General features: G+C 31.0%; 11 protein-coding genes and 1 pseudogene across 15 annotated transcripts; 5 read left to right on the top strand and 7 right to left on the bottom strand.

Annotated features, from left to right (window-relative positions):
* The first annotated feature begins 3,402 nt into the window (after window positions 1-3,402).
* On the top strand, window positions 3,403-8,180 carry LOC127241753 (kinase-interacting family protein-like). Its single transcript, XM_051260951.1, has 3 exons — window positions 3,403-3,492; window positions 4,771-4,900; window positions 7,050-8,180. The coding sequence occupies exons 2-3, from the start codon at window positions 4,777-4,779 to the stop codon at window positions 7,976-7,978; spliced, it is 1,053 nt and encodes a 350-aa protein (XP_051116908.1). The 5' UTR covers window positions 3,403-3,492; window positions 4,771-4,776; the 3' UTR covers window positions 7,979-8,180.
* LOC127241754 (uncharacterized) lies at window positions 8,177-12,172 on the bottom strand. Of its 2 annotated transcripts, XM_051260953.1 has the most exons (6): window positions 11,613-12,172; window positions 10,063-10,112; window positions 9,011-9,098; window positions 8,569-8,685; window positions 8,342-8,422; window positions 8,177-8,222 (listed from the first exon to the last, which is right to left on the bottom strand). In XM_051260953.1, the coding sequence occupies exons 1-5, from the start codon at window positions 12,087-12,089 to the stop codon at window positions 8,372-8,374; spliced, it is 783 nt and encodes a 260-aa protein (XP_051116910.1). In that variant the 5' UTR covers window positions 12,090-12,172; the 3' UTR covers window positions 8,177-8,222; window positions 8,342-8,371. The 2 variants fall into 2 exon arrangements, with proteins under 2 accessions (XP_051116910.1, XP_051116909.1); XM_051260952.1 differs by having other exon boundaries at window positions 8,177-8,422; window positions 11,613-12,171.
* Window positions 12,173-33,107: 20,935 nt separating this feature from the next.
* On the top strand, window positions 33,108-37,567 carry LOC127241846 (homeobox-leucine zipper protein HDG11). Of its 2 annotated transcripts, XM_051261070.1 has the most exons (11): window positions 33,108-33,877; window positions 34,070-34,187; window positions 34,378-34,566; window positions 34,688-35,173; window positions 35,265-35,366; window positions 35,445-35,660; window positions 35,847-36,027; window positions 36,116-36,384; window positions 36,462-36,551; window positions 36,656-37,101; window positions 37,164-37,567. In XM_051261070.1, the coding sequence occupies exons 1-10, from the start codon at window positions 33,741-33,743 to the stop codon at window positions 37,052-37,054; spliced, it is 2,187 nt and encodes a 728-aa protein (XP_051117027.1). In that variant the 5' UTR covers window positions 33,108-33,740; the 3' UTR covers window positions 37,055-37,101; window positions 37,164-37,567. The 2 variants fall into 2 exon arrangements, with proteins under 2 accessions (XP_051117027.1, XP_051117026.1); XM_051261069.1 differs by having other exon boundaries at window positions 36,656-37,567.
* A 9,538-nt stretch (window positions 37,568-47,105) lies between these two features.
* LOC127241849 (protein TIFY 6B-like) lies at window positions 47,106-51,980 on the top strand. 2 transcript variants are annotated; one of them, XM_051261072.1, is made up of 6 exons: window positions 47,106-47,305; window positions 49,265-49,631; window positions 50,418-50,550; window positions 51,109-51,415; window positions 51,519-51,579; window positions 51,661-51,980. In XM_051261072.1, the coding sequence occupies exons 1-6, from the start codon at window positions 47,254-47,256 to the stop codon at window positions 51,794-51,796; spliced, it is 1,056 nt and encodes a 351-aa protein (XP_051117029.1). In that variant the 5' UTR covers window positions 47,106-47,253; the 3' UTR covers window positions 51,797-51,980. The 2 variants fall into 2 exon arrangements, with proteins under 2 accessions (XP_051117029.1, XP_051117030.1); XM_051261073.1 differs by lacking the exon at window positions 49,265-49,631 and having other exon boundaries at window positions 50,477-50,550.
* An 11-nt stretch (window positions 51,981-51,991) lies between these two features.
* Window positions 51,992-56,927, bottom strand: LOC127241848 (protein STICHEL-like 2). The gene is made up of 8 exons (XM_051261071.1): window positions 56,560-56,927; window positions 54,557-56,333; window positions 54,234-54,453; window positions 53,330-53,512; window positions 53,039-53,254; window positions 52,407-52,923; window positions 52,257-52,320; window positions 51,992-52,169 (listed from the first exon to the last, which is right to left on the bottom strand). Exons 2-8 carry the CDS (start codon window positions 55,892-55,894, stop codon window positions 52,137-52,139), a joined length of 2,571 nt encoding a protein of 856 aa, XP_051117028.1. The 5' UTR covers window positions 55,895-56,333; window positions 56,560-56,927; the 3' UTR covers window positions 51,992-52,136.
* Window positions 56,928-63,889: 6,962 nt separating this feature from the next.
* Window positions 63,890-65,850, top strand: LOC127241808 (leucine-rich repeat receptor-like serine/threonine/tyrosine-protein kinase SOBIR1). The gene has a single exon (XM_051261030.1). The coding sequence runs from the start codon at window positions 63,907-63,909 to the stop codon at window positions 65,752-65,754; it is 1,848 nt and encodes a 615-aa protein (XP_051116987.1). The 5' UTR covers window positions 63,890-63,906; the 3' UTR covers window positions 65,755-65,850.
* Window positions 65,851-67,292: 1,442 nt separating this feature from the next.
* LOC127241812 (protein MHF2 homolog) lies at window positions 67,293-69,082 on the bottom strand. 2 transcript variants are annotated; one of them, XM_051261035.1, is made up of 6 exons: window positions 68,860-69,075; window positions 68,712-68,760; window positions 68,585-68,622; window positions 68,268-68,313; window positions 67,602-67,655; window positions 67,293-67,473 (listed from the first exon to the last, which is right to left on the bottom strand). In XM_051261035.1, the coding sequence occupies exons 1-6, from the start codon at window positions 68,881-68,883 to the stop codon at window positions 67,370-67,372; spliced, it is 315 nt and encodes a 104-aa protein (XP_051116992.1). In that variant the 5' UTR covers window positions 68,884-69,075; the 3' UTR covers window positions 67,293-67,369. The 2 variants fall into 2 exon arrangements, with proteins under 2 accessions (XP_051116992.1, XP_051116991.1); XM_051261034.1 differs by having other exon boundaries at window positions 68,712-69,082.
* Window positions 69,083-70,396: 1,314 nt separating this feature from the next.
* Window positions 70,397-74,331, bottom strand: LOC127241810 (indole-3-glycerol phosphate synthase, chloroplastic-like). The gene is made up of 10 exons (XM_051261032.1): window positions 74,052-74,331; window positions 73,106-73,366; window positions 72,855-73,031; window positions 72,418-72,492; window positions 72,282-72,326; window positions 72,030-72,194; window positions 71,796-71,874; window positions 71,114-71,196; window positions 70,959-71,027; window positions 70,397-70,779 (listed from the first exon to the last, which is right to left on the bottom strand). The coding sequence occupies exons 1-10, from the start codon at window positions 74,196-74,198 to the stop codon at window positions 70,696-70,698; spliced, it is 1,185 nt and encodes a 394-aa protein (XP_051116989.1). The 5' UTR covers window positions 74,199-74,331; the 3' UTR covers window positions 70,397-70,695.
* Window positions 74,332-76,241: 1,910 nt separating this feature from the next.
* On the bottom strand, window positions 76,242-83,882 carry LOC127241811 (uncharacterized). The gene is made up of 9 exons (XM_051261033.1): window positions 83,347-83,882; window positions 83,200-83,259; window positions 82,800-82,967; window positions 82,184-82,250; window positions 78,236-78,459; window positions 78,070-78,103; window positions 77,618-77,742; window positions 77,320-77,478; window positions 76,242-76,679 (listed from the first exon to the last, which is right to left on the bottom strand). The coding sequence occupies exons 1-8, from the start codon at window positions 83,542-83,544 to the stop codon at window positions 77,326-77,328; spliced, it is 1,029 nt and encodes a 342-aa protein (XP_051116990.1). The 5' UTR covers window positions 83,545-83,882; the 3' UTR covers window positions 76,242-76,679; window positions 77,320-77,325.
* Window positions 83,883-86,789: 2,907 nt separating this feature from the next.
* LOC127241698 (aldehyde oxidase GLOX-like) lies at window positions 86,790-88,568 on the bottom strand. The gene is made up of 2 exons (XM_051260873.1): window positions 88,488-88,568; window positions 86,790-88,421 (listed from the first exon to the last, which is right to left on the bottom strand). The coding sequence occupies exons 1-2, from the start codon at window positions 88,566-88,568 to the stop codon at window positions 86,790-86,792; spliced, it is 1,713 nt and encodes a 570-aa protein (XP_051116830.1).
* An 8,544-nt stretch (window positions 88,569-97,112) lies between these two features.
* On the top strand, window positions 97,113-101,903 carry LOC127241809 (cytochrome P450 71AP13-like). The gene is made up of 3 exons (XM_051261031.1): window positions 97,113-97,641; window positions 98,565-99,048; window positions 101,138-101,903. Exons 1-3 carry the CDS (start codon window positions 97,205-97,207, stop codon window positions 101,756-101,758), a joined length of 1,542 nt encoding a protein of 513 aa, XP_051116988.1. The 5' UTR covers window positions 97,113-97,204; the 3' UTR covers window positions 101,759-101,903.
* A 4,891-nt stretch (window positions 101,904-106,794) lies between these two features.
* On the bottom strand, window positions 106,795-122,279 carry LOC127241697 (uncharacterized; annotated as a pseudogene).
* Window positions 122,280-144,179: the final 21,900 nt, after the last annotated feature.

Genomic DNA, 144,179 nt, shown 5'->3' with positions numbered 1-144,179 from the left:
TAGGGAAGGACACCCGAATGCGAGTAGTTTGAGTAGTTTGAGAATTATCAAAAGTTTGTGAGAGAAGGTGGCTCTCAGGTAGAGCTGTTAACGAACCGAGCCGTTTGTGAACTCGGTTCGATTCGGCTCAGTCAAAGCTCGTTCGCGAACGGTAACGAGCCGAGCAGAACAATTCGTTTAAATAATATATTTATTATAAATATTATATATACATATAAAATTATAATTTATAAATAAATAAAATATTAATTTAAAATATATAAATAAAATAATTTTAAATTTTCTTTATGATTTATATAAATTTTAAAAAATAAGACAAACGAGCTCGAACGAACTCGAACGAGCTTAATCGAGCCTAAACGAACCGAACATGAACGCAAGTTCAAATTATAAAAATTTTTAACGAGCCGAGCTCGAACACTACGAATGAGCTCGAAAGTTTAACGAACGAACAGAGCCTTGTTCGCGAATGTTAACAAACACTTAAAATTTGGCTCAACTCGTTAACAGCTCTATTCTCAAGCCTCTTTATGCGAGCTCTCGGTGATATGTGACTCTTTTTTCCGAAAAATTAACGACAATTGATTGAACAAAAAGCACAAGGTGATGAATTGTATTGGATTAACATTGAATTTAGAAACAACTTAACATTTTATTTTTCTTAACCTTTAATCCAATTTCATTCCCATTGATCTCACCATCCAGTGTAATCCGCCCAAAGATTTTTTTTTGCACTCGAACTCCACTAATAGAAAAATTAATAATTCAATGCTAAATATTTTTATTCATTCCAATTCAAAATATTATTTTTATTATATTTGTCCGTCAGACTTTAAAATATTTCTTTTTAATTTTAGAAAAAATAATTATACATTAATGCCAAAATACTCTTAACTTTTACTTCAATTACAAGCATGTTATTACACATTCAATTACTTTATAAACCCTCTAAAACTCTTAGACACTTTTATTAACTAATAAAATATTATTATTTTTTAATATACTATTACACACTTTTATCATTGACTTTTATTTAAATTACAAATATACTATTACACATTCAATTACTTTATGTAGTGAAAGGACAAAAATGTCAGAATCTCTTACAACTTCTACTAACTAATAAAATATTATTATTTTTAAATTTACTATGGGTGTGTTTGTTTGGAGGTTTGGATTTTGAGATGGGATTTGAATAGTAAAATTTTGAATTTGAATAGTTGTACGATGTGATATAAATAGGTGTTGATGTGATGTTTTGAATGTAAAATTGATTTTTAGTATAATATAAAAAATGAAAAATAGGTGTTTGATTTGATGTTTTTGGAGGGAAAAAATTGGATAAATAGTAAGATTTTGCACAAATCTTACAAACGAACACACCCTATAAAAACACTCCAAAAGATCGATTTGATTTGAAACTGAGGGAGTATTAGTTTTAATTTATCAGTACATTTTTTTCATCCTTAATACTCCTATAAAATAAAAACACCTCAAATTAATAGATAAACAAACACACCTATGATAAAAATAAGATAGTTCCGCAAGGAATGATTTAGTGGCGTGGAGATAGACTCATGATTGTGATGTTATAAGTTTAAATTGTTCGGGATTTTATTGGGTTATCAACAAAAATGGCCGAATATAACTCTGTATCGTGATGAGCTTATTTTCCAAATACGATATTTTGACCCAATCGACGGGTTGGTCCCATTTGCAGAAAATATTGAATGATATAATTAAAAACAAGAAAAACACATTCAGTGTTTTATCCTGCAAGAAATTATAGTCTTCATACTCATTTTATTCCCTAAGTTCACATTGTCTCGATATTTTCTACCATAATTCGAGATTAAACTTTGTATTATCCCAATACGAATTTTATGTAACCCTTGGTAGGAATTGAGTCAAAATATCGTATTCGAAAAGTAAGCTCATCACGAATTTTGTGTAACTCTTGGGGATGGACTCATGACTGTAATGTTATGGGTTCAAATCCCGACGCTTTCTGGTCTTGTCTGTCACACATAGTTCGCCTAGCGTGACTTGTCTTGTCGAACTTGATTTGCCGGCTATTAGATTCGGCCAAAGGTTTACGTAAAGCGCACCTTCATATAGGTGCGGCAGATTTCCATATTATAAAATAAGATAGAATTATTATTATTATTTGTTTATTATTATTTTTTTATAGAAACAAACCACCCCACCCCGCCCGAACTTGGGTCTAAAATGTTGTTTTTCCGGATGTGTCTGTTGAACAAATTCTTTAGCTATTATTCATTAAATTTTTTTTTTTGAAAAATATTAAATCAAATATATATTTTTTATTTTTTATATTATTATATTAAAATTAATTATAAATTTAAAACATCAAATTAATATTTATTTATATTATATTATACAATTATTTCAATTCAAAATTTTTACATTCAAATTCTTATCTTCAAATCCAAACCTACAGACAACCCCGCACTCGTGTTATCAACCCATGGGCAGCTGGCTGTTCACTTTCAGTTTGTCATAAACCCATGCATCATCATTCATACTATAAATTTACAAATAAATACTTGTCGAATTTAATTTACAGATTATTGAATTGGACTGTGGATTTATACATTATAAAAGTATATATGTATATATATAAAGAATACTTTTCAAATTTAGTCTCATCTTTTTTTATAAATTTCTCTTGACCGGGGGAGTATATAAATAACCCTCTATTATGTATTTCTATATATTCTCTAATATATATATAGGGCCGGCCTGGCCTGGGCGAGAGGGGTGTCCGCCTATCATCCAATCTAAATAGAGGTTCATTATATATTTATGTTACATATAAAATATTTATATATATATTATTTTATTTTAATATACTAATAGAGAAATATAGTTTAATGGTTACTTGTTACATGTCCTACTTATAAAATTTTAGGTTCAAATCTATGTATTCTCAAATAGTCAAAATTTATATTTTTGCATAAAAATACTAAAAAAAAATGTTATTTTATTATTGGTAAAAAAATATTATACTCCTTCCATCCCATTGGAATGGTGCATTTGGTTGTAGATTTTTTAATATTAATATTATATTAGATTGTAGTAAAAAGGACAAAAATATCTCTATTAGTACAGTGTAATATATAAAAGTAATGGCATTTATGTAATATAATGTAAATTAAAATGGTATTTATTATATTATGGATGTAATAGAATTACTAAATTAGAAAATAGTAACTTTGTTTTGAAACAGACGAAAATAGAAAATGATAATCTTTCAATAGGACGAAGGAAGTATATATATATATATTTAAGGGCCTTTAACTTTTATTTTGCCCGGACCTTCGAAAGTCAGGACCGGCTCTCTATATATATATTATACACTGCTCAACACCAGCTAGCACCACCTCTATCTCTCTCTCTCTGTTTCTCTCTCTGGTTTCTGAGTGTTCGTTCTTTCTCCTCTTTGTCTCATCAGTTCAAGAACGAAGGAAGGTATTTTCTTCATACCGTCTCTCTCTCTCTCTCTCTATATATATAAGATATATATATATGTATATGTATGTATATATACATCCATTTAATTTTACCACAGTAGATTCAGATTGACTATTATTAGGATCCATTGGTTTTTAATTTTAAGTGTTTCTTTCTTCATTTCCAATACTTTCAGGTAGTGTTTGTTTGGGGATTTTTTCTCAAATATACTGTTTATTTCATTATTTTTTTTTCAAAAATATCAAATTAAATATTTATTTTTTATTTTTTATATTATACTAAAAATTAATTTTAGGTTCAAAATATCACATCAGACAGTTATTTATATCACATCATCCAACTATTCAAATTCAAAATTTTTATTATTCAAATTCCAACCCGCGAACAAACACACCACTGTTTTCTTTCCTTTCAAAAACTCTCTCTAGCTTAAGAAATAAGAACACACACACCCATCTCCTCTAAGGGTGCATTTGGTCTGAGGGTTTGAATTTTGATTTGGATAAAAAAAAATAAAAATTGAATTTAGATAATTATTTGCCCTTATATTAACAGGAATTTATGTAATATTTTAAATATAAAATTATTTTTTATTTAATATAAAAAATAAAATACAAATATATTTGATACGATATTTAAAAAAAAAAAAAAGTTTGTAAACAGGAAAATATAATTAATTTTAGCAGTGGCGTGCCTGCCTGAATTATTGATTATTTGAATTAAATTTAAATCCATTATTGTATCTATTAATATCTAATGATATAAATAGTGTTATTGTTTATTAATTGCCTTGCCTTTGAATTATTATTATTATTATTATTATTATAAAAAGAGATATATTTATACGACAGATAGCTGTTGTTTGGTGTGTTTGGTCATCATACCATTTATGGCATTGACATACACACTCTCTCTCATAATAATAATAATAATAATAATAATTCTTTAAACCTCTGCAACACATGGTTCGCCTAATGTAACTTGTCCGTTGGATTTAGTTTGCAGGGTATTAGGTTCGACTGAAGATTTACCCAATGCATAATTTCAGCTAGTGAATGAGGGGTTCTCATGTCATATAAATAAATAATAAAAAATGAATAATAATAATAATAATAATAATAATAATAATTATTGCATGAATTTGGATCATCATTGAATAAAGATGATTTAATTAATTATTGTTATTATTATTGTCAGCAAATTAATGATATATATATATATATATGCATGCAAATCAAATGGGCATGAATGAAATGCTTAATTATTTGTTTGTAGGTCCGAATGGTGGCTGAGATAACTGGCGGCGGCGGAGAGTATTCCGCCGCCGTGGCGGTGGCTGTGGCGTCAATTGGTCGGCGGAGAATGGGGTTGGACAAACCTTCGTGGCTGCTCTGCACCATTGCTGGTAAACAAACAACCATTAAATTTATTTTATATATATATATATATTATTTCTTCTTGAATTTAAATAGAAAGAAAGTGACCATTGGTTTGAATTCACGCAATCAGACACAGATATATATACTCCCTCCGTCTCATAATTAGATATTCATTTGTTTTTTGCAAATAATTTTAAAAATATTAGTATTATATTATGATAAAATAGGAATAAAATATAAACGACTAAAATAACCTTATTAGTAGTATGTGTGATACAAAAGTAATAGCATTTGTGTAATATATTGTAAGTTGTAAGGGTATTTGTAATATTAGATAGATAGTACAGTTACTAAAACAAAGAAATTGATACTTTTGTTATGGGATATACTAAAATAAAAAAAAAATGAATATTTTGTTACGGAGGGAGTATATCTTTTGACATTTAACTTGAAATTTTCAAATATACATCGGATAAAACAAGTGTGTATCTGAGAATTTTTAGATTTTTAAAAAGTTTAAATTAAAAATAGAATTCTAAATATAATACTCTATACGTCTCATAATTAGGTATCCGTTTGTTTTTTGTACGTTGTTTTAGTAATATTAATATTATATTTGAATGTAGTAGGAATAAAATAAAAATACTAAAATAACTTTATTAGAATGCTGTGATATAAAGATACTTGTATTTGTGTAATATATTGTAAGTTGTAAGGATATTTGTAATGTTAGGTAGATAGTACAATTACTAAAAAAAAATGAATATTTTATTATGAGACGAACTAAAATGAAAAAATAAATATTTTATTATGGGACGGATGAAGTATTGAATTTTTTTAAAAACATAAATATTAAATAGTACAAAAAATATTTAGAAAGTTGGGGTAAATTTGAAAACACAAATTTCGAAGAACATTCATGGCATATGTGGGGTGGACTATTGTTTTTTAATCCCAATAACATAGATATTTCACGAGAATTAAAAAATAATAATATTACAATGATAGTAAGTGTAAAAATATTTTTAAAAAACAAAAATGTCCATATTTTCTATAATTATTGTGAAAAAAGTACGAATAATTTTATAAAAATGTGAAAAAAATTTCACCAAAAATAAAAATAAAACTATATTTTTGAAATAAACGAAAGTAGCAAAATGAAACTATTGTTTTAAAACCAAAAGAGTATTTTGTAATTTAAAAATAAATAATTACTTAATATAAATATTTAATGCAAAAAGACGAGTATTAAAATTTTAAAATTTGAAATATATATAATGAATACACCTGATGTGGGCCTTTTTTAAAAATGAAAAATTTAGAAGAATTTTAAGAATAATAAAGTATTTTTAAAATAAACTGATTTATAAAATAGTTCTTAAAAGAAATAAAAAAATAATATAAAATTGAATCAATACTTCCATATTATTTTTGAACATACTCCTTCTGCCATGATTTGCTTGTTAGATTCACAATTAAGAAAACTTTTAACTATATTATTGCCTTTATTTTTTTATTATAAAATTTATAAATTATAAAAATGGTAAAAATAGAAAAGACAGTACAATAAAGAAAAAAAAAATTACTTACAAATTCAATACGAAGAAAAACAATTACCAAATAAGTAGAATCCTTAATAATGGTAAATAATATATATTTACTTACAATTTTTACTATTCTATTTTAATAAAAAATAATTAAGTTATTATTATTATTATTATTATTATTTTATCTCATTATTTTTATTGTCAACTCTTTAATTAATTAATTTATATAATATTTCTTTCTTTTTTTTTAACCTACTTTATTTTACATTAAAAAGGTAGAAATTAGCTGCATATACGATCAAGTCGGCATTATCAATATATTTATACATATTTCATAGTCATATTAAAATATTATTATAATTATTATTTTTTTTTTTTTGAAGGTTTTATGTCAAAATTAATTCGAATTTATTTCCCCATCGTTTAAATTTTAAAAAGACACTGACATCTTGCCTTGCTAAAGAGGGAATTAGATTTATTGCCGAATACATTTATTTAAAACCCAAAACTTCTAACTTCCAATACAAATTAAAATCTCAATACATAACGGTAACTTTCGATCGTTACTAACCAAAAAACAAAAATTGGACAAAATTTGTGTGTTTAATCCTATTTGAAAATCCAGCAGATATGGACGAGAAGATGAAGATTCTGACAACGAAATTACCCGAAGAAAACCCGTCAGACGACGGCTCCGCGGCGCGGGCGAATTCCTACAACGGCGAGCGCCTGCAGCTGCCGGCATTGCTCCGCGAGCTGTACAACGAGTACCTCTCCCTGGCCGATCGATACTGCCATGTCCTCGCGAAGAATACCTCATCGCCGGCGATGTACGCGAACTCCGAAGAAGAATCGGGCGAGGGAGACCCAGGAGAAGTCGTAGATTTCGATTCAGAGAGTTCCGCGTCCTTCCACGATTCGACTCTGTCGAATGTCGAAGCTAAAGAGATGGACGCCGATACGGTGGTTGCAGCATTGGTCATGAAGACGGTTGAGTACGACATCGCGACGAGAGAGCTTGCCGCGGCGGAGAAGAGGCGGGCCGAGTCGTCGCGGAAGGTGGAGCTGCAGAGGAATTTGGTCGACGTGCTGGAGTCGGAGAGGTTGATACTTCTGAACGACAATGCGACTTTGGAGTATCGAGTTTCGGCAATGGTGGAGGAGAACAAATGTCTCGCTTCGGAGTCGTTGTTCTTGAAGAGGAAGGCTGTGGAGCTGGCGAGATGCGCGCTGAAGTCGAACGAGGATCACCGCGCGCTGACTCGGAAAATCGAGGACCTGGAGGGGGAGATACACAGGCTGGAGAAACAGAATCGGGAGTATTTCGAGCAGATTATGAACCACAGCGAGAGAAATATGAGCTTTAAGGGACGAGAAGGCGCAAACCTGGACGTACTCGGCACGGCTGGTCTGAGTAAATGCTTTAGCTTCGATATGAAAAGAGATGACGATCGTCGCGACGTAGATGCAAGAATCGATCGTGGAAGGGTTTCGAACCTGTGGGGCAGCGTCAAGAAGTTGAATCTGTTCGATCGCGGGGGCTCTGCAAGAAGGTAAAAACACAAAATACGAGCCCGAGCAATATGAAGCTGGAAAAATAGCATAGCAATCGATGATACGGATATAGATATATGTAAAATTACCAAACTTTTGCTCGATACGGGGCTCTGTTAGCATATTGCACCATAGTCGATGTGATTCAGGGACTCGAAACGTTTTTACAGCAATGCATCAAGATATATTGCTAAACAATGCTGTATGAATACGGTATAACTAAAATCGCCAAGCTTTAATTTACATACTGCAATCGAGTTTAATTCACATGTAACGCCTTGTATTACAAAGATATTTGGCGCCAACGACAGCGAAAGCGTAAATAAAACAAAGTAAAAAAATAGAACCTGAAGTTCGATATTATACCTCAAGAAAGTAACTTTAAAAAAGAACATTTCAACCCGAGTTTGTCAAAGCCAGTTTCTCATGAAGCTTCGTGATTCTAGCCTGGAAAGATTCGAAATTCATAAGCACATCAAAACGATTGTTTTTAAAATTCCGTATTAATGCTACTTCAATAGAAATTCCGTATTAACGTTACTGAAAACAACCTGATTAACAAGAATGCAGATGCAAATGCAAATGATAGATACCTTGAATGATTTGGAACGACGGATCAAAGGGTCCAAATTTAAAGCGAACGAATAAGATTTCTCAGCAGTGTCAAATTGATGCAAATCCATTAAAGCATCGCCTTCACAAATATAAGCCTATACAAATGAAGTTAAGGAATAAATTGAGTAAAAGAGGGCTTTCAAATAAATCGAAAGATAATACCAACACTGAAACATACGTACGACCTTGCATAGAAAGAGCAAGAATGACTAGATAACTATATATATTATGGGAAGATCTAACACAGCTCACGTATAAATGAAGTTGACAAATATAAGAAAAATAAATGTCCTCGCCTGCTAGTCGTTCTCAAAAGTGAAAGTTATCGTATCAAATTTGCACATTTTTAATTCTTCAAAAGGATGCAATGACTACAAATGCAAGAAATTCAGTAGAACGAAATTATTAACATTTACTTGCCTCGGGGTAGTGAGGGGCAAGAGACGAAGCTTCTTTAGCATCCTCAAGTGCTCCATTTGCATCTCCCATTGCCAATCTTGCTGAAGACCTGATGGAAATATAATGTTATCTGACATTCAAGGTGCATCAAATACATACATACACTACCGGCAAAATCTGATACAAAATAGCAGACATGGTTATGGCAGCACCTACCCCGCCCTTACCGGTAAAATCTGATGGGCACCAAAAAGACTTGAATTTTAAGAAAAAACAAACACTAGAATCATATAATTTTAATTATTATTTTATGATATTAACTAGAAAATATATTCACATAAGGTTACTTTCAAAACGTTCGGGTTTTGTTTGGTTGTGTTTTCCTTTCTCCTGTTTTACTATTTATCTACAATAATTTAATTTTCCCCCCAAAATATCACATCTTACATCTATTTTATATTTAATATATTTTAGAAAAAAATAAATTATTCAAACATCGCACAAAGACATATTTATATCACATTAAACATTTATTATAATTCAAAATTTTCCTATGTCAAACACACCAAAACACAACCAATCTTATGTTACCTTGTCTAAACTTGTTAAGCATTCAATTGTCCCAAGCCGGCATCGAAAAGATACTCCCTCTGTCCCAGAACAATAGGGACATTTGGGATGGACACGGGAATTAAAGAATAATAGTATTATATATTATATTGACAGTTGGTGTAAAAGTGTTTTTAAAAGACAAAAATACTCTTACTTTATATAATTATTGGGAAAATGTAGGGATAGTTTTGTAAAATGGTGGGAGCTAGTTACCAAGAACGGAAATGAAACTATTGCTTTAGGACGGACGAAAATAGCAAAATGGGACTATTGTTTTGAGACGAAGGGAGTATTATATTTGAGAATTTATTCATTTACCAAGTATCATAGTATCAATTTAAGGAGGTTGTATACTGTGTATTATTAGTTTCCAAATTTCTCTTAGTATTATGGATATTCTAACGATTAAACAATAGAACAAAATTCATTTAGGAAGTGAGCTAGGTTAAAGTAATACAAACCTGTCCTTATACATTATATGCACACCGCCGAACGGTTTGAGATCAATAGCCTGCAAGCACAGCATGTATATAATTATTGAGCTTCTGCTTGTACAATGGTCCGCTCTATGGCACACAGCATACTCTACATAGTGCGTGTTTGTTTGGGGGATTGGATTTTAAATACACTATTCATCCCATTTTTTACCCCAAAAACATCAAATCAAACATCTATTTTTCATTTTTTTATATTATACTAAAAAACAATTTTACATTCAAAACATCACATCAGCCCCTATTTATATCACATCATACAACTATTCAAATTCAAAATTTTTACTATTCAAATCCCAATTCAAAATCCAAACCCCCAAGCAAACACAGAAATAATAGGAAAAAATTTGTACCTATAATGAAAGCAGATAAGTCGAAACAAATTTCTACTCTTGTTTTTAACTGCTTACAATAAATAAAATACAAAAAGTGTGTTCAACTCTACGTAAAGAAGAGAGGGCAAAAGGCAGAGAAGGAAACATAGAAGGATGACTTTGTTCATTTTAGTGTACAAGGTAGAAGGTAGAATGAATAGTGTGAAATCAAGGTTGAAAACTTTCAATGGTTCTGGCTTAATCTATACAAAATCTAAATAATGGTTTTGCATCTAAATTTAATTTCTTATTCTGATTTGAAGTACTAGAATCAAAATGCAGAGTTCTTGCAAACAGTTTCCCTATTGCGGTAAATTTGGATTTGGTTTTGCACAGTTTATTCCCGAAATCATCGAATCAAACAAATATCTAAAAATAAAAATAAATAAATCATTGTTTGCAATCACATATGTCAAATCCTATTTCAATTAGAAATTTTACTATCCACAAACCTTAACCCTAAGATACACTTAAAGTAACTATTGAAATTTTTGCTTTGGGATAATTTAAGAAATAAAATTCTGAATAAATATTTGATCATTTCTCAAAACCTGGTGAGCAAAAAATGGATGAGTTGAATGGTAAAATAAAATTATCTTTATCACATTATTTAATGATGTGCCAAACCAAAGCCGCTGGCTTTTTGATAAGGACTATGGGCTCGCATGCCAGATAAAGAATTCGGAAGAAATCTCTATTCGTATTGAATGATTAAACTTTGCTATATTCATGACTTCATAATTTATGTTGCTATTTTGATTAAGAATGTCCTTAAGCAGAATCTTCATTATGAATGTTATCATACTTACGATTGCTTTTCTAAATTATTGTTGATTACTTATTCACAAGATTTCACTTTCTCAAATCATAATTACAAAAGCTTCCCTAAGCTAACCCCTATAGAGTTCTTCTCCTCCCAAAAACCAAAGTTTTATCTTCTCTCAATTCTTTTATATCGACGATCTCATGATGTTTGCTACAAGAAAAACACTTTATTTATCCATATTTTCTATCTGTAACACACTAAAGAGCCTGGAAATTAACCACCTATAAATCTCCATCTTTCCACCAGAGAGCACAAGTAAAAGCAACAGCTACAATCATTCAATACTAAGGCACAAGAAAAGCTTTCTAATTGTATACCTGAGACAGCAAATTGATGGCCTGAGCAAAGTCACCCCGGCAAGTATCTTCTTCAGCCCTCTTCCTCAAAGCTAATGCCTCCAAACAGTTGTTCACCGCGTCTCTGTCATCGGCAACGCTGCCGCCGCAGACGAACGACATCGTATCGGCAGCCTTGGTCGGCGTCCCGCAATGGCCGACAACAATACCCTCCGGAAAAATTACCACATTGGGACCCGACCCGCACCTCCCGAGGCACCCGCAGGACTTCACAGTGACGAAAGGAGGAGCGATTCCGGAGAACACTTGAAACGCGTCCAGTGAACCTTGCTTTCTGCACGTCCTGTTTGTGCACACTCTTATCTCGATTTTTTCCTTCATCTCTGAATTCAGGGATAACGGTGCTTTTCGTGCTGTAGCCCTGCCGTGTTTGCTCCTCCCGCCATGGCTTGAAAGGAGGAGAAATTGAATGCAGTGAGCGTTCCGAGTGGCCTCCATTTTCCTGTGGACAAAGCGGTTGGCCGGAGTGCATGTAGTACGTTGCGGCAAATTCAAGCTTCAAGGAGTTGTACGTTGATTTTCGCGTGTTTAAATTAGGGCTTGATTTGGGTATAATCCATCCACACGTACTACGACGTCGTATCAAAGAACTTCAGAGTAAGATAGCAGACTCAAGCTGTTGTTGTGTGTGATTTTTCATCATTATTATTATTTTACACGAGTTGTGTGATTTATTTATTTATTTATCTTTTTTTATGACGTGGAAATCCGCAGCAGCTATCCGAAAGCGCGCACTGAGTAAACCTTCAGCCGAATCTAATACCCTCTAAACCAAATCCCATAGGCGAAGGTTTGAACCATAACCTTACGGTCACGCGTTCAACCTCATTGATTGTGTGGTGAGTAGTTTTAAAGAAAACAAAAAGTAAAGAAGATTGTAATTTGTTGCTCAACTCGGATGTAAATATACTACATATTCGGGAGATACTAATCCAAATAAAATTCGCTAATAAGACAATCTTATCTAACAATCGCTTACTTGAGATTAACAAACATCATGTAAAAATGAACATGAATTTCGGAATGATGAAATGTTATGCTCTTTCCATCCCTACTCAATTTATATATTTTTACTATTTTCGTTTGGCTCACTTAAAAATATATATTTTTTACTATAACAAAAATAATTCATATATAAATACTCAAACACTCATATTTTTATAAATGCATTTATTTTCTTTTACTTGCAATGACAAAAATACTATTCCCTCCGTCCATTAATATTAGTTCATTTGGGCCCGGAGGAAATTAAGAAAATGAATATTTTATTGAAAAAATTATTAGTAGTTGTTGTAAATTAATGTTGAACGAAGGGTAATAATTAAATGTTGATTTGTCGATTTTACCAAAATTAGTAATGAGATAAGATTAAAAAGAAAGTTCAGAATAAATTTAGCTGACAGAGGGAGTCAAATTATTTTATAATATATTTTTACTAACAAATAAAATATTATTATTTTTTAATTTATTAGAAAAGAAAAATCAAATTGTATTATAAGTCGGGATGAATTATTTCTAAAAAGATCAAATTTCTCCAAATTCTTCAAATAATTCAATCAAGAATCGATTCCTTCGGAATTCTTCAAAGAAACAAAATCAAAAATTAAGTATTTCTTCAAAGTCTCTAAAGAAGTCATCAAATTCGAATTTGAAAGACAAGTCGATTCGAAATGAAAATTAAATAACTCGTTTAGATAATATGATCCACTTTAATTTAATCTAAATTGTATGTAAATCGTAAAAAAATTATATTTATGACATTAACATATTTCTTTTTTCTACACATACAATTTTTTGAAAAAAAAAATAAAATTCATATTAAATAATTATTTCACAAAGAAATGCACAAGTGAACTTTGAATCAATTAGAGGAGAAGCCCATGCATAAATTTATAGACCAACGGCCCAAATTTTATAGTGTATATTTTTTTTAAAAAAAAAACAAAAAATAAAAAATAAATAAAAAAAAAATTCTCATTATTAAAAATAAATAAATAGAATTATAGTACTAGCTAGGATTTAAAAATAAAATAAAAATAAAAATAAAAATTATAGTGGACATATTAAATTTTGTCTTATTTGAGGTTTGCAGGCGAGAATTATAATTAAATGTCTTTAATTTCATTTACAAAATAATCTCCATTAATAACCCAATTATTTATTCATGTGGCTAGTTTTAACAAATATGCATTCCGTAGCAATTAACACTTGCAAGCATGTAATATTAATATGTATATATAATATTAATTAATTAATTGATTTAATTATTTATTTATTTATTTATTTATGTTAGTGTGTGTATAAATTCTCAAACTTTATTACATTATAATGCATTATTATTAATTTGTCTCCTAAAATAAAATAAATTCACACACATACGGTCAATTGTATTATTGAAATTTGACTTAATTACTCTCCCAACCGCATGTACGTAGGTTAATTTAATTTTTTATTTTTTTTTAATTTTTAATATCAAATTAAGCTAGCTATGATAAAAATAATTAAATTGCTAGTGTTCCTAGGGACAACTGGAGAGTTGTATCCAATATATATGTACAATGCATTAAATCTTCTGACTTTAAAAATTAAAAAAAAATAATAATAATAGTCCCTCCGTCTCCGTCCCATAATTATGTATCAATTTATTTTTTTGCATGAAATTTTAAAAATATTAGTATTATATTTTGATGTAATATGAATAAAGTATAAATGACTAAAATAACTTTATTAGTATAGTGTGATATAAAGGTAATGACATTTCTACAAGTAAATTTGAAGGATACCTGTAATGTTAGATAGATAGTACCATTACTAAAAAAAAAAAAAAAAATGGATACTTTATTATGGGACGGACCAAAATGAAAAAATAGATAGATTGTTAAGGGACGGAGGGAGTATTATATCCGTCCAGCTAGAAAGTATACATATTTTTATTTTGGGACGATCAATTACAAAGTAACAATTTCATTAAATACCATTTTCTTTTGTTTAACAAATACCCTTATTTTACATCACATAATTACTTTTATTTTTAAAAAATTAAGGGCAAAAATATCGTTACACTACTTTTAACTATTCAGCACAAAGGGAATAATAAAAACAAAAATAAGGTGTGTTTGTTTGGGAGATTGGATTAGATTTTCACTATTCATCTCTTTTTTTTTCCCCAAAAACATCAAATCAAACACCTATTTTTTATTTTTTATATTATACTAAAAATCAATTTTACATTCAAAATATCACATCAACACCTATTTATATCACATCATACAACTATTCAAATTCAAACTTTTTACCATTCAAATCCCAACTCAAAATCCAAGCCCCCAAACAAACACACCCTCACTATATAAATTTATCATTATATTTAACAGAATCTCTATTTTTTTTTTTAAGTATAAATATAGAAAGTCTGTGTATTGTTTTAATTATCTATATAATGATGAATTTGTTTATTAGTTAAAATAATGTATATATAATCTCTAATCTGTGCATAAAATAATAATTCATTATATATATATATATATTTAGGGTGTGTTTGTTTAGGAGATTGGATTTTATTTCTATTATTCATCCCATTTTTTCTCCCCAAAAATATCAAATCAAACACCTATTTTTTATTTTTTATATTATACTAAAAATCAATTTTACATTTAAAACATCACATCTAACACCTATTTATATCACTTCATACAACTATTCAAATTCAAAATTTTTTACTATTTAAATCCCAAGTTAAAATCCAAACCCCAAAACAAACACAAAAGCTAATGGAAAAAGGATATATTTGTCCTTTTGCTGTATTATTTATTTATTTATTTTTTTATTTTTTCTAATAAATTTAATATTCTTTTAGAAATATGGCAGAGAAAAGGACAGCGTGGAGAAGAGAATTTCCACACAACATTTGACAAATTTTTTCATTTGTAATTTAATATTCGTTTGTATTTAGTTTAATTTAAATAGATTTTTATTTGATATTTTATGAAACAAAATAAATATTTTTTAAAAAAATTATGAGAGAAATAATAATGTTTATGAAACATACAATTAAATAATAATAGGGGTTTGTTCTTTTGTTTTTTTGGATTAAAATCAATATTCTTTTTACTTTGTATAATTTTTAATAAAATATCAAATTAAAATAATATTTAAACAAAATTTCAAATGTTTAATAAAATATCACATTAAAATAATATTTAACAAAATTTCAAATTAATTTCAAACCACAATAAAAAATAAAAAAAAAAAAAAAACGTTCATCAAATTGATAGTTTAAAAAACAAACCAACACCCCTAGGATTGTTATAAATTGTTTATTTGTTTATATATAATTTATTAGATATATCTTTATTTAAAAAATATAATCTATTTTTTATTACACTACTGTTTTTACAATGGAAATATTTAAGATTATTTAATACATTTGGGTTAAATAATTTTTAATAATTGCATCTAATTTTTTTTGTTTAAAATACTCTCTCCCTCCCACTGAAAGGTTGTCATTTTTCATTTTCGTCTGTCCCAAAATAAGGTTATCATTTCTTAATTTAGTAATTGTAGTACCTACCTAACATAATAAATACCATTCCAACTTATACTATATTACATAAATTTTATTACTTTTATATTAAACAATACTAATATGGGCATTTTCGTATTTTTTACTACAATTCATTATAATACTAATATTTAAAAATATACGTACAAAAAGTAAACGGCAACATTGCACCGGAACAGAGGAGGGAGTATAATATTAAATACTTATTAGTATTACAATTTTATTTCAATTCAAATACTTCATCCGTCTTATAACAAAGTATCCATTTTTCCATTTTAGTTCGTCTCGTAACAAAGTATCTATTTTCTTTTTTTAGTAATTGTACTATCTACCTAACATTACAAATAACCTTACAACTTACAATATATTACACAAATGTCATTACCTTTGTATCACACGTACTAATAAGGTTATTTTAATCATTTCTACTTTATTCCTACTATATCCTAATAAAATACTAATATTTTTAAAACTACATAAAAAAGCAAATGAATACTTAGGTATAGAACGGAGATAGTATTCCATATTATTAAAAACATACCAAAAGATCAAACTTTTATGAAGTAGAGAATGAAATTAGACTCAAATTTGTTGACCAAGTTTTTGTTATCAACAACTTATTCTTGAAAATGTCAATAAAGTCTATGGCCATGGAATTCTTCTATTTTCTTTCAATAAATATAGTGTTATATATAAATATTTCACCAACTATTTTTATTTAAAAAAAATATATAATATAATATACAAACTCGAGCATTTAGTTTGATTTCACAACATAATATGCATCCTCTAAAATTTCTTTAAATGTATTCAATTTAATTTTTATGATGAAATAATTTAGATCGAGTATTCGATAAATATATAGTTGACATTGTATTTAATGGTTTGTTTGCTACTTTATATATGAAAAAATTAATTTTATTTATTTATTTATTTTTGTTTTATTATATATCAATAATACTAAAAATTTCAATGTAAAATATATATTTTATCCACTATAAAAAATCAATAATTTAATACAGAATGCTATTTTTATAAACTAATTTTTCTATTAAAACTGTATAGAAAAATAAGCTTTATATCATTCATTTGTAATGAATGTGTAAATTTTTTTATCAAAATAATTGAATTTCAATTTATTTTTTTTAATGGAAAAAAACAAATTATATCTGAAGATACTCGAGAAAACTCTAAATTTTAGTTGATTTTTAAGAACATTCAACTCTATATATTTAATGTGTTTTACTAAGATACTAGTGTATTGACCCCTGCATTGCACGGCTTACACAATATATTGTAATAATATTAGATAAATAATTTATTATATTGTCAAATATCTGGCAGGGAGATAAAAATATTCTTCGGACCAATCAACAATTGATATAAAATTTATTATGTGACGATTTTTTGGTCGTGCCCATGAAGGTGGAGCTGGTACTGTAAATATAAAAGTACGATCCGTAAAAATATCAATAAACTCAAATTATGATAATGTTCATTTAGTTGCATTATTATAGAAAATAATTAAGGAAATATAATAATTTATTTTTAAGATAGGTATTGATGTATTAAATTATATTCTAAAATTATGAAAACTTTTATTACCATTAATTATAATTTTATTATGTAATACTAGATAGATTATAGATATTCAAATTTAAATTTGATTATATATATATATATATATATTAGCTTAAATTAAATATAGTTTGTTTATATTATGTTTTGATTATATCAATTAGATTAGATTGTTTTAATTTGAGTTTGTCGTGTTTGTACCACGCTTATTTATGGGTTTGTATTTCATATTTAATACTTCATCCGTACATAAACTAATGTCTCATTTTTTTATTTGGAACGTCCAATAATTATTTTTCTTTTTTCTTTTTTTTTTTTTAAATACGAATTTTATTTTTTTACTATTTCTTTATTTATTACTTTTAATCTGTCTTATCATAAATGATAAATTTGTCAATTCATACAAAAAAAAATAATTATCTAAAAAATCGTCCAAATATATTTTAGGACAATAGAAAATGGTCGGAGAGAGTAATACATAATTTTGAAAAAAAAATTTGCAAAATATAATATAATATCAGAGTTACGTTTGTTTTTGCATCGACAACACCTCTATTCCACGGTATTCTGTTTGTATTAATTTTGGCTTCGGTTAGAATTCTATTTGCGTTTGACTTGGGTTTTAGCCAGAGTCCTAAAATAACAAATAATTATCATAGGAAAGTCAAAAACTTTATTGATTAAAAAAATTAAAATATATTTTTAAAAAAAAAATAAAATATGAGATGTAGGATATATTAAAACGACAAAATAGACAAAAAAAAAAAAAAAAAAAAAAGAGAGAGATAAAGTAAGCAAGTTGAATTATATATATTTTTAGTGGATAAAATATAGATATATAATATTTTTTATAAATATAAGTATATATTATATTTTTTATAATATTAATATATTATATCTAATTGTTGAGTGACACACATCATTTTCTATTATTTTTTATCATAAAATACATAAAATGCAATTTTATTTACTTTGATTCATTTTTATTTTTTTTCAGTTCACTTTTACTATTTTTATAAAAATATAATGATTGATCTCCTGAATCATCCAATGTACTCCCTTCCTTCCATAATAAAGTATTCATTTTTCAATTTTAGTCATCCCATAACAAAGTATCCATTTCATTTTTTAGTAACTGTACTATCTACTAACATTACAAATACCCTTACAATTTACAATATATTACACAAATATCATTACCTTTATATTACACAAATAAGATTATTTTAGTCATTTCTACTTTATTCCTACTATATCCTAATATAATACTAATATTTATAAAACTACGTGCAACAAGCAAATAGATATTTAGTTTTGGAACGGAGGGAGTCTTTGTTTTGTTTATAATTTTAGATATCTTTTTTGTTTTCTTTGAGAAATTGTAAAAGTCGCATATAGAGTGATACTTGTGGGTTTTTGTTGAATTTTATTGTTATATATTGTATATTATGTAATACTATTATATATATATATTCTCAATCATTTAAATTTTTTCTTATTTTTTCATTTAAATTTATTATCATTTTATTTTTTAAGTATAAAATACTATATTTTTTACGTTTTCTTTATACTAAAAAATGTTTCTATTTTTATCCGTTTTTATTAAAACTATGTCCAGTCAAATGAGCACACGTATTTGGATAATGAAGATAGTATTTATTATTGTTAGTGTAATATTCAATGTAGTGCTTACAATACATAATAATATATACAAACAACATATAAGATGTAAATTAACAATATAATACCCCTTAGGTCCAAGAACTATAGTCTAGGTTGGGTTTGACACGATATTTAAGGAATATTAATATTATATTGGTAATGGGTAAAAAGTACAAGTAAAAGACTTTTTTGCCCTTGTGAATGTATTAGTGTAAAAAGTAGTGGCAATTGTGTAATAATAATGAAAAAATAAATGTAGTTTTAGAGTGATATGGTTATTTATGAAAATAAGACTATTGTTTTAGAACGGATGAAGTACATGAGTTGATACAATATAAATATAATATATAAATTGACAGTATATGATAACAGTCTTAACAAAACACACATATAAATTAGTACATATAAGATATATTAATAATATATACAATACGTTGTCTGATATATTTTTATATATTGTTTAGTGTATTTTCATGTACTAAATGACTTCATTAACATAGTAGTACTAATTATTCTTGTTCAAAACGCTTAACATTCATTTTTTAGTAATATTTTTCCAAGGAATTATGTATGAATAAATACGAAAGATCAAAATATTCGAAATTCGAAAATTAGATTTAAATTAAATTGAAGTTTAAAATTTAGTTCAATTTTTTTCAGATTTTTGGATTGAATATTTGATAATTTGAATTTTTTGATCGGTTTGGATCAATATATTAAAAATTCGAATTAATCCGAAATCCAATTATAATATTTTTGTATATTTTATTAGTATATATCGTTAATATTTTATTAAAAATATTGTATTTTGATAAAAATAAAAACTCAAAACTATTTATCACATTTTAGTATATTTAGGGTGTGTTTGTTTGGAGATTTGGATTTTGAGTTATAATTTGAATAATAAAAATTTGAATTGGAATAAGTAGTATTATGTGATATAAATAAGTACGTATGTAATATTTTGAATATAAAATTAATTTTTAGTATAATATAATAAATAAAAAATAAATTTTTAATTTGATATTTTTGGAGAAAATTTTTGTATGAATAGTGCAAATTCATCCAAATCCTTCAAACAAACTCACCTTTAATTTTTATACATTATATATTTAATATTATAAAATAATTATAAAAATATAAAATAAAATTAAAAATTAAAATAATAATAATAATAATAATAATTTAGAATTTCGAATTATTTTAAAATTTTCAATTTGATTCAAAATTTTTACCATTCAAATTTTAAACTCAAAATACAAATTCTCAAACAAACATACATTTAACTTTGTTTAATTTTTTTTAAAATTTTAATTTAAATAGTATCTAAAAAAAATATATCAATTACATCTACAGCTGACATTGGTCGATTTGTGTTGGGTTCGCGCCGGGTTGAATACATTAAACGAGTTAAATCATTCAATCCTAATCTAGCCAGTTTATTATCGTATCGGGTTCGTGTTGACCTATTTATTATCGTGTCAGATTCGTATTAACCCGTATATATAATCGGGTCGGAATTATTTGTCCAAATCTAATTATTTCTTGTTAGGTTGTGGTATTATGTTAGTTTTTTTCATTCTAGTATTATGTGAATAGTAAATTATATTGAATTGTTTAAAATTGAATTTAGTTTAAATTAATATCGAGGCTGATTACCATTTGGAATTATTTTATATATATAATACACATATTAATTAATATTAATATATTGTAATCGGGTTGTCGTGTCAAATTCGAGTTGAAGGTCTCAACCCTAACCCGATCTGTTTATTATCGTGTAAGATTTATGTCAACTCATACACATAATCGGATTGAAATTCTTGATCCAAACTCAATTATTTTGTGTTAAATTATCGTGTCGTGTCAGTTTTTGCCAACTCTAAATTTACATCCGGCAACTATTTAATTTTAAAATTAAAATACAAATTTAAGTGTGTTCTTTTATCACACAATCTCCAACTCAATACTCCATTTTGTAGCAACTATGGTAAAAATACAGTTAATTTACAATTATTTTACTTCAACTATAAATTTTAGTTTTCATTATATAAAATATCTTCCTTATTTACAATTATTTTACTTCAATTATAAATTTCAGTTTTCACTATATAAAATATATTCATTATGTATGTTTCTTCTATAAGTACATATATTTTTTAAAATATAAAATTATATTTTATTTTTTAAAAAAAAAAAAAAATTACACAATATACTTAAAAAAATAACAAAGTATACAAAAATTATACTCAAAAAATGAAGTAAAGCTGTACATGGCTGCAAATATGTCCCAATGTTACAGCCAAACAAAGAGTTTGTTCTTTAACAATTTCAAGTTCAATTAAACACTATTAGTCTAACATATTTTTTGATAAAAAGTATTACCCCCTCCGTCCCATTGAAAGGTTGTCATTTTCTATTTTCGTCCGTCCTAAAATAAGGTTACCATTTTATAATTTAGTAATTGTACCACCTACTTAACATAATAAATACCCTTCCAATTTACATAATATTACATAAATGTCATTACTTTTATATTACACAATACTAATAGGGGTATTTTTATCTTTTTCACTACAACACATTATAATACTAATATTCAAAATTACACAATATTAAATAAATGTCAATACTTTTATATTACACAATACTAATAAGGGTATTTTCGTCTTTTTCACTATAACTCATTATAATACTAATATTAAAAAATTTACGTGCAAAAAGTAAACGACAATCTTGCACCGAGACGGAGAGAAAGTATTATTTTTTCTTAGCAGAATATCACTTTAAAAAAAAAAAAAAAAAAAATCTCAAATCAATAACTAATTTCAAAACACAACCAAACTAACAAAAGTAAGAAAAAAAAAACTCCTTATTTCATTAAAGGTGTGTTTGTTTTGTGTTTTGATTTGAATGAATTTTTTTTTTATATTACTAATAGAGAATTATGTATGTAAAATAAAAATAGTAAGAGTGTAATATACTCTTTTCATCTCATAATTATGTATCAATTTGTTTTTTGCATGGAGTTTTAGAAGTATAAGTATTATATTTGGATATAATAGAAATAAAGTAGAAATGACTAAAATGACCTTATTAGTATTGTGTGATATAAATGTAATAGTATTTGTGTAATATATTGAAAGTTGTAAGGGTATTTGTAATATTAGGTAGATAGTACATTTATTAAAAAAAGAAATGAATATTTTATTACGAGACTGACCAAAATAGAAAAATAAATACTTTGTTACGGGACGAAGGGAGTATTAATTTTTTTAAAAAAAAATTGTAAAAAAAAAAAAATCACGAAAAAACAAACATTTAAAAGAATATGATTTAATTAAGTCGATTAACAAATTAAATCACCTTAATCGCAGTACATAAATTAAACCATTGTAGTGTATAAATTGTAAAAATTAACAATCAATGCAATTTGTTGACTCATTTGAATGGCTGATAAATTCAAAATTACCTAAAAGTTTGGGTTGTTAACTTGTACCTTGGAAATAATATTTTTGAGTTATTTGGAGAATGGTAAAATTTAATTACTCCCACCGTCACATTGTAAGGGTGATATTTATTTTTTGCACGTAAATTTTTGAATATTAGTATTATATTTGATTGTAGTAAAAAAGACAAAAATATCCTTATTAGTATAGTGTAATATAAAAATAATGACATTTGTGTAATATATTGTAAGTTGAAAGGGTATTTATTATGTTAGTTAGGTAGTACAATTACTAAATTGGGAAATGATAACCTTGTTTTGGAACGGACGAAAATAAAAAATGGCAACCTTTCGATTGGACAGAGGGAGTATTTTTTTTTACAAAAATCTTGTTAAGGGTGTGTTTGTTTGGGGGTTTGGATTTTGGATTGGGATTTGAATAGTAAAAATTTTGAATTTGAATAGTTGTATGATGTGATATAAATAGAGTTTGATGTGATGTTTTGAATGTAAAATTGATTTTTAGTATAATATAAAAAATGAAAAATAGGTGTTTGATTTGATGTTTTTGGGGGGAAAAAATTGGATGAATAGTGGATATAAATATTATAAAAAAATCAATATATAGATATTAGCACAATATATATTCCATTTACACATATAAGTAAAAAATTCAATACAAATTATTATTATTTTTTTATATTACCGATATAATTTTTATATTTATAAAAATTACATTCATTAAAAACACAATGTGAACTTTTTTCATAGAACATTAAGCAATTATTCAAATCAAAACTAAAATAAATAAATACATAATATTTTAAATATAAAGTAAATATTTATATGATATTTTAAATAAAAAAAAATGAATTGAATTTAAAAAGATTAATTGAATTATAAAAAAAAAATTATGGGGGGTTTTGGGTTTTTATTTGAAAAAAAAATGTATTGTTCAATTTGCGTAATTTCTACTTGATTTGTTATTGTGTCCAATTTTTTTATTTTGGTTTGTTCCATTTATTCTGTTATTTATTTTTTTTTGAAAATAACTATATACTTTAATTTCATTTCAAATTAGTCTAATTTATATATATTTTTTATTTTAATTAGACCAATTAATTATTTTAATTTTAATTTAAAATATTTTTTTATTATAAAATAACTATTTTCATTAATACATTATTAATTATTTACTAACTATACCCCTCTTAAATTTTCGTGTCAACAGTAAACTAAACAAATCAAACTCCATTAAATTAAAAATATTAATAAATACTTTTTTCGCTCGAATTCGTATAAAATTGTTTATCCATAAGTTTAACTGATAAAAAAAAAAGTGAAATAATTATTCGGATAGATGAAAAATTTTATTTATATCATATCAAATATTTATTTTAATTTAAAATTTAATTACTTTTAATCCAAAATCAATGGATGTTTGTTTGGAAATTTTAGTTTTGAATTTTCATTTTGAATAATTTTTGGTCTGGTATAAATAAATATGGATATAACATTTTAAATATAAAATTATTTTTAGCATAATTAAAAATTTATACTTCTTCCATCATGCAATTTTAGCCTCATTTTTTTATATATATTTTTACTAAAAATAATACTAAATTTTCGGAACGAAGAGAATATGACTATTTCACTTGATATTTTAAAAAATAAAAAATTAATACTTTCTCTATCCTAATTTAAGTATTTTTCTTTATCATTTTTATCCGTCTCATGTAAAAGTATTTATTATATTTTTTTTAGTAAAATTAATTATACACTAATGTAGAAATACTTTTACATTTTATTTAAATTAGAAATATATCATTAAATATAAAATTATTTCATACATCAATTCAAAGTATAAAAATATCAAAATCTCTTACAGATATTATTATTTTTTAATATATTACAAAATCTAAAGAACAGAGAAAGTAAAAAATCTCCAAATCCTCCAAATAAACACAACCTAACTCCTAAACTAAATATTACTTATGTCTGGCTCTAAGGTCTTATTTACTTTTAGTGTATTGATCTTTAAATATTATTTATTATATCAAAACATATTAAAATTAAGAAAAAATTGCAAAAATACTTTCGTTAGTATCTTATAATACTTATAGAATAACATTTGTACAAAAATTTATATAAATATAAAGATATTCTTAATATTAAGTAGAACAACGCAAAAGTAAATGTGACTGCTAGAGACAGACCGAAGAAGCATATACTTTTTTTAAAAAAAAAAAAAAAAAACTTAACATAATTTAAGGAATGAAGCGGGAAAAGCATTTGTATTTTGTGTATTTTAGGTGAATTTGAATTTGAGCATCTATTTATTGCAGACAACCACACAAAGTGAGTCAGTTACGAAATTCACCATAACAACGGCATACATAAATAATAACACCAACAACAATAATAATAATAATAATAATAACATAAATAAATAAATAAAAAATAATAAATCAATACAGCTAGGATTTGCGAAGCAGTAGTTGGAAGAGAAATTAGTGTGCCAGCAGCAGTAACTCTCTGTATGCGTAGCGTATGTACTGGCTCGCTCTATATATATATATATATTCTTTTTTGTTTTTCTTTTTTGAAGTTTTATTTATTTTATTTTAAATATTTTCTTCGTTTCTTAACAATTTATTCATTTTTTTTTATTTTGATCGGTCTTATAATAGAGTATTTATTTCATTTTTTTAGTAATTGTACTATCTACCTAACTTTACAAATACCCTTTCATTTACACAATATTTCACAAATGTCACTATATTTATATCATACAATACTAATAGGGTTAATTTAGTCTTTTTACATTTATTTCTACTATATCCCAATATAATACTAATATTTCTAAAACTCTATGCAAAAAGCAAATTGATATATAAATATGAGACGAATAAAGTATTGGAATATAAATTTTTTGAGCTACAAAGTTTTAATTTATTTTTTAAATAATAAAAAATTAAATATCTTATACTCCATTCATTTCTTCTTTATCAATCGTTTGTTTTTTGTACGAAATTTTAGAAATATTAATATTATATTGAGATGTGATATAAATAAAGTAGAAAAGATTAAAATAACTTTATTAATATTGTATAATATAAAAATAATGACATTTTTATAATTTTTTGTAAATTGTAAGAGTATTTTTAAGGTTAGCAGAGAATACAGTTACTGTGAAAAAAAGAAATGAATATTTTGTTATAATACGAACCAAGAAAAATAAATAGATTGTCTAAGGACGAAGATAGTATGATATTTTTGAAAAAAAATTACTGATGAAAGCTCGTTTTATGTAATAATTTGTAAAAGAAAAGGCAAAGGTTGTTAATTGAGATATAAATATCAATAGTACACGATACACAGACAAATAATGTATGATATAAACATACATAATATAAATTTTATGTTAATATAATACAAATGCAACACATAACACAATATAAAGACATAAAATAGACTACATGAAGATAAAAACACATTCAGGTTATGTCTTCTGTGCATTTTTAACAGATTTTTACTATTCACGTTCTTTGTTCCCTAAAATAATATCACGTCAAACAATTATTTTTTTTTATATATACAAAATATCACATCAAACTCTATTTATATTACATCAAACAATATTAAAATTCAAATTTTTTATTATTAAAAAATTCAAACCCAAAAACTAAAATCTACATACAAACACACCCTAATATGCTAACACACACACATATCTATATATATATATATATTTAGAAGGTCCTCGGTCGGTTGGTCTGGTCGGTTGGTCCCTGGTCGGATGATCAGGTCGGTTGTTTAGCGGTCGGATAGGCAGGTTGGAAGGTCCTCGGTCAGTTGGTCTGGTCGGTTGATCCTCGGTCGGATGGTTAGCGGTCGGACAGACAGGTCTGATGGTTAGCGGTCGGACAGATAGGTCTGATGGTCAGCAGGTCGGACAAACAGGTCTGATGGTCTGCGGTCGGATAAAGTAGGTCGGCTGGTCTGCGGTCGGATAGACAAGTCAGTTGGTCCGCAGGTAGATAGACAGGTCGGTTGGTGGGTGCGGTCAAGGAGTCTTTTGGTCTAGCGATTGGTCTCTGGATTGGTCGGTTGGGCTATTTGAGTTTTGAAACTGGTGGGGCGTTTGACGAGGCGGTTGATGTAACCGACCAGACGACGCTTCAAAACGTTTTGTCTTGGGCGGTTGACGGCGGTTGCGGGCGACGGTTCCAAAACGTTTTTTCAAGCCAGTACAAAGGTAGAGTAATGGCTAAATTATCATTTTCGATATGAGAGGCATGATAGACTTTTCAAGTGGCAGATCCGTACAATATCGTGTTAATATGATATAATATATATGTGTGTGTTAATTTTATACGCACTTCCTTCGTACAAAAAAAATATGTATAAGATTGATGGGCGGAATGAGTAATATAATTAACAACATATGATATAATCTCAAGCACTATATTATACAGGATATACATCCTATGATATAGAAACAAATAATAGATGAATTAAATAATGCTTAATAGAACAAATACAACATATGCTATAGTATTAATTTTAGCCAAAAGTAAATTAATACTACTTCATTAGTCTCAATTCAACGTATCTTTTTATTTATTTGTAGTAAATTAATAAAGAATAATATTTATTGGTTAGTGTAAGCGTGTAAATAATTTTGATATTTTTGTCCTATAAATAAATAAATATTTTTATAAAAGTTAGAAATATTTTGATATTTAGATATGATTGCTTTTACTATAATGGAAAATAGATAATTCTGTACCTGCCACACATGGTTCGTCTAGTGTGACCGGCATGTCGGACCTAGTTTGCAGGGTATTAGGTTCGACCGGGAGTTTACCTAGTGTGCACTTTCGAGTAGCGGCTGCGGGTTCCCACGTTATAAAAAGAAAAATAAAATAATTTTGAATGGAAAAAACGAAAACGATAAAAATAATACATTAAATTAAGACGTAACAAATTAAAATATTTATAATATGTTTTTATTTAATACATAATGTGTTAAATAAAGATATGTGCTACCTCACTGTTTATATATATATATTGATTGAAAAGTTAGTATAATGTTGATTTGTTCGCTCAACATCGTAATCATTTCAAAAAAGAAAAAAAATTTGATATCATATTTTTTTTAAAAAAAAAAAAATTTATAAATCATGACTTTGAAGTCATAAGTTAAGGGGGTGTATTCAATTGGGATTTTGTTATTTAAAAATGCGGAACGGATCTAAACTTTTATTAAGAAAATCGAACAAAACTTTAACTCGTTTTGGCTAGGCTCAGCCCCTAACCACTCGAAACACAAAATATACACATACACACTCGAATCGCGACTAACACAAGCACACCGGCCACAACACCACGACACACAACCACAAAACCCCCACAGAAAAGTAAAAGGCATACAGGAAACAGAAACCACAAGCCTACAGTTGAACGAGCCCCTTTCGGCTACGAACAACACAAACAGGGGGAAACAAGTGCCAAAGGAACTCCACAGAACAGGAGGAAAGGCACTGCACAAAAAAACCGCCGTGAACCGCCGTCGGACAGGAGAGTGAGAGAAAGGTCGAGAGAGAGAGGCTAGAGAGGGTGAGCGTTGTAGAGAGAGAGTGAGTAAGGTATCCAATAACGGCGCCTCTCTCACCCCAGGTATATATATACAGGTAAGATCGGATGGACGGACATGATCAAAGCCCTAGATCGGACGGCCAGGGGCGTGGCTTAAAAAAGACGCGGATCCTAGTCGGGTCGGATCAGGACGTGGGTCAAGGTCGGGAGGTATAAGGTCGGACAGTGGGTATGTATTCGGACGGTCCAAGCCGGGACGAAGTCGGGCGGTCGGTGAAGTCGGACGGGTCGGTGAGTCGGGACGTATTCGGTGGCTTAACGGGCCTACTGAAAGAGTTTGGGCCTGTGTGGACATGGGCCAGGCCCAAATGTGCTCGGGCTGCGAAACGAGTGTGTATTGTGTATCATAATTGGGGTGGACCATAAGGACAAAGATCCAACAGATTTTAATGGATTTTTTTGGATTTTAAAAGTCTATGAATTTATGTGGATTTAGAAAATCCACAGAGTCTACGTTGAGTTTAATGGATTTTAGTAATTGATTTAGATGGATTTCTACGGATTTGATTGAATTCTTTACGAATTTATATGGATTTTGTAGGATTGTAAAATAATTTGTTTGTGAATATATATTAATTATATAAATTATATCAAACAACAAATTTTATAAATATAATAAATAATTATTAATAAGATAATATTGAATATTAATAAATAATATAAGTATTAATAAATAATATATATATATTTACTTTTTATATAAAAAGATTATATTAAAATAAATAAATAAATAATTTAAGATTTTTTAAAAAAATATTAAAATAAATAAATAAATATAAATTATCGGTTCAACAAAAAATATATATTTAAATATCTATTTTACTGTTAACGTAATGATAATACAGTGTATTAGATAATTGAAAAGAAAAGACGACAGTAATACATTATTGTGATAATAATATTTTTTAAAATTATACTCCCTCTGTCCCAATACAATAGTCTTGTTTACCATTTTTGTTCGTTTTAAAACAATAGTCTCATTTTCATAAATAACCATATCACTATAAAACTACTCTTACTTTTTCATTGTTATTACACAATTTTCATTACTTTTTACACTAATACATTTACAAGGGCAAAAAAGTCTTTTACTCATATTTTTTTTATCCACTACCAATCCCGTGGCAAATACATTCAGACTATAGTTTTGGGAAGGAGTGAGTATTTATAATATAAAAATATATATATTTTTTAAAAAATCATAATAATTTGCTAATATATTTTAGTTTTAAATTATTATTTTTATTAAAAATTATAATAATAGTGATAAATATTATTGTTGATGTAATTTTTCAACAAAAATAAAGTAGAATTCAAAGATATAGAAAATATCCTTAAACTTGATTAATTAGTGGCTGAGATTAGGAATCTCTAAACACTGTATGGTACAGAAAATAAACTGGAAAATAAAAGACTGAAATTTAAAGTGGTGATCCCCAAATCTGATTTTGCTTTGTTGTAGTTGATTGAAGATGCCTTGCCAAATGATGATCCAAATCCTTAAATATTCTTTGAAGAAAACGTTCAGAACCGTCGTCTGGTCAGTTACCATAACCGTTGTTAACCGCCCCAAAAGTTCTCTTCTATTGACACGTGTGTCAACCGTTCTACTACGTCCGACCTTCAAAAAACCGTTCGCCAGTTGCAACTTCCTCTAACCGCCCCAGAACTGCTCTCTCACCCGACCTGCACATGCTACTTCACTTGGTCCGAACTTCGTATCACGTCCTGACCTCAATGCCCGACCTGCTTCTTCGCCCGACATCATTTGGGCCGACCTCCGCATCAGCCGCCCTCCGTCTTTGACCGACTTTAATTGGTCCGACCATGGACCAACCAAATGTGGTCCCGACCACGGACCAACCGACCGGCTCTATTTGCCTTATCTCTGTAGAAGGACAGACTGTCCTCTGGACAGACTTCCGCATCTGTCCGTACCTCTTCCTTGCCCGACCTTTCTCTTGACAAACCTTCGCGTCTGCCCGACTTCGTTTTTCACCCGATCTACGGTTTACCCGACTTGGGTACACCTTTTTTCAGACTCCGCCCGACCTTTCTTCCTTCCCGATCCTTGCATCTGTCCGATTGCACCCTACTTCTGGGTCATTTAACTTATATCCAGACCCGTCCAGAATCCCACTGCCATTATTTATTATTATTATTTTTTGTGCTTAACAATTATCATATTATTGATCACATATACAACAACAACAACAACAACAACAACAACAATAATAATAATAATAATAATAATAATAATTTTAAGAATTCATCAAAATCTGTAATGGCAAAGAGAGATTCTTTCTTTACAAAATTTTCACAAAAATCCATTAAAATTCATATACTTTGAAAGTCTATGGATGATTGAATATCTCAAAATTTTAAAAAACTTTTAAAAGTCTATATTGAATACGTTATGATTTTAAAAGACTTTAAAAGTTTGGATTGAATACATCTAGATTTCAAAGGACTTTTAAAAATCTTGATTGAATACACCAAAATTTTGAAAGTTCAATAAAATCTTACAAAATCTATATTGAATACACCCTCTAAATTGCCACACTTTTAGATTTTGTTTGTTATATATAATTTATTTAATGTGATTTGTCTTACTGATTTATAATTGCCAAGCTATTGAATTCAGTGGTAAATTTATTCAAAATGCACTCGAAGAATAATACTTCTTCCGTCCCACTTAATTTGTCTATTATTTTTATTTTTGTCAATTTCACATAATTTGTTATTTTCTTTTTGAAAATACAATTATACACTTTAATAATATTTTTAAATTCATAGTTTATAAGTTTTTTTTTTATTTTAATTAAACTGTTTAGTCATTTAATTTTAATTTAGTATTATTTTTATTAAATCATAATTATTTTCATAATATACTTCTTAATTACTTACTAATTACACAATACATAAAAACTCCATACCTAAATTAAAGATGACAAATTAAAGGGGAGAAAAGAGTAATAAAAAATAAGTGTATGTAAAGAAACATTTCTTATGTGTACGGGTAGGTTATAATGTATTGAAACATAGGATGTGTTTATTTTAATTTAAATTTGATATTAAATAATATAATATGAGATATTTTATAAGAAAAAAAATTATAAAAATGTTTGAAAAACAATTTCTTGGAAAATTTTTAACTTTTTGAATCGTTTTTAACTGTTTATTAGTAAAAAAAATTAATTTAAGTGTTTAATATATTAGCTTATTGACTCTAAAAAGCAAAATTTTAAAATATTGTATGTTCCGGGGTTTTAGAATAATTGTTTCACTTTAATTTCTCATATTTCTTATCTAATTTTAAAAATATCGTTCCCTTTACACATTAATATATTTTTCATGTAGTATTGATTAATTATGTTAGTATACATTTTTAGTTAACTTTTAAATTTATTTTTATAAATTTGATATAATTGAAATTATTATTAATTCAATACTACTTCTTCCATCCCATAAATATAGTTTTAATTGGGTTACACACGAAATTTAAGAAATATTAATATTATATTAGTAGTTGGTAAAAAGTATGGATAAAAAATATTTTTGCCTTTGTGAGTGTATTAGTGTAAAAAGTAATGACAATTGTATAATAAAAATGAAAAAATAGGGATAGTTTTATGGTGATATGATTATTTATGAAAATAAGACTATTGTTTTGGAATGAACAAAAATGATAAACAAGATTATTGTATTGAAATAGAGAGAGTATATATTTTTTGTCAAGTCATTTCTCTCTTCGCCTCTAAGGGTCACATTTACCTTTTGCGTTGATTGTACTTAACATTAAAAATATTATTATATTTGTATAATTTTCTTTTTTTTACAAATGTCATTCTATTAATACTATAAGTAAGTAATTAAAGTATTTTTGCAATTTTTTTCTCAATTTGTATTATATTTTGATATAATAATTAATATTCAAATTCAATATGAAAAAAATAAATTAAACCCTTAGAACTGGACGAAGATAATTATTTTTTATTATGATAAATATATTAGAATAAATTTATTTAAAATTATAAACAATAAATTAATTAAATTTTAACTTAATAAAAATAAATATACAACTTCTCACAAAATATTTAAAAAATAAAAAAATTCATATTTTAATTAAGTTTTTATAATTTTCACTAAGTAATAATAACAAATCTAAAAAATTTGCAACTAAATGTTTTAAAAATAAAATGTTATATATTTTTAATTGTTAATTTTACGTATAAATAATTTATATTAAATCGTTATTTTATTAAATACTTTTAATACAAATAATTAATCGAATCAACTGACAACTTATAACTAATTGAATTAGTTAGCGAGTGACGGAAAAACTCAATTAATAAAAATATGAAGTATATTTGAAGTAGTTGAAATTTGAATAGTAAAATATTCACGTAGAAGAATAAAAAACCTTCTTTGTGGTCATATTATTAATTACGAATAATTATTATTATGGGGTTGGGTTGGCTCTTCATCCCCGACCCACCCCCCACCCTCTCGCTCTTAATTGCATTCCCACCTTCCTCTCCCACCCTCCCCAAATTTTTCCCTTCATTTTTCCCATTTCCTTCTCTCCACCAACACCCCCTCTCTCTCTCTCTCTCTCTCTCTCTCTCTCTCTCTCTTCTTTCTCCATCTTTCTCTCTCTCTCTCACATATATAATATAGAGAGAGACACGTATGTATGTATGTGTATCTACGTGTTTGTGACATTGGGGCGTTACTGAAGGGACAGTGGAGCGGAGAAAATCTCAACAACGTTTGATGCCGCCTTGTTCGAACAATCGACTCTATATTACAGGATTTCGGATTACTTAGGTGTTTGGCATTCTGAAAATCGGAAAATCGAATGAGGAGAATCTAGGTTATCGAAATTTAGTTTGATATTTTGGGAGTGGGGAGGGGTGGGGGGTTGGTATTAGCGTCGCCGGCACATATGCTTTTTGGTTGTCGTTGTTGAATATAGTAAGCGCAGTTATTACAGTTATATTATGGGAATAGCTTGTAATCTGCAGCACTCTCTTCAATACCGTAATTGCTGTGATATCGCTCCTATACATATACACCACACACTCCTGCTATTCTTCTCTATCTCTATCTCTATCCTTGTGTGAGAAAGAAGAAGAATAGATTTGTAAAAAATTAAAAAGAAATTGAATAATTAGATATGGACTTCAGCGGCGGCGGAGGCGGTGGTTCGAGCGGCGGCGGAGGCGGCGGAGATTCGCACGACGGGTCGGATTCGCAGAGGAAGTCGAAGCGGTACCACCGCCACACGGCGCATCAAATCCAGCGGCTGGAAGCGTGAGTCGTGCTTTATTGAAATTAAATTTTCGATTGCTTGGATTTGATTTGTTTGTTTGTTTGTTTGTATGGTTGTTGTCCTTTTCATCTTGTGCTGTTCTAACATGGTTGGGGTTTTTTTGTATTTATCGATGATACTGAGGCGTGGTTTTGTTTGTTTGCTTGCGTTGATTTTTTGTTGTTGGTTTTAAGGATATTCAAGGAGTGTCCTCACCCGGACGAGAAGACGAGGAACCATTTGAGCAGGGAGTTGAATTTGCATCCGAGGCAGATCAAGTTTTGGTTCCAGAACAGAAGGACTCAGATGAAGGTTTTTTTTTTCCGATTATTTTTGTTGTTTTCTAGGTTTTCGTGATTTGATGTTCTTACGAAGGATGTTTGTCGATTTCATTGTCTGAATATCCCGTGGTGCCCAAATCTGGACGACACCTGTGTGTGATCTGTGTGAGAATTGTTTGTTTGCTTTGTTTTTTTATTTTTAAAACCTTGTTTTCTTCTAGGCACAACATGAAAGGCAAGATAATTGTGCCCTGCGAGCAGAAAACGATAAAATCAGATGTGAAAACATAGCCATCAGAGAGGCCCTCAAGAATGTGATCTGCCCCTCCTGTGGAGGCCCCCCGGTGCCCGAAGATTCCTACTTCGACGAGCAGAAACTCAGGATGGAGAATGCCCATTTGAAGGAAGAGGTCTGTCTGTCTCTCTCAATCCACCATTGTTACACCATCTACAAACCTTAGTTGTCTCTTTCAGACACTTTTCTTCTTCCTTAAAAATCTCTTTTCTCTCTAACACACAATTCTCTTGCAGCTTGACAGACTTTCCAGCATTGCAGCAAAGTATATCGGAAGGCCTATTTCACAGCTTCCACCAGTTCAGCCAATTCATTTGTCTTCCTTAGATTTATCCATGGCCAGTTTCGGCGGTCCCGGCCTCCCCGGTCCTTCCCTCGATCTCGATCTCCTGCCGGGAAGTTCTATGAGTGTTGTTCCGAATATGCCCTTCCCTCCGGTGATGTCCATTTCTGACATGGACAAGTCTCTCATGGCGGATTTTGCCTCAAATGCCATGGATGAACTGATCAAGCTCTTGCAGACCAATGAGGCACTTTGGATCAAATCGCCGCAGTCGTCGTCGGACGGTCGCGGCGAAATCCTCAATCTTGAAAGCTACGAAAGGATTTTTCAGAGTCCTAACAGCCAATCAAAGAATCCCAATGTCCGGAGCGAGGCCTCGAGAGATTCCGGCGTCGTGATCATGAACGGCGTCGCGTTGGTCGACCTTTTTATGGATGCGGTTCGTTTAGTATACGCGCTGATCGTTGCGTTTTTTTGTGTTTTCCGCTAATTCTTTGTCTGAATTGGAGTTTTTGTGACTGAATTGGCAGAGCAAATGGGTCGAATTGTTCCCTACAATAGTTGCAAGGGCGAGGACCATCGAAGTGATATCGTCGGGGATGCTAGGAGGCCACAACGGCACATTGCAGCTGGTGAATAGATTTTATTACACAACTCTTCGTTTCGACTTGTCCTAGAATTTTTTTCGATCGCTAAACACGTTTTGGCAGATGTACGGAGAAATGCAGGTGCTTTCGGCGCTGGTGCCGCTAAGGCAATGCTACTTCCTCCGATTTTGTCAGCAGATCGAGCAGGGATCGTGGGCGGTAGTCGACGTTTCGTACGAAATGCCTCATCAGGACAGCCAATTTCCGTCTTCTTCTTGCCATGCTCAAAGGCTTCCTTCGGGATGTTTGATACAGGACATGCCTAATGGATATTCGAAGGTGTGGATCGAATACTTGTTGTCTTTTTATTACATTGTACTACAAGAAAATATCATTTTTGTAACAGAGGTTTTTTTGTTTTTAAATTCACTTTTTTCGTTACTAAATAACATTAGAGATAGATTTAGGGATGAAATTACATTAGCTACGTGAACTTTAATACCGCCTTGTCGAATGGTTTTGCAGGTGACTTGGGTCGAGCATTGGGAGGTTGAAGAGAAGGCGCCCATTCATCGGCTTTACAGAGATCTTATACAGAGTGGGGCTGCCTTTGGAGCGAGCAGATGGCTCTCGACTCTGCAAAGAATGTGTGAGCGGTTCGCTTGCTTGATGGTCGCGGGGAATTCGAGTCGCGACCTTGGAGGAGGTAAGGACAATATATAATATATATATAGATGTCGATGTGTTGTTGGAGATGACGAAGAGAAATGATCTGGTTTTGACTAATGTTGTAGTGATTCCGTCGCCGGAAGGGAAGCGAAGCATGATGAAACTCGCGCAAAGAATGGTGAACAATTTCTGTTCGAGCATCAATCCTCCGAATGGACAACAATGGACGACGTTGTCCGGAATGAACGAGTTCGAAGTCCGGGCAACGCTCCACAAGAGCATGGATCCTGGCCAGCCGAGCGGCATCGTGCTCAGCGCCGCCGCGACGATCTGGCTCCCGATGCCGCCGCAGAATGTGTTCAACTTTTTTAAGGATGAAAGAACTCGGCCTCAGGTTACGACACCATTAACTTCCTCAAATATCCAATGTTATTGTATACGATGTAATTAACAACACGCCCCGTGTTGCAGTGGGATGTGCTCTCGAACCAAAATCCAGTTCAAGAGGTTGCGCACATTGCAAACGGATCCCATCCCGGCAACTGCATATCGATTCTCCGGGTAATCGAATCCTTAATTTCAACAACAACAACAAATAAAGATTACATTACATATCGACAAATTGACAAATGAAAAATGTTAATGAATCTTTTGTATCGGATCAGGCATTCAACACGAGCCAAAACAACATGCTGATACTACAAGAGAGCTGCATCGACTCGTCGGGATCGATCGTCGTCTACTGTCCGGTCGATCTTCCGGCGATCAACATCGCCATGAGCGGCGAAGACCCCTCCTACATACCCCTACTCCCCTCCGGATTCACAATATCGCCGGACGGCAGCCGCGCCGACGTCGACGGAGCTTCGACCAGCGCCAGCCCCGGCGGCGGCGGGAGCGGCGGGGGCGGCGGTGGCGGGTCGCTAATCACGGTGGTGTTTCAAATACTAGTGAGCAGCTTCCCGTCGGCACGAATGAGCCCGGAGTCAGTGACGACGGTCAACAACCTCATTGCCAACACTGTCCACCAAATTAAAGCAGCCTTGAATTGCAACAATCCTTAAATTATTACGCACGTGCATGTGATCAGATCCAACGCCCGCTCTAAATGGTACTAAATCCCAGTTCGTATTATCTTCTTTTCACGCCATTAATCAGCAGGTTCGGATTCAGGCTCGGATTCAGGTTCGGAGAATGCTGCTGCTGCTGCTGCTGCTCTTAGAAATTTAGGTTTACTTAATTTCTTTCTTCTTCTTCTTTCTTTATATGGTTTTGGTTTGTTATAAGTTTGTTTGGAGAATTATAGGAGTCAAGAACGCACCCGACGTGTCTTTCTTGCTGCTGTGTGTGTAGTGGTCATTTTCCATTTTCTTTTTTTTTTTTTTGGGCAAATTTTATTTTATTTTATTTTATGTTTTGGTAGGAAGATTGAGTGAAAAAAAAAAAAAAAAAAAAAAAACATAGACAGCAAGAAATGGTTACATGTGTGGTTCGGGCATTGACTTCTGCTGCTGCTGCTGCTGGTGATGCTGTTGCTGATGATGAATTCAATTCTTTGTGTAAGAATTTGTCTGCAATCTGGAAAACCCCATCAGTCTCTCTCTTTTAATGCTATTATTTTAATTTTAATTTAATTTAATTGGATTTAATTATATATATATATATATGTGTATGTATATGATGAGTGAGAGTGGTCCAGTGAGTATGAATAAATGCCCCCATGAGGAGATTAAAGTCGTAGCAGTGGGGGCATTAACAACGACAGACATATACATACAGAAGCTCTCTTTCATTAAATAAATAATTAATTAGATGGATGGATAGATATTATTTTAATTAATTAATTAATTAATAAATGCATCTTTAACTCGAACTACTATTAAACTATAAACATAAATGCATTCTCCGCAGGCTTCCTTCCCACTACCCCTAATTAATAATTATTATTATTATTATTATTTTTAATTTTTGGCATGAGGAAGAAGAAACCCTAACCTAGGGTTTGGCATATTAGGGAATAGACTGACTAGCTAGACAAGGCCCTCCTCCACGAATGATAGCAACGTCTCTATTACGACGTCGTTTTTGACTGTTATCTAATCCCTGCTTATCTTATTATGCATTAATTACAGATGATCTAAGTAATTTTACATCCTCATAAATTTCAATTTTCACTCTAAATATATATTTTTTATATATTTTTCTTTTATACTCTCGTATTCATTTTTTTCATTATCAATTTTAATTTTTTTCAAAGTAACTGTACTGTTACCTAACGTTACAAATACCCTTACAACTTACAATATATTACACAAATATCATTACCTTTATATCACACAATACTAATAAAGGTATTTTAGTCATTTCCACTTTATTTCTACTAAATCTTAATATAATACTAATATTTCTAAAACTCCGTGCAAAAAGCAAACGAATATCTAATTATGGGACGGATGGAATATAACTTTTTATATTTATAAATTACACCCCACCTTTAATTTTTTTTTACAATATGACCCAAATATATATATACATTTACACATAATATATCACTTTTCAAAAAATTAAATAATACATTATTTTTTTAAAAAAATAATATTACACGATATAAAAAAAAAACAAAAATACACAAATTCCACCCCCTTCCTTATATAATGTTTATCTGTGTATAGACGACGATAATTAGGGTTTTATTATTAATTCATGTGATATATATATAGTTTGGTTAATTAATTGAAATGAAGATATATATATATATATAGTTTGGTTAATTAATTGAAATGAAGATATATATATATATATAGATGGGCAAAATGCATTAAGTGTTTAGTTGCTGAAATTGTGGAGGAAATCTTTGATATTTGGCCCAGAAAGGAACGTTATGAGTTTTCCCCATCAGTCCAATTTAATAAAAGTTGTTGAAACATATATTGGATTCTTGTCAAATTTCATCTCCTTTTGGCAATTAGTTGGCCCCAATCCTGTGTTTTTTTATTGCTACCCATGCATACATCACGGTCGTCTCGGATTTTTTTTGGCAAAATAAATTATAGGTCCTATAAACACATGATTAAAATATATTTTTAAAATAATATCACTTATTGACATCGATTGGACAAAAAATTTTAACGTGACAATTTGTGCGTGGTAGAATTGAAAAAAAAAGATGAAAAATGAACTGTCCGAAGGTTCGAAAAGCGAGAAGGACTAAGTGAGGGCGAAAAAGAGAGAAGAGAGAAAGTGAGGTGGACCAGTGCTATAGAATGTGAGGTAGAGAATTATAGATGACGATTGAATTTGAAAAAATGAGATGAGACCAGTTAAAATATATATATAATTAGAATATTTAAAATTTTAAAATTTATTTGGATAACTATAAAGAAAAAAAATATAAACTACAAGTTAAAATTTAATAATAATAATGGGTAATACTCCTTCCGTCCCACATATCATGTCCACGTTGCCGATTCTGTCCGTCCCACATACCATGTCACTTGCCTTTTTTGGAAAATGATTACATACTTTAATCTCATTTTAAAATTTTTAATTAATTTTTTTTAAAATTTTAATTAAACTAATTAGTTATCTTAATCTTAATTTATAATTATTTATATTATGGAATAATTACTTTCACTAATACATTCTTAATTATCTACTAATTAAACCGCTCCTAAAATACCGTGTCTACGGTGTAACAGACACGGTATGTGGGACGGATGTAGTATTTTAAAATTAAGGCCCTCTATTAGATGCATCAAATTATTCATTTTGCTAGTTAAGTCATGGATAAAATTCAGACACCATTGCAACTTGTCGAAGATATAGATATCTTTTTTATTTGATAATGTTCTCTTGTCGAAAGACCTCGATCGGGTGGTTTGCACTATTTGTTCGATCGGTGTATATATATATATATATCTTTTAAAATTGATCCAAATATGGATAAAATTACCGTTATAATATGTTGACTGTGTGTGACATCATATCCAAACCTATTCACTGTCGCGCCACATCGAAAGGCATGTCGGTTGGCGAACCCCTAAGGCTAACATACACAATATTTTATGAATAGTTAGGAATTTCTTTTTATTATTATTATTATTTTTATGACGTGGAAATTTCGCAGTCGCTACCAGAAAGTGCGCACTGGGTAAACTCCGGTCGAACTTAATACCCTGCAAACTAGGCCCGACAGGCAAGAGAATAGTCAAGAATTTTGAAAATATAATTGTTTGATCGAAGTATAAGGTTTGAGATTAACATAGTACCAAATTAGGATTTACATGTCTAAATAATTTAGTGTTAAATAGCACATTTAATATTTATTTTTATTTACATATAAGATTAAATAGTACACCTAACAACTATTTTATCTAAAAAAAAATTCAAAAGAACCATAGGAATAATATTCTTAAACATAAAACCATAGATCCACCAAATATTTGATACGAAATGGATGCTTCACATTAGTCCATGAATGGTCAGGATCAACATTTATTATGATTAAGTAAAAAGTAATTTATTTATTTATTTTTTCAAAATATATAGAAATTTGTAACTTCAAATCATGCAGTGAATTCTCGATAATTTGTAATTTACTTTGGGTGTGTTTGTTTGGCGGTTTGGATTTTGAGTTGTGATTTGAATAGTAAAAATAATTTGAATTTGAATAGTTCTATGATGTGATATAAATAGGGGTTGATGTGATATTTTGAACGTAAATTTGATTTTTAGTATAATATAAAAAATGAAAAATAGGTGTTTGATTTGATGTTTTTGGGGAGAAAAAATAGGATGAATAGTGAGAAAAAAATCCGATCCCCCGAACAAACACACCTTACTTTGATATATTGTAAAGTCGAAGTTTGGACTAAACTTGGTTTGCTTGTTATTCCGTTGAGCAATACGAATCTTGCTGAAATTACCATCGTAAATATCTAATTTTTTACTTACATTTCTTGATATACTTAATTTTATTTTATTTTTCTCTAATTTGTACTTTAAAATTACTAGTGTAAATACTTAACTTTGCCCGCCATAGATATAAATTATCCTTGATCAAACACCAAATTTTTGTACTTTTTGTATTTTTCATGATTTTTTGATTTTCGTAACGCATATTCATTTGCTTTTTGCACGAAGTTTTTAAAAATATTAGTATTATATTGAGATAAAGTATAAATAAAAGTAAAAAGACTAAATTAACCCTATTAATATTGTATGATATAAATGTAATGACATTTGTGTAATATATTATAAATTGAAAGGGTATTTGTAATGTTAAGTAGATAGTACAATTACTAAAAAAAAAGAAATAGATACTTTGTTATAGGACGAATCAAAATGAAAAAATGGATATATTGTTAAGGGACGTAAGAAGTGTATATATATATATATATAGGGCTAGCAAACGGATCAGGTTGGGTCGGGTTTAGGTTCGGGTCAACTTAAACGGGTTACAAAACCCTTGATCTGAACTTGACCCATTTAATTAAATGGGTTGATATTTGCAACCTTAACCTGACCTTTTATTAATCGGGTCAAATTTTAAATTTTAATTTAAAATTACAATTTATAGTAACAAAATTTTCAAATGCATAATATATATACATATTAAAGCAAAAAATTATTTATTCATATCATAAAACCGATATTCAAGAATTGAATTAACAAACACCTACAATAGTACACAACACAATCATTTATTTTTTATTGTTCATTTTTATAAAATTGGCCATAAATATTGAATTGTATTGATAAAATTTTAAAAATATATTTTCGGGTCGAAAATATAGACCTTAATCTGACCCATTTAATTAAATGAGTTAAACGAATTTGACCAAATTATTAATTGGATCGAAAATTTAAATTCAAACCCAACTATTTCAGGTCATGTTCGGATCGGATTATCAGGTCGAACTAATGTTTACCGACCGTCTATATATATATAAATATATATATATATAATTCACAAGTCAAGTCACATTCAACTTAAATAATTTCTTTTGAGTTCTACAATGAGGTAAAAACTTAATTAGATGTGTCAATCTAGAAAAAATTTCTGAATTTTATCATTCATTAATTTTTTTTAAAATATATCGAATCCCATATTTATTTATTATATTATACTAAAAATTTTAATTTTATATTCAAAATGACTGGACAAATAAAGAGCCTAAACCAAAACATTTCAAACCAAATCCAAACAGACAACAAAATGAAGTGTGGTAACTTCTTGTGTAAATTAACTTGACTAATTAGTTTTAATTTATTAAAATGTTAGATCAAAATAGAACTTTCTATGTCACATGAATTCTAATTTCAGTTCAAAATTGTTGGTTATAGTTCGACGGCTGATTTTTTATTTTTTGTTTATTTATTTATTTTTTAATTTCGAGTTCAATGATAACCCGATTTTGATTTTTTATTTTAGCACTTATTATTTCATTTTATTTTTCTTTTTTCGTTTTTGGGGTTTTTTTTTTTTTTCTACCAGAAATTTAGCAAATAGTCACATAAATTATCTCGAAAATTCTGAGTCTATATAATATTTTTAAAATATAAAAGGCAGGAACATTTTGAATCTATATTATGTGACATTTGCTATTAGTATGTAGATAAAATTTTGAAACATTATTATTATATATATATATGTGTATTATTGTAGGGTAAACTGTTTTTTTAATTCTATAACTGGACCTTTATTATTTTAGTCTCGTAAGTGGAGTCTGTCGCAAATTAGTCTCATAAGTGAAAATTTTTCGCTGTTTTAGCCCTCCGGCGCCGGAGATGCCCACGTGGCTCGCCGGAGGTGACGTGTCCGCCAAGTGTCGCTGACCTGGAGGACACGTGGATTTTTTTTTTGTTTTTTTTTTTCATTTTTTAAAACTTATTTTTGATTTATTTTAAATTTTATTTGTATTTTTTTTATTTGGTCCAATTAAAAAATATTAAAAATATTAAAAAAATAAAAAATAAATCCACGTGTCCGCCAGGTGTCGCTGACCTGGCTGGACACCTGGCGGACACGTCACCTCCTGTGAGCCACGCGGACGTCTCCGGCGCCGGAGGACTAAAACAGCGAAAATTTTTCACTTATGGGACTAGTTTGCAACAGGCTCCACTTACATGAATAAAATAATAAAGGGGTTCAGTTACGGGACTAAAAAAACAGTTTATCCATTATTTTATTTAATTTCTAGCTCGAAAGGTATCAAGACTAAAGAAAGTGAGTTGTAAAAAGATTTTCAAAATTTTCAAAACTTTATTGTATATATTTTATATTATTTAGTAAAGAATAATCGAACAATTCCAAGCCAATTTAAATTACAGAGGTTTTTTTTATTTATAATATTTTTTTAAGTAAAAAAAAAAAAAAAACTCGAAAGGCTCCGAGTTCATATTTAGTAATCCTCTAAGGCTTCAAAATTTCTAAAGCTTCCGAAGTCGTCGAATTTAATTGAATCACCCACAAGTGTCAAATTTTACAATAGTTTGTTTCGAAATTTTCGAACTTTTAATTCATTCTTGTGAATGGACAATAGTTTCTTCCTGTCATGAAACCGATATTCAATAATCGAATTAACTACATAATAGTTCATAACATAATTCTTTATATTTTATTGTTTATTTTTATAAAATTAGTCATAAATATTGAACTGTATTGATAAAATTTAGAAAATATATTTAAATTTAAAATAATATTAATTAAACACGTTAGACGAGTTATTTTCAAGTCGAAAATGTAAACCTTAACCTGACCCATTTAATTAAATGGGTTAAACACGTTTGACCCAATTATTAATTTGGTCAAAAATCTCAACCAAAACTCAACTATTTTAGGTCAAATTCGGGTTGGGTTATCAGGTCGGATTAATTTTTGCCAACCCTACTCAAACAATACCCAAATATTGAAAATTTGTGTCAAATGGGTCAAAAGAGAAGTCGAGGCCCAACTGAAAATATAGCGAGCCCAATAGGCTATATTTTTATACATTTAAATTAAAAGGGATGTGATTAAATGCCATTTAGACTTCTTTAGTTTGATGGATTTTGACAAAATCTCACTGTTCATCCAAAATTTTCTCTAAAAAAAAATATCAAATCAAACACCTATTTTTCATTTTTTATATTATACTAAAAATCAATTTTACATTCAAAACATCACATCATCACTTATTTATATCACATCATACAAATATTCAAATTCAAAATTTTTACTATTCAAATCACAGCTCAAAATCCAAACCCCCAAACAAACACACTAGGTAAATGTTTTTGAATTTTTAAAAAATTGAAAATATTAAAAGTTAAAATTTTTATATTTTAATATTTGGTTAAAAATAAAAATATTTGATATGATATGTATTGATAAAATTATAATTGATAATTGATGCCGAACTTTTCTTAAATATTCTATCGTAGCTACGTTGCAATTTTCTTTAGTTCTATTAGTTTTTTTTTTTTTTAATTGAAGTTTTGATTTTTTTTAAATAATAAAAATTGATATTTTATGTGAGAAAATAAATATTTAATATAATATAATATTAAAAAAATAAATTATTTTTTGATAAATAGTACTTAAAGAATAAGGAAGAGGATCAGGTGGTACCTTGTATATAATTTCAGCAGTGCTGAATTAGTATAAAATTATATATTTATTATTATATTAAATTTTTATAATTAGATATTAATTGAAATTAAGGGATGTGATTAGCTCCACCAGTGCTGAAATGATGCATTTCAGCATAGTATCCCTACGGTAAAATAATACTTTAAGTTCTCTTAATCGTTTGAATAACATGGAAATCCGCAGCCACTATCCGAAAGTGCGCGCTGTGTAAGTCATATATTGATAATACTCCCTCCGTCCCATAACAAAGTATCCATTTTTCTATTTTAGTCCGTCCCATAACAAAGTATCCATTTCTTTTTTTAGTAACTGTAGTATCTACCTAACATTACAAATACCCTTACAACTTACAATATATTACACAAATGCCATTACCTTTATATTACACATACTAATAAAATTATTTTAGTCATTTCTACTTTATTCATACTATATTTTAATATAATACTAATATTTTTAAAACACGTGCAAAAAAACAAATAAATATTTACTTATGGGACGGAGGGAGTAAAATTAATAATTGATTCGAAAGTTCTTAAACTATTTTAAATCTCATGCGCTCCATCACGTCAATGGTATATGATTTCGGAAATTCGGAAACTTTTGGAAGTAATCTCGGAACATCCGAAGCAACATAGATGAAACGAGTTTTTCTCTTTGGGTATGATTTCGATACAAATTCCAAAGCCGAATTAATTTGGCTCAAAACCCTTTTAAATTCCAAATCAATTTTTTCGAAGTCATATTAATAAATTCTGGTGGTGTACACCTACTTGCATTATTATAACAATAATAAGAAAATCACTTGCATATAATACACGCACTAGTATTCAACTTATATAAATAAATAAATAAATATTTCATCCGTCATTTAAATTTATACTCACTTTTTTTTTTTGGATTGTTATCAAAAAATATTCTTATTTTTTTTAAATAAAAAATCATTCTATTTTTGTACTGTTTTTTACTATAAAAAAATTAATAATTATTATTCATTTTTATTAAAATCCGTGTCCAGTCAAATGAGCACACATTTGCACGACGGGGGGAGTATTATCAATACCATGAATGGGACAAGATGCAAAGCAATTAAAAGAAGACGAGATCTCTCCCGTTGGACTTAGTTTGCAGGGTATTAGGTTCGATCGGAGTTTATCCAATGCGCACTCTTGGATAACGACGACAGATTTTCACGTCATATAAAAAAATAAAAAAATCTCATTCATTACTTAATTAATGTTTATGCTAAGAGCCCAATCAAAGCACTTAACGGATCCTTTGACTTTTTAACTTAATATTTATATTTATATTAATTTTCTCAGGCAAACTCCGATCACATGCAGCTAAATTATTAATATATAAATAAATTCATTGAACCTAAATATGTATATATACAGGGCCAAGAGAGGTCCACGTCCACAGTCCACAGACGCATGAAAAATATTGAGCTTGCCGATCACACTACCGTATAGTATTTTATTTATTTATGCAATTTTTAAATATTAATTTAATGTGTTGCTGACGTCGCACATGACGTCTGACCCGCTTCTCCCACGTCAAAATAATGCTCCCCCGTCCTAGTACAGTATCTGTTGTACTGTATACACGTTATTTTAGAAGAGATGTAATTAGTAGATAATTAAGAATGTATTAGTGAAAATAATTATTCTATAATATAAATAATTATAAATTAAAATTAAGATAACTAATTAGTTTAATTAAAATTAAAAAATAAAATTAAAAAAAATTTAAAATGAGATTAAAGTGTGTAATCATTTTTCAAAAAAAGGAAAGTGATATGGTATGTGAGACGGACAGAAACGGCAATGTGGACATGGTATCTGGGATGGACGGAGTGATAAATAATAAATTAAATCGCTCGTATTATAATAGCTTAGGTATTTATTTAATCATTTTACTTTTATTTACTTCATTTGTCAATAAACTAACGTTCTATTTGGAATGTCCAATAATTATTATTATTATTTTTTTTTATACTCCTTCCATTTCGAAACTAAATATCATTTACTTTTTGCACGTAGTTTTAGAAATATTAGTATTATATTGGATATAGTAGGAATAAAGTAGAAATTACTAAAATAACCTTATTAGTAGGTGTGATACAAAGGTAATGACATTTGTGTAATATATTGTAAGTTGTAAGGGTATTTGTAATGTTAGGTAGACAGTACAGTTACTAAAAAAAAATGGATATTTTGTTATGGAACGGACTAAAATGGAAAAATGAATACTTTGTGATGAGATTGAGAGAGTATATAAAATTTACTATTTTACTTTTACTTTATTCACTCTTTTATTTTTTATACACAAGAGTAAGACCAGATTTTTCATTTTATAACAAAAACTTTAATGGCCTAAAAATACGTGTAAATATCAAAGAGGACGTTAGAAAATTGGCGGAGGGAGTATTTATTTATTTATTTATTAGGTCTGCTCTATTTGTCTAAACCAAACGTTGTCTCATTCCCTACAACACAAAACCCTTTTATTATTATTATTATTATTATTATTATAGAGCTTATCAATTAGCTAGACGTGGTTATTTTATATATATATATATATATATATATTTGAGTGTTGAAGTAGCTGAAGATCGAATTGAAGATATACATGGAGGTAGGGCTTGTGGGTTTTCCTCATGATCATGAAGTCATTGATGCAGGTATTATATAATAATAATAATAATAATTATTATTATTATTATTATTTTTAATTTTATTAATTTTTTTTTTTTTGTTCCTAGATTTGTTTGTGCTTTCTTCGATTTTTTTTTTTTTTTTTTTGAAAAAAATAAAATTGAAGGGTTGGATGTATTTTTATTTTTTATTTTGGAAGAAAATTGGAAACGAAAAGCCAAATGAATCTCTCTCTATGTTTACTAACTATTGTGGATCTGTAGACTACAGAAATAGATTTTCGACGTTTGTGGGATTTTGTTTGGTTTTTTATTTTAATTTTTTATAAAAATAAAAATAATATGTTTTTAACAAAAATATATATATGACTTTTGAGAATTGTATAGTAAATAAATTAGAAAAAAAAGATTATACAATACTTAAATCGAGCATATATAGAGTTTGTTTGTGTGTGTTTTTCTTTTATTTATTTATTAAAATAATAATTGACTATGATGAAGAAAAGAAAAATCAGTGTTAAAATTTAATTTCTATAAGAAATTTAGGAGATTGAATATTACTAAAAATTAAGTATATATATATATATATATATATAGAGGCACAATGCATGTGCGTATATTGTCTTGTAAAGAATGATCTGGTGGTGTAGAGGTTGAACTTATGATTGTGAGTTATAAATTTAAATTCCTGACACTTCAGGTTATCTGTTAATTTTAGTGAACTGAGATAGTATTTGTTAATGAAAAGAATATATTAGGGTTATTATACACCGAAGTTTTGGTCTTGTGTGATTTTTTGATTTGGTTTGAAATTGTTTTTGTTTGAATTTAATATTAAAATAATATATGATAAAATATTTTGTATTTTTTTTTTTTTTTCGAAACAGAAGTAATAAAACTTTTACTTATTTGCAAAAAAATTTAGAAAAATATCCTATTTAATAATTACTTCATCTAAGTACATTATTATATTCGATGATTATTCATTCAAAAACCCAAATACAGGCATAGGAAAAATACGAATCTCGCCTATATGTTCTTTATTTTAAATGTGACGTTACACTATGTAAGAAATGTTCAAATAATAATAATAATAATAATAATGTAAGATATGTTCAAACTAGACCTAATTTGCAGAGTATTAAATTCAATCGGGAGTTTAACCGGTGCGCATTTTTTACAGCAGCGGCAGGTTCTACATCATAACAAAAAAAAAGAAGAAAAAAGATATAATATATATATATATATATATATATATATAAAATAAAATAAGGGCATGCGATTGTATAATTGCAACATATTCTAACGGAAATGTGTTGACCTGATCATCATATATACAAATTACAAATTTTATTTTGATAATTATGGGCAATTGTTACTTTAAATACCATGTAATTTAATATAATATTTTTAAATGAAAAATAAATTTTGTATAATATAATACATAAAAATGAGATGATTTGATGATTTGATGATTTTATTTATAACATGAAAAAAACTCAGCAGTCGTTACTCTTTGAATGCATTATGGTGATATAGTAATTTTTTTAAAAAAATTACAATAAATAGTGCTATATCAAAATCAAACTTTGAGCTAATAGATCATTAATTTTTTCACTATTTATCGACAATATCTTTTAGAAAATATGTTATTGTTATTTAAAATGTTATATTATGATGGTATCAAATACTACCTACGTCCAATTCCAAGGATTCATTTATCTTTTTGGCGGGTTGATCTTTAAATATTAATTATTATATGAAAATATAATACAAATTAAGGGAAAAAGACAAAAAATATTTTTATTAGCGTCTTATGAGTACTATTACAATGATATTGTGTAAAAAAAATATACAAATATAAAAATATTTTTAATATAGTATAATGATGCAAAAAAATAATAATAATAAATGAGACGTTTAGAGCCGGATAATGAAGTACATATTATTTTCATCTAAATATATATATATATATATATATTGTAGCACCAGTTAGAAGTTTAGCTATGCAATGGCCAATCCAAAACAAGGCTGCTTCACCTTCGGTTTCGGTTTCGATTTCGGCTCCGGCTCTGGCTCCATTTATTTCTCCGTTGGCTTCGATCCGGGGAGTACCGGAAAACACTTTTAGGACAGGATTCAACGCTCTTGCATCCTCCGGATTGGTTAAAATAACTTCCAACGCACAACCTTGTGTAGAGACATCTTATAATGCAACAAATTCAACAGCTTTATTGCCAGTCGGAGTCGAACGCCGTGCATTTGGCTCGGTTGGTTCGCAACCTTTTCCGGTAGCTAATTCTGTTGCAAGTTTGCCTCCGACTATCCCCGTTGTCGGAACAACAGATTTAAGGTAACATAAACAAATATTGAGAAAATTTGATCTTTAGAATGAATTTTTTACTATATAAGTCTTTCAGTTTTTTTATATAAATATATGTATATATATTTTTATAATGTTTTATATTTGTTAAGATGGGGATCCAGGGTTCCAACTTAAAACCAATTGGTTGTAAATGAAGTAGCCCTTCACCCCTTGTACGGTAGGGGAATCCCAACATTGCATCCAATGTAGGATACTTAACAATATTTACGTTGTTTAAACATAAAACAAAAACACACTCCTGCTTTTATTTGTGTTTTGAATTTGATATTTTTTTTTTATAAAAAATGAGTATTAGAAAATTATTATTTGATGTAATATTTGATTTTTTTTAAAAAAATTGTGAATTAATAATGTTAAAAAGTGGGGAAATATTACGGTGCTGAATTTGGAAAATCAACATCATGCTGATTTTTCAATTTAGTACACATACAATACACAAATAACGCATGCTTTTATCACAAACAGCGCATGTTGTATGTAATAAAAGCATATACTGTTTGTTCATAATTACAACGTGTGCTGAGAGTATGTCATGTGCTAAAATCAAGTAATGTATTGTATGTGCTTTGTGAAACTATATCACGTGCTGTATTTGTATTATAATAACGTATATTGTGTCTTGTCTAGAGTAACACCGTGTGCTGTCCGGTAACACACTGTATTATTCAGTACAGTGTTGTGCCTAAAAAGTATGTGTAAAGTATAAAGCTATAAATTAATTATCATGTTGGACTGCATTTTGGGTGTGTGCAGCTGTAATTACAACAATATTATTAATAATAATAATATGGGAAAAGTGTGGTCGAACGCAGCAGCAGCGGCGGCTCAGCTAACCATCTTCTACGACGGCTCCGTCTGTGTTTACGACAATATCTCTCGTGACAAGGTACATTACATTACATATTTACATTACATTACTTGTGCTTAGAGCGATTAACAACCGAGCCGAACAAAATTTTAAGTGTTCGTGTCTGTTCGCAAACAAGTAATGTAATTAGTAATACTTATTGTTCGATACGAGCTCACACAATAAATATTTATTTCAAAACCGCGGTTAATGATAAGAATAATTGTCTTTCACCACTATAACACTTTCCCTCGGTGTCATTTCGAAAATTTTTAGTGTTCGTCTTCGTTTATTAACGTACCCAAGAAAGTTGTCTTTCATCACTATAACACTTTTTCACTGTAACGAGGCGAACTGAACCGAACCGAGTTTACGAACGGCTCAGTTCGTTCGTGCTCAAAACATCCCAAATAGAATATATATATAAAGAGCGAGAAGACAATTAATAATTATGCATCGATACATAACTCATTTTTCCCAATTTTTCCTATAAATTGAATAGAGAATTAGCAAAAACATTTATCAAATTTCTTAAATATATATATATATATATATATACTCAAGAATGCCTTTCATGGTCCGTACGTCCATCTACAGGCTGAGGCAATTATGCTGTTGGCCGGAAACGGAACGTCGGCCAGCGCAGCAACTCCCGTTCAAGCGCCGCTGCCTCGTTCTTCTTTCGTCGATGGCTTTGTCAGCACTCAATCTTGCACGCCAATTGCGCTTTGTTCGAGCTCGAAAACTCTACCATCCATCAGCATTCCTCGATCCATCGCCTTCTCAAATTCAGGCACGAGCAGCAGCAACAGCGACGAGCCAATGGTCTCAAAGTTGGGCGATTTTCTCATCTCTTCCAACAAAGGCGACCGTGCAATAGTCGTCGACACACAAGCTCCATCAGGTCATTTCGACACTTTGTTATGAATTCTGCAAGTTGCAAGAACTCTTTTTTAATTTACGACGCGCTCGATCATCTGCTGACACGGCGCGTATAAGCTGATCAGGCACCGTTCCACAGTTCCGGAGAAAATCATTGGCTCGGTTTCTAGCGAAGCGCAAGGACAGGTTACTAAATATTTCTATCGTATCGTCGATTTATAGCTAGATTATAAATTTGCCGAATGTTTTTATACCTTTGTGATCCAGGGTAATCGGCGCATCGCCATTTGTTCACACACAATCCACGGATAGCAGCAGCAGCAGCAGCGTTCCGGGGGCTGTTAACTCCATCTTGACGATCAACTCATGTCCGAATTCGACCATTGATCGATGGAAATACTAAGTTGCACAGAACTTCACATGCTACATGTTCATATTTATAGCACTCTAGCTGTCTAATTGTCGCAAAAAAACTACTAATCGATTCATTCTAAGACCGAGTTATATGGCGCAAACATAAATGGTTTCTTCGATGGTTTGCGATGTACCCTAAGATATATATCCCGAAAGCGAATATCTTCGATCAAGATAGCAACAATAATCGACATGAATGAAACCCCGCATAAGTAGTTACTCCAAAATCCTTCGTGTAATTTAACATGTCATCGACATAAAGATCGATAAATACAAATGATTTATCGCAACATTAGGCTCAGTCTACTCACAGCAACTTCACTGCAGATTTATAGTCTCTTCTGCATCATCAATCTATGAGCCTGCATTTATAGGATCGATTCATCGAGCATTTAGTATCTTCGATACTCAACATACAAAGAAAAAAAAAAGCTCAGGCGTTTCGTTACCCTCCAAAATGGAAACTTCGCCGGCCTCCAACATCGCAGCTTCCATTTCCACCAATCCCTTCGGCTGCCGAGCGCATAGAAAAGACAAGAAGTTTCAATGTCCAAGCTATCACGGCTCGTAAAGAACTCAGTAATGGACTCGGGACGTACCTAGATTCATTTTCCTGCTCGATGCCAGCAGAACGCGAAGATTCGCCATTCATTACACTGTTCCAAGAACAATCAGCTCGCGATGGGTTGCCTGCTTCGGCGCTATCGAGCAATGTTGCTCCAATGCTGAGAGCATTCCCGTCGCTGCTTCGAATGCTCGTCACCATCTCCTTTCTCCGGCAGCGAGGGGCTGAGATTTGCGGCACATAATCAGCGCCACACATCTCTGCAAATTTATCCCTGCTTCTGACACTGTAACAGGAGGTTTCCGAGCCATTGCTCCCACACTCGATGCAGTAGTGTGGGCCGAGATGCAATCTCCGGGAGCAGCTGAAGAGTTTGAGGCATGGCTTCTTCAACTTCCCGTATTTACTTGAGGCATTGCTCGAAAGATTTATCCTTAGCTCGACGTTATAGCCCAGCATACGCTGCAGCGCACCGGCAATCAGTTTCCACGACTTCTCTGCCCTTAACACGTAGTCGGGACGATCAAATTCCAATTCAGCCACTGCTATACCTGAAACAGCTAAGGTCAGTATCGATAAGCAAGGAAACGATACGGTTTTGAGGCGTAAGAGTTCAGCTTCTTGTTTGACACAATTTTGTTTCGAGAAAAGTAGGATTAGACACACCTGCAGCAAGGCAAATGGACACCAATTTTCCGCGTTTGTGTAGGAACGTTTTGAGAGAAGCTGATCCGCAGACTGCGATGGTTCGCTTCCACATCAGGTCTAGAGTTTCTTCATTACACGGGACTCCCATTTTATTAGGCGCTGCGATTTCGCATGAACCAGTCACAGGATGCTTCAAGCTTTCTCCATTCGATGATGAGTCGTGATACTCACCGTCTGCACGTATAGAATTAAGATGTACTAATAACAGAAAATGGTCAGTACGAGAATTTGCTTCGAATTGTGTCTCACCTTGATGATGCAATGTTCTTAGGCTCAACCTCGGATCATTTTCTTCGGGTGAATCGCCAGCGGAGCTCAGCTGGAGCAGAGCCACAGTAAGCCATGTAGCCTGATTCTTCGACATTCGCAGTTGCTTCTCAGTTTCGGAGAGTAGTTTCAGCGCGCGACTCAGCTGCTTCATGTTGGCTTCAGCTATCGAACAAATAAGCATTGTGTTAGCAATCGCATCATAGAAGAACGTCGAGCCTCGTTACCATGGAAGAAATAGGAAATAAAATCAAACATCAATGATTATTCACCTCTTCGACGACCAAGTTATCGCGACATTCATTTTCCAAGTAAATTTTAGACAAAACAGCATAAAACACGCCTGTAGTTTATGAAAATTGCACGAAACCCCTCATTACTTAAAAATTGCGTCATACTTCTTTATGCTTTCATAAACCTTACGTTTAAATCCACATTCGTAATTAGCTAACGGTGACTTTATAATTATAGAGTTTTTGAATTACCTTCGTAATTAAAGTGCGTCTAGATTTTATGTAGTTCTGCCTAAATTTTAAGTACTCTCAATACCAAGTACTAAGAACAACTTCTTCACCTAAGGATTGTTTCTCACCAAAATGTAAAAAGCTCATAATCAAAATTCAAATTTATTCATACTTTTATCGACAAGCACGCTAAAGTCTAAAGTTCGATACTCATTAGTATTCCGAGGTTCCCCCTTTATTCATCGTATCATATAAAATCGAACAAGGCAATTTAAGGATATCATAACTCAAAGAAGCATAACATTTTGTGTTGTGGATTCCAATGTCGATGAAATTCAATAGTATAAAACGAAAAAGATCGAAAATTCAATACCATTGCACGCCAACTGAAAGGTGTTATAAAAATAAACGAACATACGTACAGGCATATGTTCCAAAGAAGTTTCTCCTGATCTCAGAAGCATCTTCCTCGAGTTTTCCGGCTAGAATGCTCATTATGAGATCCGCCAACTGAGATATAAGATGCAACGGATCTATCCTCGAACTCATTAGCTCCCTCGCTCGTTTTACTGTATTCGAAGCATCAGAAGACATCGCAATTCGAAGTAAATCCAGCAACTCATCTTCGGAGACAACTCCATTCTGTACCACAGCAGAAATGAGAATCGAAGAAAAAAAAAAACAATCATTTGGATTCCATCATTTAGAAATTTCGAAAAATACAAGAAAAGAATCGAACACTCACCACTTCATACACTAAGGACATGGTAATCTTCTTCCCGAGCAGGCTCAAATGATCAATCATCATAACTGCATCACGAAGGGAACCGTTCGATTTAGTAGCTACAACATGTAAGGCATCCTCCTGGAATTCAAGACCTTCATCCACACATATTTTCCCCAGTTGGCGCACAATGTCGAATTCCTTCACCGACTGAAAATGGTACATTTGAGACTTTGATACAGCAGTCGACGGAAGCGTGTCAAGTTCAGGTGTGATGAAAATGAAAACAGTGTGCCGGGGAAGCGCGTCGAGCTTGTTCAGCAGCATCATCCACATTTGCCCGCGCATCAAGTGGCACTCGTCGATAATATAAACTTTAAACCGCGAGGTAAGTGAAGGGCGATGATCCGCATTCTTGATTAGTGACCTAATCCCTCCGATGCTGTTGATCGACAACGGATGCACTTCCTTGACATCCGGACACTTTCCTCGGAAGAACAAAATGCAGTCCCGGCACACGCCACACGGTTTATCGATCTCGGGAGAGATGCAGTTCAGTGCAGCCGCGAATACTCTCGCAGCAGATGTCTTCCCAACTCCCCTCGCACCATGAAAGAGATACAACGGAGCTATTCTCCCGCTAGAAATGGCGCCGAGCAGAGACCTCGCCACTAGATCTTGCCCGACTAATTCTTTAAACGATTTCGGCGTAAATTTTTGACAGATATTCCTCGGACTTTTCGTATAAGGAGTCACCCCTTCACTTTCATACAATCCTGAATTCTCGAACAACACCGGAGATTCCTCTGCATCAGACCTATCTCGGAAACAAGATTCTCTCAATTTCGGAGTCCTTGTCCAGCAGCCATTACACGACAAACACTGACTCACAACACGGCTCGAAACATCTCCAGCTACGGTCCTAGACATTCCATTATGGTTCTTATTACAGCCTTTCCATTTCGATCTAACATGACCTCTCTTTCCTCGACTGTCAAATAAACTCTCGCCCTCAGTAGAGTCACCGGAAGCTACGGCGCAATTATATCCACCTCCATCTTTGCCATTGATTCCACAATGTCTTGAACCATGAAAGAATTCGAGATCATCGACCTCATGCTTGTTTGACATAACCATGTTCGAGCTTCCAAACTCAGCCACATTCTTATCAGCTTCACCTCCATCATTGAATCCTAAAATAATTGCATTGCTCGACTTCGTTTCCCAATTGTAGTTATCAACCAAAGCAGAGAATTTACTCGTCGAGTTAGTCAATGGATCCCTAAGAGACCTCACTCTCTTAAGCGCAACCAAAGTTCTCGATATAGGAAGATCAATCGAATGCCTTCGACCATCCATTTACAGAGAAATAACATATAAACTATCGAAGACCCCAACAATGGCAGAAAAACAGCAAAAAATTAGCCCAAAATTCAATAGAACTTCATTGATCCATCTCCTAACTTGTTCCACCTATAGAATTCCAAACACTTTACAATCCAAAATCGATGTTCTCCAAGATTGAGTGGGTAGAAAACATGAAAACCGTTACAAAGACAGCAGCCATGGACAATGAGATTTTCAAAATAGAATCAATGTGGTCCTCCAACCTTTAGAATCGAAACTTTTAACAAAGAAAAGGTATTGCTCTTTCTGCATTCTTTCTTCTACAAATCTCTAAGCTCCACAAAAGAGGAAGACACAAATGTAATGCAAAAAGCAGACAGGAAGGACTCGACAATGTATAAAACCTTTCCCCACAGAATAATGCTGCAAAAGCTTAGTCGCCATTTTGCCCCTGAAAACTCAACAACACAATGAACGTCACACCATCACTCGACAAATCGAAATAAACTAATTTAAAAAGTTAAGAAAAATGAATGTAACATCCTGAAACCCCGAAATAACGTCGAAGGACGAGATAACATTCACTGTAAATGTAAATATAAGTTATCAATGAGGGGGAAAAGGAAGAAGAAAGGTAAAACAGTGTCAGTAATTAAAAAGTAAATTGCTGTACATACACAGTGTCCGTACGTCCAACGCCATTGATGCATCTCCTCCTAGCTAGGGTATTGCCCCCCCGGAAACGGCACTTGCAGTCTACGCCTTGGGGGTCCTCGGTTGCTTTTTTTCCTTTTTGTTCATGGAGAAATTCACGCTCGTCGTATATTGGCGCTGTAGCAGTAAATGCTGTAAATGAGGATTGAAGTGCACTTCAGTACTTCACCACCATCGCCATTAATGGTCGGGTTAGTTGTTTTGCTCATTCAATAGTGAAAACCAAATTTGTGTATGGGAGATGGATGACAATGATGATGGTGATGACGATGACGATGACGATGAGATTGAGAGGAGGATTCGGCAGATATTTTTTTCTCACTCTCAGCTATAGTTGTTGAGTTGTTTTCTCTGTAGATTTGCTGAGTTTATGTATGTATATGAGATGAGGAGGACCGGTGGTTCCAGAGAGAGGGTTAGTTTGGTAATTTCAAGTGGGTCTGACAGTTGCTGGCAGTTTGGATAGATGGGTGGATGGGGGCCTCCGCCATCAATATTCAAACTCTGCGGTGGCGCGTGGTGACACACTCGCGCCTGCGATGGCCGGTCTTTTGGTGGGATTTTTAGTTTTAAATTTGTTCTTAGGTTTTCTGACCAATTTTTTTTTATTCATTTAAAAAAAAATTTGTTTGTATTACTCCTCCGTCCCATCGGAATTGAACATTTGATCAGGACACAATATTTAAAGTAAAAATATTTAATTAGTTAATAATAATGAATTTTTATATTATTATATTATTTTTTATGTAATTAATAATATTTACGTGTGTTTGTTTTGGGGTTTGAATTTTGAATTGGGATTTGAATAGTAAAAATTTTGAATTTGAATAGTTGTATGATTGTGATATAAATAGATATTGACGTGATGTTTTGAATATAAAATTGATTTTTAATATAATATAAAAAATAAAAAATATGTTTTTGATTTGAATTTTTTAAAGAAAAAATGAGATCAACAGTGAATTTAAAATCCAATCTCCAAAACAAGCACACCTTTAAAGTAAATTTAATATATATAGTTAAAAAAAATTAAAATATATATTTAAATATTTAAAAATTATATAGCAATTAAAAAATATATGGAATATCGATATCATTTTATAAAAAATAAAATTTTCTATAATACAAAGTAAAGGAATTTTAAGTGGTCCTACACCATTTTTATATTTGTTAAATATATCTAGATTTAATAATTTTTATTAAAAATAGAAAGATATCGGACAAATAAAAATAAAAATATTGTCAAAATTGTGTGGAACGTATTTTTTATATTAAATTAAAAATTAATTTATATTCAAATAATACATCAAATAAATTTTTAAATTTAAATTTGATATTCAACGGTTCAAACTCTATCGAAGAACTTTATACTGTTTTGTGTTGCAACTAAAAATATTTTTTTTTATTATTTTTTGCATATTCTATTTAAAAATAATCTGTATATCCTATTCAAAAAATAATCTGTTATTTAACTTTTTTTATATAAATTAAAAATATATTATAAATACAATTAATTTATATATAAAGTACAAAAATTAAAAATATCAAACACATAAATTTTGAATTTTGGGTATGAATAATACTCATGTTCTGCCTTTTATGTCCAGACGTTCGGCAAAATATAATTAATAAATAATTTTTAAATAAATTAGTAAAATTAATTACTATTTTATATAACATAAAATATTATAAATTAAAATTAATTTAACTAATATTATAAAGCTACTAATTATAAAATTTAAAATATAATTAAAATATATAATTATTTTCTTAAGAACAAAAATAAAAATAATGAACAACTGAGCAAGCAAAATTTTTAATTTTTTATAAAATATAAATAAATATTAATTTTATATTTTAAATATAAAATTAATTTCTAATATAATTAAAAAATAATAACAAATATGGAATTTGATATAAAAAAAATAAAATAGTAAAATTATAAATAAAAAAATCCTTACCAAACCTCCAAGCTATTGAAGTGGGCCGGGCCCATTCAGATGAATGAGGCCCACTCCAACCCTGACCTAAAATAGATTATCACTATTGTATAAACCTTTTCAAGCCAGGCTGGCTACAGAGTCCACCAATTATAATACTCACTAAAATCCACTAAAATATTTATTTGAATTAGACATAAATTTTAATAAATATAAACAAAAATATTTTAAAAAATATATAAGTAAATTAATCAAAAAAAAAAATTAAATATATAAATAATTGTGATATATTTGCAAATAAAATATTAAAAGATATAAGTTAAATATTTTATTCGTCAAAATTATATTACAATTTTTTTTTAACCATTAAAATTATGCATAATTTATTTATAATAAATAATTTTATAAATTTACAGTTTTATTATTTTTATTTTAAAAACTAATAATCAATTTGTCATTGTTTTATTATTTATCCCATTACTGTTTATCGATAATTTAATAATCTTTTTATAATACATCCAATTTTTATTTTTTACCCCATTTTATAATTTTTTTTAGTTTTTTTATTCAATCAAATTTACATAATTTACGCGAAGAAAGTAAAGTGTATGCAAGAAAAGTACATATAATTTATTTATTTATTTAATGCAAAAAATTATTTAAAATGTTTTGCGTTTTTTATTTGTATAAAACTTTTGTAATTTAGGTTTTTATTTCGAACCAAACATCAGTTTTAGATAAAGAGGGTATTTCATTCAAACTTTCCATTAACATAAAGGGGTTTCACGCAATAAATATCGTATTTTGTACATTTTTACTAAAATACAAGGAGATGTTATATAATTTACCCTGTTTATTTTATAAATTTTTCCAGTAGCCGAACACATCACTAGCTTACGCGCTGACCCGAGTAGCATGAAACACGTGGAATAATCTTTTTTCTATTATTTAATTTTTATAAAAGTAATTTATATACATTTTTCTACAGTACACTATATCAAATTACTATTTAAACTAAAATTTTAAAAAATAATTACAAACAAACACAATTTAAGATTGGTAAAAGCGCATTTGAATTTGTTTAAAAAATAAATTAATAATATTTGTATCATTATACTTAACAATATTTATATTAATAGTATAAGATATTCAAAGAAATATTTTTTTTTGCTTAATAAATATTAAAAATTTTGATATAATAATTCATATTTAAATATTTAAATTAAAAAAAAAAAAACAATAATTTATTACTAGTAGGTCTGGATCCTGGGACCAAGTTGAATATAGTTTATATAGTCATAGCCTACATGTCAACATTCACACTCTGTATACACATGGCATCAAACTTGTCTTTGCATTAATTATAAAAAATAATACTCCCTCCGTCGTTTAAACATAGCCCATTTGGGTTCGGCATGGGGTTTAAAAAAAAATATTTTATTGAAAAAGTGATAGGTAATTGGACGTATTTTTGGAAATTTAGTTAGAAATAAAAATAGATGATGAGAAAGAATGTAACAAAGCTAGTGATATTTGTTATAACTAAGTGTTGAATAAAAGATAATAATTAAATGTTGACTTTGTCAAAATTAGTAATGTGATAAATTTAGCGGACATACTAAAAAGAAAAGTAGAAATAAATTTGACGGACGAAAAGAGTAACAATTATTACTCTCTCCGTCCCAAACAAGATGCAGCATTTGCTTTTGGCACGGATTTTTAAGTTGGTAATATTAAGTAGGGTAATTTAAAAATTAAGTGATGTGATGGAGAGATAAATATATATTTTATTTTTTTATTTGGATGATGTAAATAAATAAAGTGTGGAGCAGTGATTAAGTATAATTAATTATTTCTTATTTTAAAAATGATGCTGGATACTTGAGATTAATGTTGCAGGGTGTTTAGAAGAGAGGGAGTACTATTTTTTAAAAGATTTATATTCAAAATTTATTATTACCATTTTGGTGATTATTCCTACACTATATACATTTTTCTGTTATTTCTGTTTTTTAAATTAATTTTTATTTAAATTATAAATATACTTTTATTAAATAATGAAAATAGAGTCCATATGCTTGATAAATTCATCAAAATATTCTTACACACATCAATAAAATATTAATATTATTTTCTTAATCTATTAAAAAATAAATAAATGTATACATTTAAATTGAAAGAACTTAATACTATTTATTCAAAATAATATTTATGTTACATTATCAAATATCTAATTTTCTATTCAAAATTTTATATTATCAACTAAATCTAAAATTTCAAATTTTATCTAAATGCAAATTTTTACAAATAGCATCAACAAGCTTCAATCTTGTCAAAGTATGATTAGATATGTTTTGAAAGCATTATAAAATTTAATATTTTCAAAAAAAAAATAATTATTTCCTCTTATTATATTTTTTTGTTATCCATTAAATTTATTTATATTTATATTAAATAATTTTTATTTATAATTTTATAAGTCTTATTTTAATAAATAATATTTGCTAATATTTTCTTACTTAGGCAATTATATGTTTATTAATTCTTTAATAAAATTTTCATAATACCTCTAATATACTTTTTATTTACCCTATTTTAATATTAAATTATTATTATTTCAGACAAATTTACATAAGTTTGCCAAACAAAGAAAGAGTAATAAATTATACTCACTCCGTCCCATAAATATAGTCTTAATTGAATTGAATACAAAATATTAGTAGTGGGTAAAAAAATATGAATAAAAGATTTTTTTGCCCTTGTAAGTGTATTGGAGTAAAAAGTAGTGGTAATTGTGTAATAAAAATGAAAAAAATAGGAATAATTTTATGGTGATATGATTATTTATGAAAATAAGACTATTGTTTTGGAATAAAAAAAAATGACAAACAAAACCATTATATATGGACGGAAGAAGTATATAATTTGTCATTTAAGAAAAAGTCTATCTTAATATTTTGGTAATTTTAAAACAATAGTCATGTTACCAAAAAATGATGATGTCATCATAAAATTACCTTAGTTTTCACATTATTATTATTTAAATTTCACTATTGTTTACCAACTAAGACTGGGGAGTACTGTTAATTCTTAAAATATAAATAAGTTTGGTTTCACTTTTTTATTGTCATTTCATACAAAAATATATTATTATTTTATTTTTTTCATAAAATATTATATTTCAACTATCATTCAAATAATAATAATAATAATTAAAAAAAAAAACAGTTTAAGAATATATTCTTTTGAAATTTGATTTTAAAATTTAAAATTAAATATATTTTATCAATCCACCAAATTCATATATATTTTTCTTTTTATTTTGTCAGTGTGCACTTTCATTTGTAATACTATCACTATCACTACCACTTATACATTTAATTTATAAAAAATAATACTATTTGTGTTCATTTATAAAGTTGATATCTGTTTTTTTTTTTTTTTTTTTTTTTTTTTATTTTTAAATATTAATTATTATATTAAAACATAGCACCATACACAAAATAAATGTAAATTTATTAAATTGACGGAGTGAGTACTATATTATTGTTAAAAAAACCTAAAATAAATCTAATCTCAGAAAAAATATACTCTGTTAGTTCAAATTTATATTCTTAAGCAAAAATATATACTCTTCTCGTCCCAGTTCAAAGTACTTTTTATCATATTTGTCTGTCATATTTCAAAATATATCTTTTTTTATTATTTATTATGAAGAGTAAAAAATATTCCTTTTATTCTAAATAGATTATCCATATACTTCATCCGTTTCGATATAAGGTTGCCGTTTATTTTTTGCTAATGATTTTTTTAATATTAGTATTATAATGGGTTATAATGAAAAAGATAAAAATACCCCTATTAGTATTGTGTAATATAAAAGTAATGATATTTATGTAATATAATATAATTTGAAAGGGTATTTATTATGTTAGGTAGGCAGTACAATTACTAGGAAACAGTAACTTTGTTTTGAGACGGATTAAAATGAAAAATGATAACCTTTCAATATGACAAAAATAGTATTTTATTTCGATCGTTCACAAACTTTGTCTACTTTTTTTAAAAATTATATATTTTAAATTTTTTTATAAAATAATTATTTATATTATATAATAATTATTTTTTACTAATATATTTTTTTTTAATTATTACCTCTGTCCACCAAGTCTATTCCCACATTCTTTTTAAGTCTGTTACCTAAATTTACCTTATTAACTAATTTTAAAAAAGTCAAAAAATCAATATTTTACACTTAACATTTATTTACAACAAATTTCACTACCTTATATACTTTAATTTTTAAATAAATTTTCAAAAATATTATCAATTATCTTTTTACTTTTATCTTTTTTTTAATAAAATAATCATTTTTCTTAATTTTTATACCCGACCCAAGTAGACTAATTTTAATGGACGACGTGAATATTTACTAATTATAATTTTTTTAAACATGACAACTCAAGTAATAATTATTACTTACTTTTATTAAAATGTGTGCTCAAATATTTGAACCCATATTTGAACTAAAGCCGGTAAAAACTAACTCGACACGAAATAATTGGATTTAAATAAAAAATTTCAACCCGATTATGTATACGGATTGACGCGAACCTAATATGATAATAAACGGGTCATGTTAGGGTTGAGGATTTCAATTCGAACCCGACGCGACAACCCGATTATAATATATTAATATTGATTAATATATTTATTATATATGTAAAATAATCATAATTTAATAATTTTCTCATAAATTCATTTTAAACTACATTCAATTTTAAATAATTCAACCTAATTTAACTTCGTACCAATAAAAACTCATAACACTAACGTAACACGACAAAAATTAATTTAATTTAAATAAAAAAATTTGATTTAATTATGAATACAGATCAACCCAGTCAATCTGAACGCGACACGATAATAAACGGGTCGAATTATAATTAAATAATTTAACTCCTTTAAAGTATTCAATTCGACACGAATTGAACAAGAATCGACTCATTGCCAACTCTGGAGTATAATCTAAATTGCAGAAATGGAGGGATCAAATAGCAAAAAAGAAGCGGTGGTTCGAGGGTCATTATAGTAATCTCCGAAGTCAACGAAAACGCACACTGACACGGCGTACCTGTAGTAGTAGTAGTCATAGACCAATGGCGTGTGTGTGAACATGTCTGCCCCTTAAAACAATCCAAGATTCCATCCAATCCAAAATCCAATCTTAATCTTAAGTCAACCGACGACTTTCCCACTTGCTAGTCCAGTCTTCCCTTCAAATTTCAACGCCTAACACCACCCCATCCCATTCATTAATACTCAATCATCAATGACCAACCCATCCCATCCCACCCCACCCTATCAGAAATGCCTCACCACCCCCCCATCTTCTTCTTCCTCCTCATCCTCTGTTTCTTCTCCACACTAACCCACCAATCACCACTTCTTCCTCTCCACCCTAACGACCACAAAGCCCTCCTCCAAATCCACACCCACCTCAACCTCCCCCACCCCACCACCAACTCCACCTTCTGCAACTCCGCCGCCGGAATATTCTGCAGCCCATTTCTTTCCAACGCTTCTTCTTACCTTCTCAGAGTCACCCATCTCGTCCTCCCCTCAAAACACCTCCAAGGAACCCTTTCCCCCGCCATTGGAGACCTCTCCGAGCTTCAGCACCTCTCCTTGCCACACAACCACATCTCCGGCCAAATCCCACCCCAAATCACCCACTGCCACAACCTCGAGATCCTAGACCTTAAAAACAATCACTTTTCCGGCGAGTTTCCGGCCGGGTTGTCGTCTTCCTTGATCCACCTCCGTGTCCTGGATTTGTCCTCGAACAAGCTTGATGGCAGCCTCGATTTCCTGCAATCTTTTCACAGCCTGTTAGAACTCAATCTTGCTGACAACAACTTTGTAGGAAAATTACCTTCTTTGACGAGGTCTTGCCCCAATTTGAGATTCATAAACATATCCGGCAACAGTTTGATCGATGATCAGAATCCGACATCTGGATTGGCAGAGAAATATGGCATCATCCCCAAAAGATATGTCTACACCGAAACCTCCGGACAGGGAAATCAAACTGGTTCGGCATCTACATCGAATCATAAGCACAAAAGCAGCAGAAAGAAGGCAGTAGAATGGATCCTCAAATTCCTGTCGGGAATTTTAGCAGGGGCCGTGTCCGGATTAGTGCTGGCCTTGCTTTTCAAGCTGATCATGCACTTAATCAAGAATCATAAAACAGACACAAGACTGACAATTTTCAGCCCTGTGATCAAGAATCCCGAGGATTTGGCGTTCCTAGATAAAGAAGATGCATTAGAATCACTTGAGGTGATAGGAAGAGGAGGATGTGGGGAGGTTTACAAAATGGCGTTACCTGGAAGCTCCGGGATCGAAATAGCCATAAAGAAGATAATTCAGCTCCCTACAAATACAGGAGATCTTATAGAAGAAGACAGCAAGATGTTAAACAGGAAAATGCGGCAGATAAGGTCGGAAATTCAGACCGTAGGTCAAATTAGGCACAGGAATTTACTACCTCTTCTGGCTTATCTTCCACGGTTGCATTGCCATTACTTGGTGTACGAGTACATGAAGAATGGCAGCCTGCAAGATTATCTCAAACTTGTAGCAGACGGTAAAAGGGAGCTGGATTGGTTGGGACGACACAAGATTGCAGTGGGGATTGCGGCAGGGCTTGAGTATCTCCACATGAATCATAAGCCTCGGATAATTCACAGGGACCTGAAACCTGGAAATGTTCTCCTGGATGATAAAATGGAAGCCCGGATCGCGGATTTTGGGCTAGCTGCGGCAGTACCTGATGCACACACACATGTTACCACTTCAAATGTGGCAGGAACAGTAGGATATATAGCACCAGAGTATTACCAGACGTTTAAGTTCACTGATAAGTGCGACGTATACAGCTTTGGTGTTGTGCTTGGTGTTCTTGTCATCGGAAGGATGCCATCTGATGAGTTCTTCCAGCGGACAGATGAAATGAGCATGGTTCAATGGATGCGGAAAATGATGACTTCTGAAGATCCGAGAAGGGCAATCGACCCAAAGCTGTTGGGAAGTGGCTTTACGGAGCAGATGCTCTTGGTTCTCAAGGTTGCCTGCTTCTGCACTCTGGATAATCCCATCGAGAGGCCGGATAGTAGCAATGTCCGAGCCATGCTGTCTCAGATAAGCCATTAGTTCGAAAACAGAGAGTATGGAGTTGTGAAGTGTAGTGAAATGTGATTGATGATATTGAATGATCACTAAGGCCAAGAATTGGATTTGGATTTGAAAGTGAGTTTTATCCAAACGTATCGAATTACTTCATACTTGAAATAGATCCAAATTCAAATCTATATCTTTGATATTTATTTGATTTGAAGAAAGTATGATGTAGAATTTACAAGATCTATACATTTATGTCATTAATACAATAACTATGATAAGTCTAGGTAACATTAAAATAAAACATATTATCAACTGAATTAGTAAATATAAATATCCTGTCACAGTTAAGATATTCAACCATATCACACATAGCAAATAAGTAGAAATATTTTGTTAAAGAAATTGTAAACAAAACACATTCCTAGAAGCACTAAAATGAAATTTGTTAAAAGTCAAGTTCAATTTAATATTACAATAATTAATATATTAAGAAATGACTAGAATTAATAATGGATTTCAAATACTAAAAAATTTAACTTCAAATCCATCTTGAAGAGATCAAATATCCTTCGAAAACATAAACAAGAAAGAATTGATTTAGACGAAAGATTTGATTTCCATTGAGTTGAACCAAATCCATCCAAACAGTAGCCCCTAATGTTTCCCAAGTCCTTGTTCATCAAAGATTCGGTTTTTCAACCATTTTGCTTGCACTAATTAAGAAGAATAATGATGGATCCTAGTCAGCCTAACATTTTCTTTTGTATTAGGAATATCTTATGCATAAACTGTTAGCAAATTTTCAAGCTATATTAAGCAGTTTCATCGAAAAATATATATGATGAAACTGGTGTATGAACCTCAATTCTAAAAATGGAAAAGATAAGCGGAGCTTAATAACCTAATTTTAAGGAACTAAATGGAGAAGCATAGATATTTATAATATACGTATAGCCATCACCATATATAAACCAAGAAAACAGTCGAAAGTAAATTTAGGCGATCACATAGGGTATATAGAAACAAGCATTAAGAAGCAGAAGCAGATCATAGATGTTAGTCAGTGAGTTAGAATCAGTTTAGTCAGCTAAAGCTACCTATCTTAGTATTAAATCTGTCATGTCTCCCATTTCATAAACTAATGACTGTATCACTTGAAATCCCTACTTTTCCAGGTTTGATTGCCCCATTCAGAACTCTTTGGTCTCGAAAATAAATGCCATCGTCTGCAAACGGTAGAAGACAGAAATAGAAAAAGAAAAAAAGAAAAAAAAAAAGAGAGAGTGCATATCAACGATACACCATTTCAGCTGGTAATTAGCAAGTCTGGAAAGTGGCAAAATTCTATATAGCTACCAAAATGTTTCATCATCACTTCCATGTTGATATGTTGTGATGTGTCCTCTTTGTAGATGCCATAGATGTTCTTTATAACCCAATTTATTGCACTAAAATTATCGATTGATCAAGGATTATTCTAGATATATCATGCATGTATATTCTCATTTCAGAAAATGTACATATTCTGGTTAAATTAATCATCTCATGAATATGAAAGGAACATTTGTGCGCACATGGATGTGTATGTTCCCTACCATTACTTTGTTAAAACAAGGAAATGCCTGGCTCTAACATCTAACACACCTTAGAAATCTAAAAGTAGCTGGGGAAGTATCCTCTCTAGATGAGTTGCTTCTATTTTAAGAGAACCCTCTGCTTCAGCAATAGCAGCTGCTCGTTGAATAGCCTCTACAAAATGGTATAAGGATAATAATCAATTTACTTGATGCAAAAAGAGATAAAGCTGATGTGCATTTTACAGCTACATAGGGAATTGGAAAATAATAATACATTGAAATTTCTATAGGCTATCCAACCTGTCACAAAAACACGAAGGAGTTCACAGCTCAGCTTCAGTGGATTTGCCGTGACTGCATTTCATAACAGAACACAAGTAGGTCTAACAATGTATGTATATCAAGCTCATTGATTTAAAAACTTTGACAGAGAGAATGTCTAACAGCAGAAGACCTAATGTACTCAAATCAATTCTCTTTTATGTTTTCCAAAGACAGGATTTACAAAGGTTTGTTACTAAACCGCCAAACATGTTTCTGGATAACTTTGTATCAGTTCAAAGGCTACTGAGAATGTCACATTAAATAACACAACAAGAACGCCACAGCTTAACTTCGCTTTCTAAAATACAGAAACTTTAAAGTTGGCGACAAGCGGACAACATAAACGAAGTTATATTGCTTACAAAACAACTAGAAACTTCAAAATGTGGCTTTCAGGACATTAATGCAATATTCCAAGGATTTATATGTCCCAAAACCTAACAAACTCTTTCCCATAACATAAGGGCTAGAAAAGCATTACCTCCAATTCTACATGTTATATGCAAAGGAATGCCTCATCCATCGATTTTATTCATTCTTACAACAAAGCCAACATATTGCAGCCAATACATGAATGCAGTAACATATCTTGAAGGATCAATACAATAATGGAATTCATATTCAACAAGCCATATTTCTTACTGCAAGTAAGCCTGCTTTTCTTGGATGTGCTTGGTCCGGGTCCTGCCTGCAGAAATATTATCAACGGAACATCAACCAACAATTCTCCATGGATTCTCAAAAATCAAATGCAATTACACGACATTTTACAAATTAACTGCTTCAATAGTAGTCATTTCTTAGAAACTCCCCATGGATGATTCACAAAATTGACAACATAACGAAAAACATAAAAAAAAAAATTGAAAACATAACGAAGAACATAAAAATAAAAATTGACAACATAACGAAGAAACGACGACGAATGCAACAATTATTTCAGGTATAATGAATCGAACCTCAGCTTCAGTTTCTGATATTTGATTCTTCTCCCGATCTTCAGAAAAAACATAGGCATTATAGTATTGGTTTGAATTTTAAAATATTAATCACCAAAAAACAGAAAGATGTGTCAGGAACCGGTACCGGCAGCTCGTCTTTCCCAAACTTGTCTGAAAATCGCGCGAATCAATTCCTGTTTAGGGCAAAGCGAAGAACGGACGATTAAAATAGCAGTTTTCGTAAATTTTAAAATTGACGAAACAATGTAATGAGAATGAGAGGAATCGTTTACTGGATCATAAGTGTTATCCTCCATTGATGATGCCTGCGTTCTATTCGGAGTGACCAAAAAACATGGAAAGCTCGTTTGTGTGCAAATTCAAAGTTACATACTGCGCCAACCTTTATGTTTTTAATTATTCATTATATAAATTAATAATATTGTTTTACTATTTATTATTTTTTTAAAAAAAATATCTACTTATTAAAATTTTAAATTATGATTTAAAATTATTTTAAAAATTTTACAAATTTGAAAACTATTTGTTTGATTGTTTTTTAGAATTAATTTGAATAAGATGTTAACTTGAGATTTTATTTAAAATAATTTTTGATATTACATTTTTCGAGTTCAAGTGTTTCATTTAGTTTTTTATTTTTAAATATTAATTATTATATAAAATATAGTACAAATTAAAAAAATATTGCAAAAATAATTCAATTAGTCCCTTCAGAAGGATATTTGTACAAAAATAAATAAATATAATGATATTTTTAATATTAAATACAATGACAAAAAAGTAAATTGGACTTTAGAGCTGGATAGAGGGAGTATAATATTTTATGAAAAATATTTTTATTGAATGCAATGAATAATGTTAAATTTCAAATTGAAATTACAATCAAATAAATTAATATATTTCATTCTGTCTGCCACAAGCTCTTAGCTAATTCAAATAAACCAAACTAAGCTAAGCTCACGAACTATTCATTTGTTTTACAACTTTAGCTAGTCCCATCAACACAGGCAAATTTGACAATAAGCAGTGATTTCAGCACAATATAATACTCCCCCCGTCCCCCCGCCAAGGATAAGCTATTTTGTTAGGGATACGGTATTTTAGAAGTAGTGTAGATTAGTAAATTATTAATAATAAGTTACGATAATATTTTATTAGTTTTTATATGAGTAGTATTATTGATATTTTAAATATTTTTTAGAATTATATTTATTTATTTAATATGATAATAAAATTTTATATAATATAAATAAATAAAAAAATTATTTATTTATTTATCATTACCATAAATTAGTTTTATATTAAATGAGAAATTTTAAAGGCACATAAAAATATTTGTTAAGTGAGAAGAGAGACATAAATAAAGGGATTTTGAGTAGTCAAAATTCAATTAAATTGATTTATACTGAGTCTGTCCCACAGCAAAGTATCAAAGTATCTATTTCCTTATATTTGTATAATTTTTTATACAAATGTCATTATATTAATATCATAAGACACCGTAGTTTTGTCATTTTCTCTTTATTTGTAATAGATTTGATATAATAATTAATATTAAAAGATCAACCAGCAAGAACTAAATGGATACCTTGTTATGAGACGAAATGAAATATTTGTTAATTATTTTTAATATTGATAAGCTTATGAAAATTGAAAATGGGGGATTTTTGTGTGACGTACAAAAAAAAAAAAAAAATATCATTCAAATTATCCTTAATTATTACTCTAATCTATTTTTTAAAATCATTAAAAAAACAAGATTATTTTAGTCTTTAATTTATTCTTTAATTTCCGTGACAACTTCCAATCTTGACCTTTCACTTAAATACATTCTTATATACCGACTATTCCATAATAGTAACAATATTATTGTCCCTTAATTTTACATCAAGACAGAAAATGTCGAAGAAGCTACATGGGACTCAAACATCATAGCACCAAACAAAAACCACGTATGGAAAATATAATGTATGAATCCGATCAAAATATATATATATATATAATGTATGAAAACAAAAACCTGTGTATCTTTGATTCTGCATAGGTCAAATGTAAGAAGAACCTCGCATCGAAATTCCGCAGAACCTGAAGCTACACCAAGTAGATTTTTATGTCGAAATATCTCTACCAAACAGCTGCCTTATCCCCTCAGCTGGATCTTTCTGCTTAACAATCGACTCGCCGACCAGTACCTGTTTTCAGAATCCAGTAATCAATTATCGATGCAAAGGGATACTTTGTAAAAGAAAATAATGTATTTTTATGGAAAAAGCCACGGAAATTACGTAATAAGAAAAATAAAAATTAAAAGAGAACGGAGCCAAGAGTGTTTTACGATATTTTTTTGTGTCATCGATTATTTATTACTCACCGCTTTAACACCAGCTTCTTGAACATACGCAATATCGGCAGGAGTGAAAAGGGCAGACTCCCCGACCACCTGAAAACAAACCTTGAGATATTAAAAAAAAATGAAAAGAAAAAAGGCGTGGGTAGAGGTCGAGACTTAATTATATGAACACTAACCGTAATGCCTTTCTCGCGTGCTCTTTGCCCGCGTTCTCCTTCGAGAAGCCTTTTGGTGTTGCTAAGATCAACTTTAAAGGTTTCTGTAGAGAAGGTAAGGTGTTTTTAGTAACATGTAATACATTATGACGACTCTCGAGAATATAAGACACCATTACATATTACGGTTCAATACATACATACATATAGTCATATATATATACATATAGTCATATATATATACATATATACATTCGCTCTAGTAAAGAAAATGCGAGCAAAGCAATGGGCGGAAACTAGCTAGAAATTCAGTATCGAAACTAGAACTAACCGAGGAAAAAAGAAGACAAAATTGCCGCAAGTAATATAGGGAAAATTAAAAATTTGCTCAATATGCCAGGTAAATTATCAGTTTTTAGACACATTTTTTTGGATTTCGCATTTTAGGACAATACAGTAGGCCCTCATTTTGTCTTCCGGAGTTGGAAAAATTCACGTACAGATCAAGTGATCCTATCCGAAAAAAAAAAATAAATAAATAAATAAATAAATCTGAAAATTATGATTTGTCTCATATAAAAAACAAATTTTGCAATTTTTCTTTAAAAATTATATCATATTTTCACACAAAACTTTACGTCCAACCACTATTTCACCTAAGAAAAATAAAAACAAATGCCAAGGTGTTCCAGAGAGAAATTACCAAGGTCACGATTATTGATGCCGACTAGTTCGACTCCATCTATTGCTAGGACACGATCCATCTCTCTCTCATCATGTACCTAAAATGCGGAGTCACAAAACCGTAGATGATATAAGTCCCGGAAGTCATATTTTATGCACAATACCATATAACATACAAGAACACAAATATCTAACAATACATTATGGCACGGGATATATTGTAATTCAGCGAGCAAAGAAATAACAATGAAACCTCGACAAGTGCCGCCAAACCGAGCAGTTTGCATATCTTAATCATGTACTTGATGTCGAGGTCCGGCAAAACTGCAGCAATTAACAGAATTGCATCTGCGCCATTGACTCGAGCATAATAGATTTGCCAAGCATCTATAACAAATTCTTTACACAAGAGAGGGCACTGAATACAAACAATTGGAGTTACAAACACCGACAAATCTAAAAAGTATTATAGAAATCTAAAACCATTGTAAATTAAAGTATATACCTTCACCCCAGAATTTCTTATGGCCTCTAAATTTTGAAATCCACCCTAAATTTTCAAAAACAGATTCTTCGAGGTAAATACGCTGAAAAATACCGAGACATATTGCAGAGATAACAAGGAGTGAAGTTCGTCTTACCTTGAAAAATTTTTCATCAGTCAAAACGCTAAGGCATGCTGCCCCGCCTCTTTCATAAGCTTTAGCAATTTCAACCTATCACGACAAACATAGAACAGTGAATCCCTTATTTTTTGGCAGATTCGACCGCATTTACTGTCTACAAAACAACAATTTTAAATGTTGTTCATATTCTTTGTAAGAAACACCATGTCCTGTACGACAATTGACCTACTTTTATGTACCGTTGACAATAAATTATTTCCAATATAGACTCAAAGCTAAACTTATGCATCATCTATTTTATCAAAGAACTTCAAACCATAGCTTCTATTGCATCTAATTATCAAATTCCCAACAATCCAAATCCATATTCTCGAATAGTTTTTCAATAAAGATAAAGCTCTAATTATGTGTCCTAAAGAGTTTCATATTGAAAATAGAAATAGAAGACTCACTGGGTCGAAATCCTCTCTCAGAACTCCCCTACTCGGAGAAGCCTTTTTCACTTCAGCAATTAAACCAGGTAACCCCGTCTTTGAATTCGCTGCCTTCAAAGCTCCGATAAAATCTCTAGCAGGAGGAGCGTTATCGAGCATTTTTTTCAGCATTGCAAGCGGCTTTTTCTCTTTCATCTACCACACCAAACATGTTACGACTCATGAACACCAGAAAAGCCAAAACATATGCTCGATAACTAAAAGAGTACCTGAGAAACTTCCATGTCCTTGTGCCATACAATTTCTTCGAGAATATTGCAAGGTGTATTGCCCTCACTCTGTATCCGAAATTCAAATGGACCTACATAATGTAGAGGAGGTCCCGTCGGCGGTCTCCTCCGAATTCTTATACCTTGACTCGCCGCAATTTCATTCTGGAACATCCCAACTTCCCATTCTTTTACTTTAAGAGCATCACCATCAGACACTTCGGGGGCAGAAACCGCAGCCCTTCCATCCTTCAACTCCGGCTAACAATACATGGACGACGTATAAGCATCACTTTGTCATTCTTTACATATGTTTTCAAATAACTTTTTACACTATTCATTAACCGTACATTTTTTTAAAACATCAAATACTTAGCTTTCATATATATTATTACATCACAAACATACGTTTATACCAAACATCATCACATCCCGGCCCTTATTTGATGATTAAATACCTATAAAACTCTTCCAAATCATATCTAAATCTTTTTAAAGTATAGTCGTTAGAAAGTTCAAATTCTTTACTTTTTTCCCCAGGATTCAATCCAACTTGAGGCATGATTTTTCTAGATATATTCGACTTTCAACACAAATAAAAATGCATGCCTCCTAAAAATTTAACAATTACATGGATATTTTCCGAAGTTGTGGAAAAACATCAAATCAAATATGCAAAACATCTCTTCAGATACTCAATTTATACTATTCCCAGATTTTCCAAAAGCTACTACAAAATTTTAAAAGTGTCTGTGTAATTAGTTGTTCTCAAGTTTGAAATTTATTAGAAATGCTCTCTCCCATTGTAGACTATCTTACAACGATAAGAGAATTGATCAATAGCAGCGAAGCCCAACAAATACCAAAGGAAAACATGTCAAAACCATCACAACATAGAAATTAAACACGAATATTAAATAAATTGGAAAAATAAAATAAAAATTACCTGCTGAGCTTTGATGGAAAAGATTGAAAGTTCCTTCTGCGTCATAGTCCTTAAAAATGCAGATTTTGCAGGTATGGGATTGAGGGATTGCTGAAAGGAAAACCTGTTTGTTGAAATTGGAGAGGAAGAAGTTCTCAACGGCATCATATTTCACAAATTCTGTCAATTCTCAGCAAAACTGTGATTGAATTAGGGTTCAGTCACCGGCTGTTTATTAGAGCTGATTTGGGAACGAAGGCGATGGACAGGGCTTGCCCTTTTCTTACAAATATTACAAATCCATTCCATTTTATTTGGAAAGTGAAAATAAATTTACCATGACAATTAATTTGCTATAAATGCAGACTTGCCCAACCGGTTCGAACCGCCAGTCTAAACCCGGACCGGTCATCAAACCGAAACCATACTTCACGGTTAGATAATGTCTCAATATTATTAGGTGCGTCGCTGTAATTGTTTTTTAGGGTTGAGAGTTGTAATTTCATTTTTAATTTAATCATATTTAGAGTTAAAATTATTTATTATTTATTATAGTAGTTTATAAAAAAAATATATTAATAAAAATAAATAAATGGTAGTATTAGTGATATAGAAAGAATAATTATATAATTAATTTTGAATAATTATATTTCTTATTTTAAATTTAATAAAAATTAGTTGGAATAAAATTAGAATCGAAATCAAATGATTGAACAAAGTTGAAATTAATAAATTGGAAAATAATGAAAAAATAGAAAATAAATAAATAAATACATATTCACAAGCCAAAATATTGATTCAAATCTTGGTTCTTGAAATATATATTAGGTCTGTATTACAATTCTGTATGAGAAGTTTTGAATTCTTTTCAAATTCACGCGTGGTTAAATTAGGAAATAATCTATTATTATTATTATTATTATTATTATTATTATTATTATTTTTTGAAGTTATTACTTCTAGTTAGAGTAAAAATCATTTCCAATTCAAAAAAAATTATCAATTTTAATTCTGCTCAAATGAAAATGTATCAATTTTAGTCTCAAAATGGTTGATTGGGACTGAACACGACTCAGAAGGTGACTGGGCGTCCTTGGCAGCCAACACGGCCGTATTGATTATCCTGCACTTCTGAACACGACCGTGTTCATACACAATTATGTTTCTGCGCATGTTCTCAATACAGCCATGTTTCAGGCTACGTTGACGACCATGTTTTCAATATAATCATATTTTAGGTCATATTTATTATTATTTTCACTTTTATTTGATATATATATATTTATAATTTAACAAAAATATTTTTTACAATTATTTTATAATATAAAAAATAATCAATTTTTAATATTTTTAAATATATAAAAATAATAATATATTAATATATATTTTTTAATAATACTCCCTCCGTCCCATTTACCATGTCCACCGTTTATATCCGTCCCACATCCCATGTCACTTTTTTTTTTTTTTGAAAATAATTACACACTATTTTTTAATTTAATTTTAATTTTAATTAAACTAATGAGTTATTTTAATTTTAATTTTAATTTATAATTATTTATATTATATGATAATTATTTTTACTAATACATTCTTAATTATTTACTAATTATAATTATAGTTATCCTAAATTCTTGTCTTAAATTCTTGTGGGACGGAAGGAATATTATTTTAAAATATTATTATTTTTATATATTTTAAAAATATTAAAAATTGATTATTTTTTATATTATAAAATAATAGTAAAAAATATTTTTTTAAAATTATAAATATATATATCAAATAATTTTAACCCAAAAGTGAAAAAAATAATAAATATGACCTACAGTATGATTATATTGAAAACATGATCGTGAACATAGCCTAGAACATGGGCAAGAACACGGTCGTGTTCAAAAGTGCATGGTAATCAACACGGCCGTGTTGGCGGCCTGGAACGTCCAGTCACCTTCTGAGTCATCCAACACGACCGTGTTCAAACCAACACGGCCGTGTTCAGGGACTAAAATTGATAATTTTTTTGAATGAGACTAAAATTGATAATTTTGATATTGAATGGGACCAAAAATAATTTTACTCGGGTTATTATTTCAAAAAATTGCATCCTTTGTGTTAATAGTTTGATTGAAACAATACAACAATTTACTCTTTCGGCCCTTAACAATCTATTATTTTTTCTTTTTTTCATTTTGGTCCATCTCGTCCCATAAGAAAAAATCTACTTTTTTTTTTTTTTAGTAATTATACGCCTAACATTACAAATACCCTTCTAATTTACAATATATTACACAAATATACATATCTTCCATCTTAATCCAAATTCATATACAACATTTTTATTCATTTTTTCATTTTACATTTTACTTTTTCTACTTGCATGCTTTTTTTTTCCTGAAAAAGAGAATTATCAGGCACAATTTATCCAACACCACCAAATCATTTCATAATATTTTCTGTCAAATAATCTTACATATATAAGATAAATATATAATAAACCCCTTGTTCATATTGAGCTGGTCGTCCGAGCCCAGACCCGGCCTTGCATACTTTCTAGCCGTTGCAGGTGATTGCTTCTAGTTGCAAAGGGATCAAACACAGTGACAATGAAGCCGACTATACACTTGACTTGATCAAACAAATCTGGGATCACTGCATCAAATCAAATTCAAACAAACAACTAAGTCCACATTCGTCGTACAATAATGTAATGTACAAATATAACAAAAATTTTGCAAATGTACTAATTACTACTATCCACACTCTACCCTAATAAGCCTGTAAACATTGACAAAATATAGTATAGATGAGAAAGGATGTATCATGATACGACATAGTAGAATGAAGAATTAGATAACAATGATGGCTACAGATAATGCACACATAATCAACCGATAAATATCTAACTGCTAAAGATAAGTTATATCGACCCACAAAGATAACATTCGTGAATATTGATGATCATCAAGGAAAAACCAGTAGAAGATAATAATAAGCTTTGTATTCAGGTGAAAATACAAATTTTGTTTTGTATATACTCAATTTTGCTTTTATCCTAAAGTTTTGAGATTTTGGAAGAGCTAAAATTGTATACATGATAAAGAATTTCAATCCTCTTTTTTGTTCTAGCAACCTCAATTATCAAACATGATAGACACAGCAAGAAGTAATATTTCAAGACACTGAGTATATGTAAGAGCTATTTTACCCACGGCAAAGAAACTAATGTTGCAGCCGTTAAGCAGAATGAATGTTCAAACATAAGATAGGATCATGCAAGCGAAGACTGTACCTTCTTTTACTGCTTCTCCCTCTCCCTCTCCCTCTCCCTTTGCGCCTTAAATCTTGATGGAGGTCTTGAGGAGGTGCGGACATTGGCATTAGTTTGCTTCTTTGGAATTTCCATGTTAATATTATTATCCATTCGTTCCACAATTACTCCGGTAAAAGCCTGTAAAGGAAGAATACTTGTATTGGACATGACGGTTATAAAAACTATCTAATCTTCAAATAATTTTCTAAATATTTGGGAATCTTCAAAACAGTTCAACAAATGTGTGGTATGCATAAGTATCAAATGAAAGGCATACAGTGTTGCTTGTTGCAAGAGGGGTTTGAACTTGAGCTTTCTTCTCCTTTTCTGCAGGTAGCTCCGAAGCCTTGGTTTGCATACTTGCGCCGGGTATTTGATGAATCCCATGTGATGAAGAGACATCTAAATGGATAGAATGGAAAGGTGTTTTGAGTTCAAACTTCCCTAGTGAGGCATCAAGTGTCCAAAAACTCACAGCTGTGAACGTGCAGATTTATTTTTCCTAAAGTCCTACTAACAAGTGGAGGGGAGGTTTACCAAATGTGGATCGAAAAAATCAAAAAATAAAATGAATTATATGCAAGAGACATATACAAACCAAGAGTTGTAGATAGAACAAATGCAGGAAACTTAATGCAAGCTTAATTTATTACACTTATGGCTAAACTAATGCATATGCGGGGTTGTAGCTATACATGCAGCCAGGAAATGCTTTATTTAAGAACTTACCTTTAGATACCATCGGCACCTCAGAAGCTTTAACCTGATTTATGAAGAAGAGAAAGCAATAATTACAATGGTGAATTTGACACAAAAAACAATTGATAAATACAACTAAGTGTTGATTACAAAAGCTTCTGGTAAAGAATTCAAAAAAACCCCAAAGCAACAATACCGGTGAAGATCGACCAATTTGGTTTGTAGAAACTTTATGGATGCTATTTTGTGGCTTAATAGTTATCTGCTCGTCCTCATCAGATTTCTCAGCCTTTTCAGCTTCTTCTTCTTCCTTTTCAAGTTCAGCCATCCGTGAAAATATCCGATTATATTCTTCATCTTCAACTGTAGCTTTTGTCTCATCCATCTTGAAAGGAAGAACTGAATCATATGTTTTATGACCTGTAATTTTTACAAACAACAAAAATATGATTCATCTCATTTGGGCGAAACAATGAAAATTACACCATCCAAAAAATGATACTACAAAAAATAAAAGTACATTTATAATCCAACCTGAAAAAAAAAAAAAAAAAAAAAAAAGAAAAAGTACTAAACTGTTTTGATAAACAAGTGGAAAAGCATAAATCTCTTAAAGGACTTGTGAATTTGCATTTGTTCAGTTACCTATGAACGGACTTGTGAAAGGCTGTTAGCATCAGTTATCTAGAAGTTTTAGAAGACAAATGGAGTTGGTTAGAGGGAGGTACTAGCTATGCTAGTGGGAATAGTTTTAATAGTAGTTTACTCGTTACCAGTTCTCATACGTAGCAAGCAAAATACTTGTATCTTCAGGGCATATTTACTTTAGTACAAATTAATGTCAAAGTTATCATTTATCATATAATATTAATTTCCGTCAGTGTTCTTGAATAAGCAACTCTAATTTCTCATTGTTAATATTTTGGAATTTCTCACTCACTAGTCACTAGCATGGTATGAGAGAGGAAAACCGAATTTTGTCTTCCTTTCTACTCAACTCAATCACCCCAAAGGCAGCTTCGACTCAACTTTGTATTAAACTCCTCCAAGTGATGATCCTTTTTCACCATGCTTCATTCATCATTCTAAAAATCACAGCTCAACCACTGATTTCACCTGAGCTGTGTTCTAATCATGCATCTAGGAGAAGTCCGTTTTACAAGCTCTTTCTATCTATAATAAGCAAGGTTTTCTCAATGGATCCATCAAGAAACAAGAGAAAACAAACAAGAATTGCAACTTGCAATAAATGTAATAGCCTTATTATTGCTTGATGACTTCATTCAATTTCACCTTTAAGTGCTTCCATTGTATTCTACGTAGTATAAGCATTTCATATATGGTAGAAATTAGTTAAAAGGTTTTTACATGTACTAATTTTGTATATTCAAATGTCACAGTTTTGAACATTGTTTGGGAAGAACTTAGGAGTTTCAGACCCTTGTGACATTGTAGTAGTGATTCTTGTAAAAGACCGATTTAAAACAGTATGAACTGTGGAGGAAGAGAAGAAAAGGACAATGCTTTTAGATTCTTGAATAGGATCAATGAAGCCCATGAAGGTATAAGAACACATACTACTTATGAGCCATTCCCTACCTTAGATCAAATCTATAATATGGGCTTAGGGCAGGAAACTTACAAGGAAATTGCATGTTCTTAATCCAATAACATCTGAAGCATTTACAATGGCTGTGATGAAGGGAAGATCAAATCTGATGTGTTCACATTGTGGAAATTACATAATGCTTTTAATTCTAATTCAACCAAATTGTCGATTAACAACATATAATATCTCCGCTGATTAGGTGTAACAACCAAAGAAGCATAGAGTTGTGGAGGAAATGAAATTTTCTTCATCAATATTTCCCAAAGATCAAGGGGGTGTATTCAATCGAGATTTCATAGGATTCTGTAGTACTTTTAAAATCCGGGTATATTCAATTCAGACTTTTAAATGTCTTTTAAAATTAGAGGTATTAAATCCAGACTTTTAAAAGACTTTCAAAATTCTATTGTATTCAACAATCCATAGACTTTAGGGAGGTGTATTCATTTGAGATTTTATTGAATTTTGAAAAGACTATAAATTTATGTGGATTTAGAAATTCCACCGAGTCCAAGCAGATTTTGGTAGATTTTATTAATGGATTTTCATAGATTTGATTGAATTAATTTATAAATTTATATAAATTTCGTAGGATTGTAGAGTAACTTTACATTGATTTACATAATTCTATTAATTTATATTAAACACACTTGTAGATAAATAAAAATAACATAAATATATTAGTTTTAAACAAATAGATTATAATAATTTTCATCTTTATTCTCATATCTTTTTTTCTATGACAGTTATATATTGGCTTTATTTTCCGCATAGCATTAGCAATACTCGTTTTCTATATATTAGCTTTAGTTTTTTGTTGTAGTTTACTTTCAAAATAAAATTCTAAATTTTTATCTTTCATGTCAGAGGTGTGGGGAATCTTCTTCAAAATTTACTATTTTCTGAAAAACAAAATGAAATTAATACCGGAATGATAATATAGTGTATTCGTTAATTGAAAATGGGAGGACGACAACAATATATATATTTTATGATAAAATAATAGTATTTTTATAATATAAAAACACATTTTTGAAAATCTTGATAATAATTTACCAGTATATTTTAATTTTAAATTATGTTTTTATTAGTATTTATAATAATATAATAAATATTAGCATAATATTTATCACTTATACATCAATAATAATAATATTATTATTTTTAAGAATCCATTAAAATCTCTACTTATCGGGAGAAATTTCATTCCATACATTTTTTTCATAATTTTCTACTAAAATCAACAAAAATTCAGACTTTTAGATGGGGTATTTAATCAAGATTTTGTTAGACTTTTAAAATTTAGGTGTCTTTTGTTGCACTTTTAAAATCTAGGTGTCTTTTGAAATTAAATATACCAAGATTTAAAATATTATAGAATTTCACTCTGAAAATAAATTAGAACGAACAAAATCTAGTCGCTAATGCTATGTGGAAAATAAAGCCAATGTATAACCGTGATGAAAATGAAGATACAAGAATAAAATAAAATAAAATAATAATAATAATAATAATAATAATGAATAATAATATATTTTTTTAAAATTAATATATTTTTAGTATTTTTATGCAATAATTTAAATATATATATTTATCTACAATGGTGTTTACTATAAGTGAATAGAATTATATAAATCAATAAAAAATTATTCTACAATCCTATGGAAACCAAATAAATTCATAAATTAATCCAATCAAATCTATAAAAATCCATCTAAATCCATTAATAAAATCCACCAAACTCAGCTTGGACTATGTGAATTTTCTAAATCCACATAAATTCATAAACTTTTTAAAATCCAATAAAATCTCAAATGAATAACTCCAAGTTCAGAAATTAAAAAAAAAAAAAAATTCTCAATGACCAAGACCCTTCACCTTCAAGCAAAATCTTTTAACCATACCAGTAGCTTTCTCGAACATGAAAGTTGAAAGGTATTGTTGTCTATGTCAATAAATATATGTCTGATCATATTAGAGAAGCTTCGTGTTATTGGATTGTTGATATTGAGATGTCCCATTACATAACTTGCTCTCACTTTTTACTCAATTCCTCTTACTCACATTGAAATGTTATTCTATTTCCTGATCTTATTTCACAAATTGTTTTGTATAATGATCTTCTTGTTCTCCTCATTTTATATGTGAGTAAATGCACACAGAGTTCATTGTATATGCATTTTTTTAGTCAAAATACTCTTGTGATTCAAGTTCACACAATTCAGGCAAATATTAGATTGGCTAATAAGTTGGTGAACTTTACTGTCCTGAGAATTCTACAACGTTCACACAACTCAAGTCATTTTTGACTCCATTGTTTCTCTTGCTAGCTGTAAACTTGATACCAGAAAATGGCCACACTTGTGTTGATAAACTCAAATTGATTCATATACTTTAAGGAGGTATTTCCTTAGGATCAATTTTAGAATTAAAAGCACCAAGCCATATAGTGTTTTAGATACATAAATGACAGTAACTTTCAAAAAAAAAAAAAAAAAAAACAAAGAGAGAAAGAAAGAAAGAAAGAAAACCAACCTGATGAAGGTGATAATCTAGAGTTATCTTCTTCAACGTAATCTTCCCTTATTTCTACGAGACCCTCCTATCATAAGAAATATAATCATTTATTATAGGTGAACTAGATACATAACCATATTTCATAAACAATAAATCCAATACGACTACACATTAAAATGACTCTGCATATCAAGTTAGCAACACCATATCAACAGATAAATGCTCATACAAGAAAATCTTTTTAAAAAAAATTAAAATTCATGTATCGTTTAACATTGTAAAGGTAACTTGCAATATGATGCATTTAACTGACAAAACATGTTAGCAATGAGTTATCAAAGCAGTTAGACTGGCTCTAATATATATCCCTTGCCAGAGAATTTCGTTAAACCTCTCAAGCATATTTATTTAAATATAATATCAAGTGAAAGGATATTAACTTTACAGATAACGACAATATAACTTAACTTGCTACGATGACTAATCGAATTATCACAAATTTGCTCGTGTCAAGATTTGTTCTCTATTACTGTCAGCTGAGAAAATAGGATATATCACTAATCATACGCAAATTTAAAGAAATCTACAATTACCAGAGTGCTAGATCACCCAGCCAAAAACAAAAAAGGCTTACAATGGACTCATGAGCTGTATTGTGAAAGAATGAAGCCTCGGCCTTCAAATCTTGCATGACGGCTTTAAGGGATTCCACCTGATTCTCCAAAGTCTTCCCTCTTCTTTTCAAAATATCAATTGTTTGTTTTGATGTTCTTTCAGCATAATAACCTTCTCCCAGAAGAACCTGAAGATACACTTGAATTACTAATATACACATTCATTCTACAATAAAATAAATCTCACTTTTAATTAATATCATCATAAAAATTATCAAATCATCAAATACAACACAGAATTTCCAATTAAAACTCACATAATATCACACTCAAACCACAAGAAAACACCCCCAAATTCTTTCCTAACAACAATAACAGTCATAAAAACAAAAGGCTAAATGTCATAGATAAAAGAATTACCATGAACTCATTGGTGTGAATCAACCGGCCAGGAAAAAATGCAGCTTTCCCGAAAGGAACCTATCAAATCACAACGATATTCAAACAAAGACACCATATATATATAGATAGATAGGCAGTAAAAGGCAAATTGAAACGGATTGTGACCATAATATTGTGGTGGGTTTCCTCGGGTAATTTCTGGACGAGGTTTATGAGGCTAACATTATCACGAATAAAACCCTTGACTTGCTCGAGTTGTTGCTGGCGCTCTTCAATTGTGTCCTGCACTCGTTTTGAAGCTTTCTGTGCTTCATCGGCCGGGAACACGGAGGATATGGGAGTAACTGTACCCTTCCTCTCCATTACAATATTTTTAAGTCTGAAACAGCGACTTCAATTTCACTTGTGCGAAACAAAAACTGGACGAAACTCGGTCGTTCACTTCCACCGGATCTTTTGCTGCGTTCTTTGATTTCCTTCGGTTATTGTAGGAGGCAGTACCTTCGGCAGGGGCGAAGACGACGAAGGAAAAGGAAGAAATTAATTCAAAAAAATTTAATTTATTTTAGGACGCGATGTGCCGACGGCGGCGGTGGGATGCTGGGCGAGATGGGGAGAGCTCAAGGACGATAGGTCGGGGCGGCGACGAGAAGCTTTGCCCGAGGGCTGCACTAGACGAGGGCGAGGGAAATTGAATCGCTATCTATGACTGAATTCGTCTAATTTCAGGGTTTTTTAAATAAATTTTTTGGAAAAAATGATTTTTGTCCCAATATAATCAAAATTCATCAATTTTAGTTTTAATATAAAATTTTTATCAATTTTGGTCAATATAACTAAAACTCATATTTTTTATCTCAATATAACCAAAATTCATCATTTTCGGTCCCAATATAATCAAATCTTATCTTTTTTTGGTCTCACCGTCAACAAACCGACGGAAAATGCTGACCGGACTTGCAAGATTGTGCAATTTCTTTAATTATAAATATAAGGTTTGATTTATTTTTACGTAAGCATTTTCTGTCGATTTGTTGACGGTGTGACAAAAAAAAAATTTGATTATATTTAGACAAAAAAATGATAAATTTTGATTATATTAAAACTAAAATTGATAAAAATTTTATATTATGACAAAAATGATTTTTTTTTTTCTAAATGTTTCTAAGTCAATTTTTTTTTTCTCCAAAAAATCGACCTGCTTAATTTCTCAATTAGGAAAAAAATCATAGTATTTCGTATCCAAAAAATATCACTAACAATAATAACGCAAAATTGTTCATAACTCACACACGTATTTTTTAAATTTAACATAAATTTCTCGTATACACGTAGCGCCTTTATACCTTAACAAACGTTATATGAAACCTAGTCCTGCAAAAAATATAGATGAAAAATCATCTTTTCATTATTCAAAAACTATTAAAAGAATTTTATAATATTTTTTAAAATATAAAGGGACGTCATGCAATCTTTAAAAATAAATAAAGAATTTATCTTGAGTTTCGAAACCACAAAAAAAGTTATTGGCAATTCTGTCTAATAATAATTTTATCTGATACTTATTTTCTTTTTAATATAAAAAATATTAAAACAAAAATAAAAGACCTCTAAATATATATAAATAATATACTTCATTTTTTTACCTATAATAAAATATAAATAATTAAATAAAATAATTTTTTATAGCATTTTTAGATAAAATATCAATAATAGTATTAATATTAATTTTGTCTAAACAGATCTTTAAACAAAAATTTGGACCCCTAATTATGTATAAATAATATATATATTTTTATCTATAATAAAATATAAATAATTAACTAAAATAAATTTTTTATCATTTTTATATGCAAAATATGAATAATACTATTAATATTAACTTCGTTTAATTCTTTCTAATACATAAATATATATTTTTAAAATTCGAAGATTCATGGGTTTGAACTTCAAACTTCAAAGGTAGGATATGTAGTCCATGATGGTTGACTGGGACTGAACAATGACATTAGCTTGAACACGCCTTGTGTTGGATGACTCCAAAGGTGACTGGACATCCAAAGACAGTCAACACAACCGTGTTGATTACTTTGCATTTCTGAACACCACATTGCATTTAAATTTTGGTTTAAAATTGTTGAAAATTTTTTGTTATTAATTATTTAAAATTATAAAAATATTATAAAATATTTATTCCTATTTTTTAGATTTTTTAAAAATATTTTTATTAAAACACAATAATAATTTTTTATTAAAATCTTATAAAATATAAAATAATAAAGCTTTTCTATATATATTTTTATTATATTAATTATAGTTTATTAATTTTTAATGTAAAATTTATATAATAAAAAATATATAAATAAATTAATAATGATTTTTTTTCTAGTATTTTATTTAATTTTAATAGATTCATATATTTTACACATAAAATAATTTATACTTAATAATTAATAATAATAATAATAATAATAATTTTAAGTTTAAATTTAAATTTAGAAAAATAAAATTATAATATAATAAATAAACTATATTAAAAGTAATTTATAAATACTACAACTAAAATATATTTACATGTATGAAATAAATAATTAATTTATAAAGGTAAATAAAGAATAAAAACTAAATTGAAAAAGTTTTTAAACGTTGGTAAATTAGCTTTTCAAAAAATAATTTTTTAAATTAAAAAAATCTTTAAAAAAATTATTTACTATACACACATAAATCAATAACTTTTTTGATTGATAAAAAGTTAAAAAGGTGTTTAATTTTTAATAACAGCTCCTTATTAAGCTCTTTCCAAAACACCCATTAGAAGGTATGATTCAATTATTTCAAATCATAAACAAATTACAAATAATTTTACCTTAATAATTTTATAAAATAAAAAATAAACATTTATATTGAGAATCAAATATTCAAAACTAGAAGAGTTAATTAGAGCATCCGTTACAGTCACCTTTTTTATTACCTTCGTAATTATCTTTTCAGTTTTTACTATAACAAAACTCATTGTGTTTAATAAGAAATACAATTATCAAAATTGATTACTTTGATGAAGAACTCATTACCTTTAACAAAAAAAAAATTAAAATAAATTAAAAATTATCCAAAATTTTAAAATTTAAATTTAATATAAATTATCTATGAATATATTTAAATTTCATTAATCAATTATCTACCTTTTTATATTCAATTCAACGAAATGGCCAGTGAAATATTAGACAATAAAATATATAAAAATATGTATAAATAAATAAATAATTTATATATATATTATGTAATAAAAATATATAGAAATAAATAAATTATTGTGGATCTATAAAATAATAAAAATAATATGAATGAGAGAGATAAAAGAGATAATAAGGTAAAAATAACGACTATAACAAATGCTCTTGTGTGCTCTAAAAGCAAGTCTAAAAATTTTAATTACTTTTATTGAAGTAATAAAAAGTTACAAAATTCCATGGCCCCGACATAGGTTATTACTATTATATATTAATTAATTTAAATTAGTTTTATTGGAGTAAATTCAATCAATCTATAATCTACCTCACATACTAAGACATGCCTACTTCAATTTATTTGAGCTTCTCCGTACGTACTCAACCATGCACAAACTTTATCCACAGAGATCTGCTCGGAATCCCGTCATTCACCACCGTCAGCAAATAATACCCCGCCGGCGCCACCGTCTGAGACGGCGGCGCCGCCACCAGCGCGTTCATCCACCCGTCGGCCGTCCTCACCATGTGTTTGCACCTCAGCATCAGCAGCCGTTGATTCATCGATATCGAATGCGTGTGGAACGGCACGGCGTACGCCGTGAACACGACGTTGCTCCCGGCAACTCTTGTCTTCTTCTCGTCGTCCTTCTTCCCCAACACGAACTTCACGCTGAAATCCTCTCCGTAGGCGACCGCCTCGTCGTTCCCGTTGGCGTACACTGACACGTTGTGGGGCCGGACGTCGTCGAAATTCCTCGCCATGTGCGGCGGGACGAACGCCTCGAGGCGGAGCTCCGTCGGGTGCACCACGTTCCGGTACACGTACCGGTTGTTCGGGTTGCTCCCCGCGACGAGAATCCTCCCGTCGGGTAGCAGCAACGCCGACGAATGGTACATCCGGGCGATGCTCGACGCCCTCAGGACCGTAAAACGTCGCCCGGCGACCTTTTTAGGTTTGTAGAGGTACGGGTGGTACGACGGGTACGTCGCCGAGTTCCACCCGGCGCAACCGTGCTTGACGCCGTTTATTATGAGGACGTTCCCCGTCGGGAGCATGATCATATCGTTCATTAGCCGAGCCGCCGGCATTGTCTCCATTTTCCACCGGTGTGTATTTCCGGTGATCACCATTCGGCCACACGAGCTTAATCCCTTTAAAAACCGGCCTTGTTTCGCCGCGGAAAAGGCCCCCGGCGCCGCCCCCCCGCAAATCATGACCTCGACAGTTCGAAACCCATTCGTGTGGCTTAAGGGGAGGATCACGGATGAGCCGGTGCTCGGGTAGCTTCTCGACCCCTTCCCCGGGATTCTCGGATACGTCTTGACGACGCGATTGCGCTTGTAGTCGAAGAGAATCGAGTCGCGGTTGGCGAAGATGAAGAGATGTCCGTCGGATGAGAGGTGGAGCATCGGGTAGAGATTGCTCCCGCCCTCTCGTCGATCGTAAGTACTCTGCAATAACGGTAGTTCGTAAACCCCCTCATTCGGGGACCTCTTTGGAACGAACTCGTACGAGAACACGCCCCGCCCTCCCACGACGATCACGGTATCGTTTTTCATCGGTAGCCTCAAATTCGACGCGTACCAACGGTCGTCCGAGAGTTGCTGTTTCCCCTGCCTCCAATCGCAACGACGATCGCCGCAAGGTTTAAAGTACCGGATCATCCTTGCACCGTCGGCGTATCCGCCCGTCTGCATCAACGTCCCGTTCGTCAGCATCGACCCCGACGAGCACCACGTGTCAGCGACGACATGGAGCGGCCGGATCTTGTTGCTAGCGACGTCGTACTCGATCGAGTGCGCGTAACACGACGGGTCGAACGCGTCTTCTCTCTGCTTCCCGCACCTCCGGCCGCGGTGGCGCCGCCGCAGATGATACCCGCCCGACCCCAACTGGTCAAACATCACGACCGTGTTGTGCGGCGTCAAGGTCATGTGCATCGCCACGACGCCGACGTTCTCCATCAGAAGCTGCCATTGGCCTCTCCCGTGGACCGGCACTGCCGGGACCTTCGCGTTTTTCGGGTGGCCTTTCTTCGGCGCGGCTCTGGCGGCGGCGGCGGTGGCGCCGGAGGCGGCGGTGGCGCCGGAGGCGGCGGCGGAATATAGAAGAAGATGAGCTATGAGGAGGAGCAAGAATTTGTAATTCTTGTCCATGAGAACGAATTTATAGGAGTCGATTTGATAATATTGTAAATTTGATGGGGCAGAGTTTATATAGTGAATAAATGGGGAGTGAGTCATGTAAATTATATTTCGACGATTAAGGTGTCGGAATTTAAGGTAATGGATCTTTGCCTGAGGGCTAGGTGTAGCCTAGTGTAGGGCTCATGCAAAGCTATCCTCGGACAAATCGAATGCGTTCATTTGATGGAGTCGAGGATGTTTAGAAACGAGCTAGGTGGTGGTGGTATTGGTCGATTTAATTAGAACTAGTATAGGACTATAGGTCCATAATTATTACTTGTAATTTTATCGAGTATTTATTTATGTATTGTCTTCGTCCTGGATATTTTTTTTACTTTACTATAAACACAAGAATTTAAAAAGAGTATAATTAATAAATAATTAAAATAATTGATTAATATAATTAAAATTTTAAAAAATATAAATTAATTTTTTAATAATAAGATTAAAATATATAATCCTTTTTAAATAAAAAAAAAAGTGACAAAATAAGTGAGACGGAAAGATGAATATGAGAAATGAGACGGACGAAGTATTATTTAATTTACAATTAACAATTAATGTAAGTTTTTTTTTTTTTTTCTTTCTATATTTTAATAAAAAAAATATATATTTCATATAAAAGAAAAAATTAAATATATCAATAATACATTTTATGCTCTTTGTTTGCAAGTTTTTAATATTTATAAAAAAAATCCCTAAAATATAAAATTAAATATTTATTTGTTAATTTTTTATATTATAAAAAATAAATTTACATTAATATATATTTATATTATATCAAGTATTAAAATTTAATTTTTTTTTATTCAAAATTTAAATTGAAACTCCAAATCTTACAAAAGACTTTGCTCATTTGACAACTATTTTCTATTTTTTACTATCCATTACTCATGCTGTCTAAAAAAAAATTAAAAAACCACAAAATTGTTATAATAGTTACGTGCTATACACATATATGCTGCGTACGTAATTATTACATACACGTATACACTCATATCTATACATGCCCACACACACAACATACATTATACATAACATATATATACATATATTTATATACACAATATTTTTAATATAATATAATATATAAAATATTGGTTAGCGGCAGAGATAATTAATATTTTTATTGGCTAATTATATTGTTGGCCCCAAATTCACTCAAAGTCAAACAACAGCAATATCTCAACACTAAGAATACGCACAACAGCAACAAACTTAAAAAATCAACACAGAAAAATTTCTCAACACAAATTGGTTGTTCGTTGGATGATCGAACTGCGAATAAACATTCTGGTAACGAATAACATTAGAAACACAACGAAATGATAACCCAGTTCGATTGCACCAGCCTACATCTGGGGGTTTCAACCCAGACAAAACTCATTATTGAAAACATTGAAGCACAAGATATGTGAATACAATTGAACTACACACTCAAGAAATCTATCTACTCATTTCTTGACAAGTTCCCGTATTCAACCTATCCCACACACCCCCACCCTCAATTCTTTCTATATCTCCCATAATCTATCTTTTTTCAACTCTATATTCTATATAGAAGCTCTATATCCAAATATAAGAATATTTACTCTAACAAACTCAACAAGAATATAATATATTCTTCCACTATCTCTCTCTACATCCACAAAGTTTGTTACAACCAATATTTGTTATTCCCACACATGGATTGGGGGATCAACAAACCCTAAACTTTCTCGATCCATTCATTTGAGTCATCATTGGATTGATCAATTTGGGCTATTTCCTTGTTTGATTAGGCTCAAGACAATTTGGGCCTCGTCTGTCTATCACTGTTCATCCGTTGTTCGGACCATCCGCAAACAACATCCACCAAAACCCAAAAACAAATACAATCCACTTTCAACACCTATATTAATATCACAACATGTTATCAACACGATTATATATTTTAATTTTCGCAAGGTAATATTTTATACATTATATGTTTATTATGTCTAATCTTGTTAAATAGGAATTCTCTCTCTCCTCGTTTCTGGCCAAAATTATATAGCCTGGACTCGCGATGTTAAAATGCATATGACATCAATAGGCTTGAAAAATACCATTGTCCGGGATAAAAATTCCCCGAGCTAAGACCGTGCAAAGACCACGATCTTTTTGTGTCATCACATCAATGAAACACTGAAAATGCAATATAAATCTCCACTTGAATTGTGATAAAGATTGAAAATAAAATATGATTACTTGAGGTGACTTTGTTGCCAATTTGAGAGAATTCGAAAGGGATGAAATTTATTAAAATTTTCTTTTTATCTAATTACTTATTGTACCCTTTAAATATTTTATTAGAATTTTTTTTATAACATCTAGAAAATTTTAATATTATTTTATTTTATTTTTAATTATATCAAATAAGTATTAAAAACATATTGACATATATTTAAATTATGGTATTTGTTTTGAAATATTTTTAATTAAATATTTTAATCAATTTTAATTAAAATATATTTTTAATAAATCATATAAATTAGTATATTATATCTATGATAAATAACAATTCTTTAATAAATAATTTTAAAATAATTTAGTTTTAAAGGAATAGATTTTTTTTTTTGAAAACAAATAATTTATTATCAAAACTAACTTCAATACAGGCACAATATCCATTCAACAGTCTCCAACTTAAATCCCAATACAATCTTGTACAAAAGACATAACAAAATGCTTACAAAGTTTATTTTATTATATTGGACAAATATATTTTGTATAACATTTTAGGAATAAATTAATCGAATTTTATTAAATATTTTTATTTTTTTTATTTATACTCACTCCGTCCCGCAAAATTAATCGCGCTTTTTTTTTGCGCGGAGTTTAATGAAAATTTGGTTTATATATTTAATTAGTGTAATTAATTATGTAATATATGTAATAAAATATTATTTTAACTATTTTTATTTGATTAATTAATGTAATATATGTAATAAAATGTTATTTTAACTATTTTTATTTGATGAAATATTAAGATAAAAGTTGAAATATTTTATTTTATTTAAATCTAATGTTTGATTTATTGAAATTGTTTTATTTTAAAAAATATTATTATATTGATGATAAATTATGCAATTAGATAAAAAAAAAGTTAACTGTAATAATTTAAATACAAAAATAATAGCCGTAATACTAAAATTTTTAATATAAACAAAACATCAAATTTTTCGAATTTGATTGTTGGTAGAGATAGTTCGATATTACATACCAAAATTTATAATGCATATTTTATATATCGTACCAAAATTTTTAGTATGCTATTTTATCATAATGAGATATTGTGCCAATAATTTGGTATATCGAATTTATAGATGAAAAAATACTGAATTACAGAAATAACACGTACCGTACCAAAAAATACCGAAATGTCAAATTTCAGTATACCGAACTTTTTTTTTTGTATGGTATCGATATATATATATATATATTTAATATACTAAAAAATTCGGTGTGGTATACAATATGGTTCGCTATTATTTGAATACAATATCAAGTCATTTCTAATCGAATTACATGTATGGTATCATAATATAATATTTTACTCTGAAATATAAAAATTAAAAATAATTTTACAATTTTAAGAATATATTAGAAAATTAATTATTTTAGTATCAATATACTAAATTATTGATATAGACCGATATATCAAATACTAAAATATCAAACTGTATTGATATTTTCAGTATATATTATACCGATGCTAAAAGTATATGCAATTGTCGTACTAAAAATTTTCGGTGCGGTATCATACTATATAAAAATTTACGATATACAATAATTTTAACACTTTAGTATTTTTTTTATACGGTACCTGCATTATTTGAACAAATTGATATTTTTCACTATTAATAATAGTGATAAATGAATTTTTTTAATAAAATATAAAAATCAAATTCTAAATCAAATTTCATTATTAACTAATTTTCAATCGTAAATTATCAAATAAAATATTTTTTATATTATATTAAAAAATTTAGACATCACATAAACACTCATTTATATCATATTAAATATTTATTAATTTTTATTATTCTAGATCTATTTTTAAATGTACAATAAAACAAACAATAAAAGTTAAGGGTATTAGTAATTTAATAAAATTTACTGCCGGGCCTACCGCCTAACCTACACAAGGCGTAACCTGGTCTGATCTAGGTGTGTTTGTTTGAGGGTTTGGATTTTGAATTTGGATATAAATTAGTAAAAATTTTGAATTTAAATAATTATATGATTGCGATATAAATAGGTGTTGATGTGATGTTGTGAATGTAAAATTAATTTTTAGTATAATATAAAAAATGAAAAATAGGTGTTTGATTTGATGTTTTTTGGGGAAAAAATGGAATGAATAGTGTATATTAAATCCAATCCCTCGAACAAACACACCCTTAATAAAAGAACAGGTCAAACTTTTCTTTAAAACCTTTTTACTTAAATAGAACAAGCTTCAAATTATAAAAAGCCTTTTTAACTAAGCCTATTTATTATTATTATTATTATTTTATAAAATTTATTTATATTATTATATAATAAAATAACTTTTTATTTAATAATAATATTTATTAGATACTTTTAATTATAAAGATGGGTTCAAGATGGACTGGATTTTAGGGCGAGACTGAGCCGAGAAGAGATGAATTCTGAAGTTTGTTCATTTTTATTTTTTTCACATAGTTTTTCGAATATATATATATTATATACAAATTCCTATACATCATATAAAAAATATATTTTCACCCCATTTTCTCAAAACAAACACAACAATTTTCTTGGTGGAACAAATTATGAGATCTGCAAAATCATCCTAAAACCTCTTAATTGCTATTCCTATGTCTCAAATAAGATTAATTTCATTCTAAATTTATTGAGTACTTCAGGCCATCTCGGACTTTTTTAGGGCCCTGAACAAAAAAAAATGATAGGTTCTATGAACAATATTTTTTCTTTCAAAATACTATAAATGAAAAATATAATAATAAATTTTACAAAAATAAAAATTATATTAATCATATATACAATAAATGAAATATATGTATCCCGTGAGGGATGACGGACTGGTGTGGAAGTGAACGGTCGGACTTAGTTTGTGATACATATTTTGACTATTATAAAACTTTACAATATTTTGACTATTATAAGGTCAATAACTCAATAATAATAACTATAAATTCTAAAGGCGATGAATATAAAATTAGAAAAAAAGAAATTGTTAGAGTTTATTAGAATTAGAATTGGATTAGGTAATTGTATAAACAGATAAAATTTAAATTAAATTTTAATATATCTAATTATTTACGAATTTTAAAGGCATAAAGATGAAATTTTAGAGAAATTATAGTTATAATTTAATTTTAGAATTAAAAAATATAGACCTCTCTTAAAATAGAGGTAAACAATCGCTCGGGTTACTCCTGTTAAGAGCCGACCCTAAAAAAGATATACATTATTAATGTTATATATAGATAATATCTATATTTTCAATTCAAATTCTTATAAATACAATGATAATGATAATATATCATATTAAAATATACTAATTTAAAATAATTTGAATTTTTATCGAAGAACATTTAAAATAAAAATATTTGTTTGATTTTTTGCGTTTTTTACTATAACATTTCGTTATTCCTATATAAATTTATTATCTTTTTTCTATAAAAAATATTATATTTAACAATTATTTTATTTAAAAATATAAATAACAAATTAACAGGGACACAAAAGTAAACATACTCAAAACTGTCTTTATTTAGGTTTGTTAGGTTTGAGTATGACATTGAGTTTTTAATTTTTTAATTTTAAATAGTATTTTAATTTTGTGTTTTATGAAAAAATTATTACTTTATTCTTCATCCGTTCCAATTCAGATTATATATTTTTATTATTTTTATCTGCCTTATTTTAAAATATTTATTTTTTATTTAAAAAAAATAATTATAAAATAATATCAAAATATTTTTAATTTTTATTTAAATTATAAATATATTGTATAAAAATATTTTTTTAGTGAGAATCGTGCCGATTGAATATTGTAATTTTATATTTAATATGCAAAACAAACACACCTAGTAATTTTCAATAAAAAGACTCATTTAATAATTATTACATTTTAAAAATAGTGAACAAAAAATCCAAACACTTTTCCCTTGGTTATTAATATTAAAAATAGATAAACCCAATATATATATATATATTTTTAAAAAAGATTTAAATAGTGTGAATTTCATTATTTTTAGTAAAATGATTTGATTTTATATAAAATAAAATAGCTGTGACCCCTCATTTCATATCTTAAAATAAATCTAGTTTTTAAAGATTAGTAAGAAGGGATATGTATGAATATTATCACCAAATTATGTATTCTAAGTTTTATAATATATTTAATTTAATTCAATACTCCTACACATATCTTCTTATTAATTTTACTTAATAAATTCCTACTCTATTATTTTAAAATATCATTGTATTTTATATCATATTCTTAAAAAAAAAAAAAAAAAAGCTATTGAACATCATATTTAAAATTAAACATTATTATGAAAAGAATTAAATAAAAAATCATAAATGATACCAAGACTCATTAAATAGTTGAACTTCCGCTAAAAATGTAAACAGTTAGAGACATCATTTATTTATGGATAAACTGTTTTTTTTAATCCCGTAACTGGACCCTTATTATTTTAGTCCCGTAAGTGGAGCATGTCGCAAAGTAGTCCCATAAGTGAAAAACTTTCGCTGTTTTAGTCCTCCGGCACCGGAGATGCCCGCGTGGCTCACCGGAGGTGACGTGTCTGCTAGATCAGCGACACCTGGCGCTGACCTGGCGGACATGTGGATTTTTTTATTTAATTTTATTTTTTAATTTTTTTAAAAAACTTATTTTTAATTATTTTTTAATTTTATTTATATATTTTTAATTTGATTTAATTTAAAAAAATAAAAAAAAATTGAAAAAAAAAATAAATCCATGTGTCCGCAAGGTGTCGCTGACCTGGCGGGACACCTGGCGGACACGTCACCTCCGGCTAGCCACGCGGGCATCTCCGGCGCCGGAAGACTAAAATAGCGAAATTTTTTCACTTATAGGACTAGTTTGCGACAAGCTTCACTTACGAGACTAAAATGATAAAGGGTCCAGTTACGGGACTAAAAAATAGTTTACCCTTTATTTATTAATTTACAAACGAAAATCAACTAATATTGTTTATTAATAATATTTTTTTAAAATAAATACTTATTTTTCAATTAAATATTCTTTGTCAAGGAGGAATAAATCTGTTTTACTTTATTTAGTTGTCACAAATGTAGATTTATTTATTTATTTATTTTTAGAGTAAAAAATTAATTAACATAGAAGAAGCAGACAGACAGATACTTCGTCCCGGGGCCGAGACCCCTCTCCCACGTTCAACCGCTGTCATCGCATGTGACAAAAAAAAAGTAGTTATATAAATTTTACGATAAGAAATAGTTATATAATTTTAGCGGACGGGGAAAATATATTTTTTAAGATAAATTAAATAATACTCTTTGTTTATTTATTTATTATGCTATATATATTTTTTTTAAAAAGTAATTATATATTAATATTAAAATATTTTTAATTTTTATATAAATTATAAATATACTATTATATATATAATATAAATAACAAAATTGTCAAAATCAGTAGATTCAACTAACCAAATATGTATTATTTTTAATTTTTTTATCTGTCGAAGCCAACCTGTTCGAAAGTGCACACTGGGTAAATTTTCGGCCGAACCTAATACTCTGTAAACTAGGCTCAACAGACCAGTCACACTAAGTGAACTATATGTGGCAGATAGTGGCGGACCTATTAAGGGACATGGCAGCCCACCCTTACCCCACCCCACTTTTATCCTATTTTATTAAATCTTTTTATTTCAAAAAAAATATATATATATATGTATAATCTATAGAAAATATTTAAAATAAATAAAAAAATAATAAAAATATCAAAGTGTTATTTTTTTTTTAATAAAAAAGTGCATTAGTTTTTTTTTCTCAAAAGATAATATATCAATATTTATTAATAAAAAAGATTATTATTATTTTTTTATTTGGACTATATTTGATATAATAATTAATATTTAATATTAGTATAAAAAATAAATATAAATTTATTAAATGGACAATAATGGTATTATTTTACAAATAAAAAATTTATTTTGTAAATTTAAAATTTTTGCCCCCCTCTAATAATATTTTAGTCACGCCGCTGGTGGCAGATGACCTGAGGTGTTGGAGGTTTCAACCTATGATTTTACGGTCACATATTCAACCCCACGTCGCCAAACCAACCCGTCCCTCTCTTTATTACCGACACATTCGCAATAGACGACGAAAAATACATACATACGTAAGGACACACACAATATATCTATTATTTCGATTCCAATTCCAAATCTTCACAAGAAGTCCTTATCAACACAGCGTGCTTGACTTAGCCAAATAATTGCAACCTCAAACTTTATAAATGATCTACAAAATCTTCTTATCATCAATTTCTAATCAATTTTCACAAAAAAACACAAACAAGTAGAGCCATGGAATTTGATGGGATCCTCATCTCCCCAATATTTCTAGTTCTGATCCTGCTTTCGACTCTAATTCTGTTCTTTTTTCGATGGAATAACAACAAGTCTAAAAATCCGTGGGGACTTTTGCCGGGGCCGTCGGGATTGCCGATCATCGGCAACTTGCATCAATTAGGGAAGCATCCCCACATCTCCCTTTATTCCCTAGCCAAAAGATATGGGTCCATCTTCTACTTGCGGCTCGGCGAGATCCCGACCGTCATTCTCTCGACGCCCGAGATGGCTAAGGAAGCCATGAAAATACACGACGTCGCCCTCGCCACGCGCCCCCCGCTCTTCGCCGCCAAGTATTTGTTCTATGATTGTACAGATGTAGCGTTTGCGCCCTACGGCGCTCATTGGCGCCACGTCCGGAAGATTTGCATACTCGAGCTCTTCAGCGCCAAGTAATCGATTTTGTATATTTTCGCTTTAGTTTATTCTAACTCTCCGGAAAGCTTTCTTATCCTTGTCTACGACGAGATAGTCGGTTTTTATATGTTTTGAAAATATTTTGAAATTTTGGATTGGTTCGGAAACAGTAAAAAATTTAGTAGAAAAATTTTGTTTAATTCGATATAAATAGATATATAAATACTATATTTTCTTAAATATATAAGTAATTAACTTTTTAGTTAACATTTCAGTTGAAAAATTTTTAAACGAAAAAATTATACTTTCACCATCCCATACAAATATTTTTTTTTTACTATTTTCGTCTACTTTAAAATATTCTTTTCTATTTAAAAAAAAAGTAATCATACATTAGTACTAAAATACCTTTAATTTCTACTTAAATTATAAACATACTTTATGCATAAAGTTAAAGAGCAAAAATATAAAAATTTCTTACACACTTCCACTAACTAATAAAATACTACTCTTACGTCTAACAAACTAACGTTCTATATCCAACAATTATTGTTCTATTTATATTTCTATAGACATAATTTACTCTTCTGTCTTTACTTTATTTACTTTTTTTTTTTATCAAAAAATAAATAACAAATTTGTCATTTTATAACAAAAATCCTAATGATCTAAAAATGCTTGTAAATATCAAATAAGACATTATAAAATATATGGAAGGAGTATTATTTCTTAATTTACTATAAAACCCCAAAAAATCTCTTTGATTTAGGACGGAGGAAGCAACGAATAGTGTGAAATAGATTTGAAAAACGCAGTATCATCGACCAAAGATCTAGTAAAGAACTTTTTACCACTCCCAATTTTATCCTAATTTTCGATTTCGTCGAGCAAAATTTATGCGACAACTTTTATGTTTATTTCCTTACATAATTTATGGCAATTGATCGTTGAAAACCAGGCGAGTTCAGTCGTACGGCTTCGTGCGAGAGGAAGAAGCTGCAAAACTAGTAGAGCGTATCGCTGAATCTCACCCAGGAATCACCAACCTATCCAAGTGTCTCAACCAATACGCGAACGGCGTTCTCTGCCGGATAGTGTTTGGAAAAGATTTCAACGGGGGCGGCGAGTATGACCGCCTCGGCTTCCAAGAAATGCTGAACGAATATCAAGAGCTCTTAGGGGGATTCTCCATCGGAGATTTCTTCCCTTCGATGGAATTTGTGCATCGCATCACGGGACTCAAGTCGAGGCTCCTTCACGCCTTCGAGCGCTTCGACAAGTTTTTCGACGACGTTATCGACGAGAAGATGAAGAAGAGATTATTGTCGTCGTCGTGGTCGTCGAAAGAGCACAAAGACTTTGTGGATATTCTGCTGGAAGTACAGCAAGATGAAGGAGCTGAATTGCCACTCACCATGGACAATGTCAAAGCAATACTTTTGGTAAGTTTTATTCACTTTTTCTTTTTTGCCCATTTATCCATTTTAGGTGAAAACTTATTACTCTTTCTTCCATGGTAAACGTAAAATTAAGTAGGTTTGTTTAAGTATGGAAATAAAAAAATAATAATGTTTTAACGTAGAAGCTAGATAGATAAAAAGTAAAATAATAGTATTTTAAAAAATTTATTAAAAATTAATAAAAAAATAATGATATAATGAAAAGAATTATGACGAATTGATTATTATTATGAGAGAATAGAGTTGTTTATTGAGCGGCCAAAACAGAAATAGTAATATAGTTTTTTGACGGACAAATATTTAATTTTTGTCATTTCTATATATATTACTATAAAAAAATAAAAAAAACTAATTATTATCTGCATACAAGAAAATAAAATTTGTATCCAACGTATATACTTTTTATTTAAAACATAACATCCTATATTTATTAAAAATATTTATGTCCTCTAATCTAAAATAATAAAATAAAATTATCTTGAACATAACACTTTTAATTATTCTTAAAAAATTAAATACAATTTTTTTTACTGAAAGTAAAATACTCCCTCCCCTCCGTCACACAACAAAGTATCTATTTTTCAATTTTAGTCCATCCCATAATAAAATATCTATTTTTTTTTTTTTTTTAGTAATTGTACTGTCTACCTAGCGTTACAAATACCCTTGTAACTTACAATATATTACACAAATTTCATTATCTTTATATCACACATATTTTAGCTATTTCTACTTTATTTCTATTATATTATAATATAATATTAATATTTTTAAAACTACGTACAAAAAACAAATGAAATGAATATTTACAGGAGTACTATATTTAGCTTATATTTTCTATTTAAAATGTGTTGGATTCTATTCATTAGAACAAAAAGAGTATATATATCTATATATAATTTGTTTATTTTTAATTTATTTATTTATTTATTTATTTTTTGTGTTTATATTTTATCTTCATTTAAAATAAGTAATATTTAGTATAGTAATATTTTATATGAAAACTGTTGGTTTTTGTTTTTTTTTTTGTTTTTTTAATAATAAATTATTTAAATTTTCAATAAAATATATTTTTATATAACAAAATATCCTATCAACTTACTTTCAATCAAAATCCAAACTCCTAATCCTTTAACAAATCATAGATAAGCCAAACTCTTATAAATTAAATATTGAGATATTCTCATTTGAGGGCTATGTTTTGAATTCTATCCCAAATGGGTTTGTGTGAAGTAAGAGGGAAAAAAAAAAGACAAAAAAAAAAAAAAAACGAATGTTTTAAAAAGTATTCCAAACAATTTCAAAACACAATTAAAGATTGCATTTTGAATAGTTAAATAATGTGTAAATGATTTGTTTCTTTTGATGAGTTTGGAAAAATTTTGGTTTGAGTTGAGTATTAAAATAATGTATGATAGGATATTTTATGTATTTTTTTCGAAAAATATAAAGTCCAAATAGTAAAAATATGAGGTTTTGGATGTAAAGAAACACACCTTTAAATTTATTTATTTATACTATTATTACTTAGTATATAAGAAAATATAAATATACACCTTATTTACTTATAAAAAAAGTCAACTATTCAATACAAAATATTATTTTTTATATTACCAGCGCAGTTCCTCGTGCCATACACAAAAAAATCAATTCAGCTGCATTTACTTTGAAGAATTGGATTGTGATACCTACATTATTTCTATGATTACAATGTTTACTTTATTTGATTAAATATAAAATAATATAAACTTTAGTATAAATATTACTTAATTAGCGTATTAGTGTAGTTAACTTTAATCAATATCAGACTTTAATACATTATAATAAACATGTGATTAGGATATATATTATTATATTATACACCCTAATTCAAAGTAAACACACATAAGTGAACGGATGGTATATTATTATCTTTATACAATATTAAATTCAAATGAAAGTCTAATAAGATCAAAACACAAAACTAAATACACTCTAAAGCTGAGGTAATTTAATAATAGATATAATATAATGTTCATACGATATTTTAAATGTAAAATAAATATTAAAGTAACTATGTTTTACTCTCTAGGACATGTTTGCCGCGGGAACGGATACAACCTTCATCACTCTAGATTGGGCAATGATAGAGCTTATAACTAATCCAAAAAAGCTCGAAAAGGCGCAATCCGAGGTAAGAAGCGTAGTCGGGAAGAAAAAGTATGTGTCCGAAAGCGATTTGCCCAATTTACATTACCTGAAGGCCGTGATCAAAGAAGTGTATAGATTACATCCTCCCGCCCCGGTGCTTCTTCCCCGAGAATCCATGGAAGATATCGCCATTGGCGAGTATAAAATCCCCGAAAAAACAAGAGTTTTCATAAATGCTTGGGCGGTCGGGAGGGACCCCAAGTCCTGGACTAATCCTGCGGTATTCGAGCCAGAGAGGTTCTTGAACAGTGACATTGATTTCAAAGGGCAGGATTTCGAGTTGATACCATTTGGCGCGGGCAGAAGAAGCTGCCCGGCAATTACATTTGGCTCGGCGAGCGTCGAGATTGGCTTGGCACAAATGCTTCAAAGCTTTGATTGGGAGCTTCCACCGGGAATTCGAGCCTCGGATCTTGACATGACTGAGGTTTTCGGGATTACTATGCATAGGAAAGATGCTATGATGGCTTTGGCTAAACCTTATTCGCCTCCGGCGATTTGATGGTGTCGCTTTGAGAGGTTATGAATAATAATTTGATGTCGTCGTATTAAGGTTTCGCAGTATAATGAATGTTTGAGGAAATAAAGCATGGATTGAAATGTTTTTTTGTAAGTTGTTACGAGTGAAATGTGTTGCTTTCAAACTCTTCGACGATGTTATGAACATTGGCGGATTTAGGATTTTTAATTTGGTGGGTCGACGAATTAATATAATCAAAATAAAATTAAAATAAATAAATACATCAACAAAAGTTTTATTAAAAAGAATTGAAACTTTAAATTAACAATCACTACTATATCAAAATAACTACAAGTGTTTACGACAAGATCTTATATTTTGGTATTGGTTGACAATAGAATCTATGCTAACTTTCATAAATACATATTTTTTTTTTAGAAAAGTAACGAAACAATCATTCAATAATTAATCTTTCATGTTATTCCGTAATTTGTTCTTGATGATAGTTATTGCTGAAAATGATCTTTCCACTATTGCAGTTGCTACAAGAAGAAGTTTCATATTCGGTATTCCATTTTTTTTGTCTCAACAAATTTCATACAAAGTTCATTTAGATCATTCAAATTCTAAAATATCTCGTTACATTGAACATCAATAATGAAATTATCCAATAATAATTCAAAAATTATCAATTTTACTTTTGAAAATTCAGTAGAATATAATTCTGCAAGTAGCTACAATCTCTATTAAAAACAGAAAATTTATTAAAATGAAAAAGAAAAAACGGCAAGACATCAATAACTCTTTTGGTGGGTCTGGTCAAATAATCACTTATTCATGAAACAAATATAACACTAATATTTAGGAGTGTATTTGTAATATTAGTAATAATTAGTATTATTTTTTTATTTTTTTGGTGGGTCAATTGACCCACCTTACCTAGTACCGCCCCCGGTTATGAACGAGAGAACGAAGAAGAGATCGTCGTTGTCATCCTACAGCAAAGAGAGAGCACAAGGACTTTGTGGATATTACGATGGAGTGCAGCAAGATAAAGGAGCTAATTAAAGAGAATGAAGAGAGATAATATAATAATATTAAAAATAATTTTCGTAAATAAGTGTTGAATAAAAAGTAATAATTGAATATTGATTTTTTTTTTATTTTTTAAATATAATAATGAAATAAATATAACAAATGAAAGGAAAAAAAAATGGAAATAAATTTGACGAACACAAGGAGTATTTATTAGTACTATGTTTGTTTGGATGTGTTTGTTTCCGGTGGGAGAATCATAATTTGACAAGAAGAGAGCTTAATTTTTGAAAATTTTAAAGTAGTGCAAAATATCTTTGTCTGAAAATTATTTTCCGAGATGTAATATTTTATAATTTTTACAAAATAACAAACTATAATAACATCAATTATATATTATAATATTTATTTTGGTATGGTTTAACATCAATAAGAACTATTTTGTTTAGAAAAAAGAACAAAAAAAACTAGAGTAGACAACACATTATTTTTCAGAGCTACAGTAAAAATGCAGTTAGTTTACAGTCACTTTACTTCCACCGTAAACTTCAATTTTTATTCTAAAAATATATTTCTTATATATTTTTCTTTTATATTATTTTATATAACTTTTTATATTTATAAATTACACTCTAATTTTAATTTATTTTTACATTATCACTAAAAATATATAATTCATATTTTATTTATAAAATTATTTATCAGTTTTTAAAAAATAAATTATATATTACTTTTTACAAAACTAAAATTATATATCACTTTTTAAAATATAAGATTATATATCACTTTTAGAAAATAAAATTATATATCAATTTCCATAAAATAAAATTATATATCACTTAAAAAAATTATAAAAATATCTCAAAACTAACAAAAATACACAAAATAATAGAGCGGAGGCGTAACACTATAGTTATTCCAAAAAATGGAGGAGAAAATGGGATTGGATACTCATTACCTTTAATAAAAAATAGTAAAGATAAGTGCTGATGTGTAATTTATTATATTATTATATGATATAATTAATAATTAATTATCTAATGACATAGTTAACCTTTGAAATAGCTCATCAGCACATGGGCTGAATTATAAATTCACCACATGATTCATTCTGAATAGAAATACATTTATTAAAATTTATTATCTTTTTTAAGAATTGATTATCTTCAACAAAAATAATAATTAAATAATTAAATATAATTCCTAAATTATATTGTATTAATTATATATTTATTTTATAAGTTTATATTATACTAAGATTCCTTTAGAATTATTTTTTTAGTTAATATATATGTTGATTTAATTAAAATAATTTTATTTTTAGAAATAATAAATTATATATTTCAAGTTATTAAAATTTATATGAATTAATATTTAAAAATTAAAATATAATATTTATATAAAAATATTATTAAACAATAAAAAAATACGGAAATATGTATAAATATCTGCGTGTCCACCATGTCAGCGTCACGTAATTGATACGTGAATAGTTTTTATTTTTTATATAAAATTATATATATAATTAAAAAAATATAATATATAAATTATTAAAGGTCATGTAGTGCTGGCCTAACGGATATTGGATAATTTTTAGTTTTATTTTATTTATTTTTATTTTTATATTTTATAATTTTATTTTTATTTTTTTAATTTTTATATTTCAAAATAAAAATAAAAATTATTCACGTGACGGAGACGCATTTGCCACGTGACAGCTAAGTTGGTCGACATGCCACGCAGATGTCACATAGGCATCGAGTATTAAATTTGCAAAAAAATTTCATTCACGAGGATATAAATCTATTTTTTTTTTAGAATTTTAAATTTTCTAATAATATATAGTAAATTACATTTGTTATCATATTTCTTTAGTAATTTTAGCAATTAAAAGTTCTTACTTTTATTATATTCAAACAATTAAAAAAAGAAAAAACTATTTTTTTCGAAATTTATTCAAACGCAAAATCGAACTTTTACTCGAACTGTCCTAAAATGAGAAACTACAATCCTTTTTTCGTATTAATTTCTATATTTTGGGCACAAACCACCCAAGAATCTTGGACATACTCTCAAAATACGACACAAAATCTGGGGATACGACACCGGTCTGTACATTGAATCTGCCTCTTTGCTTAACCGTGTAGATACCCTGGGCGATGACATTGCCACCGTCCTTGGTGGCAATCAACAAAACACCGTTCTCCCTGAAATATATGAAATCATTCGACACTTCAACGTTATCTATATCATTCACTGACATCAGTACCGCATCGCAACCTCCGCCAACGAACACCGCCTGCCGCCCGATGCTCCTAAGCTTCTCTGGCAAGCTGCCATGGCGGAGATTAATCTGGTGCACCTCAACACCTCCGATTTTCGACCACATGTACGACAGTGATTGATCATTTATATTTGCGTGTCGATCCACCGTAGCGCTCACAAGAAGCATCTCGCCGGACGCCGCCGCCACCAAAAAGTCCTCTCTACAAACTCCTCTGTGCAGAGAGAAGCCAGGCGGAGGAGGGGGTGGAATTTCGTCCTCACGTGCCCCTGCGTACACCATGGTTACAATCTCCATGTCCACCTTGCTGCCGTTGATTAGGCTAACAGTGCGGCAGCCAAGTCCGATAAGTCCATTGGAAACAGAAGTTGAATACCGCAGATCATTACAGAAGAATATCAGCTTGCCTCTATGAAACAGGACGTCCATCGCGTCCACATTGCCGATCTTCATATCCACGGTCGTCCACTGCGGATCGTCTGGCGTGCAGATGATCAACCTCCGTTGGGCACTTGAGGCCTGAAAACCGAAAATCATCGCCGCCGCGAGCTCGCCGGAATTGGTGGAGAAGACATGAACTCTCGTAACGTAACAAGATAAGAAGTTGAGCCCTAATTCTAACCAGGCATTGAAACCGTCCAGGAGAAATTCCAATGACAGGGGAGGAAGATTCCTAATCTCTCCGGACAGCGGATTCCATAGCAGAATCTTCCCAATTTCCGCGACGCTATGGCCGCCGCCGCCGATGAACAGCCATCCCCGGGAAGATCCGCAGCAGCATTGCCCATTGTTGGGATACTCGAAAGTGTATTCTTTCTTGCTTGGGCTTAAAAGTTTAATTTTCTTGGGATTGCTTTCTTGATCGAAGCTGTTCGACACGATCTTCCATGGCGGCTCCGACGGCGGTAATTGGCGCAGAGTAGCATTCCATGCCTTTGAAACAGTTCTCACGCGAATGCGATCGACTGTCCATAATTTCTGTAGTATGATCTCGGCGACGTGATTGGGAATTCCGTCGATGAGAAGAATATCGGAGGAGTAACTTGATGCCATTGTCAATCATTTCTAATTGAATTTCTAGATTTAAATAAACATATATATATATATATATATATATATAGGGGAGATTAGTAGAATTATAGTAGGATTAGGTTTAATTGTTTTGTATTTAAAATAAAAATAAAACATATAATTAGGGATAAAATTAGACCATTATTGAAATGTTAATTTGATTTTATATTTAAATATTATATGTATATGATATTTTATGCATTGTGTATTTACAATTCTCTCTATTTATTGTCACCAACATTATATCAAACAATTATTATATTATCCAACAGGATATTTATCTAGCCGGATTCTCACGTTATAAATTTATATATATATATATATATATAATTATGAATTAAAGCATGTATATACACATATATAGCTCGGATCCCAATAAATTATGACATTGATCTCACAAGCAAAAGATGAAGATGGTGCAGAATACATTCATTCATGTATGATCACTTTTTAGTGAGTGACTTTCCCCTTCTCCTTCACCTTCCCCTTCACTATAACAAATTAACAATTCAGTTCACAACCTAACTAACTTATAAATATATTTAATTTATATTCAAAGAAAACACACTTCCTTCACCAAAATGCACATGTCGTAACAAACAAATTTACAATGGCAATGTGAACCTTGCCTTTATTAGTCACACAACAATTTTACTGCACAACACAGTAACATACCACGGCCCGAGCCTCACACCATTCGCTTTGCAGGAACGCGAGCGACACCACAAGAGGTCGTTATTGCTTGGTTACTCCAAGAGTCATCCACAAGAGGGAGCTGATATTCATCGTGTTTCAGGGCCAAAGCAAAGTCGGGCAGCGTTGGTGTTGTTTCCGTGATTCTACACAAAACACACAACAAACATATAAACAAAACTATTACCACTGCTCGCATTTCATTTAAGTTAAAGCCGAGTGAATTCTACTTTGGGGAACGGACTTACTTATCATGAGAGAGAAGATCCTGCTTCGATTGCACCTTGTAAGAAGTATCCTTCGGAATTTTTTCAGACAGATACTTCATTGTTCCCCAAAGCGGAGGGCTCCTGCTCAAAACATACGATATTAGTCATCTCCCAGCACATTATACTAATCAAAAGGATGAAGAAGGAAAGGGTAGTGACTATAAGGTTCAAAAGGTAATGAGTCACAGCCACAAAGGAAGATATACAGATTCCAATTTAAATGTTATATAGCCATTGTACGAAAACCATGTAACTAAAATGTGGTGACAGTTTAAAGAGATTCTCTACTTACAATGCCGATAATGTTTCATCAAAATAAGGATTACCGTGAGACAGGAATGGATGAATTGAAAGTTTCAGAAGCTTTCTTGCTTTCTTTAAGATATTCTTCAAAGAAGCAATGGCCATTCCATGAGACTTGTCTGTATTCCCCTCATCGAGAATTAGACCGTGATAGTAATAGTAGTATGCCGCAGCCTAGGAAAACATCAAGATCTTATGTTGGAGATTTTGAAAGCGTAAGACCGAAACTTATGCATGCCAAACTATAAGAAGGATTGTTATAATTAGGAGATTTCCTTAACGGATCTGTATTCAGTTTAGCTGCATACCTTCGCTTAAAAGAAAAAAAAAAAAAAAAAAAAAGGAACCACAAGCAAAATGTATATGTACAATTCTAATTCTGGTTTTGGTTCCTGATGTAGTTCTGGTTGATACAGTTCGCTCTGATTCATAAGTTAGTCTAATTAATTTTATTTTTGTAAACTACGATTTCTATCATACTTACAAATTTTTACTTGAAAATAATGCCATTGATAGAAGTTCTAAAAACCAAAAATAAAATACATCATATCACCTGCCTTGTGACTTGCCTGTCGGACCTGGTTTGCAGGGTATTAAGTTCGGCCGGGGATTTGCTCAGTGTACACTTTCAGATAGCGGCTGCAGATTCTAATTATTGATTTCAAAATATATCATATATTAGCTATTGATATGCATATGAAATATAAAAATTAAAAGTCATTGAGAGAGTGAAAATCATATGCACGTCAATCCACATACTAAACATATAATAACATAATAATATTTATCGACAAATTACATAACATATAAGTATTATTTGTTTCACAGGATCAAACAACAGAAGTAGGCATATTTGCAGAGAGTAGAGGAAAGTAAGATTAGCTAAAGGTGGTGATTAGAAAAGGGGGAAAACAAACTTGGGAAACACATGCCGATCGAGGTAAGAAGCGCAGCCGGGAAGAAGAAGTATGTGTCCGAAAGTGATTTGCCCAATTTACATTATATGAAGGCAGTAATCAAAGAGGTGTACAGATTACATCCATGCAAGATATCGCCATTGGCGAGTACAAAATCCCAGACTAATCCTGATGCATTTGAGCCGTTGAGGTTCTTGAACAGTGACATTGATTTTAAAAGGCAGGATTTCGAGTTGATACCATTTGGCGCGGGGAGAAGAAGCTGCCCGGAAATTACATTTGGCTCGGCGAGCGTCGAGATTGGCTTGGCACAGCTGATTCAAAGCTTTGATTAAAATAGCAAAAAATATTTATTGTCGAAAAATTATTGAGATGTCATATTTCAAAAATTTTTCAAAATAAAAATAACATCAATTATTTGGGTATTATTTAAAATCAACAAGTATTAAAATTTTTTATTAAAAATCAATAAATAAAGCAAACAACACATCATTATAGTCAATAGTCATGTCTTCTTCTTCCAATAAATTTAAAGTTTCTTTTAACAAATTTTCAAAATAAAAACTAAAAATTAAAAACTTTTTTTTAGTTATTTAATTTTTACTACATATTTGTCTTTACTTTTAGTGGATTTTGAACAGTGACAACTGAAAATCCATCATCCACGCAAACACACGGCTGCCTTCCTGCTCCGATCGGTGTCTTTCACCGGACTGTGCCGTAGGGGGCTGAAAGCTGTTCGACCCCTAATTATTTGAGTTTTGTATTTTCATTATGTAGTATTTGCATAAGTTTTAAATTTTAAAAAATTGGTCACCCCTATATATGCAATAAAAATATTATTATTATTTATATTTAACTCAAAAAAATTAGTTCAAATACTTTAAACATTTAGAAATATTTGAAAAAAGATCAGATAAAACAAACTTAAAATTTATGTGTAATTTTTAAAAAATTTTCATTATATTATATAATCTTAAAATTATTATATATTATTTATATAAAAAAATTTCGGCTCCCCAAAATTTTTTTTCCGACTCTGCCACTGTCACCTGCCTAACCGTCGTCGTCGACGCCAGGGGAGTCTATGGTGAGCGGCCTATCTTCCAACGGATTCCATATGTTTTTTTTTTTTTTAAAATATCCTACTAACTATACCTACACGGCTATGTTTAACATAAGTTCAGATCAGATGACAAACCAGATATGTTACATCCACATTAGTGTCTTCCGTTAATTTTTTTAACAACTAGACTAAAATTAAGTAAAATTATTTATAATAGAACTAAACTTGATGAATTTTTAATATTAGAATCAAAATTAATTGTTTTTAGTTTCAACATGACTATTTTTCAAAACGTAAACGATATTTTGTATTTTATTTATTGTGTATTTTTTTTTTATTTTGTTGTAAATATGTATTTACTATGCAAATTTTATACAAATAAAACTATCTTAAATAATGTTTTTAAAATAAATAAATAAATAATTAATATATCAACAATTTATTTAATATATATTTTTTAAAACAAGCCGTTTGTAATTTTTAAAAATTGATCAATTATTTATTTTGATTTTTAATTTAATATAGATTGCGAATATTTATTTTTAACGACATCTTTCGGTCACCTTCTTCTTCGTTACTTTTATAATTGTTTTTTCAGTTTTTACTATAATCATACTCATTATCTTTAATAAAAAAAATACAATTATCAAAATTTATTACCCTTTTTCAATTAACTGATTACTTTGAACAAAAATAATAATTAAATACTTAAATATAATTCCTAAGTTATATTGTATTAATAATATATTTATGTTATAGGCTTATATTATACTAAGATTCTTTTGGTATTATTTTTAGTTAATATATACTAATTTATTCAGAGTAATTTTATTTTTAAAAATAGTAAATTATATCTTCAAGTTAGTAAAATTTATATTGATTAATATTGAAAATTTAAAATATAATATTATATAAAAATATTATTAAACAATAAAAAATATATAAGAATATGTATAAATATCTACTTGTCCGCCAAGTCAGCGACACATGGCTTATACATGGATAATTTTATTTTTTATATAAAATTAAAAATATATATAATAAAAAATATAATATATAAATTATTAAAGATCATGTGACACTACTTGAAAGATATTGGATAGTTTTTATTTTATTTATTTTTATTTTTAATTTTATAATTTTAATTTTAATTTATTTTCTATAAATTTAATTTTAATTTTGAATTTATTTTTTAAAATTTTTTATATATTAAAATAAAAATAAAATAAAAATTATCTACAGACATCACGTGGCACTAAGTTGGCTGACATGTCTCCGCCGGCATGCCACGCAGATGTCACATAGACATCGATGATTAAATTTAATAAAAAAATAATTTACCGAACTATTTTAAAATAGCATCCAATTATGGGGCTAAAAAGATAAAATTGTCAGTTGCGACAATAAAAAATAATTTTAACTTTCACTATTTTCATATCAATCTTTATTATAAAAAATAATAATAATAAAATTATTATTTAAAATATAAAATCAAAGTAAATATCACTTTATATAATTACTTGTATATAACACGAGTTATACGTTCGTATTATAATACTACCTCTGTCCACCATCAATCTAACCATTTACTTTTTGCATGTTAATATTTGAATATTAATTATAATATCAAACCGTAGTACAAATTAAGGAAAAATAACAAAAATACTTTTATTGATGTCTTATAATAAATGTAAAGAACATTTTTAATATTAAAAAAAATGACGTCAAATACAAATGAATAGATTGACGTTGAACGGAGGTAGTATATCATTATCCATATATAGTAAGATGTACGAGGATATAAATCTATTTTTTTTTTTTAGAATTTTAAATCTTCTAATAATATATAGTAAATTACATTTGTTATCATATTTTTTTAAGTAATTTTAAAAATTAAAAGTTTTTACTTTTATTATATTCAAACAATTAAAAACACACACACAAAAGAACTATTTTTATGAAAGTTTTTTCAAACACAAAATGGAACCTAAAATGAGAAACTACAATCTTTTCTTTTTGTATTAGTTTCTATATTTTGGGCATAAACCACCCAAGAAGCTTGGACTTACTCGGAATATGCGATACAACATCTCTGAAAAGGAAACCGTTTTGTATATTGAATCTTCCTCTTTGCTGAACCGTGTAGACACCCCGGACGACGGCGCCGGTCGTAATCACGAAAATACCGTTGTCTGTGAAATTTATGAAATCATTCGAAACTTCAAAGTTATCAATACCACTCACTGACGTCGATACCGCATCGCAACCTCCGCCAACAAACACCGCCTGCCGCCCCATGCTCCTAAGCTTCTCCGGCAAGCTGCCGCGGCGGAGATTGATCTGGTGCACCTCAACACCTCCGACTTTCAGGCGCCCGTACGACCATGATTGATCATTTAGGCTTGCGTATCGATCCACCCTAGCGCTCACCAGCAGCATCTCGCCGGCCGCCGCCGGTGACAGCGGCGCCACCAAAAAATCCTCTCTATAAACTCCTCTCTGCAGAGACAGGCCAGGCGGAGGGAGTGGAATTCGCCTCTCACGTGCTCCTGGGTACACTATGGTTACAATCTCCATGTCCACCTCGCCGCCGTTGATTAGGCTAACAGTGCGGCAGCCAAGTCCGATAACTCCATTGGAAACAGTAGTTGAATATCGCAGATCATTACAGAAGACGATCAGCTTGCCTCTATGAAACAGGACCTCCATCGGGTTCTCATTGACGATCTCCATATCCACAACCGTCCACTGCGGATCGTCTGGCGTGCAGATGATCAACTTCCGGTGGGAACCTGGGTACTGAAAACCGAAAATCATCGCCGCCGCGAGCTCGCCGGAATTCGTGGAGAAGACATGAACTCTCGTAACGTAACAAGATAAGAAGTTGAACCCCAGCACTAAGCAGTCATCGATAAAGTTCTCAAGAAACTGCAATGACGACAGGGGAGGAAGATTTCTAATCTCTCCGGACAGCGGATTCCATAGGAGAATCTTCCCAATTTCCGCCACGGTATCGCCGCCGCCGCCGATGAACAGCCATCCCCGGGAAGATCCGCAGCAGCATTGCCCATTGTTGGGATACTCGAAAGTGTATTCTTTCTTGCTTGGGCTTAAAAGTTTAATTTTCTTGGGATTGCTTTCTTGATCGAAGCTTTTCGACAAGATCTTCCATGGCGGCTCCGACGGCGGTAATTGGCGCAGAGTAGCGTTCCATGCCTTCGAAACAGTTCTCACGCGAATGCGATCGACTGTCCATAATTTCTGTAGTATGATCTCGGCGACGTGATTGGGAATTCCGTCGATGAGAAGAATATCGGAGGAGTAACTTGATGCCATTGTCAATCATTTCTAATTGAATTTGTAGGTTGAAATGAACAATATATATATATATATATATATATAGAGGGGAGATTAGTAGAATTCTAGTAGGATTAGGTTTAATTGTTTTGTATTAAAATAAAAATAAAACATATAATTACGGATAAAATAAGACTATTATTGAAATGTTAATTTAATATTTTATTTAGATAGTATAATTTCATATGATTGAAAAAATAGTGTATTTACAATTCTATTTATTTATTGTTTACCAACATTATATCGAACAATTATATTGTTAATGGGGTGGACACGATTATATATATATATATATATTTATATAATTATGAATTAAAGCACACATATATTGGATCCCAATAAATTATATATATATATATTTTGCAATTATTTTTTATAATAATAAAATTTAATATTTTTATATTTTTAAATAATTATTATAAATATTTTTGTTAAAATATAAATATATATATAACAAATAATTTGAATAAAAAATTAAAAATAATATCGAATATGACCTAGAATATCGCCATATTCAAAACAGGACCGTGAACATGGCCATGTTGACAATACAGATGTGAACACGGGCCGAAATATGATCGTGAACATGGCTATGTTGACAACACGGGCATGAACACGAGCGGAAACACGATCATGTTGAGTGTAGGGTAATGAATACAACCTTAAACGCCGTGTTGGATATGAAACTAAAATTGATAAACTTTAGTTTGAATGAGACAAAAATTGATAAAAAAATTTTCAATGGGACCAAAAATAATTTTCACTCATAAATTTACCAAAAAAAAGGATCATATTTTATACAACGGATAAAAAAAAAAGAGCATCTATTGCAGAACAAAGAGATTATAATAATAATAATAATAATTGAAATATATATATATTTTTTTTTATGTGGGAACTACACAATTACATAAAAAAAATATTAATACATCTGTCCAATTTGAAAATATATGTAAAATATCGACGTTGAGTTTAAAAATAATAATATTTTAATTTTAATAAGTAGTTAAAAATAGTATAAAAATAATTTTGCCTTTTTTTTTTTTATGTTTAAGTATTAATATGTATACATTGTCAATGGATTGATGAAGTAATAAATTGATTCTAATACATTGAAATAGAAAATATAATATATTTGGCTTCTTATTTTTAATTAACACAATACAATATATATTATTTAATTACTTAAAAGAATTAATAATATAAACAGTAAAATATTATTTATTTATTTATTCTTTATAGTACTAACTTAATTCTACATTCTTAGCATTGAAAAATATTTATCCAACAATACAAGCTAAACAAATTATAATTTAATAAAATTGAAATTTATTGGGATAATAAATAACAAAAAATAGATAAATTAGGATTTTGTATATCAATATATGTATATCAATAAAAATAAGAATGCAAATTTCGCCCAACACTTTACAGGTTTTGAAAAACAACGATCTTTGCTTCGTCAATTGTTGGATCAAGTTGAAATTTTCCCGAAGTATTTGTAATTTTTTGTGTATTCAATCCGACAGTGGGATTTTTTTATTGAATGTCTGTACTTCGATCAAAAGTTTATTTAGCGTGACAAATTTTTTAAGTTTGTTTTCTTAATCTTAATTTTTTTTTTAAATTACGATTTTCATTGGTTAATTGAGTGGTGATTATATGCACATTTGAAAATTTCTTACACTTAATTTGATTGTAGAGAATTTTCTACTTTGGTATGGACGTGATTTTTTTTTCCTATATCTTGATGGATTTTCACGTGAAAAATTGATTTATGTCTTCATATTTTATTTGTGCACATAATTTATTATCGTTCACCATGTTCTTGCAATGGGGGGAAGGATATTTTATGTAAAAAATATCATATCTCTGTTATATTTTATTTACACATCATTTTTTATCGTTCCTTATATTATTACAAGTGAATTGTATTTTTTCATCAATATGTATAGTGAAAATTTATGTTTAACTTTTAAAATTTTAAATTTGTTTAGCGAAAATTAACTAACTTATTCTTTTTAAAACAATTATCTTATTCTCATTGTTATATATATATATATTTACATTTTTACTAATCAATTCTTTTATTTATAAATTGATGAAAGAAAAATCTCAAAAGAATTGACGCAAAAAATATTTATATAGAATGCATGTGTTTTTTTATAGTTACAATATATTTATCTTTATTAATTAATTAGTTTTGACAATATATTGTGATATTTATTTTTTTAATTTGTAAATTACATTCAAATTTCAAATACTTTAATTGGAATGAATAGTAGAAGAAATTCATACAATAAAAATAATAGTAAGTTTTAAAATAAAAGTTGTTGTAATTTAAAATTTTGTACTTTTTATTATCTATGAATAAATTAAGTGAAGTATAAAGAAGAAAAAAAAATGAGAAAAAAAGAAAGAGGATAAGGTGATCTCCAATTCATCAATTCATTTCCGCAGTTATAACTTCAAAAATTTAGTTGCTACACAATTTTACTTTAACCCACCGCTCTATTTTTTATTCTATATTCTTCAAATAATCTATTTTATACATTATTTTAAACTATTTTTATATTTACAATTAAGTTTATATTTATACAAAATTAAAAAATAAAAAATAAATAAAATAACTAATAAACAAAAAAAAATATAAAAAAGGGGAAAAGAAACCCCAAAATTCGCTTTGCTACAACATCAAAATAATTTATTTTGTATATGCAAACAAGTATAGTAGTTTTTTTTTTGTTAAGTTGTTTATTTATATTTATTTTATTATGTATAATAATGATAAATAAATTTTAATTTTCTAGTGATTGATTCTTTTTAATTCTTATTATATATATTTCTAATTTATTTAGTTTTGAGAATAATATTCTTTTTTTTTAATTTTGTGAATTACTTTCAAATTTTAACTCTTTTGATTTGAAGGAATATTTGAATAATTCATACAGAATTATAAAAAGTTTCAATATTAAAAAATTTATTTTTATTTTAGTAATTTGATTATAAAAAACAAAATAAAAAAATTATTATTTAAAATATAAAATCAAAGTCTGTACCACTTTATATAATTACTCCTACTGTCTTACATAACACGAGTTATCCGTTAGTATTATAATATATCATTATCCCTTTATATCAGTAAGATGTACTCCCTCCGTTCCATAAGTAAATATTCATTTGCTTTTTGTACGTAATTTTAGAAATATTAATATTATATTGAGATATAGTAGGAATAACGTAGAAATTGCTAAAATAACCTTATTAGTACGTGTGATATAAAGGTAATGACATTTGTGTAATATATTGTAAGTTATAAGAGTATTTGTAAGATTAGGTAGATGATACAGTTACTAAAAAAGAAAATAAATACTTTGTTATGAGACGGACTAAAATGGAAAAATAAATACTTTATTATGGGACGGAGGAAGTATTAGAATCATAAATCTCTACTTTTTTTTTTAAGGGTGTGTTTATTTGGAGAATTGGATTTAGATTCAACTATTCATCCAATTTTTTATTTTTTATATTATACTAAAAATCAATTTTACATTCAAAACATCACATCAACACCTATTTATATCACATAATACAACTATTCAAATTCAAAATTTTTACTATTCAAATCTCAATTCAAAATCCAAACCCCCAAACAAACACACCCTATGTAGAATTTTAAATCTTCTAATAATATATAGTAAATTACATTTGTTAGCATATTTTTAAAAATTAATTTTAACAATTAAAAGTTTTTAATTTTATAATATTCAAACTAAAAAAAAAAACTATTTTTTTCGAAATTTATTCAAACACAAAATCCAACTTTTACTCTAATTGTCTCAAAATGAGAAACTACAATTCCTCTTTTTTCGTATTAGTTTCTATATTTTGGGCATAAACCACCCAAGAAGCTTGGACTTACTCTGAAAATACGATACGAAATCTGAGAAAACGACACCGTTTTGTACATTGAATCTGCCTTCTTGCTGAACCGTGTAGACAACCTGGAAGATACCATCGTCGCCAACGGCGGTCGTAGTCACCCAAAAACCGTTGTCCGTGAAATATATGAAATCATTCGAAACTTCGACGTTATCAATATCATTCACTGACGTTGATACCGTGTCGCAACCTCCGCCAACGAACACCGCCTGCCGCCCGATGCTCTTAAGCTTCTCAGGCAAGCTGCCGTGGCGAAGATTAATCTGGTGCACCTCAACACCTCCTATTTTCGTCCACATGTGCGACCATGAATGCTCATTTATATTTGCGTGTCGATCCACCGTAGCGCTCACCAGAAGTATCTCGCCGGACGCCGCCGCCACCAAAAAGTCCTCTCTACAAACTCCTCTGTGCAGAGAGAAGCCAGGCAGAGGGGGTGGAATTTCGTCCTGAGGTGCGGACACCGTGGTTACAATCTCCATGTCCACCTCGCCGCCGTTGATTAGGCTAACAGTGTGGCGGCCAAGTCTGATAACTCCATTGGAAACAGAAGTTGAATTCCGCATATCATTACAGAAGAATATCAGCTTGCCTCTATGAAACAGGACGTCCATCGGGTTCAAATAGCCGATCTTAATATCCACGGTCGTCCACTGCAGATCGTCTGGCGTGCAGATGATCAACCTCCGTGGGGCATCTGAGGCCTGAAAACCGAAAATCATCGCCGCCGCAAGCTCGCCGGAATTGGTGGAGAAGACATGAACTCTCGTAACGTAACAAGATAAGAAGTTGAGCCCTAATTCTAAGCAGGTTTTGACGTCCAGGAGAAATTCCAATGACAGGGGAGGAAGATTCCTAATCTCTCTGGACAGCGGATTCCATAGCAGAATCTTCCCAATATCCGCGATGCTATCGCTGCCGCCGCCGCCGATGAACAGCCATCCCCGGGAAGATCCACAGCAGCATTGCCCATTGTTGGGATACTCGAAAGTGTATTCTTTGTTGCTTGGGCTTAAAAGTTCAATTTTCTTGGGATTGGTTTCTTGATCGAAGCTGTTCGACAGGATCTTCCATGGCGGCTCCGACGGCGGTAATTGGCGCAGAGTAGCATACCATGCCTTTGAAACAGTTCTCACGCGAATTCGATGGACTGTCCATAATTTCTGTAGTATGATCTCGGCGATGTGGTTGGGAATTCCGTCGATGAGAAGAATATCGGAGGAGTAACTTGATGCCATTGTCAATCATTTCTAATTGAATTTCTAGATTTAAATAAACATATATATATATATATATACACACGGGATTGAGTGAGTGAAGACTTTCCCTCCTTCACATTCCCTTTCGTTATAACAAATTCATAATTCAGTTTCCAATCCAACTAACTTATAACTGAATTTCATTTTCATTCAAAGAAAACACACTTCCTTCACCAAAATGCACATTTCACAACAAACAAAACGACAATGGCAATGTGAGCCTTGCCTTAATTAGTCACACAACAATTTATTGCACAAACACAACACAACACTACCACGGCCCGAGCCTTACGCCATTCCCTTTGCAGGAACGCCAGCGACACCACCAGCCATCATGATATGCCGTTGCTGGTGGGATAATATTATTACTCCTTCGACTTGTCAGAGGTCGTTATTGCTTGGTTACTCCAAGAGTCATCCACAAGAGGAGCTGATATTCATCGGGTTTCAGGGCCAAGGCAAAGTCGGGAAATGTTGGTGTTGTTTCTGTGAATCTACACAAAACACACAACGAAGTTATAAACAAAACTAATACCACTGCTCGCAATTCATTTCAGTTAATGCCGAGTGAATTCTAACTTGGGGAAAGGACTTACTTATCATGACAGAGAAGATCCTGCTTCGATTGCTCCTTGGAAGAAGGATCCTTCACTTGGACATATTTCCACTTAACAGATAGTCCATGCTTTTGTCCCCAATCATTTGCCAAAGGAAGGTCGTAATGTTATCTTGTGCCTACAAAAAGACAAAGGCAGTAAGTAACCCATCTTCAGATCGATTTACTTTCAGTAAGAAAAAGATGATGCACCTACAAATAATCCATGGCAATCTACAGAAACGATGGGGCAAAGGATGATAACCAGGCAACCATACTGCATCTCTTATAGTCATCAATTATCTTACCTTAAATCCATCCAACTTGAGAAGGTGACATCAGGTTCGTGAGAGGTGTCACACGAGTAAATTAGTCAATAATCTAAGATAATTGACTTTTGTTTTTTCATAAGAACATCGACGCATCCCTTTTTGTTAGACAGCGAGTACTTTTACATATTATTGTCCAATAGAAGTTAATAAACCCCTACTCCCTCTTGCTTTCTTGTATTAGATTATCCATCAATTCAGTTGCACATGAATGCCTACTCTGTAGCAGACCTCAACTCAGATATCTCCATGGTTCCAGTTCAACAAAAACATAATAAATAAATAAATTTACAAAAAAAAAAAAAAAAACAAAAACAAAACAAAACAAAAGGAACCAGATTCTGGTTCTGGTTCTGGTTCCTGATGCAGTTCTCGTTCATACAGTTTAGCTCTGACTCATAAGCTAGTTTAATTAATTTTATTTTTTCTAAAACTACGATTTCTACCATACTTAAAAATTTGTCCATGAAAAAAATGCCATAGATAAAAATTCTAAAAATAAAAAATAAAATATATCATATTAGCTATTGATATAAAGCAAAAATTAAATTAAATTGTACTGAATTTAGGATAGCCACTATTGTACGAAGCAAAAATTAGACACCAATTCCTAGTTTGCAGGGTATTAGGTTTGGTCAGGGGTTTACCCAGTGCGCACTTTCGGGTAGCGGCGGCGGGTTCCCACGTCATAAAAAAAAAAAAAAAAAAAAGACACCAACTATTGAAACTTATTCAAAATATATTATATATTGTCTCACATTGCTAAATGTGTGGGAACCCGCTACTATATAAAGGTGAATGGCCTCTCCACTTAACAGGGGAGTTCCCACATATTTAGCAATACGGGACAATATTCAACACTCCCCCCTCGAGATGATAATCTCGAAAATGCATACAGGATTAGGCCTATATATAGGCAATACAAAACGGCATACTTTTCTCGTGCCGTAGATATAGCCTACCAACCCGCATTTCTCCGGTTACATTCAACCTGATGTACCTGAAGGTCTCCCAATTTTGAAATTTTCTCTATAGTTTCTAGCCCTTTATTTTTCTGATTTTGATTTTATCTTAAGTCCTGATTTTGTCTACAATTGAAGTCATGTCTGCGGATCTGTCTGCGATTCTGCGATCCGTCTGCTTCGTTTCTCCAGAACCATGTTTCTAATTGCAATGAGAGTCCCGTTATTTCCGACCTTGTGGAGAGTACCCCGTCATTTTTGACTACAGAAGAGAGTCATGTTGTTTTCGGTTCCGGTGGAGTCCTATCATTTATGGCTCCGGTGAAGAGTTATCTCGTTTTCGGCTCCGGTTGAGTCATGTCATTTTCGGCTCTGGTGGAGTTATCTCATTTTCGGATACGGTGGAGAATCATGTCGTTTTCGGCTACGATAGAGAGTCAATGTCGTTTTCGGCCTCCGGTAGAGAGTCAACTGCTTTTGACTCCGGTGGAGAGTCAATTGTAATTCAGTTGAGAACATTGTTTCTGGTTTTGACACGGTAGAGCGGCGGCGGCAATAGCAGACAAGCAACTGTTATTTTTATTTTTGCGTCTATATTCAACTTTCTTATAAACTCAAATTGGTTTCTGTTATATCACTTGAGTTTGAGGGGAAGCTTAGATTTATATCTAAATTTGATCTTATTATTAGATTATTATATTTGAATTTATTTTTGTATTGCCTATATAGACTAATCAATAAAACAATTTCATTATTTTTCCCCAAAAAAATTTCTAACATGTTTTTTCGATTTAGATTATATCCAGATTTTATTTTTTATTTTTGTGTTCAAAGTTTTATTTTTTTACACCCTGGTACAATGCAATTGGAATAATTAGTGAGTTGCAGAGTGTATTATACACGGACAAATAGAGAAATATATATATAGAGAGAAAGGGGAACGAATAAGAAGAATTATGTAGATAGAGAAAGAAGAAGATGAGGGAAAGATGGAAGAGACAAGAAAAATGGATTGAGAAGAAGAAGAGAGTGCAGGGAAGAACACTAGGGATATACATGGAAGAAGAAAGTTAATTTAGACTGGATCATAACGGTCAATGTATATAAAAATTTAACACCGTAAGTGCAATTTAAAAGAAATGGAAATTTTATAAACCACATGTAGGTTTTTTAGAATTTTCGGACCAGAAATTTTTAGCAAATTGAGCTAACCATAGGAGAATTTTGCCTAAAATTAAAACAGATATATGAAATTTAAAAAATATAAAATTTAATTATACTAGATAATTTGTTATTTAAAAATAATTATAAAGTTTTAAACTAAATTGTAAATACAATTTATTTGAAGCTAAATCATACTTTTATTTATATATATATATATAGTTACAATTAAAATAAAATCTAAAATACAATTAATTTATTATAGAATTTAATAAATATATTTTCAATCAGATTAGATAATTTTAAATTTTCAAATATAATTCATAAAATTTTAAAATAAGTTAAAAATAATTAATAGTAGTAAATTACATTTATTAGCATGTTACTTTAGTAATTTTAACAATTAAAAACAAACAAAAATAACTATTTTATTGAAAGTGTATTCAACTTCTCATTGGATGTCCTGAAACGAGAAACTACAATCTTTTTTATTCCGTACTAGTTTCTATATTTTGGACCTAAATCATCCCATAAACTTAGACTTAGTAGAATCATACAATATAGCTCTAAACAAGATACCTAAGTTCATTAATTAGGCGACTGGGGGAGAACATGGGAGAGAGCACAGCACAGTCAAGGTAGCCAGCAGCAGCCTTTAAGAGCACATCGATACTCTCTGTTGGCAAGGGCAAGATCTAGATCTTAGCAGAACAATAACTGATTGAAGCATACCTACAGTTGGAAAATTTATTAGCATCTACAAAACAGGTTCGAAAGCTCGTCTACATCTATAAATTAACCAATAACGCCATTGTCAATCCCGTCCACATTGTAAATTAAAATGAGTTATCTACTTTTCATGATCGATCATCAAGCACACCCACTTCAATCTCATTATCACTTGCTACCAGTAATTTACTGGCAAGTCTTCTAACCTCAATCAATGAATAGGGAATAAATGAATCCTAAGGCATGTAATTGAACAGCTTAGAACAATTTGGACTCTGTTTGGATTATTTTACCATAATTTTCAATTATTACAGAATTTGTTGAAGCTTGTACGAACATGCAAAACACAATTTGATAACCTTCACATCTGGTCCTAACATTATATAATGTGCCTTTCAACACGTACGACGGAAAATGGTGACTTCTACTTGTGTAAATATCCATCGTAGCGCTCACCACCAGTATCTCGCCAGATGCCGCCAGTGACAGTGGCGCCACCAAAAAATCATCTCTAAAAACTCCTCTGTGCAGAGATAAGCCGGGCGGAGGAGGGCGTTGAAATAGCCAAGTACTTGCTCCTCCGAGCACCATGGTCACAATCTCCGCCTTCACCTCGCCGCCGCCGTTTATTAGACTAACAGTGCAGCAGCCATATCCGATAACTCCGTTGAAATCATTTAAATTTTACGTATCTTTACAGTAGACAATCAGCCGCCTGCCTAACCGAGAATAGAAAACCGACAATCATCGCCACCGCGAGCTCGCCGAAATTGGTGGAGAAGACATGAACTCTCGTAAAGATAAGAAATTGTACTCTAACCCTAATCTGGCATCGACGAAGTTCTCAAAAACTTGCAATGACGACAGGGGAGGAAGATTCTTAATTTCTCCGGACAGCGAATTCCATAGCAGAATCTTCCCAATTTCCGCGACGCTATCGTCGGCGCCGCCGATGAACAGCCATCCCCCGGAAGATCCGCAGCAGCATTGGCCATTGTTGGGATACTCGAAAGTGAATTCTTGGTTGCTTGGGCTTAGAAGTTTAATTTTCTTGGGATTGGTTTCTTGATCGAAGCTTTTGGACAGGATCTTCCATGGCAGCTCCGATGCCGGCCGTGCGCCGCGTAACTGGCGCAGGGTAGTATTCCATGCCTTTGAAACTGTTCTCAGGCGAACTCGGTCCACTGCCCATAATTTCTCTAATATGATCTCTGCAATGTGGTTAGGAATTCGGTCGATGAGAACAAAATGGGAGTAGTAACTTGATGCCATTGTCAATCATTTCTAATTGAATTTGTAGGTTGAAATGAACAATATATATATATATATAGATAGAGGGGAGATTAGTAGAATTCTAGTAGATTAGGTTTAATGGTTTTGTATTAAAATCAAAATAAAACATATAATTACGGATAAAATAAGATTATTATTGAAATGTTAATTTAATATTTTATTTAAATAGTATATTTTCATATGACTGAAAAAATAGTGTATTTACAATTCTATTGGACACGATTTTTTTATATATATATAATTATGAATTAAAGAACACATATATATTGGATCCCAATAAATTATATATATATTTTGCAATTATTTTTTATAATAATAAATTTAATATTTTTATATTTTAAAATAATTGTCATAAATATTTTTGTTAAAATATAAATATATATATCAAATAATTTAAATAAAAAATTAAAAATAATATCGAATATGACCTAGAATATCGCTATATTCAAACAGGACCGTGAACATGGCCATATTGACAATAGGGATGTGAACATGGGCTGAACATGATTGTGAAAATGGCAACACGGGCGGCAACACGACTATGTTCATAACATGGCCGTGAACAGGGGTATGAACACGGTCATGTTGAGTGCAGGGTAATAATAGGACCTTGTTGATTCCAATACGATTCCAATACGGGTGTGTTGGATAGACTAAAATTGATAAACTTTAGTTTGAATGAGACCAAAATTAATAATAATAAAAAAAAAAAAATCAATGGGACCAAAAATGATTTTCACTCATAAATTTACCAAAAATAAAAAAAGACATCTTTTATATGACAGACAAAAAAGAAAACCGGATCATCTATTGCGGAACAAAGATATTATAATAATAATAATTGAAATATAATTTATTTTTTTATGTGGGAACTGCACAATTACATAAAAAAAAAATATTAATACATATGTCCAATTTGAAAATATACATAAACTATCGATGCCAAGTTTAAAAAATAATAATATTTTAATTTTAACAAGTATTTAAAAATAGTATACAAATAATTTTGCCCTACTTTTTATGTTTAAGTATTAATATGTATACATTAATGGATGGAGTAATAAATTGATTCTAATACATTGAAATAGAAAAAAAATAATATATTGGGCTTCTTTATTTAGTATTAACACAATACAATATACTCCCTCCGTCTCAAAAAAAATATTCATTTGCATTTTACACGTGTTTTAGAAATATTAGTATTATATTGGGATATAGTAAGAATAGAGTTGAAATGACTAAAATAACCTTGTTAGTATGTTTTATATAAAGGTAATAACATTTGTGTAATATATTGTAAGTTGTAAGGGTACTTGTAATGTTAGGTAGATAGTACAATTACTAAAAAAAAAAAAATGAATACTTTGTTATGGGACAAACTAAAATGGAAAAATGATACTTTGTTATGAGACGGAGGGAGTATATTATTTAATTACTTAAAAGAATTAATAATATAAACAGTAAAATGTTATTTATTTATTTTTATATAGTACTAACTTCATTCTACCTTCTTAACATCAAAAAATATTTATCCAACAACACAAGCTAAACAAATTATAATTTAATAAAATTGAGATTTATTGAAATAATAAATAACAAAAAAATAGATAAATTGTTATACACCACGTTATATATACGTAGGTACGGTGTATGTGTTCGATGGATGCTACGTGGCTCCTTAGATGCCGCTACTTGTATTCTTTTGTTGCCTATAAATAGTGGCTTATGCTCGTTCAATAAAGAACACACCATTCATTCAACACACTCTCTCTCTCTCTCTCCATTAATTACCCTATTTCTCTATTCTTATATATTCATATATATATATATATAACCCACACACAACCGTGCATACACAGTATACACATATTATACTTATTATATTATTATTATTACAAAATTTACCTATTTTATATTATATAACATAAATTAGGATTTTGTATATCAATATATATACACGAGATATTAAACCTAAAAATGAAGAATAGATAATTAGGATTTTGTATATCAATATATGTATATCAATAAAAATAAGAATGCAATTTTCGCTCAACTGCATAGGTTTTGAAAAACAGCGATATTTGCTTTGTCAATTGTCGGATCAAGTTGAAATTTTCCCGAAGTATTTGAAATTTGTTGTGTTTTCAATCCGACAGTGGGATTTTTTTATTGTATGTTTGTAATTCGATCAAAATTTTACAGGACGTGACATTTTAATTTTTTTTTTTCTTAATCTTAATTTTTCTTAAACTATGGTTTTCATTGGTGAATTGAGTAGTGATTGAGAGTGATTATATGCACATTTGAAAATTTCTTACATTTAATTTGATTGTAGATAATTTTCTACTTTGGTATGGACGTTATTTTTTTTTTCCTTTATCTTTTATGTCTTCATATTTTATTTGTGCACATAATTTATTATTGTTCACCATATTCATGCAATGGGGTGAAGGATATTTCATGTGAAAAATATCATATCTCTGTTATATTTTATTTACACATGATTTTTACCGTTTTTTATATTCTTACAAGTGAATTGTATTTTTTCATCAATATATATTGAAAATTTATGTTTAACTTTTAAAATTTTAAATTTGTTTAATGAAAATTAACTATCTTATTCTTTTTAGAACAATTATCTTATTGTTATTGTTATATATATTTAAATTTTTACTAATAATTCTTTTATTTATAAATTGATGAAAAAAAAAATATCAAAAGAAATGATGCAAAAAAAATATTTATATACAATGCATGTGTTTTTTTATACAATATATGTATCTTTATTAATTAATTAGTTTTGAGGATATATTATGATATTTATTTTTTTAATTTGTAAATTACATTCAAATTTCAAATACTTTAATTGGAATGAATAGTAGAAGAAATTCATGCAATAAAAATAATAGAAAAGTTGTTGTAATTTAAAATTTGTACTTTTTATTATCTATGAATAAAGTGAGTGAAATATAAAGAAGAAAAAAAAAAAGAAAAAAAAAAAATATCATCTTCAATTCATCAATATATTTATGCAGTTATAACTTAAAAAATTCAGTTGCTTACATAATTTTATTTTAACCCAAAACTCTATTTTTAATTCCATATTCTTCAAATAATCTATTATATATATTATTTTAAACTATTTTTATATTTATAATTAATATTATATTTATAAAAAATTAAAAAATAAAAAATAAATAAAATAACTAGTAAACAAAAATAATAATAAATTTTTTTTTTTCAAAAAAAGGGAAAAGAAACGCCAAAATTGGCGTTGCTACAACATCAAAATTATCGTTGCACTGTATCAACCCCAAATTTTGACATCAAATCTTCAATGTGCTGTGTTGGATATGCAAACAAGTATAGTAATTTCATTTTTGTTCATTTGTTTATTTATTTTATTTTATTATGTATAATAATGATAAATAAATTTTAGTTTTCTACTAATTAATTCTTTTTAATTCTTATTATATATATATTTCTAATTTATTTAATTTTAAGTATAATATTCTCTTTTTTTTTTATTTTGTGAATTACTTTCAAATTTTGATTCTTTTGATTTGAAGGAATATTTAAATAATCCATACAGAAATATAAAAAAGTTTCAATATTCAAAAATTTATTTTTATTTTAGTAATTTTATTAAAAAAAACAATAAAAAAATTATTATTTAAAATATAAAATCAAAGTGTATACCACTTTATTAATTACTCTTGCATAACAAGAGTTATACATTAATATTATAATATATCATTATCTGTTTATATAAAAAAGTTTCAATATTAAAAAATTTATTTTTATTTTAGTAATTTTATTATAAAAAACAATAAAAAAATTATTATTTAAAATATAAAATCAAAGTGTATACCACTTTATTAATTACTCCTGCATAACAAGAGTTATACATTAATATTATAATATATCATTATCCGTTTATATACAGCAGGATGTACTAAAATCATAAATCCATTTTTTTTTAGTAGAATTTTAAATCTGCTAATAATATATAGTAAATTATATTTGTTAGAATATTTTTTAAAATTAATTTTAACCGTTAAAATTTTTTAATTTTATCATATTCAAACTTTTTTTTTTAAAAAAAACAAAACCCTGTTAAAATTTTTTAATTTTATCATATTCAAACTTTTTTTGAAAAAAAAAACACTATTTTTTTAAAAAATTTATTCAAACACAAAATCGAACTTTTACTCTGGATTGCCATAAAATGAGAAACTACAATTCATTTTCTCGTATTAGTTTCTATATTTTGGGCATAAACCACCCAAGAAGTTTGGACTTACTCTGAAAATACGATACGAAATCTGAGAAAACGACACCGTTTTGTACATTGAATCTGCCTTTTTGCTGAACGGTGTAGACACCCTGGATGATACCATCGCCGCCAACGCCGGTCGTAATCACCCAAAGACCGTTGTCCGTGAAATATATGAAATCATTTGAAACTTCGACGTTATCAATATCCTTCACTGACGTCGATACCGCGTCGCAACCTCCGCCAACGAACACCGCCTGCCTCCCGATGCTCCTAAGCTTCTCCGGCAAGCTGCCGCAGGGAAGATTAATCTGGTGCACCTCAACACCTCCGATTTTCGTCCACTTGTACGACCGTAAATGATCATTTATATTTGCGTGTCGATCCACCGTAGCGCTCACCAGCAGCATCTCGCCGAACGCCGCCGCCACCAAAAAATCCTCTCTATAAACTCCTCTGTGCAGAGAGAAGCCAGGCGGAGGAGGGGGTGGAATTTCGTCCTCACGTGCTCCTGCGTACACCATGGTTACAATCTCCATGTCCACCTTGCCGCCGTTGATTAGGCTAACAGTGCGGCAGCCAAGTCCGATAACTCCATTGGAAACAGTAGTTGAATATCGCAGATCATTACAGAAGAATATCAGCTTGCCTCTATGAAACAGGACGTCCATCGGGTTCTCATTGACGATCTCCGTATCCACGGTCGTCCAATGCGGATCGTCTGGCGTGCAGATGATCAACCTCCGTTGGGCACCTGGGGCCTGAAAACCAAAAATCATCGCCGCCGCGAGCTCACCGGAATTGGTGGAGAAGACATGAACTCTCGTAACGTAACAAGATAAGAAGTTGAGCCCTAACCCTAAGCAGGCATTTAAACCGTCCTGGAGAAATTGCAACGACGACAGGGGAGGAAGATTCCTAATCTCTCCGGACAGCGGATTCCATATCAGAATCTTCCCAATTTCCGCGATGCTATCGCCGCTGCCGCCGATGAACAGCCATCCCCGGGAAGATCCGCAGCAGCATTGCCCATTGTTGGGATACTCGAAAGTGTATTCTTTGTTGCTTGGGCTTAAAATTTTAATTTTCTTGGGATTGGTTTCTTGATCGAAGCTTTTCGACAAGATCTTCCATGGCGGCTCCGACGGCGGTAATTGGCGTAGAGTAGCATTCCATGCCTTTGAAACAGTTCTCACGCGAATTCGATCGATTGTCCATAGTTTCTGTAATATGATCTCCGCGATGTGGTTGGGAATTCCGTCGATGAGAACAAATTGGGAGTAACTTGATTCCATCGTCAATCATTTCTAATTGAATGTGTCGATTTGTGGATTTAAATAAACAAAATTTAAACAATATATATATATATATATATATTGAGAGAGAGAGAGAGAGGGGAGATTAGTAGAATTCTAGTAGGATTTGGTATAACGGTTTTGTATTTAAAATAAAAATAAAACATATATTCAGAGATAATATAAGACCATTATGGAAATATTAATTTAATTGTTTTATTTAAATAGAATATTTATATGATTGAAAATATAGTGGTGTTGATGTTTTTAACAATAAAAAAATTAAAATTCGAAACTAATTTCGAATTTGGCTACAATAATATTTGGAATTGTAAATCCCTAAATATCGTACAAATGTAACAAAATAAAGCAACGGATACTGAAAGAATAAAAAGATGATCCCAAAGCGAATTTCACTAAAATTGATGCAGATTGAAGATACTTTTTTCCGGACGCGAGGTGCCTACTATATGCCCTCCAAGTCGATTATCGGATCGTGTGCGCCGAATTATCAGTCGGTTGTAACTGCCCTGAGGAACCGCCTCATGGTTGTAACTGCCTGAAAAACCACCTCGCGGTTGCAACCGCCTTTAGAACCGTTCTTCGGTTGCATTCGATGCTACCAACCGACCAGCCGACCAGACAGACTGCCGACAGTACAGCCGACCAGACGGGCTACTGATTAACCAGCCGACCAAACAGGCTACCGACCAACCAGACTACCGACTGGTTGACCGTTTCTCTTAATGGGTGTTTGAAAACCCACCCTCTTTTCGGTTTATCCGCGGGTGCAAACGTTGGGATCCATTTACATGCCCAATGAAACTCTAAAATATTTTAATATATAACAATTTGCCTCATCTCGCCCGACTCCCTACCGTCACTTCTCGGTTAATGTGAGATGTGACGTTTTTGGGAGTCTGTTCATCATTACGCTGTCCAATCACGGGGTTTGCGAAAAACCCCACTTAAAACCCCTCAACTTCGTCTTCTTCTTTACACCTTCCATTTCCTAGTTACCTTCTTCTCTTGCTAAAATCCTTCTCCTCTCACGCAAGCTTCATCCTACTGTGATCATGGCAAACCAATACGTCCCTGCTCTACCCTTTGACGGTTTTGATCCTGAAGTCTCCTTTGTTTCCTTCTGTGTTCTTACCCCCACTTTGCGCCCTTATTGCACTACTTCCGAAGATGCTTATCGCATGAGAAGTATCATCTCTCAGGTTACCCCCTTAGCCATCAACAATCCAGATTTCAAACTTGAACGCGTTACTGACCACATCAAAACTCACCTTACGGATCCAAAAGAGGCTTTTCGGACCTGGTATTCCAGGCTATCCCCCATTTTCGGCAAACAATGGAAACGACAAGGGATCGACAAAGCCATTTACCTTCCACCCAACCTTTTATACCTTCATGAGAAGGTCCTACTGGCCAACAGCGGCCTTCTGGAACGCGCAACTAGGCGTTTTCCTTCTCCCTTCTGGTCCAATAAGCCCAACCCTAATGGATGTGGCTCTGGTTGCCTATCTCCCTATTGTGGGCGACGACCCAGTGTTGGGTTCACATGATGGCCAGGAGCCAGCGTCCGACCACGAAAGTTGGTCGCTCGCTCGCACCAGCGAGAAAGACAAGGGCTGGACCAAATTTTTCGTCCGACACAAGGGCGCAGACAATTCCCCTGCCACCGTCCTGGAGCACACAGCCTTCCTTTTGTTCTGGCTGTGCAGGTATGTGGGTTCTTCTCCCTGGTAGTTTTTGTACATATTTATTTGAATTTTGATATATCCCTGTATCATCTACAGATACGTAATTCTATCTCCTTCTAAATCATTTTTGACCTCTCAATTAGATTTAGCCATCCACTTAGCCAATGGCCGATTCTTTTCCTTAAGAACCCTCTTTTTGGCCAACATATGCAAGGGTTTATCTAGAGTCAGTGTCCGCCTTCTAAATACCAAAAGGGGAGACACGGCCGCCTCTGACCCTTTTTGGTTTTTAGAGCTTTGGCTGCGAATATATTTTCTAAAAGCCTTTTTTGGTCGGATACCTATATCCCCGAATCCTCAGAGGTCCCTAGGACTAGCCCTCGCTCAACTGACCCAAAACTACTCCAAACTTCACCCATCCGACCCAGTAACTTCTGTCATTCTTACCGAAGACCGTAGCAATTCTAGATATTTTGTTTACGAGGCTTATGTACAGTATGCTACCGAGTTATTCTGGTACTTCCCGAATACAGACTACCAACATCCATACCCAAATCCTTTACCTCATCCGACCTATCCCTATTATTGGGATTTCGCTCTCAAACCCCGATCTCTTTTTTTTTTTCCAGCCAGAGATTTGATAAGAAAATTCAAAATTTTTTTTATACTTTTAACTACCAGCCCCAATTTTTGTTCCGACAGTTCGGCTGCTGTCAAGGTCTTCCGGGTCCGTTCGCCCGACCATATCTAATAACGCAGAGTCCCGATGGGCGAGTGATCCCTACCATAATTTCACCTTATCTCACCCAACTTTCTTCTTACCTTACTTTAAACTCCTATATCCTTTCTGCATGAACCCCCAGTCGGTTGAGGCCTTCCCGGCCTAGTGGTCGGCTACCTGGGCTGTGGTGGCTCCCCCTTCTGACCAGTTGCTAGGAAAACTCCTTCCCCCTCTAGCCCTTGCTTTGGGCTCTCCTCACCCTGCAACCGTCCCAAGGAAGATACAGGTGGTTCCTACCGAAGGCCCAAGCGCACCGAAGAAAAAGAAAAGAGCTGTCTGAACTAAAGCCACCACGGAGCCGGCGTTCGATCGACAGGCAGTAGAGGACTGACTACCTAGTGTCCTTACACATGGATCCTGCCTGGTTGCTCGAGAAAGTGCGCCGATATCTCGGTAAGGACTAGTCTAATTCAGCCTTTACTTTTTCTATCTTATATGCTTCTAACAACCCTTGTCTCTAGAGTCGCTTCCTCCGGCCCCCAAGCAACCGACCGACCTGTCTGCCGATCAACCAATCGACCTGCCTATCGACCGACCAACCACTGAACCACCTGTCGAGGAGGTAATCCTAAATATTCTTTACCTTCTATAAACTCCTATTACTAACTTCGACTTCTTCCTTGAGCAGACCGCCCCTTCCTCGCCAGCTGTTGCGGCCATTCCACAGCAAGCTGACATACCAACGGAGCTGCCCGTGATTTGTCAAGAGGAGGACCCAACGATGAGGCAGGTCTCCTCTCCATCCTCCACCCGTCCAAGTGTGCTTCCGGTGAGTCCGAATTGATTGCAAGATTGTATTTTTTCCCTTCGTAAATTAATTCAAACTCTTTATTTCAGGAACCCGTGGCGATTGTTCCTACGGCCGAACCGGCCGGTATTGAGCACCATCCGCCGGTGGCTCCCGAGTCAGTTCAACAAAACCTTGAACCAGTCCAACCGATCCCCGAACCAGTCCAACTAAACCCTGAACCAGTCCAACCGAATCCCGAACTAGTCCAACTGAACCCGGAACTAGTGCAACTCTCTTTCCCGGAGTCGGGTGATGCCTCCGTAAATCAGAACCTAGAGGCTGTGGTTAGCATCTTCTTTCCTCTGTGGTTTCCTTATTTTAAAAATTTCAACCCTTTTTTACTCAACCTCTTATTCTTACAGGGTTCGGAACTAGGTTTTATCGGTCCTCAGTCTGCGGCCGACGAGTCGGTTGCTAGGACGAGGATCCGCCCGGGTCATCCACCAGTAGCCCCAATTCTTTTGGCCCCTTCTGAGGCCACGACCGTCCTCAACCAGGTAACTTCCGCATCACTCCACTAATTATCTTTGAGTTGTATTTCTCTAATCACCCCTAATTTGTACTACCAGGCCACTCGCGAGATTAGCTTCATGACAAGAGTACCTTTGCTGGCGTCTGCCCGATCGGTAGTGATGTGTTGCGCCGACTTGTCATTCGCCGACCTGAGCCCTAAAGACCTTGATTCTTTGGCTCAAGTGGCCATTGCCCTATTGGTGCAGACTCCTGCTGAGTCTGCGGTGGCCCCGATACTCAGTCGGATGATGGAGATGATCACCGAACTTCGAGCCGACCTACCCTTGATTCGACCTCTATCGTCCGACGCTGCACCGTCGCAACCACCACCCAACACCGCCGCCATTGAGGCCTCTCTTTCAAAAGCGACAGAAGACCTTAATGAAGCCTCCACTCGGTTGAATGAGCTCCAACCTGCACAACACACTTTGGCTGCCGAGATTTCTCAAAAAATGAAAGAACTCAAAAGCCTCCAAAAAGAGCTGGAGACTCTGGATGGATGCATTTAGGAAGGAGGTCGTCTGGTGGCCGAACATCGCCAGACTCAAAACAAACCTCCATGGCCAACTACAAGCAAGCATTCGGTCGAGGCTTGTACAGGAGCACCAGATGGCCTTCCAACAGCGGAGGACGGCCCAGTCTGAACAGAAATGGGCAGACTTACGAACTGCCCTCAGGGCCCTTCTTTTGTAAATGTTGAAAATATCCAACTTTGTATATAAAAGTGTAACCTCTAACCTTAAATTTATCCTATTTTTTCGATCGCTGATCCACGAATTTGTACCACAAAATTAAAACAGGAAACATTTATTTAAATCAAACCTTAAAGTGACAAGTCACAACAATCCTTTGATATTTGAACACATGGATTCTCCCCGAATCCGTATTCTTTCCAACAACTGGGAAAGTTCTCTGCAACAATTCTTTGTGGGCAAACACCCCATAGGCCATCATGCTGAGGACCTAATACAAGTGCTCAAACAATTTGATTTTAAATCGAAAAAACATATTGTTAGAAATTTTGGGGGAAAATAATGAAATTGTCTTATTGATCATAAAAATAAGGAGCTTATATAGGCAATACAAAAATAGATTCAAATATAATAATCTAATATAGATAAGATCAAATTGAGATATAAATCTAAAACTGAATATTTAAAATATCTCAACCTCTCCCTCAAACTCAAGTGATATAACAGAAACCAACTTGAGTTTATAAGAAAGTTGAATATAGACGCAAAAATAAAAATAACAGTTGCTTGTCCGCTATTGCCGCCGCCACTCTACTGTGTCAAAGCCAGAAACAATGTTCTCAACTGAATTACAATTGACTCTCCACCGGAGTCGAAAGCAGTTGACTCTCTACCGGAGCTGAAAACGACATTGACTCTCTATCGTAGCCGAAAGCGACATGATTCTCCACCGTATCCGAAAATGAGATAACTCCACCGGAGCCGAAAATGACATGACTCCACTGGAGCCGAAAACGAGATGACTCCACCGGAGACAAAAATGAGATGACTCCACCGGAGCCGAAAACGACATGACTCTACCGGAGGCGAAAAAGACATGACTCGACCGGAGTCGAAAACGACATGACTCCACCGGAGTGGAAAATAATATGACTCCACCGGAGCCGAAAATGAGATGACTCCACCGGAGCTGAAAATGACATGACTCTACCGGAGACAAAAATGACATGACTCCACCGGAGCCGAAAACGAGAGGACTCAACCGGAGCCGAAAACCACATGACTCCATCGGAGCAAAAAAACGACATGACTCCACCGGAGCCGAAAGTAAGATAGCCGAAAATGACATGACTTCACCGAAGCCGAAAATGACATGACTCTACCAGAGCCGAAAACACCATGACTCCACCAGAGCCGAAAATCACGATCCACCGGAACCGAAAATGAGATTAATCCACCGGAGCCAAAAATAAGATGACTCCACCGGAGCCGAAAACGACATGACTCCAATGGAGCTGAAAACAAGATGACTCTCTACCGGAGCCGAAAACGACAGGACTCCACCGGAGCCAAAAATAAGATGACTCCACCGGAGCCGAAAACGACATGACTCCAACGGAGATGATAACAAGATGACTCTCCACCGGAGCCGAAAACGACAGGACTCCACCGAAGCCGAAAACGAGATGAGTCAACCGGAGCCGAAAATGAGATAACTTTCCACCGGAGCCGAAAAAGATTGATCGCAACACCAAACAGATCGCATGCAGACAACAGACAAACAACGGACATATGGCAGATCATAAACAGATTTTTGGACAGATCGCCAGATAGATTTCATATGCAGATCGTAGACAAATTTCAAATTGCACGCAAGATCAAACAGACAGCGGACAAATTTGCAAAAAGACAGACTTGCAAAGCATGATCTCAAAATCACAAGACCTCCGGGTACAATCCAAGTTGAATATACCCGGAGAAACACGGGTTGGTAGGCTATATCTACGGCATGAGAAAAATAGGCTCTGATACTATGTTAGAAATTTTGGTGAAAAATAATGAGATTGTCTTATTGATCATCAAAATAAGGAGCCTATATATAGGCAATACAAAACAGACTCGATAGACTCAAATCTAAGTAATCTAATCTATGGATAAGATCAAATTTAGATATAAATTTAAAATTGAATATATATATATAGACACATAAATATATATATATATATATAACCATGTAATGAAAGAATCAATTAATGCTCAGAAGTCAATAAATTTCAATTAATATTAAATCAAATAAATTTCTTCAAAATAGAAGTAATGAAAATCACCAAAAAAATATCTCATGGCATATTTCCAATTCCGTTTAGACGCGGTCTTGCCAGCCCCATTTCGAAAAAACCATACCTAACCCGACCCATAATCCAATCCATAAGAACGCAGAACTGCAGCAGATCTAGATTGGCCGCCTGAGAGGATTGGTTTTTGGGTTTGGGCGAAAAACAAAAATATGCTGTTGGCGGTCGGACTTGGTGCAGGTGGTGGAGACAAGAGGCTGTGGCCGCGGCTCGAATAGAGAGAAGCGAAACAATTTGACTTATCATCAGAAGAGAAAGAAAATAAAGTGAAACTCAAAAATCCCCAAATTCAAACGGAGAAGGAGAAAGAAGGGTAATTTTGTAACTTTTCTTCATTTATTATGTAAATTTTCAATAATACACGCAGTGATCACGCGTGCAATACAATCTACGTTAAATATTAACGGTGGGGTATTTTTTGCATCATTTTAGTAGGTTTTATGGAATTTTCGGACCACAATGGTTTTTAGCAAATTCACCAAATCACATGAGTTTTTATCCTATTCTATTACATATAAAATTAAAATACAAATATATTTAAATTGTAATTTAATTAAGGGTTTTTTCTTTTTGTTTTTTTTTTTTAACATGTTTTGTCAAAAATTTTAATATATCACTCACATTTATTATTTTTATACTCACTACACGAAATTCTCCCTACCTCTCATCAAAATATTCTCCTTCAAAATTCATCAAGTTGATGATAAAATCCATGGACATTCCATGTCGGAATATCTTATCTGTCTCTCCATGAAAATGGATATCTCCAGAAAAGATTTTCAATTCCATTTTTTTAGTTAAGCATCGTTCCTCTAGTCAGTATATAAATTGAATTATAGTTTGATCATTCGGTGGATGAGTGAATCACTCGGTATGATATATGTGATAAAAAAAAGTACAATCTAAAACTAAAACTAAAACTAAAAATAATACATAATCCAATACTCTGTGAGTTTGTTCAGCTAATATTATTTACTACTGAAACATTATTAAAAAAATATAATATATGTATTAACACATGATATATATACTTTATTTATTTATAGAAGTAACAAATTTAACTGAAAATACGTTCATCCAAAAAATAGAGATAACAATTATTTTCTATACCGTGGGCATAATCTATTCGAGAAAGTTGGACTTAGTGAAATTAGAGGACATGGCATTTGCAAAAACGACATCGTCTCGTACATCAGACAACATGGCGTCTGCAAAAAGGGCATCCTTTCGTACATCGAATAGGCCTCTTTGGTGAACGGTGCAAACACCCTCCAAGATGCCATCATCGTCGTCGAAGAGGCCAATCGAAGTCAGCATATAACCGTTCTCCCTGAAATATATGAAATCATTCTAGAATTCACCATTATCAATATCATTCACCGCCGTCGATATCGCGTCGCAACCCCCACCAACGAACACCGCCTGCCGCCCGATGCTCCTAAGCTTCTCCGGCAAGCCGCCGCCGCCAACATTAATCCGTTGCACCTCGAAACCTCCGATTTCCATCCACCTGTAGGACATAAATTGATAATTTCTACCTATGGGTTGATCCACCACAGCGCTCACAAGCAGCAGCATCTCGTCGGACGCCACCAAAAATTCCTCCCTATAAGCTCCTCTGCGGAGAGGTGAACCAGGCAGATAGCGTAGAATGGAGGGAGGAGGGGCTAGTTAAGTTGTATCGGACAATAATATGTAAAAGTAGTAGCTGTCTAACAAAAAGTAAAAGGGATCACGTCGATGTAATATTTTTCTGAAAGGAAACTGGTGATGAATAGTGTGTAAACAAAGTTGAAAACACAAGTAGTAAATAGAGTGTAAGAGTTCCTAGTATCTATCTCCGTATATCCTGCAAGTTTAAAAAAATCGATGTAGCTCAACTGAATACGGATCCGTGAAGGAAATGATCTCCTAATTGTAACAATCCTTCTTATAGTTGGCATGATATATATGTAAGCCCGCCCTTTCCCCAAGTTAGGATTCACTCGGCATTAACTACCTTAAATGAATTGCGAGCAGTGGTATTAGATTTGTTTATATATATGTTTGTTGTGTGTTGTGTAGAATCACGGAAACAACACTTTGGCCGGCCCTCAAACCCGATGAATGTCAGCTCCCTCTTGAGGATGAATCTTGGAATAACCAAGCAATAATGATCTCTGACAAGTCGAAGGAGTAATAAGCGGATGGCGTCAGGCTCGGGGAGCCGTGGTACGTTACCGTGTTGTGTTTGTGCAATAAATTGTTGTGTGGCTAATTAAGGCAAGGCAAGGCTCGCATTGCCATCGTTGTTTTGTTTGTTATGAAATGTGCATTTTCTTTGAACACAAATTAAGTTTAGTTATATGTTAATTGGGTTGTGAACTGAATTGTGACAGTGAAGGGGAAGGGGAAGGGGAAGGGGAAGTCTTCACTCACTAAAAGTGATCACACATGAATGAATGAATGAAAGAATGCATTCTTCACCATCTTCATCTTGTGCTTTGTGAAATCAATCTCATATATATATTTTTACGACGTGAAAATCCGCAAATTATCTATTGAACAAGACCTGGTAGTAGTCTCGACCCCATAAACAATATTATTGTTTAATATAATATTTGTGAAAAATAAATAGACAGAATTATAAATATATTATTTTTTAAAGCATAAAATATCATATTAATATACTATTTAAATAAAAAAAATTAAATCAACATTTCAATAATAGTCTTATTTTATCCCTAATTATATGTTTTACTTTTATTTTAATACAAAACAATAAAACCTAATCCTACTAGAATTCTACTATATATATGTGTATATATTATTTATTTTAAATCTACAAATCTACAAATTCAGTTAGACATTTTCGACTATGGCATCAAGCCACTACGCCCAATATGTTCTCATCGACGGGATTCCCAACCACATTGCCGAGATCATATTAGAGAAATTATGGACAGTCGATCGAATTCGCCTCAGAACCGTTTCCAAGGCATGGAATATTACTCTGCGCCAGTTACGCGGACGGCCGGCGTCGGAGCTGCCATGGAAGATCCTGTCGAAAAGCTTTGATCAAGAAACTGATTGCAAGAACATCAAACTTTTAAGCCCAAGCGACCAAGAATACAGTTTCAAGTATCCGAACGATGGCCAATGCTGCTGCGGATCTTCCGGGGGTTGGCTGTTCATCGGCGGCGGCCATAGCATCGCGAAAATTGGGAAGATTCTGCTATGGAATCCGCTGTCAGGAGAAATTAGGAATCTTCCTCCCCTGTCATTAGCGGAATTTTTCCAGGGTTTTGTCGAAGTTGGCTTAGGTCGAGGGTACAACTTCTTATCTTGTTACATTACGAGAGTTCATGCCTTTTCCACGAATTCCGGCAAGCTCGCGGCGGCCATGATTGTCGGTTTCGAGGTCACAGGTGCCAACCGGAGGCTGATCATCTGCACGCCAGACGATCCGCAGTGGACGGTCGTGGATATGAACATCAGAAATGGGAAACCGATGGACGTCCTGTTTCATAGAGGGAAGCTGATTGTCTACTGTAATGATCAGTCGAATTTAACTGATTTCGACAGAGTTATCGGACATGGCTGCCGCACTGTTAACCTAATAAACGGCGGCGAGGTGGAGGTGGTGATTGTGACCATGGTGCACAGAGGAGTTTTAAGAGATTATTTTTTGGCGGCTCCGCTGTCACCGGCGGCGTCCGGCGAGATACTAGTGGTGAGCGCTACGATGGATATACACACAAGTAGAAATCTTCGATTTCGGTCGTATGCGTGGTTCGAAATTGGAGGTTTTGAGGTGCACCGGGTTAATGTTGGCGGCGGCAGCTCATCGGAGAAGCTTACGAGCATCGGGCAGCAGGCGATATTCATTGGTGGAGGTTGCGACGCGGTATCAACGGCAGTGAATGATGTTGATGACGGTGAATTTTCCAATGATTTCATATATTTCAGGGTGAACGGTTATTTGAGGATTTCGTTGGAGGAGGACAACAATGGCATCCTTAATGATATCTGCAGGGTTCACCAGAGAGGCAAATTCGCCATACGAAATGACACCCTTCTTGTAGATACCACATGGTTTGATGATACTAAGTCCAGACTTCTTGGATGGTTCATGCCCAAGCTATAGAAACTAATACAATGAAAAAAAAAAAAAAAAAAAAAGTAGTTTAATTGTAGGACAATACAAGTAGAAGTTTGATTTTGTTTTTGAATAGACTTTCAATAAAATAGTTTTTTTTTTATTATTATTTTAATTTATAATTTTTGGATATAATAAAATTAATAATTGTTGATTGTTAAAATTACTAAAAGAGAACGGTGTTGATAAATGTAATTTACTGCTATTAAATATTTTTAATTAATTTTGAAATTGTATTATATTATAATTAAAATTTTTAAATTATCTAATGTAATTGAAAATATATTTATTAAATTCTCTCAATCAATAATATTTTTTATTTTATTTTAATTGTAACTACATGTACAAATATAAAAATATAATTTAACTTCAAATAAATTGTATTTACAATTTATTTTAAAAATTTATAATTATTTTTAAATATCAAATTATCTAATATAACTAAAATTTATATTTTTAAAAATTCATATATTTGTTTTAGTTTAATTAAGTATAACACATATATAAAAATTTTAATTCAAGTATAAGTATACATTAATTAATTATTTTTATGTTATGTTATATTATATTATTATTATGGATATTTAGATTTTAGAATTACTTATGTTTTTATCAAACGTCAATACAAATAAGATTAATTTTTTTTAAGAAAAAAAAAACAAAAACAAAAACAAAAGTTAGAGACATTTTTAACAAGCCAATCCAAACAAGATCTTAGTATATTTGAAATCAAGTTATCTATTTCTTTTTTTGAGATCTCCAATCATATTTTTACTTTATAAAATATATATCTTGCAAGTTTAAATCATATTTCTCTAGTCAGTTTATAAATTGAATTATAATTTAATCATTTGGTGTGCAAATTGCTATGGTATTACCTGTTGCACGATGAACTAAATAATTACTTTTTATCTACAATCACAAAATTAGTGTAATACAGTAAAAGGATTGTCTTCACGGGGATTTGTATGATAATAATTTCTTCGTGTTTAAAAATAATTAAAAAGATGGAGTTTGAATTAAATTTAACCTAATCCTAAAAAATGGCTGAAATTCAAGAAAGTAAAGAACAAATAAGAAAGAAATTTATATAATCTTAGTTCAATGATTTGATGGGATTGATATTTTAATGTAGGATTTATATGTGAGAGGATTAATTGTATTTAGGATTGTATTTAATTGGTAAATTACCCGGGATTTATATTTCCAAATCCAGTTTATCAATTTTAATATGATTTTTGATTAATAATGAAAATTATGTAAAAAAATCAATTTTGGTTCCAATGTAATCAAAATTATCAATTTTGGTCCCAATATAAAAACTCATCAATTTTAGTTTCATTATAAACAATTTCAATCAATTTTGATATAATTATAAACAATTTCAATCAATTTGGTCTCATCGTTAAAAAACTAAGGGAAATTGCTGATGTGGACGTAACGGACATGACGTGACAGCTGACCTGAAAACTACACGGCCATATACAATTATACACGGTCACGTTGTCACACGGCCATATATATTTTAGTGTATAATTATATATGACCATACTGCTACACGGCCATGTATAATTCTACGCGGCTGTACCTTTCTGTTCAGGTCTAAAATTTTATTTGTTTGTTATATATTTTTTTAAAAAAAAAACATTTTGAATTTAAAATAGTTGATATAGTTAAAATAGAAAAAAAAATCAATAATAATCGTAATATAATTAAAATGTATCAATTTTAGTTTAAATATAATATTTATCGAATATGTTATTTTGGAAGATTTTGATGGGAAGGTATAATAGTAAAATGTGAAATGGAATGACGTGAGATTTTAAAGTAACTAGGGGTACATTATTACTGAAAAATCCTGCATTTGTAAGATTTTAAAATCCGATACACTTAAAATTTTATCTTCAAATTTATAACCAAACATGGATTAATTAGGACTTTAAAATTCAAATCACATGGAATCCCACCAAATCCATGAACCAAACAGCCCCAATGGCCTAGTCGACTGATTTCGGTATGAGATTTGCATTGGATAATTGGTTTAACGAAAAATAGTTATCATGATGTTGATAAATTAGTTATAGATATCAATAAGTTTTGTCATTCACTTTTTTCTTACTCTATAAACAATAGAGATACACCCGTTAATTGACCCTTATTAGACTAACAACCCTAGATACGAGCAGAAGCATATAATTGCCTATTTGCATTATAATCTAGAAAACCTAGTTCAAATTACTACTACCTACATGAGCAGTTAACATTCAATTGCATAATCTACCGGATGTAACTACTCAACCAGTGTGTCACTTGTTAAAATAAAAATACAATTGGGGATACCCTATCCGAATTGGCATTAAAATGTTGAATTAAATAATATCGGATCTAAAATATCTATTCAATTCAGCAATCATAAAGGCTAAACTTAGAAATTATGCCAATACCAATAATCAATAAGGAATAAAAAACATATGAAAATCTCATACAATGCAAATGAAAGAAAACGATAGAAATAGATATAAAGAGCATGAGAAAAGTATATTGGTGCTGTTCTTTTGCTGTTGAATAGCTCTTACGGCTATCGAACGACTCCAGAACTGCAACTGCACTACTCTGCACTCTCACCTTGGCCGCCCCTCCCCCTTTTATGTATTAAATCTCACTTTGTCAATGAAACTTATAATATTATTGAAACTTATTATTATCAAAATGATGTGAACTGTTTCAAAAACCCTTATTAGGATTAGGGTTCAATTTCTAATCTTTTTTCATTGTGATAGTTCATGTCTTCTCCACCAATTCCGGCGAGCTCGCGGCGGCCATGATTGTCGGTTGTCTGGTCACACCTGCCCACCGGCGGCTGATCATCTGCACTCCAGACGATCCGCAGTGGATGGTCGTGGATATGAAAATCGGCGATAGGTAACCCCATGGACTTCCAGTTTCATAGAGGCAACCTGATTGTCTACTGTAATAAGCTGGATTTAACTGATTTTGACAGCGGCGACAGAGTTGTTGGACATGGCTGCCGCACTGTTAGCCTAATAAACGGCGGCGAGGTGTGTTGGATTTGGCAAAAGAAAAAATTGCAATATTGGACAAGGGGGTGGACAATTCAGAAACTTGTCTTTTCAATACACATATATTATAAATAGTAGTTACAAAGCAACTAAATAGTCTCTTAACACATAACTCAAACATTGAGAAACTAAACGGACAGCACACAATAATTAATACATAATTTAATGGCAATTTTAACTCAAGTTTATATTACCAACACCCCTCCTTAAACTTGAACCTTTGTGACACCCTAAGAGTGCTCTTGCCCAATTGAAAACACTGAACTTCAACGGTTTGGTAAAGATGTCAGCAGCTTGATCATGAGTCTTCAAATACTTGAGTTGGACCTCATTCCTTGCAGCACTTTCTCTTATGAAATGATATCGCAAGTCAATATGCTTACTCCTTTCATGAATAACATGATTTTTGCTCAAAGATATTGCTGATGGATTGTCAACATGAATGGCAGTAGCTTCATCTTGAGGATAGCCAAGATATTCCAACAATTTTTGCAACCAAATCGCATGACAAACACAGGACGCAGCAGCAACGTATTCAGCCTCACAGGTGGAAAGTGCGACAATTTCTTGCTTCTTTGAACTCCAAGTGAATGCAGCATTTCCCAAATAAAAAATATAGCCAGAAGTGCTCTTTCGGTCATCGATATTTCCTCCCCAATCACTATCGTTGTATCCAGTTAGTCCAAAATATCCAACAACAGAATAAAATAAACCATAATCGATGGTTCCTTTGATGTAAATCAATATTCACTTAGTTGCTTTCATATGGATTGAACTTGGTGATTCCATAAATCGACTGATGATGCCAACGTTGTACAAGATATCTTGTCTTGTACATGTCAAATATCTCAAACAACCAACCAAGCTTCTGAACATTCCAGGATCTACCTTTTTAGTTTCATCATATTTTGATAACTTCAGCCCACACTCCATTGGTGTGCTTACGGGTTTGGAATTCATCATGCCAAAATCCTTTAGCACTTTCTCAGCATAAGCCTTTTGGGAGATGGAAATCCCTTCATCACTTTGCTGCACCTCAATTCCATGATAATATGACATGGGGCCTAAATCCGTCATTCCAAATTCTTCAGTCATCCTCCTTTTAAAATCATCGAACATGCTTAGATCATTCCCTGTAAAAATCAAGTCATCCACATATAGACATACAAGTAAAACACCACCATTTTTGTTTCTCATTAGATACACAACATGCTCATGTGAGCATTTTTCAAGTCCACATTTCAGAAAATATGCATCAATCCGATTATACCAACTTCTCGTTGCTTGCTTGAGCCCATAAAACGCCCTTTTCAATCGCAACACCTTATCCTCTTTCCCTTCAACAATGTAACCTAGTGGCTGCTCTATGTATACTTCTTCTTCTAAGTATCCATTCAAGAAAGCCGATTTCACATCCATTTGGAAGATTTTCCGATTGTGTTGGGCTGCTAAAGATATGACCACTCGAATGGTTTCCAATCGAGCGACTGGAGCGAATACTTCCTCATAATCAATTCCAGCTTTTTGCGTAAAGCCACGAGCAACAAGTCTAACTTTGTATTTCTCGACCTCTCCTTTGGCATTTTTCTTTATCTTGAATAACCATTTCAGTCCCACTGTTTGTTTTCGTACTAGAAGTGTCGCCATTTCCCAAGTATCATTTTTCAAGATCGCCTTTCATCCATCGCCTGCTTCCATTTTTCATCCTGGACTGCTTCATCAAATGTAATTGTTTCAGCATCAGTATATAAACAAAAATGAGCTTGTACCTCATCAGTTTCCTCATAGA

The sequence above is a fragment of the Andrographis paniculata genome, unplaced genomic scaffold (assembly GCF_009805555.1).
Source record: "Andrographis paniculata isolate CXL003 unplaced genomic scaffold, ASM980555v1 Contig83END, whole genome shotgun sequence".
Lineage (NCBI taxonomy): Eukaryota > Viridiplantae > Streptophyta > Magnoliopsida > Lamiales > Acanthaceae > Andrographis > Andrographis paniculata.
Note: the sequence above shows the minus strand (reverse complement) of the source record. Positions and strands in the feature narration are given on the sequence as shown.

Bases quoted from the DNA above. Each gene is read 5' to 3' on its own strand.
- LOC127241753 (XM_051260951.1), top strand. From the start codon at position 4,777: ATGGTGGCTGAGATAACTGGCGGCGGCGGAGAGTATTCCGCCGCCGTG. The intron at 4,901-7,049 runs GTAAACAAACAA...AAAATCCAGCAG, and splicing joins GCTGCTCTGCACCATTGCTG to ATATGGACGAGAAGATGAAG.
- LOC127241848 (XM_051261071.1), bottom strand. From the start codon at position 55,894: ATGGATGGTCGAAGGCATTCGATTGATCTTCCTATATCGAGAACTTTG. The intron at 54,454-54,556 runs GTGAGTGTTCGA...GCTGTGGTACAG, and splicing joins TGTCCTTAGTGTATGAAGTG to AATGGAGTTGTCTCCGAAGA. The intron at 52,321-52,406 runs GTACGTCCCGAG...TGCGCTCGGCAG, and splicing joins GAGCAGGAAAATGAATCTAG to CCGAAGGGATTGGTGGAAAT.
- LOC127241808 (XM_051261030.1), top strand. From the start codon at position 63,907: ATGCCTCACCACCCCCCCATCTTCTTCTTCCTCCTCATCCTCTGTTTC.
- LOC127241698 (XM_051260873.1), bottom strand. From the start codon at position 88,568: ATGGACAAGAATTACAAATTCTTGCTCCTCCTCATAGCTCATCTTCTT. The intron at 88,422-88,487 runs GCCTCCGGCGCC...AAAAACGCGAAG, and splicing joins CCGCCTCCGGCGCCACCGCC to GTCCCGGCAGTGCCGGTCCA.
- LOC127241754 (XM_051260953.1), bottom strand. From the start codon at position 12,089: ATGGAGGCCACTCGGAACGCTCACTGCATTCAATTTCTCCTCCTTTCA. The intron at 10,113-11,612 runs GTATACAATTAG...CTGTGCTTGCAG, and splicing joins CCATCAATTTGCTGTCTCAG to GCTATTGATCTCAAACCGTT. The intron at 8,423-8,568 runs GTATCTATCATT...GAATCTTTCCAG, and splicing joins GTCGTTCCAAATCATTCAAG to GCTAGAATCACGAAGCTTCA.
- LOC127241809 (XM_051261031.1), top strand. From the start codon at position 97,205: ATGGAATTTGATGGGATCCTCATCTCCCCAATATTTCTAGTTCTGATC. The intron at 97,642-98,564 runs GTAATCGATTTT...GTTGAAAACCAG, and splicing joins CTCGAGCTCTTCAGCGCCAA to GCGAGTTCAGTCGTACGGCT. The intron at 99,049-101,137 runs GTAAGTTTTATT...TTTACTCTCTAG, and splicing joins ATGTCAAAGCAATACTTTTG to GACATGTTTGCCGCGGGAAC.
- LOC127241849 (XM_051261072.1), top strand. From the start codon at position 47,254: ATGGAGGTAGGGCTTGTGGGTTTTCCTCATGATCATGAAGTCATTGAT. The intron at 50,551-51,108 runs GTACATTACATT...GTCCATCTACAG, and splicing joins ACAATATCTCTCGTGACAAG to GCTGAGGCAATTATGCTGTT. The intron at 51,580-51,660 runs GTTACTAAATAT...TTTGTGATCCAG, and splicing joins CTAGCGAAGCGCAAGGACAG to GGTAATCGGCGCATCGCCAT.
- LOC127241811 (XM_051261033.1), bottom strand. From the start codon at position 83,544: ATGGAGAGGAAGGGTACAGTTACTCCCATATCCTCCGTGTTCCCGGCC. The intron at 82,251-82,799 runs GTAAGCCTTTTT...TTCTTATGATAG, and splicing joins ATACAGCTCATGAGTCCATT to GAGGGTCTCGTAGAAATAAG. The intron at 78,460-82,183 runs GTTGGTTTTCTT...TAAAAATTACAG, and splicing joins TAGATTATCACCTTCATCAG to GTCATAAAACATATGATTCA.
- LOC127241812 (XM_051261034.1), bottom strand. From the start codon at position 68,883: ATGGAGGATAACACTTATGATCCAGTAAACGATTCCTCTCATTCTCAT. The intron at 68,623-68,711 runs GTACCGGTTCCT...TTTTTTCTGAAG, and splicing joins TTGGGAAAGACGAGCTGCCG to ATCGGGAGAAGAATCAAATA. The intron at 67,474-67,601 runs GTTGGATAGCCT...ACCATTTTGTAG, and splicing joins CCTTCGTGTTTTTGTGACAG to AGGCTATTCAACGAGCAGCT.
- LOC127241846 (XM_051261070.1), top strand. From the start codon at position 33,741: ATGGACTTCAGCGGCGGCGGAGGCGGTGGTTCGAGCGGCGGCGGAGGC. The intron at 33,878-34,069 runs GTGAGTCGTGCT...GTTGGTTTTAAG, and splicing joins CAAATCCAGCGGCTGGAAGC to GATATTCAAGGAGTGTCCTC. The intron at 36,385-36,461 runs GTTACGACACCA...CCCGTGTTGCAG, and splicing joins ATGAAAGAACTCGGCCTCAG to TGGGATGTGCTCTCGAACCA.
- LOC127241810 (XM_051261032.1), bottom strand. From the start codon at position 74,198: ATGATGCCGTTGAGAACTTCTTCCTCTCCAATTTCAACAAACAGGTTT. The intron at 73,032-73,105 runs GTACTCTTTTAG...TTGGTGTGGTAG, and splicing joins AGGACATGGAAGTTTCTCAG to ATGAAAGAGAAAAAGCCGCT. The intron at 72,493-72,854 runs GTGAGTCTTCTA...TTGTCGTGATAG, and splicing joins TGAGAGAGGATTTCGACCCA to GTTGAAATTGCTAAAGCTTA.